This window comes from Anabrus simplex, chromosome 4 (genome assembly GCF_040414725.1).
Source record: "Anabrus simplex isolate iqAnaSimp1 chromosome 4, ASM4041472v1, whole genome shotgun sequence".
In the NCBI taxonomy this organism is placed as follows: domain Eukaryota; kingdom Metazoa; phylum Arthropoda; class Insecta; order Orthoptera; family Tettigoniidae; genus Anabrus; species Anabrus simplex.
This window is the reverse complement of record NC_090268.1, coordinates 237,118,337-237,231,770: the sequence shown is the minus strand read 5'-3', so window position 1 is coordinate 237,231,770 and position 113,434 is coordinate 237,118,337. Positions and strand designations below refer to the sequence as shown.

The following is a 113,434-nucleotide window of genomic DNA, read 5'->3' as shown; positions in this document are numbered from 1 at the left end:
CAAAATGAGAGACTCCTTTTACACAGGCTTACTACCTACGGCAAACCAAGAAAGATAAGAACAAACATAAATGGTAGCTGCCATCTGCCTAAATAGGGATAAATTGCACATCGGGTACGGCACACGTGATGCTAAGCAGCCACGAGAGTCTGACATAAGACATCGCATAAAATGCGGTATCTGAAGAATATGAAAACAAGACAAGCAGGTTATGAGGCGTGGCTCAAATGGCTTCATAGAGTATTAAGATTAGCATGGAGTGTTAGTTAGCCACCTTCTGATTGGGAAAAAGCAGTAATTGCACCTATCTGTAAGCAATGGAACAGTAACGATTGCAACAAATTACTATCGAAGTATCTCACTGATCGGAATACTAGGCAAGGTATTCACTGGCATTTTGGAAGGGAGTGTGCGATCAGTGGTTGAGAGGAAGTTGAATGAAAACCAGCGTGATTTCAGACCACAGAGGGGCTGTCAGGATCAAATTTTCATTATGCACCAGGTAGCCTAATTGAAAAATGCTACGAGAGGAATAAAGAGTCATGTTTCGTAGATCTAGAGAAGGCATGTGACAGAGTACTGAAGGAAAATGTATTCGCCATACTGGGGGGCTATGGGATTTAAAATAGATTATTAAAATAAATTAAAATCACTTACGTTGACAATTGGGCGGCAGTGAGAATAGATGGTAGAATGAGTTCTTGGTTCAAGGCACTTACAGGTGTTAGACAAGGGTGTAATCCATCACCTTTGTTTTTCATAGTTTACATGGATCATATTAAGTGGCAGGGATGGACTTGGTCTTATTGGCGGATTGTGCAAAAAGCATGCAGTCTAATATCTTGGAACTTAAAAATAGGTGCAATGAATATGGTATGAAAATTAGGCTTTCCAGGACTAAATTGTTGTCAGCAGGTAAGATATCCAAGAGAAGTGAATGCCAGATTGGGGATACAAAGCTGGAGCAGGTAGATTATTTAGGATATATGTTCTCCCTGAATGGTAGTATGTTGAAATGGCGTATGGCTTTTAGTGCTGGGATGTGTTCGAGGGCTTTGGCTCTCCAGGTGCAGGTCTTTTGATTTGACTCCGTAGGCGACCTGCGCTTCATTATGAGGATGAAATGATGATGAAGACGACACATACACCCAGCCTCCTTGCCAGCGGAATTAACCAATGATGGTTAAAATTTCCGAGGCTGCCGGGAATCGAACCCGGGACGCCTGTGACCAAAGGCCAGCACGCTAACCATTTAGCCATGGAGCTGGACGGTAATATATTGAGTGAGAATGAATCAAGGGACAGTAAAGCTAATGCAATGAGCTCGCAGTTGCGATCAACAGTATTCGGTAAGAAGGAAGTCAGCTCCCGGACGAAACTGTCTTTACATCGGTTTGTTGCTGGATGGAATCAATGTAACATATTCATAAGTTAGAAGTAACAAACATGAAAGTAGCGGGAATGATTGCTGGCACAAACGTGTGAGAACAGTGACAGGAGGGTACTCGGAATGAGGAGATTAAGGATATGTTAGGACTGAACTCGATGGATGAAGCTGTATGCATAAACCGGCTTCGGTACTGGGGTCATTTGAGGCGAATGGAGGAGGACAGGTTACCTGGGAGAATAATGGTCTCTGTTATGGATTTTTTTTTTTTGCTAGTTGCTTTACGTCGCACAGACACAGATAGGTCTTATGGCGACGATGGGACAGGGAAGATCTAGGAGTGGGAAGGAAGCGGCCGTGGCCTTACTTAAGGTACAGCCCCAGCATTTGCCTGGTGTGAAAATGGGAAACCACACCAGGCAAATGCTGGGGCTGTACCTTAAGTTATGGATGTTAAGAGGAGTAGACGGAGACCGTGGCGACGATGTTTAGACTCGGTTTCCAACGACTGAGAGATGCGATCTAGAGAAAAAAACGATGCTACAGAACTGATTACAAATAGAGGATTGTGGCGGCGGTTAGTAAATTCCACTAGGTTAGTAAATGCAGACTGAATGCTGAACGGCATAACGGTCTATAATGAAGATGTATGGAAAGAGATCCAATTCTTAAAAAAAAAAAAAATTATTAAATGGATCCACGTATTCAATACTTGTCGTGCTAATTATATTAACAGTTGATTTAAAATACTAGGACATGTTTCGGCCTTCAATTTTGGTCACCTTCAACTATAATCAAAACTGATATAAACACTTCAAAAATGTGAAACGTTATTTACAAAGATACACTATGCCACGAACCTGCTACGCAGGCGTAGCAGGGGGAGAGGTGATACTCCCACGTGGCGCGTCCCAGGTGGCGGATAGGGGGGTCCTCACCGGCTTGCCGGCGGACTTGAGGGAAATAAAATACCTCTCGCGGACCAAACACGCTACCCCCTGCGGGTGGGGGACGCACATGTAGAATACACCCGCGGTATCCCCTGCCTGTCGTAAGAGGCGACAAAAAGGGGCGACCTTGGCTCGGACATGGATTGTGGTTTGGTATAATGTGTTGGACCTCCTGTGGATGGGAGAGGTTGAATACATCCATAGGTAATCCCTGCCTGTCGTAGAAGGCGACTTAAAGGGTTATGTGGCCGTGGTCCCCTCTTTATTTTTTATTATTTTTCTGAGGGTCAGATGTAGACCACTCAAAATTTTGATGTGCGTGCTGCTCGGCGATGGAGCTCCTATGTGTGCGACTACGCTCAAAAGCCCGTGCCAGCAACCACCCAGGACGCGGCGGGTGGGAGTGTCATGTACCCGGGCAGTGGTATCCGCCTGACAACGCAGGTCCCCGCACAGCCGAATGCCAGAAGGACATATTATTATTAATTATTTTTATTTATTTTTTCTATATTTAGTGCTCTGTATACGCTATGGGGTACATGCTATTGCGGGTGACTGGAGGAAGGGAGTCCTAGTGCTCATTGCCTCAGTCATCCCGTATTAGGCATCGTTCAACATCGGACCCCGGGCAATACCTGCTATGACCAGGTGGGTATTGCCTTGGCTGCTTGGTTCGGCTACAGAGACTCCTGATCGGAGTGGGTGGCATTCGGGGAGGATACTTTCGGGATGGCGTCGAAACAACTTCCGCCAGCAACCTCGGGTAGTTCGCTACCCAAGTCTTTAACTTTGGATTCTCTAAGGGGGGCAACCCCTTGGGAACAGGCGCAGCGATTGAATTTGGGATCCAGCTTCCCTAGGTTCCTGGTTGCTACCAGAACCGATGGGCAGGACTTCAAGCTGGTTAAATCCATTCTATTCAGTAGATACATCGAAGGTGTATATGGCGAACTTGCGGACCTGAAGAAAATGCGCAATGGTGGTTTGCTACTGAAGACGAGCACTGCGCTCCAGGCCGATCAATTGCTTAAGTGTGACCATTTTGGCGACATCCCCGTCAAAGTGGAAGAGCACAAAACATTGAATCTGGTTCGTGGAGTTATTTTCCACCGTGATCTCGTCCTGAACACTGACGATGAATTGATGGAAGACATGAAGCACCGTGGCGTGACCCACGTCCGGCGTATCACACGCAAAGTCAACGGTGAAGACGTTGCCACGGGTGCGTTCATAGTCTCCTTCAAATTGTCAGTGTTGCCCGAGAAAGTCAAGGTAACAACCTATCGTTGCGATGTGAGGCCGTACATCCCGCCTCCTATGCGATGCTATCAATGCCAGAGATTCGGACACATGGTATCTCGTTGTTCGAATCCGTCAGTGTGTGGTACATGTGGGAAAGTAGCTCACGGCGCGGAGGAGTGTACACCTCCGTTCAAGTGCACTAACTGCTCTGGTCTTCATTCTCCTCGGGATCGGAATTGTCCGACCTATCTGAGCGAGAAGAAGATCCAGGAGATCAAGACCCTGGATGGTCTTTCCTACCAGGAAGCGCGCCGTAAGTTTAATTCTCTGAATGCACCGGCCAAGACACTTGACTTCAGCTTGATAGCACAGTCCCTGCCAGGTTCCTCATTTTCAACTGGAACACCTGCCCAGAAGATCGCTGCGCCCAAGCCAAAGAGAACCAGCTCGAAGGTGGGTCCGTCCCGGCCTTCGACCACCAACATACCTGTGCCGGCTAGGAAACCTACGCCGGCACAACAGGGGAAGAAGACAACGTCTCCTTCCCTCACGCGGTCGGCGACAGCCGAGCCCAAGCCGGCGGAGGCGGCATCGTCGACCAGGGCTGGGAAACCACCTCCCAGCCCGTCTCAACAAGAATCGACTGTGGGGAAGAAGAGCGACCTTAGCAGGCGTTCTTCCACTTCTCCTACGAATGGGGCTTCACGCCCTCCACCCGGAGGGCCTGATTCCACGCCAGCGGGTCTTCCTCCTAGAAGACCTGCGCGCTCCACTCGTAAGAGGAAACCCCACCCCAAAACAACGTCGAAGAAATTGAAGGCATGCTTCACCTCGTCTAGTGACGGGGAGATGCACGTGGAGCATGAATCTCCATCCTCGGATGGGGAGGTGAGTGTAGGTTAGGTTAGGTGGCATTACGCTGCTCCTAACCTAAACCACAATAGTCCACACTTACATTATGGCACTGTTACAATGGAATTGTAACGGTTATGATAGGCATCTTGCCGAGTTGCGCCAGCTCATTAGCGAGTATTCGGCGAGTATAGTCTGTATCCAGGAAACAAATTTCCGACCTGGTCATCATACGGTACTGAGAAATTTTCGACTATACTCGACAGAACGACATTATGCTCACCGGGCTTCCGGTGGCGTTGGCATTTTTGTCCGTTCTGATACCTACAGCGAGGAGGTCCCACTACGAACCCCGCTGGAGGCAGTAGCTGTTCGCGTACCGCTGCCTGTCATAACTACAGTGTGTAATGTTTATTTTCCACCAGGTGAGGCTCTTAACATCAATGATGTCACTGATCTTCTAGATCAGCTTCCACCTCCCTTCCTCTTGTTGGGCGATTTCAACGCCCATCACCCCATCTGGGGCTCTGAGTCACCTTGCCCCCGGGGAAGAGAGCTGGAAACATTAGTAACAGAGCTGGATTTATGTATTTTGAACACAGGGGAACCAACACACTTCAGTATACGTTACGGCACTTATTCTCGCATAGACGTAAGTCTGTGCAGCCGAACGTTGGTTCCGCTGTTTCGGTGGAACACACATGACGATCTTTGTGACAGTGACCATTTTCCCATAATTCTTACTTTGCTGAACCACAAATCCGTCGAGGCTCCCCCTCGATGGATTTTTAAACATGCTGATTGGCCAAAGTACACATCACTAGCTGTCTTTAACGACAAAATCAGGCGGACCGTAGGCGAGGAAATAACTTACATCACCCAGGTTATTCTTGCTGCTGCTGAGGAGTCCATTCCGTTCTACTCGGGGACTCCTCGCCGAAAGCTCGTTCCTTGGTGGAACGAAGACATCGCAGCAGCTATCAAAGAACGCCGTCGCGCTCACAAACATTACCGTAGACAGCCCACTGCGGAAAACTTGGTAACATTTAAGAAACTCCGCGCTAAGGCGCGAGTTCTTATTCGCCAAAGTAAGAAGGCTTCATGGGAGAGATATGTGTCGTCTATGACGTCACATACTCAATCATCTCAGGTGTGGACTAAGCTTCGACGTATTTCGGGTATCCAAGGATCATCTTCTGTACCGGGAATTTCCATTGCAGGCAATATCGTCACTGAACCCCTCCTGATTGCTGACCACCTCGCTAGTCATTTCGCGGATGTATCTGGCTCCGGGAATTACCATCCTGATTTCCTCGCTCTGAAGCGGGAGGCGGAACGTTCTCACCTTAGTTTTGCCTCTCAAGCTTCAGAGGACTACAACGTGCCCTTTACGGAGTGGGAACTCCGCAGCGCCCTAGCGCTTTGCAAGGACACGTCTCCTGGACCGGACAACATCCATAACCAGATGTTGAAACACCTTAGTGATGATAATCTACTCTATCTCCTTCGTGTGTTCAACCGAATCTGGATGGAGGGTGATTTTCCGTCTCAGTGGCGAGAGGGCATAGTTATTCCTGTCCTCAAGCCTGACAAAGATCCTAAGTATGCAGGAAGTTACCGACCGATTTGCCTTACAAACTGCCTGTGTAAGCTGTTTGAGAGGATGGTTAATCGCCGGCTTGTGTGGTGTCTGGAGAAACAAGGACTCTTGTCCGAGTACCAATGTGGATTTCGAGCCGCTCGATCCACCACTGACCACTTGGTACGGCTGGAAAGATCTATCCAGGATGCGTTTCTCCGCAAACAGCACTTGGTGGCTGTTTTCTTTGACTTAGAGAAGGCTTATGACACCACATGGCGATATGGTATCCTTTCAGCCCTGCATCAATGGAGATTCCGAGGTAATTTGCCGGCGTTTATTGCGAATTTCTTGTCCCTCCGTCTATTCCGTGTCCGAGTAGGGAGGACATATTCGCAATACCACGTACAAGAAAATGGCGTCCCACAGGGATCGGTCCTTAGTGTCACTCTGTTCGCAATTGCCATCAACGGTATTGTTGCTGCTGCTGGTCCAGCAGTTATACCGTCGCTATATGTGGACGATTTTGCTCTGCACTATAGCTCGCGTAATATGGCAGTCGCAGAGCGACAATTACAACACGCTATTAGGAGGGTGGAGCAGTGGACCTTAGAACATGGCTTTCGGTTTTCTGCCGCAAAGACCTCCGTTGTCCACTTTTGTCGTCAACGTACTCTTCACCCCCATCCTGAGCTTTATTTAGACAACGTCGTTCTTCCAGTTGTTGACACTTACCGATTTCTTGGGCTCCTTTTTGACAGTAAATTATCGTGGGAGCCACACGTGCGGCAGTTAAAAGTGCGATGCACTAGGAAGCTTAATATCCTTAAGTTTCTTAGCAGCACTTCTTGGGGGGCTGACCGCACGGTGCTCCTGCGATTCTATCGGGCACACATTTTATCCCGGTTAGACTACGGCAGTGCAGCATATGGCTCCGCAAGACCAAGCGTTCTTGCGAAGCTGAACAGTATCCACCACAGCGGGGTTAGGTTGGCGACGGGAGCTTTTCGTACAAGCCCCATCGCTAGCCTGCTCGCTGAGTCTGGTATGCCGCCTTTACACCTGAGGCGCCAGCAACTTCTACTTACATATGCTGCAAATTTGCGACAGATGCCACTTCATCCAAGCTATCCTTGCGTGTTCAACAATGGCAACCGTTTGCTGTACGCTGCTCGTCCTCGAGCGACGCGGCCGGTTGGGATACGCTTGGATAGCATTTCCGAATTGTTTGACGTACCTTCGGTTCCTTGCCTTGTCAGACAACCAAGTGGGGTACCTCCGTGGGTCGTACGACGACCTGAAGTAATCCTGGATCTGCACACTGGCCCAAAGGAAAACACGGACCCTTCGATTTATCGGAGGCTCTTCCTGTCCGTTGTTGGCCGCTATCCAGGTTCAGTCGTCGTCTACACGGATGGTTCAAGGACAGATACGAAGGTGGGCTGTGCGTTCGTTGTTAACAATGATAGGTTCCTTTTTGCTCTTCCGGCAACCTGTAGTGTGTACACAGCAGAGCTCTATGCTATCTATGAAGCTCTGCGGTACGCACTATACAATGAGCGCCGACACTTTCTTCTGTGTACCGACTCCTTGAGTTCGCTCCAGTCTATAGATACCTCATCATCATCAAGATACACTATGCAAACATATTATATGAACATTCTTCAGCATTGTACTTACATGTACAGACATCGTCAGCGATGGTAGACGATGTGAGCAAGGCTAGAATTCTGCTTGTCCTTCCGTATGCGTGGATTAGACGGGTGAACCGGTGTATTATTGGGGCTTCAAGCTCAGTGATGGAGAGGTCATTTAGAGGTTTAGGTTTTGGAGATTAGTTTATCATTAAAGGCACGACACCTGTGGTAGGTATTGTTTTAAATAATGCAAAATAAAATACAAATCTATATCCTTTATTCTTTTTTGTAGATTAAGGTAACTTAAGTAGTGCGCAAGTTATTTGAGAAGTAAAACTATTCGGAACATCGACTGCTCAAACGAAAATAAATTAACTTCATAAAATACCTACAATAAATATACATGTACAATTTACCTAAGACCTATTAAAACTAAAATATTATCAAGCAGATAAATGTTAATTTGAAATATTCCTCTTAATGTATGATTTCCAAATTTCGTATTTTTATAATAAACAGTATTGTTTAAACTTCATAAAGGAAATAACAGTATACGGTTATTGATACGAAATACATGACAATTTTTTTTTACAGATATAAACAATATTTTCGAAATTAGAAAATCCCAATTATTGAATCATGTTGTTGACCGTAGGAAAAGGCTTTTCCTCAGTTCCACGAACAAAAGTGGAGTCTTATTCAGGGGAATCTTTTCTATTCCCTTATTTGCCTTCTGTTCATCTCTAGACGGTCTCCATTTTGCGTGGTACTGTGTGTGTGATTTGTTCTGGAGACATATGTGCCTGCCACATACCAGCATTTCGACCCCTGTTGCTTTGTGAAAGCATTCGATCCACAATAATCACGGATTCCACGAACTTACTGCGCTGGCGTAGCAGGGAGAGAGGTAATACTCCCACGTGGCGCATCCCAGGTGGCGGATAGGGGTTCCTAACCGGTTAGCCGGCGGACTTGAGCGAAATAAAATAGGTCTCACGGACCAAACACACAACACCTTGTAGGTGGGGGACGCAGACGGTGAATACACCCACGGTATCCGCAGCCTGTAGTAAGAGGCGACTAAAAGGGGCGACTGAGGGATGATTGAATTAGAACCACGAGACTACTTGTAATTAGACCTAGTACCATCACGCGAGGAACACCATGGGTCGCCTTTACTTGCGAGTAATACCACTATGTTGGGTACACAATAGGTTTGTGATTAATAGCAACAGAGGATGAACCAGTATAGATTTTACAGCACCCGTGATTAGTACCACTATATGCAGAACACCACAGGGTTACGTGGCCTGTGATTATTACGAGTGTGAGAAACACCAAGGGTCTGGACGTTGCCCGTGATTAGTACCATTATATGAGCGACACCGTGGGCTTGCGTTGCCTGTGATTAGTACACACAATGTGTGGAACACCACGGAATAGTACGAGTCCCTGCGATTAGTACACCTATGTGAGGAACACCATGGGTTTGTGGTGTCTGTGAAAGGCGCCGTAATGTGAGAAACACCATAGGTCTGCGTTACCTGCGCGTACTCGTATTACATTACCTGCGAGTAGTACCACATTGTGTGGAACACCATAAGTCTACGTTACTCATGATTAGTAGCGCTACATGAGAAATACCACGGTTCTACTTTACTAGCGATAAGTATCATTATAAGGGGCCTTTGGCCTGGATTTTGGACCCCTTTAGACAACAAGCATCACCAACTCAGGATTGTGCTTTGGAAGCAGCCGCTTGGTCAGTATATACTATTGTTTTAAGGTAGTTTCTGGGAAGGTGGGGCATTGCGGGTCGAATGCACTGAATGTTTTAAGTTCATAATCACAGCTCATTGTCTATTTTTTTAAATTCTAGTCAGTGGATTAATTTTGGAATTATTTTCAACTTTCAATATTGCGAGTTGGATCCGCTGATTATTTGAAATTCATATTCATCCATTCTTCTTATTCACGTTTTGAATTCTGGTCAGTGAATGAGTTTTTTAAATTTTAAATTGTCATTGCATTTCGTCGCATTTTGTACCATTAGGAACCGATGACCTAGATGTTAGGCCGCTTTAAACAACAAGCATCATCATTATCATCAGTTACGGAATAACTTGTCCACCACTAAGCGAGGAAGAGAGGGCACTGTTCCTTTCAATACCGCCCCAGCAGCAAGCAGGTGCTTGCTTACATCGACCTACCATTACTAGTGGTTGGACAACCATCCTCTATTAACATTAATCAGGAGGAAAATGGAACACACCGGGTGAGTTGGCCATGCGGCTAGGGGCGTACAGCTGTGAGCTTGCATAGGAGAGATATTGGGTTCGAAACCCACTGTCGGCAGCCCTGAAGATGGTTTTCCGTGGTTTCCCATTTTCATACCAGGAAAATGCTGGGGCTGTTCCTTAATTAAGGCCACGATCGCTTCCTTTCCATTCGTAACTCTTTCCTATACCATCGCCACGTAAGACCTATCTGTGTCGGTGCGACGTTAAGCAAATTGTACAAAAATAAATAAAAAAGGAACAGGTCCGATGGTTCGAAGAATGTTAGTATCGACAAAAGAAGGGAAGGGCATGAAAATGCTCCCTAGTCCTCGAAAACCTAGTACCGTAGAAGTCAGAAAAGAACATGACTTGGCCAAGGCAGGTGAGATAGGAAAGTTTAAAGTCATAACCCTGACACAAGTAGCCGGGATTAATGCTAGACTTAACTAGGGAAACCATGGTCGCCAACCGAGCTCGCAAATTCAGAGCCCCTGGTACGCCCCCCGCCCTCTTCTAGTCAAACTTTAGCATAGGTTGGGGGATACCGTGGATGTATTCTACCGCCTCCACCCAAAGGGGATTGCAGAGAGAGATATATTTTACAGGGTGGGCCAGAAGTCACGATCGGAAATTATTTTAAGTTACTTAACATAGAGTTTCGCGGTTACACGGATCTGGAAAAGTGCTCTAGGTTGAGAATGATGTTCAGCCCTGTCGGTAGTACATCTGTCTTCTGGTAGAGGTCACTCAAATTAAAACAGTGCAGGCGATAATTGCTATGCGTCACTCCATGGCAACATGGCATGTGATCGTGTTCTGTTTTGCCTGTGCTTCTGGTGACTGCTACCAAGGTGATACTGTTGTAAATATTTGTGTTATAATGGCGGATACGAGCAGAATCACAATTGAAGAACGTCTTCTTCATAGCGTATGGATGCAGACATATGATGGAATTAAAGAGATTTTTTAATATCTCTTCAATAAAGAAGTCCCAACGGAGCTAATCTTCGGAAAATGGATAGAAAGACCTTTGCAACTGGGTCTGTGTTCGATGCTCCACGCGATGCAAGAGCCAAGAAATATGACAATGATAATGAAGTCACTGAACGCTTAAATGCATTATTGCTTCGTTAGCAGTAAAATCGATAAGGAAGCGGTCGGCGAAGATGGACATTCCCAGAATTTCCATGCATCGTTGGATGAAGAATGAAGGTTACCGTTCATTTTGTGACTTCCCCTTTCGGAGAACAATCATTGAACGAGAAATGCAACCATGCAAGCTAAGGGCGCCAATCTTTAAGTTGATGACTTAAAGATAAAAATTTATAATCAAGCTTGGACGGACTCTTATCACAGGGGTGGGGTGATAGTGCACTAATCATTAAGCCGGAGAATTAGAAATCAAAAGGCTAATTAAGGCAGATTGATTAAAGTGAACTAGAAAAATACTATTTATTATATTGAATATAAATGACGCCGGTTTAACGAGAACTGAATTTAAAATAGGAAATGAATTTAACAAAAAGTTGAATGACTCTACTTCGCGAAAACTTGCAATATTTTTAACTCGCTTGCTCACCATGTAGTCTTGTTCTGCTGGTCCTTGGAAAGCTTCCATCCTTGTAGCTGGAACATCACCGGTCGTCTTTGAGATCTCTTCATCTGCAGCTAAGTACCATTCCTGCCTTGCTAAGTGCACCGACCACTAACTGGAAGATGGCTTCGACACTAACACTCCCTATTATGCTCTATCCCATATATTGGAGATGAGCCCTAAGTCATAGTTAGAAAAACCTCCTTGGGTTATGTGGAGAGGATACACAATTAATAATCCTTCCAACTTTACTGAAAATGTGCCCTGAAGTTTCATTTCTATCTAGTTTAATACTACCTATTGTCTTAGACTGGTACAAACCGGTCTAGTAGCCGAGCTGTACGTACTTCCTGATGAGAGTGGCTATACACCCCTCATTCAGAAATTCCTAAGTACCACGTCGTGGTAATGAAGTAATTAATGTAGAAGTGATAAACTATCACACTAGTCCACTATGGTACAACAACCATAAGACAAGTTCACAGACCTACAGTGATATACAAGATCGAAGAATCAAGAATCCAGAAGAAGAATAATAATAATGAATGCAGAATCAAGAAGAATCAAGAAGAATGAAGCCAAGAGCTCCAACACGCCCTTTTATAACCTTCTCTGGCTCTAATTACAGGTCGCTACACGTGGTCCAATCAGTTGACACGTCTCTCCCCACTCCAGATATTAGAGTTGATGGGTCTTAACCATGATATCAACTGTTCTTCTATTAGCCCTTTCACTCAGTATCCATGGCAACATGACGCTCCTTTGAAAATATAGGCGGTGATCAGTTTGAATTATTCTGGTCGAAATACGGTAGCTGTCGTTATAACGCTTGAACACGTGCTCGCTTTTCCCAGAATTTGATGTCTAAATTTGTCCTTCCTTCTTCCTCGGTGATGTGGCAAGATAGAGGAAATCTACTGCAAGTTAAATTTAAACGAATGTCGCAAGAATCTAAGTGAATATTAGGATATTCAGCCCTCGTTTACAAGTCGTAGTTACAAAGTAATGAAATGATAGTGAGCAAATGATCAACCATGAATTATAATACAATTACATACCAAGATAAATATCATGACGTTAAATTCCTGAATTAATTACATATAATAAAATTAACATAATTACACTGTGACGTCTGGAACGTTACATACGCCCCCATGAGTTCTTAACAAATATCACATGAGTTGACAACTCACACTCTTACTCCCACATTGACTTGAAATACCTCTATTACCTGCCCATTACGAGCGACATTATTTTCATACAATTAATTATATCTCACTGTTTCCATATCTCTCTTAGACTGCTTACCATTGCGAATGTCTGTTATTTCAGTTCATCTTGAGGTTTAGATACTAAATTATGCCCTACATGAGCAACTTTCCATTTTTTTAAAAACAAGATTATCTTTGAGAATATAACATAATATATATACAATTCAGATTACAAACTCTCCCGAGTGTCTATTAGTCCTTTTACTCTCCATCTTTCCGACATTCTTTGCTAGGTAGCAGTAACACGTTCTCTTCCAATCTTTTACATTAAAACCATGGAAAACAAATGATACAATCAATTTACACCTTAATCACTCTCTCGAATGTTTCAACCTTATCTTGAAGCAGGATGCAATACACTTCACACGAATACACACGCGATTTAAGCTCACGGTAAAATTATTGCAAGTTAGAAATGCACATACGGGAAAATTAATTATTTGCCATCGTCAGCTTTAATTAGCCTTCGGTAACATCTCAGAAAACAGATAAGATATAACATTTCATGGCCTCACATACAGAAAACAGATGATCTATTGGCATGAACGAGCGTAAATCTACCGCTAGTTACAAACACCTCCCTTGTTTACAAACAAAACTAGGAAATACCACCACAATTGAGAGGTAAACTCATTCCGCTCGTAGTCTGACATAACAGGTAGCAACTTCCCCGAGTTACTGACCTATATCTCACAATCCGGTTTAGCCACCTCACACGACAGGTATCTCCGTAAACTACTAATGTTATATGAACCATTCATTACGCTCTCGCATTCAATACACAGACGTATTGATCCATTACACTTAGGTACGACAATTAAGGGATTAATGTATTGACTGTTTGATAATTCAATCACATCGTCTGCTAACATAGCTTGAATTTGATCCTCTACGGCTATGGCATATTTGTGTGGTATCGGATACCGCGGTCCGCTGAATGGACTCTTATCCAGCACAGAAAAAGAATGCTCGTACAGGTGGGTAACACCAGGTTTCTCAGAGAAAATCTCCATGTGTTCACACAACACTTTAAATAACTTGTCCCTCCGGACCCCACTTAACTGATTTCTACCTACGGCCTCTTTCAAGCCACACATTTTATCCTCATTAATCCACAACTGGCACAACTTCAGGCCCTCACTAGCCTCTTCATTAACTTTAGAAACCTCTCTCATTCTCCACACTGTACTAACTTCCGTTTTCCTTTGAATTTCCTCCTCAAACTTGACCTTGATATCCTCATTATTCCACCTCAAATTTAGCACTGCATCATAGTAATTTAACTGAGCCAATTTTAACGTTAACCAGTCAGATCCCAAGATAAGATCAAATATCAAATGCGGAATTACCAAACATATCTGAACGCTAATAAAATTATTAATACAGATCGGAACAGCTACTTGTTTACAAATTTGCTTAGACCTCTGTCCAACAGCCGTAATGATGAAAGTAGACTTAACAGGCATTTCCTCCAACTGAATACCCTGTTTCACTAATGACTCATACCACTGAGAACTAATACATGATATATGGCTACCAGAATCAATCAAAACTTTAACCCACGCCCCCCAAACTTTCAATTTAACAACGGGATTGACTACTTTATTACTTGAATCTCCATTATTCTGCTCGGGTTCATACAACAAATCGTCTCTAACATCTAGGTCATATGGTAACACTTTCATGACAAGACACTTCGCTACCTTCGTACTAGGCTGGAATTCTGACCTAAGATTACAGCCTCTAGTTAGTTTAAAGGTTCCCTTTGTGTATTGACGTTGGACTCATTAGTACATTGCTCTGGCCCCCGTTGGGAATTTCCTGTCCTATATTCAGGTGCTCCGCTCCTACTGTTATGCTGAGGTCTGAACTGATTGCGAGCTTCGTGATTCTGTGTTCTTCCGTTATGTCTCATTCCGTTGTGATGACTAAAGCTCTGTATATTCTCCGTTCTACTCCTAAGGTTACCTAAAGCATCAAAACTGCCTAGTAGGTTCTCCATCTCCTGAATAGTACCAACTCTTTGCATGCAGGCCGCTTCTCTCACCCTGTCCGGAAAATGTCTCAAAAGTAGTCTTACTACATCAGACCCCTCGGTTATACCATCTAAGTTCTGACAAATCATGACATGGGCCAGGAAGTACTCGGTCATAGTGACTCCCTCATGCTGTTTGTACCTCCCTACCACCCTTTCTCTCTCCCGAGCTTGTATCGCTTCATTCCAGAATTTCTCTCTAAACTTATTTCTGAATTCTTTCAGGTTCGTCATCGTTTGCCTATATACCATGAACCAAGACCGAGTTTCTCCTACAAAAGCATGGTCAATATTTTCCATAACGTCTTCCCAGTCCATAGACCCTTCCTCTAGACACTTTTCAAACCGTTTTTCTATCATCTTAAGGAAATCTAGCGGGTTCGTTTGTTTCCCATTAAATTTAGGTAGTTCAATTTCCCTAATGTAGCTATTTCCTAGACATTGCTTTCCCGTGAAAACCTGTTTATCCTTTGCCACCTGTTTTAACTGATTTTCTGCTTTCTCCATCCGGCATTCTACATCTTTGTCTCTCCTATCAATTTCGCTCTCCAAATTAACCTGCTTCTCTTTCAGTGTCCTAATTTCAATCTTATTCTCTTCAGCTATCGCAAACCTTTCTTCACTTGCCCGGGTCTCATCTTCTATTCTAAGCTTTACTGTGTCAATCTCTTGCTGGACGTGGTCTTTGAATACCCGTATTTCTCCTTTTTGAGTCTCAACTCTCTTATCAATACTAGTAACCTGCCTCATTACTTCCTCCCTAGTAGAGTTGTTTTCCTTCCTCATTAATTCCAGGAATTTACTTCTCTGCTCCGCAAACTTTTCTTCTACCTCTTTCCCTTGCCGTTCACATTCACTTTTCCGGTCCTCTAATCGCTTATTAAAATGTTCATTTTTTACCACCAGATCGCGTAACTGCCTACTGTGTTCGTCCATTCTCCGATTCGCTTCCTCCTTATTTTCTCTCATCTCCCTGCTTAATTCAGCTTTAGTTTGCTCTAACTGTTCTTTAAGTTCATATTTAATATTCTCAATTTTAGTGTTAGTTTGTTCTAATTCACTTTTAAGCTCAGATTTAGTTTGTTCCAATTCATTTTTTATTTCAGATTTACTCCCCTCTATCTTACTCAACATTAACTGCATCATTCCCATTAACTGATCATTATTATTACTTTCATTGTTAGTGTTTACTTCCGCTTCGCCCCCCATCCTACTATCATCTGACTCCATACTGACTTCTTTCTGCTTGCCTTCACTCTCCATACTACTTACACTTCTATCTTCAATTTCCTCTACTAGACTACACAACTCTTCCTCTGAACTCAATACGTTATTGCCTTTTATCGCCCGTCCACTGCGCAACATCCTCTCCTCTTTCGTCTGATCAGCCATGACCCTCCCCACAATCAAACACTCCTAATGCAACGTGGATATCCAAATTTTGCCCATAATACGAATTCTGATATCGTTACTGTCATTAACTGCTCCGTACTTAATGATTTTCTCGCCCCACGTTGGGCGCCATTTATGTGACTTCCCCTTTCGAAGAACAATCATTGAACGAGAAATGCAACCATGCAAGCTAAGGGCGCCAATCTTTAAGTTGATGACTTAAAGATAAAAATTTATAATCAAGCTTGGACGGACTCTTATCACAGGGGTGGGGTGATAGTGCACTAATCATTAAGCCGGAGAATTAGAAATCAAAAGGCTAATTAAGGCAGATTGATTAAAGTGAACTAGAAAAATACTATTTATTATATTGAATATAAATGACGACGGTTTAACGAGAACTGAATTTAAAATAGGAAATGAATTTAACAAAAAGTTGAATGACTCTACTTCGCGAAAACTTGCAATATTTTTAACTCGCTTGCTCACCATGTAGTCTTGTTCTGCTGGTCCTTGGAAAGCTTCCATCCTTGTAGCTGGAACATCACCGGTCGTCTTTGAGATCTCTTCATCTGCAGCTAAGTACCATTCCTGCCTTGCTAAGTGCACCGACCACTAACTGGAAGATGGCTTCGACACTAACACTCCCTATTATGCTCTATCCCATATATTGGAGATGAGCCCTAAGTCATAGTTAGAAAAACCTCCTTGGGTTATGTGGAGAGGATACACAATTAATAATCCTTCCAACTTTACTGAAAATGTGCCCTGAAGTTTCATTTCTATCTAGTTTAATACTACCTATTGTCTTAGACTGGTACAAACCGGTCTAGTGGCCGAGCTGTACGTACTTCCTGATGAGAGTGGCTATACACCCCTCATTCAGAAATTCCTAAGTACCACGTCGTGGTAATGAAGTAATTAATGTAGAAGTGATAAACTATCACACTAGTCCACTATGGTACAACAACCATAAGACAAGTTCACAGACCTACAGTGATATACAAGATCGAAGAATCAAGAATCCAGAAGAAGAATAATAATAATGAATGCAGAATCAAGAAGAATCAAGAAGAATGAAGCCAAGAGCTCCAACACGCCCTTTTATAACCTTCTCTGGCTCTAATTACAGGTCGCTACACGTGGTCCAATCAGTTGACACGTCTCTCCCCACTCCAGATATTAGAGTTGATGGGTCTTAACCATGATATCAACTGTTCTTCTATTAGCCCTTTCACTCAGTATCCATGGCAACATGACGCTCCTTTGAAAATATAGGCGGTGATCAGTTTGAATTATTCTGGTCGAAATACGGTAGCTGTCGTTATAACGCTTGAACACGTGCTCGCTTTTCCCAGAATTTGATGTCTAAATTTGTCCTTCCTTCTTCCTCGGTGATGTGGCAAGATAGAGGAAATCTACTGCAAGTTAAATTTAAACGAATGTCGCAAGAATCTAAGTGAATATTAGGATATTCAGCCCTCGTTTACAAGTCGTAGTTACAAAGTAATGAAATGATAGTGAGCAAATGATCAACCATGAATTATAATACAATTACATACCAAGATAAATATCATGACGTTAAATTCCTGAATTAATTACATATAATAAAATTAACATAATTACACTGTGACGTCTGGAATGTTACAATTTCAACCCAGCAGCACCAATGAATTAAGTGATCACGATATGAAAACGCGAAAAGTTACTTGCAGCTTTTCCAACATGGCTCGCCGTAAAGTTATGGTGGCAGATGAACGTGCTGTGTACCTTAGCTCCCGGTCTCGAAATGTTTATATCTGGGCGAAAGACAACTCTTATTATTATGAAGAAATTAAGCAACACCCTCCTCATGTTATGCTATGGGCCGGTGTTACAGCGACCTTATCATCTGGCCGTATTTCTTCGATGGGTCTATGACAGGGGAATCATACTACCAGATGTTATCTCACTGCCTGTTACCTGAACTCCACAAAGTTGGCCTGCTGAAGGACGTAGTGATGCAACAGGATGGTGCCCATGGACACTACTGGACTCCTCTTCGAGACTAGTTCAACAACCAGTTTTCGTTATGGGTTGGACGTGGAGGGCCTCTTATATGGCCGCCCAGAACCCTTTTTAAAGGAAAAGATTTCCGTAACTCGTATGACTTCCATTGACGAGCTGAAAGAAGAGATTACTCGTATCTTGAAAATGATCACTCCCGAAATGCTGCGCCGGTTAAGCAGATGCACATGGCAGCGAATCCAACTCTGCGCCGATAATGACGGTCAGTATTCCGAGAGAGTTTCAAATATGTAAAAACATTCATTTCTGTCTTATTCCATTCTTGCATGTAATTGTTTGCCTTTCATGTTGCTACTTGTTACAATGCAATAACATTAAACATTTCCGATCGTGATTTCTGGGCCACGCTGTACACCAGATTAATTACGTTTTCATTTCACCTTCTTTCTAAAACAAACAGTGATGGTGATGGAAGTGTATTTTTTTCTGTTTTACGTCCCACGGACACAGAGAGGTTTTACGGCGACGATGGGCTAGGGTTAGGAAAGAAGCGAATATGGTCTTAATGAAGGTAGTATCCTGAGGACATGGTTGATGGCTGCGATGTTTGCTAGTGATGGAAGCCCTGCGCCACCTTGGTGCATTGGAAGATACACAACCTGGTGTGAAAATAAGAATTTACGGAAGACCATCTACCAGGACTGCCGACCGTACGGTTCAATCCACCATCTTCCGAATGCAAGCTAAAAAAAAGCATCGTGCCGCAAACCGCGAAGCCAACTCGCTCGGTTGATTATTGTTTAAGAAGAACTGTAAGGGGAAACAGTCGGTTCATGAATATAAGATCAGGAGGAAATCTCAGTTCTAGGCAAAATGGACAAGGATGAAATATGGCACAATCACAAGCAGATGATTACATGAGTATGTACAGGAAACAGAAGAGGCTGTAGACGCTGATGAGATGGTAGATTGCAGAAAACTAGAAATGCTGCATGGGATATGCACAAGTTTACATAGATATGTTACCTATTACTATTGTTACATTCCGTAGACGTTTAATTTATTGTCCCACGAACCTGCTGCGCAGGCGCAGCAGGGGGAGAGGTGATACTCCCACGTGGCGCGTCCCAGGTGGCGGAAAGGGGGGTTCTTCGGCTTGCCGGCGGACTTGAGGGAAATAAAATACCTCTCGCGGACCAAACACACACCCCCTGTGGGTGAGGGAGGCAGACGAATAATACACCCACGGTATCCCCTGCCTGTCGTGAGAGCCGACTAAAAGGGGCGACCAAGGGTTGATTGTATTAGAACCATGAAACTACTTGTGATTAGTACCACCACGCGGAGAACACCAAGGGTTGCTTTTACTTGTGCGTAGTACCACTACATTGGGTACGAAATTGGTTTGTGATTAGTAGCACACAGGAGCACCGTGCGGTCGGTTTTTGCAGTACCTGTGATTAGTACCACCATATGAGCAGGACCTTGGGATGATAGCTACCATGGTTCTGCCTTGCCTATGATTAGTACCCACTCTATGAGGAACACCACGGGATAGGGAGAGGTCCCTGTGGTTAGTACTCTTATGTGATGAACACCATAGGTTTGCGTTGCCTGTAAATGGCGCCGCAAAGTGAGAAAAACATAGGTCTGTATTCTATGTCGGATTTCATAAGCTCTGAGTAGTACAATAAATGTGTGGAATACCGCAAGTCTCTGCTACTTTTGATTAGTACTGCAACAGAACAAATACCATGGTTCTACTTTGCTAGCGATCAGTACCGTCATGAGGGGCCGATAACTTCGATTTAGGACGCCCTGTTGACTGCACGCATAATCGGTTGTGTTATGCTATAGCAGTAGTCCCTTGGTCAGTAATACTATTTTGTCACGTCAGTTTATGTGAATGTGAGACGTTGCGGGTCGCATCCACTGATTGTTTTAAATGCATGTCCATCCATCCATTCATTCTTCGTTCTCACGCTTTTGAATTCTGGTCAGTGGAGAATTTTAGACTTTTAATATGTCATTCCATTTCGTCTCATTTCGTACCATTAGGGGCCGATGACCTAGATGTTAGGCCCCTTTAAACAACAATCATCAATCATCAATCATCAGAGGCGACTAAAAGGGGCGACCAAGGAATGATTGTATTAGAACCATGAAACTACTTTTGATTAATACCATCACGCGCGGAACACCATCGGTCACTTTTACTTGCGAGTAGTACCACTCTGTTAGGTACTCTATAGTTTTGTGATTCGTAGCACTTGAGTGGGGTTCAGCGTGGGTTTCCAGTGCCCGTGAGTCGTGCCCATGTGTGCAACACCGCAGGTCTGGGCGTTGCCTGTGAGTTGTACCCGTGTGAGCGACACCACGCGTCTGGGCGTAGCCTGTGAGTTGTACCACTAAATGAGCGACACCGTGGGTCTGCGTTGCCAGTGATTAGTACCCACTCTGTAGGAACACCACGGGAATGCCGGCGCCCGTGCTTAGTACACCTAGGTGAGGAACCTCATCGGTTTGCGTTGGCTATGAGGGGCGCCATTGTGTGAGAAACACGATAGGTCTGCGTTATCTTTACGACGTACAATACTTGTGAGTAGTACCTTAATGTTTGGAACACCGTGAGTTTACGCTACCTTTGATTAGTACCGCAGCTTGAGAAATATCATGGTTCTCCTTTACTACCGATAAGTGCCATTAGCATCATTGTGCTTTATAAGGGGTCCCTTGGTCACTATACTATTATTTACAATTCTTTTTGAGTCTGATCCACTGTTTTTTTTTGTTTTTGTTGTGTTCATGTCCATCCATTCATTCTTCATGACATTTTTTTTTTGTTTAATTTTGGTCAGTGGATGCTTTTCATTTTTTGTTGTTATCTCATTTCGTACCATTAGGGGCCGATGACCTCGATGTTAGGCCCCTCTAAACAACAAGCATCATCATCATCATCATCAATTTATTGTCTGTGTTACAGTAAGTTGTACGTCCTTGATACTGACATTCTTCTCCTCTAGTAAACTAGATGTCTGATTGTTCCTTGAAGGTCACGACCGCACGTTGCAATGGAACCAACATGTGTAATGATGAGTAGTTGAAGACATCTTGAAGGCGAACAAGTGTTTTCTCCAGGGGAGTAGCCAGGGGAGGGGGTGGGGTTACTACGGTTAGTCCCCACCCGTGGAAATTTTACAAAAAGAAAATACGCAGAAACTGGCAATAAATAATAAACTAAATAAACATTCAGGGTCGTATGTGTTCTACGATCATTTTGTACTACACCGCCCCCACATCCTACCCCCCTCCTCGGCCTATCCTAGCTACGCTACTGGTTTTCTCCTTCCATTGCAGCTCTTTATTTCCTCATAGAAACTCTTCCCGAGGAGGTCACAACTACTGTTGGTCGACCTGCACTTCTTCTCCACCTTCTCCTTTTATGCCGGAACATGTTGGTTGTGGTGATGATGAGTGATTTAAGAGGAATAACAACTGGGAAACCATCCTCTCTTAAGTCTAAGTCCGATACTTCGGAGAATGAAGTTATCGGCATAAGAAAACGAAGAACCAAGGAAGGTATGAAAATGAAAGGCTCCTTAAGCCTCACAAACCTAATATAGTCGGGATCAGAAAAGAATTAGAGCTGACCAATCGTGTACAATCATGGTCGGACAGGAAATATCAAGATGAGGATCCTAGCACAAGTAAGTGAAGCAATGTCAGACTCGGCTTGTAGACCCTTGGCTGCCAAGTTGGGATCTCCTGGGACTTACCCCGTTTAGTCCACGAACCTACTACGCTAGCGTAGCAGGGCGAGAGGTGATACTCCTACGTGGCGCATCCCAGGTGGCGGATAGGCGGGTCCTAAACGGCTTGCTGGCGGACTTGAGCGAAATAAAATACCTCTCGCGGACCAAACACACAATCCCCTGTGGGTGGGGGACGCAGGCGAAGAATACACCCACGGTATTACCTGCCTGTCGTAAGAGGTGACTAAAAGGGGCCCTAGGGGCTCTCAACTTGGGAGCATGGGTTGGCGACCACGGGGCCCTTAGCTGAGTCCTGGCATTGGTTCCACTTACTTGTGCCAGGCTCCTCACTTTTATCTCTTCTGTCCGAACTCCCTTGGCCAACTCTTGTTCTTTCCCGACCCGACGGTATTAGAACATTCGAGGCCTAGAGAGTTTCATTTTCACGACCTTTGTGGCCCATGTCTTTCTTTGTCTAGTACTTCATTTTTCGAAGTGACGGATCCCTTCCTTTTCTACATTTTTCTCTCTCTACCCCTGTGGGTGGGGGGGGGCGCAGACGAAGAATATACCCATGGTATCTCCTGCCTGTCGTAAGAGGCGACTAAAAGGCGCGACCAAGGGATGATTGAATTAGAACCGTGAAACTACTTATGATTAGTACCATAACGCCGGGAAAGCCATGGGTTGCCTTTACTTGCGAGTAGTATCGCTATGTTAGGTGTTTGTGATTAGTAGCAGCAGAGAATGGGTCGCTGTAGGTTTCCAGTACTCGTGATTAGTACCACTAAATGCGGAATATCACGGGCTTACGTTGTCTGTGATTTATACCATTAAGTGAGAAACACCACGGGATAGTACGAGTCCCCGTCATTAGTACACCTGTGTAAGGTGCACCATGGGTTTGCGTTGCCTACGAGTGGTGCCATTATGTGAGAAACACGATAGGTCTGCGTTACCTGTACGAAGTCCAATACTTGTGAGTAGTACCATAAAGTTTGGAACACCGTGTGTTTACTCTATCTTTAATTCCACGAACTTGCTACGCAGGCGTAGCAGGGGGAGAGGTGATCCCTACTCCCACGTGGCGCGTCCCAGGTGGCGGATAGGAGGGTCCTAACCGGCTTGCCGGCGGACTTGAGGGAAATAAAATACCTCTCGCGGACCAAACACACACCTCCTGTGGGTGGGGGAGGCAGACGAATGATACACCTACGGTATCCCCTGCCTGTCGTGAGAGTCGACTAAAAGGGGCGACCAAGGGCTGTTTGTATTAGAACTATGAAACTACTTTTGATTATTACCATCACGCGCGGAACATCATGGGTCGCCTTTACTTGCGGGTATTACCATTCTGTTAGGTACTGAATAGTTTTGTGATTCGTAGCACTCAAGCGGTATTCAGTGTGGATTTCCAGTACCCGTGAGTCGTACCCATGTGAGCAACACCACGGGTCTGGGCGTTGCCTGTGAGTTGTACCACTGTATGAGCGACACCGTGGGTCTGCGTTGCCAGTGATTAGTACCCACTATGTGAGGAACACCACGGGAATGCCGGCGCCCGTGATTAGTACACCTCCACGAACCTGCTACGCAGGCGTAGCAGGGGGAGAGGTGATACTCCCACGTGGCGCGTCCCAGGTGGCGGATAGGGGGGTCCTAACCGGCTTGCCGGCGGACTTGAGGGAAATAAAATACCTCTCGCGGACCAAACACACACCCCCTGTGGGTGGGGGAGGCAGACGAATAATACACCCACGGTATCCCCTGCCTGTCGTGAGAGCCGACTAAAAGGGGCGACCAAGGGATGGTTGTATTCGAACCATGCAACTACATGTGATTAGTACCACCACGCGGAGAACACCAAGGGTCGCTTTTACTTGTGCGTAGTACCACTATATTAGGTACGAAATAGGTTTGTGATTAGTAGCACACAGGAGCACCGCGCGGTCGGCTTTTGCAGTACCTGTGATTAGTACCACCATATGAGCGGGACCATGGGATGATAGCTACCATGGACCTGCCTTACCTGTGATTAGTACCCACTATATGAGGAACACCACGGGATAGGGAGAGGTCCCTGTGGTTAGTACTCTTATGTGATGAACATCATAGGTTTGCGTTGCCTGTGTATGGCGCCGCAGAGTGAGAAACACATAGGTCTGTATTAATGTCGAATTTCATAAGCTTTGAGTAGTACAATAATGTGTGGAATACCGCAAGTCTCTGCTACCATTGATTAGTACCGCAACAGGACAGATACCATGGTTCTACATTACTAGCGATAAATACCATTCTGAGAGGCCTTTGACTTGCATTTTGGACCCATTTAGACACCAAGCATCCTCGATTTGCCTTGGAAGTGGTCCCTTGGTCAGTAATACTATCAACTATGATAGTTTTTTGAGTCGGATCCGCTGATTGTTTTAAATTCATGTTCATTCATTCATTCATTCATTCATTCGTTCATTCATTCCTCATGGCATTTTTTATTTTGGTCAGTGGATAATTTTGAACTTTTACTTTGTCGTTTCATTTCGTACCATTAGGGGCCGATGACCTCGATGTTAGGCCCCTTTAAACAACAAGCATCATCATCATGATTAGTACACCTAGGTGAGGAACCTCATCGGTTTGCGTTGGCTATGAGTGGCGCCATTGTGTGAGAAACACCATAGGTCTGCGTTACCTTTACGACGTACAATACTTGTGAGTAGTACCTTAATGTTTGGAACACCGTGAGTTTACGCTACCTTTGATTAGTACCGCAGCTTGAGAAATATTATGGTTCTCCTTTACTACCGATAACTGCCATTATGCGGGATCGTTGACATAGATATTGACCCATTCAGACAAGCATCATCGATTCAGGATTGGGCTTTGGAAGTAGTCCCTTGGTCAGTAACATTTTTTTTTTCTGGGAATGTTAGGCATTACGCGTCTTATCCACTGCTTGTTTTAAATTCATATTCGTCAATTCATTCCTCATCATCACGTTTTGAATTCGGGTCAGTGGATGAATTTTGTACTTTTAAATTGTAATCCCATTTCGTCTCATTTCGTACCATAGGGGCCGATGACGTAGATGTTAGGTCCCTCTAAACAACAAGCATCATCATCATCATCATCATCATCATCATCATCATCATCATCATCATCATACCTTTAATTAGTACCGCAACTTGAGAAATACCATGATTCTACTTTACTAGCGATAAGTGCCATTTTGAGGGACCGTTGACCTGGATATTGAACCTCTTTAGATAACAAGCATCATCGATTCAGGATTGTGCTTTAGAAGCAGTCCCTTTGGTCAGTCATATAGTTTCTGGGAAGGTGAGGCATTGCGAGTCGGATCCACTGATTGTTTTAAATTCATATTCATCCACTCATTCTTCATCATCACGTTTTGAATTCTGGTCAGTGGATGAATTTTTTTACTTTTAATTTGCCATTTTATTTCCTCTCAGTTTGTACCATTAGGGACCGATAACCTAGATGTTATGCCCCTTAAAGCAACAAGCATAATCATCGTCTTGATCATCATCACCCCGTTTAGTCACCTGATACGACAGACGGTGCCTTGAATGTACTTTAGTGGTAACCCCCGAGGCACTCACCCAAAACCTCTGTATGTATGTGATAATAATAATAATAATAATAATAATAATAATAATAATAATAGTAGTATGTGGGCTCCGAAGAGGTATGGTGCAGGTCTTTGAGTTGACGCCGTATAGGCGAACTGCGCGTCAATGAGGATGGTGCCCTGCCTACGATGAATTCTAGTAATGTAGACGATACACACACCCTGCTCCCGAGCAGACGGAATTAACCGACGCGGCCGGGAATCGAACCCCCAATGGAGGTGAGCTCTATGTATCATTTCAACCACATACCAACTCTTCTGCCATTCCTAAATTTCTGGCAGTAGCGGGAATCGATCCCGGGCTTCCGAGGATGGCAGGTAATATCATTAACCGTTACGCTACGAAGGGGAACTTTGATTGCTAAAAGGCTCAGATAATAGAGCGTCGGCTACCAGAATGTTCCACACCGACTCAATCGGTGCTTTTTTAAAAAAATGGTCAGATGCTATAGCTTCGTGTCGAAGATTTCCTCGGTGCATTTTGAAACACTTGTGGGCATCTCCGTAAATCGTAAATATAGAGGGACGTAAAACCAATAACAATGTATAACGGTTTAGCCCTGGGAAATTAATTTTTGACATAAAGGTCAAAGGCAGGCATTTCCCACAAGTGGAGGCACATGCTTCCCCTAGTGCACCGTCACTGCACTGTCCTACATAAGAGGCTTGCAGTGGTGTCTCAACGTCTTGGAAAGGTGAAACAATCAAAGAATATTCAAGATAAACTTAAATATTATAATTAAGCGGTCCGCCTATTCAATACAATATATAATTTATTAATATCTAGGACATGTTTCGTCCCCTAAGGGACATCATCAGCTAATAATAAATTAATATTAATACATCAGAAATAAATATTAAAATTGGAAAGACATTAAAATGTTTGACAATTTAAAATAAGATCTTCAAATTTTGTTAAAATTACAATTACAATTTTACAATTTTAAAAAAATTTGAAGATCTTATTTTAAATTGTCAAAAATTATGTCTTTCCAATTTTAATATTTATTTATGATATATTAATATTAATTTATTATTAGCTGATGATGTCCCTTAGGGGACGAAACATGTCCTAGATATTAATAAATTATACACTGACTGACAGAGCAAATGCAACACCAAGAAGGAGTGGTTCGAAATGGATGAAAGTTGGGGAAAAAACAGAGACGGCACGGACGAATAATTGATGTTTATTTCAAACCGATATGCAGGTTACACAATGCGCACGGCATCGACTCAGTAGGATGTAGGACCACCGCGAGCGGCGATGCACGCAGAAACACGTCGAGGTACAGAGTCAATAAGAGTGCGGATGGTGTCCTGAGGGATGGTTCTCCATTCTCTGTCAACCATTTGCCACAGTTGGTCGTCCGTACGAGGCTGGGGCAGAGTTTGCAAACGGCGTCCAATGAGATCCCACACGTGTTCGATTGGTGAGAGATCCGGAGAGTACGCTGACCACGGAAGCATCTGTACACCTCGTAGAGCCTGTTGGGAGATGCGAGCAGTGTGTGGGCGGGCATTATCCTGCTGAAACAGAGCATTGGGCATCCCCTAAAGGTACGGGAGTGCCACCGGCCGCAGCACATGCTGCACGTAGCGGTGGGCATTTAACGTGCCTTGAATACGCACTAGAGGTGACGTGGAATCATACGCAATAGCGCCCCAAACCATGATGCCGCGTTGTCTAGCGGTAGGGCGCTCCACAGTTACTGCCGGATTTGACCTTTCTCCACGCCGACGCCACACTCGTCTGCGGTGACTTCACTGCCAGAACAGAAGCGTGACTCATAGGAGAACACGACGTTCCGCCATTCCCTCATCCAAGTCGCTCTAGCCCGGCACCATGCCAGGCGTGCACGTCTATGCTGTGGAGTCAATGGTAGTCTTCTGAGCGGACGCCGGGAGTGCAGGCCTCCTTCAACCAATCGACGGGAAATTGTTCTGGTTGATATTGGAACAGCCAGGGTGTCTTGCACATGCTGAAGAATGGCGGTTGACGTGGCGTGCGGGGCTGCCACCGCTTGGCGGCGGATGCGCCGATCCTCGCGTGCTGACGTCACTCGGGCTGCGCCTGGACGCCTCGCACGTGCCACATGTCCCTGCGCCAACCATCTTCGCCACAGGCGCTGCACCGTGGACACATCCCTATTGGGTATCGGCTGCGATTTGACGAAGCGACCAACCTGCCCTTCTCAGCCCGATCACCATACCCCTCGTAAAGTCGTCTGTCTGCTGGAAATGCCTCCGTTGACGGCGGCCTGGCATTCTTAGCTATACACGTGTCCTGTGGCACACGACAACACGTTCTACAATGACTGTCGGCTGAGAAATCACGGTACGAAGTAGGCCATTCGCCAACGCCGTGTCCCATTTATCGTTCGCTACGTGCGCAGCACAGCGGCGCATTTCACATCATGAGCATACCTCAGTGACGTCAGTCTACCCTGCAATTGGCATAAAGTTCTGACCACTCCTTCTTGGTGTTGCATTTGCTCTGTCAGTCAGTGTATATTGTATTGAATAGGCGGACCGCTTAATTATAATATTTATCTTGAATATTCTTTGATTGATTATAGTCAATACGGGATTAGTATTACTTGAAATGAAGCTGTTAAAGCTTATCACTTGTAAGGTGAAACAATCCAAATAATGAGTCCACTGCTACACTGGGGCGAAACACTGGCATTTTCACGATCGAAAAAGGCCTAAAGAGGTTAAATGTTTGCAACATTTTTTAAAGTGCCGTTTGGGCCTGCTATGGACCACGTGGTTTTTATCTGTAGCAGTTTTCTTCTTTGACCAGTACTCCTTCATTCTCGCACTGTAAATCTCTTTTCGCTCCTGAGTCCGCTTCACATCTCCTCCCGGACGTACTATTTTTTTCTTTTAGCGACTGGAGGGAGTTTGATGTTCCCTTCAACGTTCTGTACCTATTCCTGTCACAGATTTCATTGGGAGCAATGTCCAATTCTTGAAGGTCTTTTCTGACAAGTCTTGCCCACTTGGCATTATTTGCTTTCCCCTAGGGATGACGTGGAAGATTTTGGAGGTGAGCCTCTGATTGTCCATTCTCATGACATGACCATAGAAGTTCAATCTCCTCTTCCTGGTAGATGTTGTAATGCTCTCCAATCGTTGGTATAGTTCATTGTTGTGCCTGATTCTGTACTTGCCTTCTACTTTAGTAGGGCCCGTGATTTTTCACAGGATCTTCCTTTCCTTCAGCTCCAGTTTTCTAAGTTGCCCTTTTCTTACCATGTTTAGGCATTCTGAGGCGTATAGTAGGTACTGTCGGTCTCACTACAGTAGTGTAATGCCTGATTTTGAGGTTAAGGCAGAGGGATTTGGATTTGTACATACTCTTACATAGGTGGTAGGCGCTTTCCAACTTGATGCATCTGCTGTTCATGGCCTGATCTTCATTCATGTTTGGGGTTATCCATTCTCCCAGGTATTTGAAGGAGTTAGTCCTTTGTACTTCTTTGTCCCTCAGTAGGATTTATTTGGTGCATCTGCGATGTTGGTGATAAACTCTGTTTTGTTGATGGCGATCTTCAACCCTACTTTAGCTGCTATGTGGTCGAGAGAGGATTATTATTATTATTATTATTATTATTATTATTATTATTATTATTATTATTATTATTATTATTATTTAGCATATGGCCTTTAATCAGGGAGTGCCGCGGAGATGTTCGGTTCGCCTTTTGCAGGTTTTTCTATTTTGACACCCACAAGCAAGCTGCGTGTCTGAGTGTCAAATAATGATGATGAGGTAGGGAGAGGGTGAATCCCGGGGTCGACAGATAGCCTCCTACTGTTGAACAATACGAAGCTTAACGTATCCATCCGATGGACGAATACTTTTCTTTTTGCCAGTGGTTTAACGTCGCACTAACACACTGAAGGTTTTTCGGCGACGACGTGAGGAAGAGCTAGGATTGGGAAGGAAGCGGCCGTGACTTTAATTAAGATGCAGATCCAGCATTAGTCTGGAGTGAATATGGGAAACCATGGAAAACCATCCTCAGGGCTGCCGATAGTGGAATTCGAACCCACCATCTCCCGAATGAAACGTGACAGCTACGCGACCATAGCAGCACGATCAATTCGCTCAATGACGGACAAATTACCACCCACAACATCCTCTGCCCTCACTGCAGGCTTTTGGCTCTGTATACCGCCACTTCGCCTACCTTGCCGGCCAACTTTCTCAAAGTGAATAATTTTTCCTCCAACGGGACTCGAACCTACTAGTCACGGTGTCAGACCATATAGATTGACGCATAGGTGATCATGGCAATCAGGCGGGCTGTCATTCTTCTCCTTCTTCTTTTATTATCACTGTGAGCCCGGCGATGCAAAGCCAAGTGAGTTTTCCATTTTCTGTTACACCCCTCTCTCTTAAGCTGAGGGTTCGAAACTTCTTCTTTCAGCTGTTAGAAGTGCCACGAGGACCTGGCAATCGGAGGGAGCAAACCAGTAGCTGACCCTAGGAACTTTAGTCTCGCCTGTTGTTACAGGTGCCTGCGTGCATTCTAGTCTATAGCTGCGGATATCCCGCACAGTGTTGATCTGCTCAAGCATTCAGGCTACGTACTATTAGCGCCGGCATATGGTTAAACCCGGCACGGACTCCGAATACTAGAATTAAATTCGTGATCTTAAGAAAAACCCATGTTTATGTTAGCTCACAGTTTATATGTTTATTTCCTCACAGTGATGTGTTCTGCATTTCGAGATGTGTTACGCCTCTAACGTTGGCTCATTATGTAAATGCATGTTACATCACTCGTTCACCTTGATTCTCTTCACCTTCACCATCAGGTCAAGTTCGCCTTTTCTTAGTCTTAACAGGAGGATCAGTGTTGCTTCCAAGCATAACATGTATCTCGCAAAGCATTTCAGACGGTCGGTCTGCAACCTACTAGAACGTTGCAGCCCAGTCAAATTGAGGTGAAAAGTATGTTCAGCGTCGCGGTTTCCTCAGCCATATCCCGTGCTTCCACTACGTTTCATAAGCGAACTCTATTCTTCTTCGTCATCCACTTCTTCTTCCGCTCACCCCACGCTCTGATGAATAGTCCTTTAAGAGGAATACAACTCGGTAACCATCTGGTCTTACACTAAGTAAACTCGTGTCTTCGCCCCGAGGTCGTTGCAGGTTTTTCCAGGAACAATCCCAATGGAGGTGTGCCGCGTGAACCATTTTATCCATATACCAGCCCTCCTGCCATATTTAAATATCTAGCGGTACCGCGAATCGAACCCGGGCCTCCGAGGATGGCAGGAGGAAGAGGAAAGAGGTCCGACACTTTGACAAATGATGGTATCGGAAAGGTCATTCCACTGAAGCTCAACTTGTAGGATTCCAGCAAGATATAGCAGATATCCTGGATTCAGGAGGTCAAATGGACTGTATCGCGATTGACCTACCTAAGGCATTTGATAGGGTAGATCATGGAAGACTACTGGCCAAAATAAATGCAATTGGACTAGACAAAAGAGTGACTGAATGGCTGGCTGTATTCCTAGAAAATAGAAATCAGAGAATTACAGTAGGTGAATCTATATATATATTTTTGCCGACACAGATAGGTTTTACGGTGACGATGGGACAGGAAAGGGCTAGTACTGGGAATGAAGCGGCCGTGGCATTAATTAAGGTACAGCCCCAGCATTTGCCTGGCATGAAAATGGGAAACCACGGAAAACCATCTTCAGGGCTGCCGACAGTGGGATTCGAACCCATTATCTCCCGGATGCAAGCTCATAGCCGCGCGCCTCTAACCACACGGTCAACTCGCCCGGTGATGTCATTCTGTACAGAGTAATAAATAAGTTACAAGATTGTGAGCAACTGTGGAATGATCTCCATAATGTTGTGAGATGGACAGTAAGCAACGGTATGATGATAAACGGGATAGGGCGAGTTGGCCGTGCGGTTAGGGTCGCGCAGCTGTGAGCTTGCATCCGGAAGATAGTGGGTTCGAATCCCACTGTCGGCAGCCCTGAAGATGGTTTTCCATGGTTTCCTATTTTCACACCAGCCAAATGCTGGGGCTGTACCTTAATTAAGGCCACGGCCGCTTCCTTCCCACTCCTAGCCCTTCCCTATCCCATCGTCGTCATAAGACCTATCTGTGTCGGTGCGACGTAAAGCAACTAGCAAAAAAGGAAAAAAAAGAAAAATGATAAACGAGGTTAAAAGTCAGGTTGTAAGTTTCACAAATAGGAAAAGTCCTCTCAGTTTTAATTACTGCGTTGATGGGGTGAAAGTTTCTTTTGGGGATCATTGCAAGTACCTTGGTGTTAATATAAGGAAAGATCTTCATTGGGGTAATCACATAAATATGATTGTAAATAAACGGTACAGATCTCTGCACATGGCTATGAGGGTATTTAGGAGTTGCAGTAAGGATGTAAAGGGGAGGGCACATAAGTCTCTGATATAGACCCCAACTAGAGTATGGTTCCAGTGTATGAGACCCTCACCACGATTACTTGATTCATGAAGGGGAGAAAATCCAAAGAAAAGCAGCTCGATTTATTCTGGATATTTCCGACAAAAGAGTAGCGTTACAAAAATGTTGCGAAGTTTGGGTTGGGAAGACCTGGGTGAAAGGAGACGAGCTGCTCGACTAAGTGATTTGTTCCGAGCTGTCAGTGGAGAGATGGCGTGGAATGACATCAGTAGAAGAATAAGTTTGAGTGGTGTCTTTAAAAGTAGGAAAGATCACAACATGAAGATAAAGCTGGAATTCAAATGGACAAATTGTGGCAAATATTATTTTTTAGGAAGGGGAGTTATGGATTGGAACAACTGACCAAGGGAGATGTTCAATAATTTTCCAATATCTTTGCAATCATTTAAGATAAGGCTAGGAAAACAACGGACAGGGATTGATTGATTGATTGATTGATTGATTGATTGATTGATTGATTGATTGATTGATTGATTGATTGATTGGGAAAACTAAAGGGAAGGGCCACAAAGGGTGCGAAAATGAGGGAGTCCCTGGGTCTCGCAAACCTTTTATCATCTGGGTCGCGTGAGAATTAGTGTTGAGGAAGGGAGGGTGGATGGGAAAGATGAAATTGGGAGCATAAGAGAAGTAAGTGTAAACAATGCCAGACTCAGCTAGACTCCGTGGACACCAACCCTTCTGTGTTGAACACGTGGACTTTGCCCTGTTCTCCGTGAGAATGCACTTCCTGAGTTACCTAACCTGCACTGCACTGAGCTACTTGGCTGCGCGTTCCGGCCGCTTGGCTATTAACTTGCATTCGGAAGATGGGTTCTAAACCCACCTTTGGCAGCCCTGAATATGGTTTTCCGTATTTTTCCATTTTCACATCAGGCAAATGCTGAGGTTGCACTTTAATTAAGGCCATAGTCGCTTCCACTGTACTCCTATTCTTCCTTCTTTGATCCTTCCTTATCTCCTTCTCTTTCCCTTTTCCTACACTTTCTTGAGGTCGTACATGGGACCTTGGCCAAAGTTTTACGTGTGAATGTCCTTCCTGGCTCCGACTTCCTCAAGATATACATGAACGATACTCACGAGATTGATGTATACTCAAACAATCATTAAAATACTTGAACCTCTAAACTCCAGTTCGGGCCGATGACCTTAGATGTTAGGCCCCTTTAACAACACGTATCATCATCATCATCATCATCATCATCATCATCATCATCATCATCAAACTTCAGTTAATAGGCAGGCACACTGGTCATTTCTTGTCCCACGAACCTGCTACGCAGGCGTAGCAGGGGGAGAGGTGATACTCCCACGTGGCGCGTCCCAGGTGGCGGATAGGGGGGTCCTAACCGGCTTGCCGGCGGACTTGACGGAAATAAAATACCTCTCGCGGACCAAACACACTACCCCCTGCGGGTGGGGGACGCACATGTAGAATACACCCGCGGTATCCCCTGCCTGTCGTAAGAGGCGACTAAAAGGGGCGACCAAGGGCTGACTTAATTAGAACCATGAAACTAATTTTGAATCGTACCATCACGCGGGGAACACCATAGGTTGCCTGTACTTGCGAGTAGTGCCACTAAATTCGGTACGAAATAGGTTTGTGATTAGTAGCAGTAAAAGCCTGGCCTGGTGGATTCCAGTACCCGTGCGTCGTACCCATTTGTGCAACACCGCGGGTCTGGGCGTAGCCTGTGAGTTGTACCACTATATGAGCAGCACCGTGGGTCTGCGTTGCCTGTGATTAGTACCCACTATGTGAGGAACACCACGGGAATACCGGCGCCCGTGTTTAGTACACCTAGGTGGGGAACCTTCTCGGTTTGCGTTGACTCTGAGTTGGGCCATTGTGTGAGACACACCATAGGTCTGCGTTACTTGTACGTATTGCAATACTTGTGAGTAGTACCATCTTTTGTGGAACACCGTGAGTCTTCGCTACTTCTGATTAATACCCCAACATGACACCTACCATGGTTCTATTTTACTCGCGACATGTACCATTCTGTGGGGCCTTAGACGTGGATTTTGCACCCCCTTTAGACACCAAGCATCATTGTGCTTTCTAAGTGGTTCCTTGGTCGGCAATAATGTTATTTTCGATCTGTATTGAGTCCGATCCACTGGTTTTTGTTTGTTTGTTTTGTGTTTTGTTGAGTTCCTGTCCATCCATTTATTCTTCATGCCATATTTAATTTTTATTTTGGTCAGTGGATGCCTTTGCAATTTTTGTTCTTTCATTTCGTACCATTAGGGGCCGATGACCTTTGATATTAGGCCCCTTAAAACAACAAGCATCATCATCATCATCATCATCATCATCATCATCATTTCTTGTCCTAAGAAAAAAACCGCAAGGGCCAGGGCCAACCAAGCGATCGCTGTTCAACCGGCAGGCTTTCAGATTACGAGGTGTCGTGTGGTCAGCACGACGAATCCTCTCGGCCGTTATTCTTGGACTTCTAGACCGGGGCCTCCATCTCACCGTCAGATAGCTGCTCAATTGTAATCAAGTACCCTGAGTGGACCTCCAACCAGATTCAGGTAAAATTCCCTGACCTGGCCGGGAATCAAACACGAGGCTTCCGGGTAAGAGGCAAGCACGCTACCCCTACACCACGGGTCCGGCTCATTTCTTGTTCTAGGTGGAATAAATTTGCAGGTTTCTTCAATCTACCTCACGCCGCAACGACACAGAAAGTTAGTATGGCAACAATAGCACAGGGAAGGGCTAGGAGTGGAAAGAAATTGGTGGTACTGGTGATGCAGCGACCGTGGCCGTAATTACGCCACACCCCAGCCTTTTCCCGGTAAATGTGTAGTAAGCACCTCCGGAAATGTTGTGATCAACAGAGAGACAAATGTACCATATGTCCTTCCCTTTTGACGTTCATAACCTTTATCATCAGTACCCATATGGAAGGAAAGTTGCGGAAAATAGTAATGCGTTCAATATTAATATCTCGAAACCTATATTAGCCAGACAGATGTATGGAGTACTATTAGATACACGAAAGAATTATGCAGTTTTCGCTGTAGATTGACGGGGTGTTCCATCATACAAGCCTTTAATCTTTGATTCCCTCAGGGGGGCAACCTCTAAGGAAAAAGCGAAGGGTTAATAATGGGATCCAGCTTCGCTAGGTTTCTGGTTGCTACCAGAACCGATGTCCCCCTGTGGGTAGGGGCGGTAATATAACACCCACGGTATCCCCTGCCTGTCGTAAGAGGCGACTAAACGGGGTCCCAGGGGCTCTGCACTTTGTAGCATGGGTTGGCGACCACGGGGCCGTTAGCTGAGTCCTGGCATTGCTTCCACTTACTTTTGCCAGGCTCCTCACTTTCATCTATCCCATACGACCTCCCTTGGTCAACTCTTGTTCTTTCCGACCTCGACGCTATTAGGTTTGCGAGGGCTAGGGAGTCTTTCATTTTCACGCCCTTCGTGGCCCTTGTCTTTCTTTGGCCGACACCTTCATTTTTCGAAGTGTCGGCGGGATACACACGATAATCTCTGTGACAGTGCTGTTGGGCGAAGTTCACATCACAAGCTGTCTTTAACAACGCAAATAGCCGAAGCGTAGACGACGATATATCTGATATAAGTTATATCACACAAGTGATTCTTGCTGCTGATGAGGAGTCCATTTCGCCCTTTTCTTGGGCTCCTCGACTAAAACTCGTAATTGCAGCAGCTATAAAAGAAAGACGTCACGCTCATAAACGTTTTCCTAGGCAGTCTACTGTGGCCGACTTTGTAACATTTAAAAAACTTCGCGTTAAGGAGCGAGTTGTTATTCGACAGAGAAAAAAGCTTCACGGGAAAAATATGTGTCCTCCGTGACGTTATACACACTGTCATCTTCTGTGTGGACTAAACTTCGCCGCATTTCGGACTTACAAGGACCATCCTCAGTACCGGGAATTAGCATTTTAGGTAGGATCATCACTGATTACTCATCTTGTAGCATATCATTTCGTGGATGTGTCTGGTTCTAGGTGTTAGCAACCTGATTTTCTTGCTCAGAAGTGTGAGACAGAACGCTATCACCTATGTTTTGCTACTCACTTTTCAAGGGTACGTCTCCCGGACCAGATAATATCTACAACCAGATGCTGAAACACCTCAGCGATGATAGCCTATTATAGAAATGATATGGGCTTTTGGGAAAATAAGGTGAAATTCTTTACGTTTCGTAGAGAACTGTGCTCGGCGTCATCAGAAGAAAATCTCGACTGCTCTCGAGAAAGGCTTCTAAAACAATAAGCTTTGAATTTAGACGTTACCCAATCCGATCTCACTGATGTCCATAAGCCAGATACTATTTATGTTTCCGTTTCACGGCCATTACTAACCAGATTTTACCCTCATTGGTGGTTCTCTAATGTGGCGCATTCTTCAATTTTAGCTAGCGGAAAATTTTTGTGTGGTTGGATGAACATTGGTCCTTCCAGTCGAAACACGTTTTGTCAATTATTTTCGAATTTCAAACCTCCATGTCTGTGTTCGCTTCAGAAACTATAGATCGAAGTGTTTCAAAACGGGTTGAAAGCATAATTATGGGGTTTTTGTTCTTAGGACCGATTTTGAGCCCACCTGTTCCGCCTAGTCGGGTATGTTTGGGAATAAAAAATTTGCTTCGGGATCTTGGTGGTTTCTGATTCTCTCATACTTAGATTTATGTTTCTAGATTGCATGGAAGGGCCTCATTTTTCTTGGATATTTACACGTTTTTTTCATACAACAGTTCAACTTCAGTTTCCTCGAAAATTTCATTTTACAATTTCTCGAAGTTCGATTTTAAAAATTAATTTATACTTTTAGGAAACTTCTAAGCCACGTAAACTGTATTACATCACTTTTAAATCAGAAAAAAGAAAAAGAAATGTCCCACAGAGTGAAAAATTGCTTACGCTTGCAAAATTATGCTTTTCTGCTTCTGAGCTCCCGTCGGGGAGTTTAGAAGATTTTCGAGATTTGTTACAGATCTTGCGGCTAACAAGAACACTCGTACCAAGTTTTAAGTTTCTTGCGTCTATTTTCACTTTGTACCGTTGTCTTCCTATTATTAGTTTAAATTTGTAGGTAGACTGTATCCTACAGTACGTGTACCACAATGCGCATTCAACCTTGTACAGTGTAAGCAATATGTCTTTATCATTCACTTCCCACATTCTTCACTGCAATGTTGTGGACTTATTGTATATTTATTATGCTTGTCACGTGGTTTTGCGCATGGAGAATAGGCGTACCACTAATTACAGTAAATAAAGACAATGCTGGTGTTGAATGCATTATCCGATTTCATCATCCGTAAGGCAATCACGATGAAGATCATTTGAATGTAAATATACTTCTTTTTCGTGGAAAAACCGCTGGCATGTATTACGTGACAGAACAGAATCACTCCAGATACAAGATATATAAAGGAGCAGCTTCTTCCTGGCGGCATAATCAGATAGAAGACTGGAGCCAGGAAAATCATGGGACGATATCTGGTGAGTAGAGCATGAATATTACCGTAATGGTTGCAAGGCAACACTGACTTTGGAAGTCAAAAAGGCGCAAATGGACAGTTACGCTTCGTTGTCTTGGCCTGAGCGTAAGAATGAGTTTCGCTGAGCCTCGTGAGGACAACAGAGGAGCTGTTGATATGACCATGACAGTCAGCAAGTACGCAGAGTGGTTTAGCACCGCGCTTACTCAGATAGGTTTCAGGCGATGACGTTTCAGGAAAGGGTCAGGATTGGTAAGGAAGAGACCAAAAAGACCAAACCCCATGTACTACAGCACTTGAAGGGCCTTGGTCTACCAGGCGACCGCTGCTCAGCCCGAAGGCCTGGAGATTACGAGGTGGCGTGTGGTCAGCACGACGAATCCTCGCGGCCGTTATTCTTGGCTTTCTAGATTGGGGCCACTATCTCACCGTCAGATAGCACTTCAATTCTAATCACGTAGACTGGGGACCTCGAACCAGCCCTCAGGTCCAGGTAAAAATCCTTGACCTGGCCGGGAATCGAACCCGGGGCCTTCGGGTAAGAGGTAGGCATGCTACCCCTACACCACAAGGGGTAAGTAAGAGACAATAGCATTAATTAAGATTCAGCCAACCACCTTCAGGACTACTGATTCTTGTATTCGAATTCACCAACTCCCGAATGTAATCTTATAGCTGCGCTGCTCGTACAACGCAACCAGCTCGCTCGATGTGGCGGAGGAAGTCGTAAAGTTGACTACGTAACACACCAGTGCTTTCAGGTCATCTGACTGGAGGTCAGCTTGGCAGGCGGAAGGCCGTAATGAGCTGTATGTGTAATTTGTTTAGTTTAGATCATCCTTAACGGGAAAATCAATGCTACTTTCATAGAGGTCATGCAGGTTCTTGGAAGAGTTGAAGGTAAAGATTCCCACTTTTCGTAATATCTGCATTATTATTGTACCGGGAGGTACACCTCTACGCCGCACATTTAAAACTCGCGCCTTAAAGAACTCTTCTACAGGAGAAACACTGAACTTGAAACTGGACCTATTTAAACCTATTCTCAGAAGATGTCACTACCGTAATTTTGTTATTGTGAAATTTCCAGTACTGTGTGAATTTCAACTTGTTTTATTTTCCGTTCCTCAAGAAGTTTGGACATTCTCTCATAGATGTCACTGCTAGAATACTATGATCATGCACCCTGGTGCGAAGTGAAAGAACTTTTTTGAAGAAGTTTTGTATTCATAAGGTTTTTTTTACTAATTGATGTTCATTTATTTTTGGGTTGGCAATAGTTTTCTTTTCTTTTCGCCAGATTTGAATCCAGCCAATCCCTAATTTTTGTAATTAATTTCCAACCAATCCTAGATTTCTTCTTCGACTTTGAGTGTAAATTTTGAATCGCCCTATAAAATTGAGAAGGTGTGGCTTGATTATTCATGAAAGGTCTCGAACTTTCCCCGAGGGTTTATAAACTGCGGATGTTCACGTCTCTTGGCCATTAGATCAACATCTAAGTGTGTGTGTGTGTCAAGCAGGAGGCGGGAGGCGCCTCTTTTCATCAGGCAGCAGTTCTCCGACAAGGTATGGTCACTTAACACCTTCACTTTTGCTAGCTCCGCAGTTTAACCTGGGGGAAAGGTTCGAAAATTTAACTTTGTAACCAACTTCCTTAAAATGTAATTCTCCGTTCGGCTCATGTAAAATTTCATAAATCTTTAACTGTAATCTGGGTTAGAGAGTGATATACTCTCTCGAGTTCCCCTTCATCTTGGTTTGAGGTACCGCATTTGTTTCTGCAATGTATTGAAGTTATCTCCATGCGCGCTACCTCAGTAGTTTGGGATTAGCCCCTGTTTTGTTGGCCAAGTGCCCTATAGGTTTTAAAATGTTTTTGTTTTTGGTGGGGGGGAGCTCAATCTTTGACTCCATTCCAGTTGTACTCGGGCCGTTTCTTGAACCTGTTCTTTTTCACTAAGGCCCCGTAGGTTGGGTACTAGATACCTCTGTGTAATTAGCTGGCTATTTGTAAAAGTGCCTTGTAAGGCCAGTGACTATTAGATTTTCATATTGTGTTGCCTGGAATAGGCTTGAAAACTGAGAGCGCGTGCGCTCTTTTTCAAGTGTGTAAAATTGCCTCTCGGAGGCCTGATATTGCAATTTTGGGGAGCAAGTGCTCCAGGTATTAGGGGATTTCTGCCCTTTGTGTAAAATTGCAATCTTTTATAAAGTTGAGCTGAGAGCTCAGGTAATATAAAGCGAGGGGCTGGGAGCCCTGGTTACTAATCATTCACTAAAGTTTGGGTTTTCTTGCTTGGTCTAAATCTTGTCATGGTACCTGATATATAATTGTTATCTCACTAAGTGAAAAGTTATTACAATTTTGTTGTTGATTGTTGAAACTCAAAAAATAAAACCTTTGTTAAAGTTTTAAATTAACTTTGTTTTAGTAGTTAGACCCATTCACCCCAGCACCTTCTTTCAACTCTGCTGATCCACGGATATCCCCGTAACAATTATTATTATTATTACGAGGCTACCCGTGCAGCAGAAAGAGGTTAAAAAAGGTGCTGGGGTGAATGGGTCTAGCTAAAATGTCAAGAGTAGATTTAAAACTTTAACAAAGGTTATATTTCTTTTAGAACTTCAACCTTAACAATTTTTTCATGACAATTTTACAGGTACAAGTAGTAATCATAAAACAAGTCTAGGAAGGACAAGATTAGTGGTTTTAACAGATCGTGGGCTTCAAGCCCTCGCTTTACTTTTCCTGAGCTCCTAGCTCAAATTTACAAAAGAGCACAATTTATACCACGGCAGAAATCCCCTAATTCAAAGAGCACTTGCTCCCAAAATTACAACAACTAGCCTTCAAGAGGCATTCAGTAATCTTACTGTGAAAAAGAGCTAACAGGCTCTCAGTTTTCCAAGCCTACTCAAGGCAAAATCAACTTACAATTCCTGGCCTCTCAAGGCACAACTTACAATTGGAAAATGATTATACAGGGGTATTTGATACCCAACCTACTGGGCCTTCATGTAAAAAGAATAACGGTTAAATAAAGGGACCGAACACAAAATGAATGGAGGCGTATGCTTGCGCTCCTAGATATGATCTCTTAAAACCTAAAGGGCACTAGGCCGATGAAACAGGGGCTATTCCCAAACTACTGAGATGACTCGTATAAGGATAAATTAATGCCTTACGGAAATGCCTTACAAAACGTAGTCACCTCAAAGCAAGATGAAGGGGAGCTCGAGAGTTTACATCACTCTCCATCCCCGATTTACAGTCGAAGATTTTATGAAGCTTTTTACATTATCCGGCAGAAGTTACATTTTACAAAAGAAGGTTACATAGTTAACGATTCGGAACCTTCCCTCGGGTTAAACTGCGGAGCTAGCAAGAAAGAAGGATGTTATGTGGCCATTACCTGGTAGATGTACAGCTGCCTGATGAAAGAGGCCGCCCGCCTCCTGCATTGACACACACACTTAGTAAGATGACGATCAATTGGCCAAGAAACGAGAAAATCCGCAGTTTATAAACCCTCGGGGAAAGTTCGAGATCGTTCAAGATTAAACAAGCCACACCCATCACGTTTATTGGTCAATCTAAAAGTTACACTCAAAATCGAAGAAGAAGAAGAAGAAGAAGATTGGTAGGAAATTAATGACAGAAATTAGGGATTGGCTAGATTCAAAACTGGCGGAAATAAAAGTAAATATTGCCAACCCAAAAATAAATGAACAAAATCAGTAAAAGAAAATTATGAATAAAAAAAATTCTTTGAATTATAAGTTCTTATACCTCGCACCAGGGTGCATGATCATAGTTTCTTGTAGCGACATCTGAGGAAGAATGTCCAAACTTCTTGATGGATAGCAAACAAAACCAGTAGAAATACAGTCAGTTCACGAAACTTCACAATAACAAAATTAAATCATATTTTAGTGGTGACATCTTCTGAGTAAATTTCTAAGTTGGTGTAGTTTCAGTTTCACTATTTCACCAATATAGGAGTTCATTTAGGCGCTAGATTTAAATGCGCGGCGTTGGGCCACGAACCTACTACGCTGGCGTAGCAGGGGGAGAGGTGATACTCCCACGTGACGCGTCCCAGGTGGCGGATAGGGGGGTCCTAACCGGCTTGCCGGCGGACTTGAGGGAAATAAAATACCTCTCGCGGACCAAACACACTAACCCCTGCGGGTGGGGGATGCACATGTAGAATAGTAGAATACACCCGCGGTATCCCCTGCCTGTCCTGAGAGGCGACAAAAAGGGGCGACCAAGGGATGATTGAATTAGAACCATGAAACTACTTTTGATTCGTACCATCACGCGGGGAACACCATCCGTTGCCTGTACATGCGAGTAGTACCACTATATTCGGTACGAAATAGGTTTGTGATTAGTAGCAGTATAGAACCTGGCGTGGGGGTTTTCCAGTACCCGTGCGTCGTACCCATGTGAGCAACACCGCGGATCTGGGCGTTGCCTGTGAGTTGTACCACTATATGAGCGACACCGTGGGTCTGCGTTGCCTGTGATTAGTACCCAATATGTGAGGAACACCACGGGGCCGGTGGGACCGGCACCCGTGACCAGTCCACCTAGGTGAGGAAACTCATCGGTTTGCGTTGGCTATGAGTGGCGCCATTGTGTGAGAAACACCATAGGTATGCGTTACCTGTACGAAGTACAATACTTGTGAGTAGTACCATCTTGTGTGGAACACCGTGAGTCTTCGCTACTTTTGATTAGTACCCCAACATGACAAATACCATGGTTCTACTTTACTCGCGAAATGTACCATTCTGTGGGGCCTTAGTCGTGGATTTTGCACCCCTGTAGACATCAAGCATCATTGTGCTTTGTGAGTGATCCCTTGGTCAGTAATACTATTATTTACGGTCTTTTTTGAGTTTGATCCACTGTTTTTGTTTGTCTGTTTGTTTGTTGTTTGTTTCTTGTAGGGATCATGTCCATCCATTCAATCGTCATGACATTTTTTTTATTTTGGTCAGTGGATTAATTTGAACCTTTTGTTATTTCATTTCTTACCACTAGGGGCCGATGATCTCGATGTTAAGCCCCTTTAAACAACAAGCATCATCATCATCATCATCATCATCATCAACCTTAGCGCTTTGCAAGGACACGTCCCCTGGACCGGACAACATCCATAACCAGATGTTGCAACACCTTAGTGATGATAGTCTAATATATCTCCTTCGTGTGTTTAAACGAATCTGGATAGAGGGTGATTTTCCGTCTCAGTGGCGAGAGGGCATAGTCGTTCCTGTCCTCAAGCCTGACAAAGATCCTAAGTATGCAGGAAGTTACAGACCTATTAAACTGCCTGTGTAAGTTATTTGAGAGGATGGTAAATCACCGACTCGTGTGGTGTCTGGAGACACAAGGACTCTTGTCCGAGTACCAATGTGGTTTTCGAACCGCTCGACCCACCACTGACCACTTGGTACGCCTGGAGAGCTCTATCCAGGATGCGTTACTCCGCAAACAGCACTTGGTAGTTGTTTTCTTTGACCTAGAGAAGGCTTACGACACCACATGGCGATATGGTATCCTTTCAGTCCTGCATCAATAGAGATTCCGAGGTAACTTGCCAGTATTTATTGCGAATTTTTTGTCCCTCCGTCTATTCCGTGTCCGAGTAGGGAGGACATATTCGCAATACCACGTTCAAGAAAATGGAGTCCCACAGGGATCGGTCCTTAGTGTCACTCTGTTCGCGACTGCCATAAACTGCATTGTCGCTGCTGCTGGTCCAGCAGTAATACCGTCCCTATATGTGGACGATTTTGCTCTGCACTATAGCTCGTGCACTATGGCAGTCGCAGAGCGACAGTTACAGCAAGCTATTCGGAGGGTGGAGCAGTGGACCTCAGAACATGGCTTTCGGCTTTATGCCGCAAAGACCTCTGTTGTCCACTTTTGTCGTCAACGTACTCTTCACCCCCACCCTGAGCTTTATTTTGGAAATGTCGTTCTTCCCGTGGTTGACACTTACCGATTTCTTGGGCTCCTTTTCGATAGCAAATTATCGTGGGAGCCACAGGTGCGGCAGTTAAAAATGCAATGCACTAAGAGGCTGAATATCATGAAGTTTCTTAGCAGCACTTCTTGGGGGGCTGATCGCGCGGTGCTCCTACGATTCTATAGGGCACATATTTTATCTCGTCTAGACTACGGCAGTGCAGCATATGGCTCAGCAAGACTAAGCATTCTTGCGAAGCTTAACAGCATCCATCACGGCGGGGTTAGGTTGGCGACGGGATCTTTTCGTACAAGCCCCATTGCCAGCCTACTCGCTGAGTCGGGTGTGCCACCTTTACACCTGAGGCGCCAGCAACTTCTTCTTACCTATGCTGCTAATTTGCGACAGATGCCACTTCATCCAAGCTATCCTTGCGTCTTGAACAATGGCAACCGTTTGCTTTTCGCTGCTTGTCCTCGAGCGACGCGGCCGGTTGGGATACGCTTGGATAGCAGTTACGAATTGTTTGACGTACCTTGGGTACCTCCGTGGGTAGTACGGCGACCTGAAATAGATGGAGGAACAGAGTTTTCTCCGGGTACTCCGGTTTTTCCTGTCATCATTCGTTCCAGAAACGCTCTCCAATATAATTTCTTTTCATCTGTCAGTCAGAGGAGTGCGATAGGCTTTGGCAGCCGGCATAATTCCTATCCTCGCCGCTTGATGGGAGCTTCATTCATTCCATTCCTGACCCGGTCGAATGACTGGAAACAGGCTGTCGATTTTTACATTGAGCATTCAGTACTGAACCACAGTAAAGTGATGTGAATAGCTGCAGTGCCCTTAGAATTGTTTCTTACACATTACGCATGTGTACTGCCTGAAGCATGGTACGTCAGGTAGTATAAGCAGAGGAGTATTAATTTTTTTCTGGTGGCTTTACGTCGCATCGACACAGATAGTTTTTATGGCGACGATGGGATAGGAAAGGCCTAGGAGTTGGAAGGAAGCGGACGTGGCCTTAATTAAGGCACAGCCCCAGAACCACGGAAAACCATCTTCAGGGCTGCTGACCGTTTGATTCGAACCCACTATCTCCCCGATGCAAGCTCACAGCCGCGCGCCTCTAACCGCATGGCCAACTCACCCGGCGAGGAGTATTAAACAAAGCTACGCCTACCTCATAAACGTTGTATTTTACTTCAAGCTCCTCCCTCGAACAAACCATTCGCTAAATTACTTGCTAAATTTAAAAAAAGACCAAGTGCGGACATTCATCTCTGCCTCCCGTAAGGTTATTTGTAGTTATCTCCCAAACATTCTGTATATTGTTCTAGTCTGGAACACACCCGTTCACGCAAATAAAGTTGATGTCGCCCTCAATAGCTCATAAATACAATGAAATTTTAAGCAGACTTTTGATGAAAGGCATGTCATATTTGTGGCAGAAATTTTCTTCGGTAGACTACGAAGTTTGAAATAAATAAAAAGTTTCATGTCAGAAGTAAATATGGCAAGAGGAAGAACCTATAGGCATGGACTTGCAGAATCCTCAACCGGCTGCAAACAGCACTTGCACAAGTGAAGACTAACCTGGCTAGATAGTGCGGTATTTTTTTTTTTTTTTTTTTTTTTTTGCTATGGGCTTTACGTCGCACCGACACAGATAGGTCTTATGGCGACGATACATAGTGTTATAAGGGCAAAGATGAGATAGCTTGAGACTGGGTCTTTAAAGAAATTATGTTCGGATAAGAAAAATTAAAATAAAGTGTAGATATTAATCAAATCAGGTATTGTTCTCACATTTAAAAAAATAACAACTCTGATAGCAGAAGCACTTCATGTATATTTACTGACAGGCAAAATATCTCCTCCACGAACCTGCTACGCAGGCGTAGCAGGGGGAGAGGTGATACTCCCACGTGGCGCGTCCCAGGCGGCGGATAGGGGGGTCGTAACCGGCTTGCCGGCGGACTTGAGGGAAATAAAATACCTCTCGCGGACCAAACACACACACCCCCTGTGGGTGGGGGACGCAGACGAATAATACACCCACGGTATCCCCTCCCTGTCGTTAGAGGCGACTAAAAGGGGCGACCAAGGGATGATTGGATTAGTACCATGAAACTGCTTGTGATTAGTACCACCACGCGGGGAACACCTTGGGTCGTTATTACTTGCGCGTAGTACCACTATGTTAGGTACCAAATAGGTTTGTGATTAGTAGCAATCAGGAGCACCATGCGGTCAGGCTTTTACGGTACCTGTGATTAGTAGCACTATATGAGCGACACCAGAGTTCTGGCTTGCCTATGATTAGTACCCACTATATAAGGAACACCACGGGATAGTACGAGTCCCTGTGGTTAGTACACTTATGTGATAAAAACCATAGGTTTGCGTTGGCTGTAAATGGCGCCGCTATGTGTGAAACACCATAGGTCTGTATTACATGTGTGAATTTCATTACCTGTGAGTAGTACCATAATGTGTGGAATATCGCGAGTCTACGATACTGTTGATTAGTACCGCACCATGTCAAATATCATGGTTCTACTTTCCAAGTGATAGGTACCATTATGAGAGTGCGATGACCTATATTTTGGACCCCTTTAGCTTGCAAGCATCATCGATTTAATACTGAGCTATAGAAGCAGTCCCTTGGTCAGTATTACTATTGTTTTCCGTCAGTTTTGTGAGACTGAGGCATTGCGGGTCGGCTCCACTGATTGTTTTAACTTAATATCCATCCGTTCATTTTTCGTCCTCACGTTTTGAATTCTGGTCAGTGGAGGATTTTTATTTTGTCATTGCATTTCATCTCATTTCGTACCATCAGGGGCCGATGGCCTCGATGTTAGGCCCCTTAAAACAACAAGCATCATCATCAAAATATCCCCTCGCGAATTTAAATGTAGCTAGCATCATACCTCATAAAAATAATTGCTGTTCGACGGCCTTAAAACAACCTAAAAACATTATTAGCAATGTTAGCAATTTTTTTTAAATCACAAAGGTTTTTTTTCATTTTCCGTCAGCTTTGCTGGAAACTGTACATTTTCAGTTTTCTTAAGTTGGCAGCTCTACAAAAGAAGCTACGAAGGTATGGAAAACTTCCCTTGAGATATCTCGGAGAGATGTAGTGGTATGTTGTCGTCTTCGGATCGGGCATTCTATAGCAAAGCACTCCTACTTACTGAAGGGGAAGACCTCTGGTGTGTACTTGCGGTGGTCATCTTTCGTAGAATAGGCCTACAACCTCACGGAGTGCGTGGACCTGGCCGACCTATGTCGTAGTCTAAAACTTCCAAGTACCATCTTTATTCTACGAAATGACGAGTAGTGAGTATACATTGCCATCCGTTTTATGAGGGATAGTGACCTGTTTTATCATGTTTAAAAGTGAACCAAAACCAAACCCCACGGCACTTAACGCCCTTGAAAGGGCTTTGACCTGCCCAGCGACCACTGCTCAGCCCGAAGACCTGCAGATTACGAGGGGCCGTTTGGTCAGCACGACGCATCCTCTCGGCCGTTATTCTGGGCTTTCGAGACCGGGGTCGTCATCTCACCATCAGATAGCTCCTCAATTCTAATCACGTAGGCTGAGTGGACCTCGAACCAGCCCTCAGGTCGAGAGAAAAATCCCTGACCTGGCCGGGAATCGAACTCGGGGCCTCCGGGCGAGAGGCAGGCGCGCTACCCCTACACCACGGGGCCGGCTGTTTAAAAGTGAAGTTTCTAATTATTTTTGAATTTATTGTTAACTACGTTTCTATTCTCTTGACTATGTTTTTATCTTTGTGTATTTTTAAAATTACTTTTAGCTTTTAATTTGAATGAAATATACTATTTTATTTGTAAGTCAGTGCCTTATTCAACTTTTTATATTTTCCTCTATTTTTAATAATTTTATCGCAATATAAGGCATTGCGAATTAGATGCACTTATTATTTTAAATTCGTAATAATTTCCCTCACCATTATCATTTTTAAATTCTAGTCAGTAGATAAATGCTAAATAATAATAATAATAATAATAATAATAATAATAATAATAATAATAATAATAATAATAATGTTATTTGCTTTACGTCCCACTAACTACTTTTATGGTCTTCGGAGACGCCGAGGTGCCGGAATTAAGTCCCGCAGGAGTTCTTTCACGTGCCAGTAAATCTGCCGACACCAGACTGACGTATTTGAGCACCCCCGAATACCACTGGACTGAGTTAGGATGGAACCTGCCAAGTTGGGGTCGAAAGGCCAGCGCTTCAACCGTCTGAGCCACTCAGCTCGGCGATAAATGCCAAATTTTAATTTATTATTCAATTTGGTTTCTTCTCGTACCATCAGGGCCGATGGCGTAGATGTTAGGCCCCTTTAAACAACAATCATCATCATCATCATCATTATCATAATCAACACTATCCTCCAACACAGTAACACAACGCAGATTCACCCACCCTCATCAGAGGGTCTGGCTTAAAAGAGCATACACAGGCTGGTAATAACCACACGAAATTACTATTATTATTATTATTATTATTATTATTATTATTATTATTATTATTATTATTATTATTATTATTATTATTATTATTATCGTTTTATTGTTGTTGTTGTTGTTGTTGTTGTTAAATTTCCATTTACTGTAGATACTTCTCTGGGTGTTAGAACAGATGATATTTTCCTTTTGAAATAATTTGATGCACTTTTTGAGCGTAATATCATCGTGTCGAAGACAGTTGTTAATAACAGGCTGCGTACCTGATCTTGTTATCTTTTGGTATGTTTGTTATATTTGATTATGAAGGTTTACATTAGTTAGTCTGTTGAGAGTACAAGTGAAATGTGCTCAGTATAGGTGTGTCTTGTGCTTCGTGAATAAATAAATAAATAAATAAATAAATAAATAAATAAATAAATAAATAAATAAATAAATAAATATGGCTAGCACTGAACTACAAGCTTGATAAATTAGAAATATTAGAAAGAAGAATTATAAGGAAAATATTAGGTCCTCTAAGAATTGCAAAGTTTTGGGAATTAAGAAGTAACAATGAAATTTACCAGAACGTAGAAATCATATCAGAAACAATAAGAAAAAGGAGATTGCTATTTCTTGGACACATTTACAGAATGGATGACAATAGACTAAACAAATCTTCAAGTACCTTTGGGAAAAGAAATCAACGACCACCTGGATTCAAGAAGTCAAGAAAGACCTGGAAAGGAACAACATACGAGAAGAAGAATTATTGGAAAGAAAGATTTTTAGGAAGAAAATCTTACAAATGGAAGGATTCCAAGGGAGGAAGGAAAAGAAAACAGGCACAAAGTGGTTTGAAGACAGGAAAAAGAAACACAGTGAACAATGAAAGAATACTGGAAGAAAAGGAAAGAACTAATGAGGAACAACTGAAATTGTAACGTGGTCCTTAGAAGGCCGGAACGCAAGAGAGGAAGAAATAAATCAAACAATACGCCTCAGTTTGGCACGGGAACAATTTTGAATGTTTGGTGATTGGCCTTATAAAGTTTCCTTGATTAATTAGTTGTTTTCCCTTCTGATGTACGTACGTAGCGAGGTTTTTATAGGTCCTTACGTTCACCTGCCTGTTTACACGCTTCTTTCTTCTCAAGAGACATTTAAGAGGCTTTAGCCCGAAGGCTGGTTGGATCGCAAGCACAATAAGCCTTTGCATCACCAATGAAGTAGTAATATCAGAAACCTTGATCATTGGAGTCAGATCACGAACTAAACATTTAAAAAAACATGAAGGGAAAATCTTTGGCCCAGTATGCATAGAAAGAGTGTGGATGAAGAGGAGGTCTCCTGAATTACACTGACTGGCAGAGCAAATGCAACACCAAGAAGGAGTGGTTCGAAAGGGATGAAAGTTGGGGAAAAAACAGAGACGGCACGGACGAATAATTGATGTTTATTTCAAACCGATATGCAGGTTACACAATGCGCACGGCATCGACTCAGTAGGATGTAGGACCACCACGAGCGGCGATGCACGCAGAAACACGTCGAGGTACAGAGTCAATAAGAGTGCGGATGGTGTCCTGAGGGATGGTTCTCCATTCTCTGTCAACCATTTGCCACAGTTGGTCGTCCGTACGAGGCTGGGGCAGAGTTTGCAAACGGCGTCCAATAAGATCCCACACGTGTTCGATTGGTGAGAGATCCGGAGAGTACGCTGGCCACGGAAGCATCTGTACACCTCGTAGAACCTGTTGGGAGATGCGAGCAGTGTGTGGGCGGGCATTATCCTGCTGAAACAGAGCATTGGGCAGCCCCTGAAGGTACGGGAGTGCCACCGGCCGCAGCACATGCTGCACGTAGCGGTGGGCATTTAACGTGCCTTGAATACGCACTAGAGGTGACGTGGAATCATACGCAATAGCGCCCCACACCATGATGCCGCGTTGTCTAGCGGTAGGGCGCTCCACAGTTACTGCCGGATTTGACCTTTCTCCACGCCGACGCCACACTCGTCTGCGGTGACTATCACTGACAGAACAGAAGCGTGACTCATCGGAGAACACGACGTTCCGCCATTCCCTCATCCAAGTCGCTCTAGCCCGGCACCATGCCAGGCGTGCAGGTCTATGCTGTGGAGTCAATGGTAGTCTTCTGAGCGGACGCCGGGAGTGCAGGCCTCCTTCAACCAATCGACGGGAAATTGTTCTGGTCGATATTGGAACAGCCAGGGTGTCTTGCACATGCTGAAGAATGGCGGTTGACGTGGCGTGCGGGGCTGCCATCGCTTGGCGGCGGATGGGCCGATCCTCGCGTGCTGACGTCACTCGGGCTGCGCCTGGACCCCTCGCACGTGCCACATGTCCCTGCGCCAACCATCTTCGCCACAGGCGCTGCACCGTGGACACATCCCTATGGGTATCGGCTGCGCTTTGACGAAGCGACCAACCTGCCCTTCCACGAACCTGCTACGCAGGCGTAGCAGGGGGAGAGGTGATACTCCCACGTGGCGCGTCCCAGGTGGCGGATAGGGGGGTCCTAACCGGCTTGCCGGCGGACTTGAGGGAAATAAAATACCTCTCGCGGACCAAACACACACCCCCTGTGGGTGGGGGAGGCAGACGAATAATACACCCACGGTATCCCCTGCCTGTCGTGAGAGCCGACTAAAAGGGGCGACCAAGGGATGGTTGTATTCGAACCATGCAACTACATGTGATTAGTACCACCACGCGGAGAACACCAAGGGTCGCTTTTACTTGTGCGTAGTACCACTATATTAGGTACGAAATAGGTTTGTGATTAGTAGCACACAGGAGCACCGCGCGGTCGGCTTTTGCAGTACCTGTGATTAGTACCACCATATGAGCGGGACCATGGGATGATAGCTACCATGGACCTGCCTTACCTGTGATTAGTACCCACTATACGAGGAACACCACGGGATAGGGAGAGGTCCCTGTGGTTAGTACTCTTATGTGATGAATATCATAGGTTTGCGTTGCCTGTGAATGGCGCCGCAGAGTGAGAAAAACATAGGTCTGTATTAATGTCGAATTTCATAAGCTTTGAGTAGTACAATAATGTGTGGAATACCGCAAGTCTCTGCTACCATTGATTAGTACCGCAACAGGACAGATACCATGGTTCTACATTACTAGCGATAAGTACCATTCTGAGGGGCCTTTGACTTGTATTTTGGACCCATTTAGACACCAAGCATCCTCGATTTGCCTTGGAAGTGGTCCCTTGGTCAGTACTACTATTAAATATGATAGTTTTTTGAGTCGGGTCCACTGATTGTTTTAAATTCATGTTCATTCATTCATTCATTCATTCATTCATTCATTCATTCATTCATTCATTCTTCATGGCATTTTTTATTTTGGTCAGTGGATAATTTTGAACTTTTACTTTGTCGTTTCATTTCGTACCATTAGGGGCCGATGACCTCGATGTTAGGCCCCTTTAAACAACAAGCATCATCATCAGCATCAACCTGCCCTTCTGAGCCCGATCACCATACCCCTCGTAAAGTCGTCTGTCTGCTGGAAATGCCTCCGTTGACGGCGGCCTGGCATTCTTAGCTATACACGTGTCCTGTGGCACACGACAACACGTTCTACAATGACTGTCGGCTGAGAAATCACGGTACGAAGTGGGCCATTCGCCAACGCCGTGTCCCATTTATCGTTCGCTACGTGCGCAGCACAGCGGCGCATTTCACATCATGAGCATACCTCAGTGACGTCAGTCTACCCTGCAATTGGCATAAAGTTCTGACCACTCCTTCTTGGTGTAGCATTTGCTCTGTCAGTCAGTGTATATCAGCATTCTGAGAAAATATGAGACATTAGAAGAAAAAGGTGATTGAAATTTCATGACTACATACAAAGAAAAGATAATGACTTACTAAAAATATATTTAATTATGCCTACTCACTAAAAGTCAATGATTGGATAATCGAAATTGAAAAAGACCTTCAAGAAATCAGCATAACAGGTGAAATTACATTGGAAAGACTTAGGTTTGGAACGTTGAGATAAATTAAAAGCAGAATTTCGAAACAAAGACATACTTGGGACGATATGAAAAACGGTTCACATGCGGGATTGTCATTTTGTTGTACCTAGCAACATTAACATAATCTACTGACCACAGAGTGAACTAATTTCTACAGCTTGCTTTGAAACTCTCACGTAGGGAAGGCGATACTTCGTGTTTTACACTTCGACGATGTCACGGTTCTCCATTCTTCTCACTGAGGCGAACAGTTCCTTTTGTAGGCCACGACCACGCCCCTTTTACCTTCTCCGCACCTCAAATCACCGCAACACATCTCCTGACCCCAGAGGGTGGTGATTATTGTTTTAAGAGGAGGTACAACAAGGTAACCATCCTCTAATAACACCAATCACCGGGCGAGTTAGCCGTGCGGTTAGGGGCGCGCAGCTGTGAGCTCGCATCTGGGAGATAGTGGGTTCGAATCCCACTGTCGGCAGCCCTAAAGATGGTTTTCCGTCGTTTCCCATTTTCACACCAGGCAAGTGCTGGGGCTGTACCTTAATTAAGGCCACGGCCACTTCCTTCCCACCATTCCTAGGCCTTTCCTGTCCCATCGTCACCATATGACCTATCTGTGTCGGTGGGACGTTAAGCAAAAAAAAAAAAGAAACCACCAATCAGAGGAAAAACATGTAAGAGGTCCAACACTTCGAAATATGAAAGTATCGGCAAAATGAAAGGAAGGACAACGAAGGGCGTGAGTATAAAGACCTCCCTAGGCCTTGCAAACCTAATACCGTCAGAGTCGAAAAAGAAGAAGAGTTGACCAAAGGAGGTCTGATACGATGGATTAAAGTAAGGAGCCTGGCACAAGTAAGTGAAATTAGGGCCTAATGCCATGATCACGTAGGTGAACCGTGATCGCCAACCCACGCTTCCATCTTGAGAACCCTGGCCTCCCTTTTAGTCGCCTTTTACAACCATCAGGGGACACCGTCGATGTTACTCTACCGCCCCACCCACACGAAGAAAATATAAAGGATAGGGCTTATAAGTCTCTGGTAAGACCCCAATCAGAGTATGGCTCCAGTGTATGGGACTCTCACCAGGGTTACTTGATTCGAGAACTGAAAAAAGATCCAAAAGAGACTTCGAGGAAAAAATAATTTGTACTATTTTATGATGCAAATATAGATATAATTGATATTATTTTCATGTTTGCATTGTTGTACACCTTCCACTGAGGTTCGATTCCTGGTCGATCCTGGAAGGATATCCAACCTTAATCCCCCGGCCAAAACGAAAACGAGCTTGGATGTCTCCAGCTACCCCAGAAGTAAGTGGGATAAGCTGACGAAATTTTAGCCCGTATCAGGAAACAGGACTAAGGGCTAAGAGCTAGACATACCTTGCAGGTACGGTCGATATCGTTGGACTCAGCGAGGAACTCACCTACACATCGCTGTCGGGTAAAGATTGTCCATGTATTGAATCTTAGCTACTACTGGGGAAATTAACTGATTTGTAGAGATCAAGTGATCTATCTCCCAAGTGACCTCATTCTCTTCACCGAACGCGGAACTTTTCTGAGGATGGGAATTATGAACGGATAGTCTCGAATTTGGAAGAAGGCTGTTGTGGTTTTCAATTAGGTTCTATTCCGCTATTTGTATAAGGTTTAAGTGGAAAATCCCTGGAAAACTCTCACTACGACGCTGACGGAGGATTATAAACTCACTAAATTGCTCTCAGAGACTGAGGGCATCTCGTTACAACACTCACACCAGATTTTTAAGCTCTGGAAAGTTGTAATTCGAATGAAAAGTCTCTCTTTGACCACAAATGCTAATTATTAATTCGATTAGTACCACTATTTTTTAATCAGAAAGAGGGTTCTTAAACGTGCCAGTAATTCTATTGACACGGATTTTCAGATCGAACCCATTAACTGCAAAGTTTTTTTTACAAGTTTTCGGGGTTTCTTGAAGCGTCTAGTGAAAATCCACAGCCTGTTTCCAGTCATTCGACCGGGTCAAGGGTGGAATAAATGAAGCTCCCATCAAGCGGCGGGGATAGGAATTATGCCGGCTGCCAAAGCCTATTGCACTCCTCTGACTGACAGATGAAATGAAATTATATTGGAGAGTGTTTCTGGAATGAATGATGACAGGAAAAACCGGAGTACCCGATGAAAAATCTGTTCCGTTTCCGCTTTGTCCAACGCAATTCTCACATGGAGTGACCGGAATTTGAACCACGGAACCCAGCGGTGAGAGGCCGGGGCACTGCTGCCTGAGCCACGGAGGCTCTTGAAGCGTCTAGTTTGTTTGTCCAGCCCTTGTCCCGTTTCCCTACGGGGTCGGGTATGAGGTGAGATGAATTTGTCGTGGCGGTTTTTTATGACCGGATGCCCTTCCTGACGTCAACCTCATCAGAGGAGTTAATGAGAGATGAAATGAATGACGTGATATATGATAGTAGGGAGAGGGTGAAACCCGGTGCCGGCACATAGCCTACTCCTGTCGAATAGCACCAAGGGGTCTTGAAGCGTCTAGTAATTGGGGAAAATAATATCAAGTACACGTTTTGAATAACTATCACCTATCATGAGTCCCAGGTGGGATTCAATCCTAACGCACTCCCCACAGTAACAGAAACTCTGTTATAAAAGAAATGTGCTATACTGTAGATAGAATCTATAGACCATTAAAATAATATCCTGGAACTATAGACTGTCGTTACAATAATGACTTTGCAGCTTCTTTTTTTTTAAGATGGAAGCGAGAAAACCATGAAAACTTGTGTTCTGCCTACAATATACACAACTGATATGTTTTGAATAATAAAACGATCATTGCATGTAAACGATTCAACAAGTTCTGGGTAATAATACGTGAAAATAAGTAACAGGGATCGCCATTCTAAGCATTGCTTCGACGTTAGTATAGCAAGAAAATCACCAAATAGTCATCATGGCAGTTTATGGGTTAAGCAATCTTAAATGCCAACTTATCGTGCTGGGATTCCATTGCCTAACCGTAAATAATAATAATAATAATAATAATAATAATAATAATAATAATAATAATAATAATAATAATATGAAAAGAATGAAATTCTTCGGTCATCTCACTAGATTACCAGAAAATCGATTGACTTTAAGGATAATCGATTATGGGGTAACGAAAACTCTGGCTTAACCAACTTCGAAAGGACATCAGAAAACGCAAACGTAAGTTCAACAGACAATCCAGAAAGAGACATCTATAGACCAAAGTAAGCAATTGGGAAGCTATACCAGAACAACCACAACAAAACCAGTACAGACTCACGTGGTCGGAAGAACGTAAACAAGCCTTCTCGGAAAGAACGAAATCCTAGTGGAACAACGAGAAGAACACACTGAAGAGCTGATTGAGTTATTTGCTTTACGTCTTCCAATATTGGGAGAATTCGCTAATACTACTACTACTACTGCTACTACTACTACCGGTAATAATAATAATAATAATAATAATAATGTGAACGTATTGTGTTTATGCAAATAACGAAATCAAATACATCAATACAGGTCATCAGGGACCATGTAAGCCTAGATGGTAAAGGCTTTCACCATCCGCAATCCCGGCACTAGTGGGATAAAATAGTTAGCTCTATGTCCTGGTTGTCTTTGCCTCCAGGAATTAACTTTCACCATTCGAGTAGCTCACTCGTCTTCTGTGCTTAAGATGATGGAATCCAAGCCCGGTTTAGTCTATCAACATTTATAACGGCTTAAATGTCACTTGATTTACTGACAAGTTCAATAAGAAGTTCAATTACCGGATCAAATTCAGGCATGTATTTACAGGTTCTTCTGCTGATGATCGTCGGCCTCCTCAGCGTGGCGCTAGCTGCAGGGCTAGCTGCTCCTGGAGGTGGTGGTGGCGGTGGAGGAGGTGGCGGTGGAGGAGGAGGTGGTGGTTCAGCTGGAGGAGCTTGTGAAAATGGTGTTCCTGGAAGGTCTGGAGACGCTGGGTTACCTGGGGCACCCGGTGCCGACGGTGTGGGAGGAGGTGGCGGCGGTGGTGGTGGCGGTGGCGGTGGCGGTGGTGGTGGAGGACCCGGACAGCCATGCCCATAAAGAAGTCAATTATTGGCTATTACATAGTTTAAAGAAACTGTTTGTACAACATTGTAACACAAGTTCCAAAATAAAATTTTACTTGCAACCAATCACCTTCCTTTTCTATGTTGATCGATTAAGCAATGGGATTCGTGTATACTTCTTAATACAGAAATTGACAGATTCTTGTACGGAAGAATTAGGATAAGATTTCATATACCTTGACACGTGCTTGTTAATGGACGACTTGCATGGTGTCTGGATGAAAGAAGGCTGTTGTCTGAGTACCAGTGAAGTTTCATCTTCCCTACCCATCACTTATCACCTGGTACGTTTGAAGAATGCTTTTCTCTGCAAACAGCACTACCTGACTATTTTCTTCAATATGGAAGTCGTAAATGGCACCACATAGCGTTATATATATTCTTTATAAACTGTTATGCCTTTCAGCGTTCAGTCTGCAAGCCTGTGTGTATTTACTACACCCTGTCGATTTGTTATTAGCTCTGTGGCCTCGTTTAGTTCTATACTTCTTATCTTTAAATCATAAGAAACTAAGTCTAACTATTGTCATCTTGGTCTCCCTCTATTGCTCTTACACTCCATGACCGAGTCAATTGTTCCCCTATGTAACCTATCCTCCTCCATTCACCTCAAATGCCCCCACGGCTGAAGCCCGTCTATGCGTTTATTAGTACCGCTTCATCTAGTTCATTCTTAACTTAGCCTTTATCACCTCATTCCGAGTACCCTCCTGCCATTGTTTTCACCTGTTTGTACCCCCTGCGGGTGGGGGACGCACATGTAGAATACACCCGCGGTATCCCCTGCCTGTCGTAAGAGGCGACTAAAAGGGGCGACCAAGGGCTGACTGAATTAGAACCATGAAACTACTTTTGATTAGTACCATCACGCGTGGAACACCATCGGTCGCTTTTACTTGCGAGTAGTACCACTCTGTTAGGTACTCCATATTTTTGTGATTCGTAGCACTCGAGGGGGGTTCAGTGTGGGTTTCCAGTACCCGTGAGTCGTGCCCGTGTGTGCAGCACCACAGGTCTGGGCGTTGCCTGTGAGTTGTACCCGTGTGGGCGGCGCCACGCGTCTGGGCGTAGCCTGTGAGTTGTACCGCTATACGAGCGACACCGTAGGTCTGCGTTGCCGGTGATTAGTACCCACTATGTGAGGAACACCACGGGAATACCGGCGCCCGTGATTAGTACACCTAGGTGAGGAACCTCATCGGTTTGCGTTGGCTGCGAGTGGCGCCGTTTTGTGAGAAACGCCATAGGTCTGCGTTACCTTTACGATGTACAATACTTGTGAGTAGTACCATACTGTTTGGATCACCGTGAGTTTACGCTACCTTTGATTAGTACCGCAGCTTGAGAAATACCATGGTTCTTATTTACTCGCGACATATACCATTCTGAGGGGCCTTAGACATGGATTTTGCACCCTCTTTAGACACCAAGCATCACTGTGCTTTATAAGTGGTTCCTTGGTCGTTACTAATATTATTTTCGATCTGTATTGCGTCCGATCCACTGGTTTTTGTTTGTTTGTTTGTTTGTTTTGTGTTTTGTTGAGTTCCTGTCCATCCATTCATTTTTCATGCCATATTTTATTTTTATTTTGGTCAGTGGATGCCTTTGCAATTTTTGTTCTTTCATTTCGTACCATTAGGGGCCGATGACCTTTGATGTTAGGCCCCTTAAAACAACAAGCATCATCATCATCATCATCATCACCTGTTTGTACTTTCATGTCTGTTACTGCAAACTTACTGTAATACAATAAAATAAATGAGTAAGTAGTCACTGGGCTAGCTCGCAAAATAGCCCTCATTGCAGTACAATTTCAACTCGAACCGAATGCACTCAAGACAAAACACAATTCAGAATGAATTACACTTTAAGTACACAACCAACTAAGATAATCTAATTTACCTTGCAGTGCCCCGGCCAGACAGATAGCTCAATACAACGTGGAAAACCCAGGACACTCCAGAGAGCGGATTAAATCTAATGCCGAAACACGAAAGAATGTCAACGAGATACTGCACTAATCTACTTGGATTAAACCAACTTTACTAAATAACAATTCTGTTTTATTTTCTTAGAACACACACGTATATAAATTATATATATTAAATCAAGGGTATGACATGGAAACAAAATACTCAATGCACACTGGGCTGAAAACGAGAATAATCGACGTGGAATTACACACTGATCGGTATTGCATATAACCTCAAATCATATCAAGTTAACATTATGATCATAATTTTAACCAGCATAACGATACGCACATTTCGAAGGAAAGGAAACGAGAGATAAATGTGTGTGGGACAAACCTAAGTGAAACAACAAATGGAACTTGAGTTTACAAGGTCGTGATTTCAATGAGCATAACAGTGCTTTAAGAAATTAAAATCCATTAACTTTAAAATAATAACCTAAAGTAGGTTGGGTAATCAAGCATAAGTAGTTACAGGTAAATCCAATTCGCAATCGTAGTGTTTCATAATGGGCAATAAATATGAGAAATGAAATTCCCTCAAACAGGAAATTGCGCTATGAATTTAAAGAAATAATGTGCAATTATTAAAATCAGCAGCAAAGGGTTAAATAAGGAAATAAAATATAATCAAAATATGAACATAGAGACGTAAATATTTTAAATATACATAGTAATTACTAGAGACGAGAATTATAGGCACTAAAAACAGTTAAAATAGGCAGGCATATAGGCTCTTAAATTAGCCAAAATAGGCATGTAAATAGGCACTAACGTGTAAAATAGGCAACAAAATAGGCGTGAAAAAATACTTATAATAACACACTCAATTACTATAAGAGGAATTTACATGTTTTCCAGTAACAACCTTATTCTCCTGTCGGGTAGACTGTTTTGTACTGAGAGAAAGATCTCTCAACATCACAGGAAGTGATTGGACAAAACTTCAATGAAGCCACGTCATCTGGTTTTAGTTCATCTGCTTCATCTACCTCACCTCGTAGCACCCTGACTACTTTAACCGTCGCTTTCCATCATGGATTCTTCTGCAGGACTCTTATGGAACTTTTTGCTGACAGCGGCTACCTTCTCAGAGGTTCGGTCAAAGCTTCTCCTGCCTTCTTCCACTACCCTAATGACACCACCAGGGGAAAGCCACTCTTCTCCAACTCTGCGATTCCTCCCGGCAGCTTGTTGAAATTTGAAGATGCTCCAGTTTATGCAGGGGGATATTATCTCCCACCATTACAGTGCACAGTTCTATAGAAAATTGTTGTTGCCGGGCTGAGGGGCTCAGACGGTTGGGGCGCTGGCCTTCTGACCCCAAGTTGGCAGGTTCGATCCTGGCTCAGTCCGGTGGTATTTGAAGGTGTTCAAATACGTCAGTCTCGTGTCGGTAGATGTACTGGCACGTAAAAGAACTCCTGCGGGACTAAATTCCGGCACCTCGGCGTCTCCAAAAACCGTAAAAGTAGTTAGCGGGACGTAAAGCAAATAACATTATTAAAAATGTTGTTGGTTGCTGTTTACAGTGGGCAGGTACAAAAGCTGCGATGACATAGCTCTCTGTACTCGTGTCAAATGCATCTCAGTATTTCTGTGTTGATCTATATGGTATCTTTTCACATTTGAACTGAAAAATAATAAAATTGACTTAAATTAAAATGTTCCTATATTTTAAATTTCTACAGGTGGGCTAATTGGCAATAATGCTTACTAATATCATGCATTTGTTTCATAAAAAGAAAGAAAAAGACTGTTAGAGGTGATGTTCCTAGAAGTACAAAACTTTAAAGTAGAAACAAGAGAATTCGTAATTCACATGGAAATATGTCCTCAAAAATGTTCAGTTATAATCTGGCAGTCTCCTGTCGAGTTCATCGGGTGAAAAAATAGTAAAACTGACGTGAAACGATACCTGAGTAGCGTAGAGGAGAGATCCTTCCTATATGCTTGCCAGGGATTCACCAAGCTGTCCCTAGCAGTCCCTAGCAGAAGGATTAAAACGGAAGCACTATCAATCTCAGATTTGTGAACATTTTATATGTTGCTATTCGTCGGCTTTGGTCAGCCAGGTCAGCTGTCATGCAGACTATTTTCTGTTGCCTGCAATAGATCCTGCATCATGTGTGCCCACAAGGCTGCCACCCTCGTTGAAAATTAGAAAACCGCGTGATTAGAAACTGTCGTGGCATGCGCCCATAACCTTACTTTTTGTCACAATTTAGCAAGACTCTAGATGGGATGCTAGAGCTTACGCACCCCCCCCCCAGCACAACGGTTACTAACCGGACCTCACCAATCCAGACCAACGGTCTTTTCACTGGCCTTATCTTGTAAAGATAGATAGAATTTCACATTTCGTAATATTATAATAAACAATATTGTTTAAACTTCATAAAAGAAATAACAGTATACTGTTATTGATACGAAATACATGATGTTACGGAGTTATCCGTGGTAGGCGGAGGTGAAAGAAAGTGCGGGCTGGAATAAGTCTCAACTACAAAATTAAAGTTAATTTAAAACTTTAACAAAGGTTATATTTTCTTTCCAAAATCAACCAATAACGGAGTATAACAGGTACCAAGTAGCAGATCAATAAATTAGGAAATTGCAATTTACAGTTCGTTACAAGATTTGGGCTTCGAGCCCCACAATCACAATTCTTGAGCTATTAGGCCAACTTTACCAAGGTACAAAATTGAACAAAGGGGCAGAAAACCCCATCATGCCAAGGAGCACTTGCTCCAAATTACAATGTTAAGCCTCCTAGAGGCACACAGAAAACGAATTTAGGAAAGAGCAGACCCGCTCTCAAAGTTCAAGCCTATCAAAGGCCACAACGAATTTCACTTATATTTGCCCTCAAGGCACACAAGGAAACAGAGGTATTTAATACCCAACCTACAGGGCCTTCGCAATGAAAATAAAACATCAGGATAAGTTACTGGCCCAAAGTACAGAGAGGACACTTTTTTTTAAACCTAAGTGGCTCTAGGCCGATGCACAGGGGCTAATCCCAAGCTAGGGAGGTGACCCGTATGAGAAAAATTTAATACATTAAAGAAGAGAAGAACGGTTATGAAAACGTAGTCACCTCCATTTCAAAATGAAAGGGAGCTCGAGAGGGTAAAGCACTCTCTACCCCCGACTTAAAGTTCAAGAAAACAGAAGTTTAGCAAGAAAAATGGTTTACATGTTTAGTTGTTTACATATTAAAGGTTTAGAACCCTCCCCGAGAGTACACTGCTGAGCTAGCAAGAAATAAAGATGTTAAAAGGCCATTACCTTGTAGAAGAGCTGCTGCTTGAAGAAAGAGGCACTTCCCGCCCCCTGCTAGATATCCACACACAGAGTGAGATGTTATACGAGTGGCACAGAGACAAGAAAATCAGCAGTTTTTATACCCTCGTGGAAAATTCGAGACCTTTCAGGAATGAGTAGACACACCCCCTCAATTTTATTGGGTCGCTAAAAGTTATACATCAACATCGAAGAAGAAAGACACTATTGGTCAGAAATTAATTAAAGAAATTCGGGATTGGCTGAGTTCAAAACTCGCGGACAGAAAGATTAATATTGCCAACCCCAAAACTAAAAGAACAAAATTTAGTAAAGACAAAACTTAAGAATCCAAAATGTCTTCAGGAGAGTTCATTCCATTGCGCCAGAGTGTATTACCATAGTTATTTTTGGTAGAGACATCTGTTAGAGAATGTTCACACTTCTTGAACAATGAAAAACAAAAGCAAATCAAAAACACTCAGTGAACTCTTCCGATAACTAGTAGAGTTAGTTCAGTGGTTAAAGTTCCGGGTTTCTCCAGTAGAGAAGTTTCAATTGACGGAAGATTTGAACTTGCGTCGCGTAGAGGTGTACCGCCCGGTACACTAATGATCATATTTAACACAGTCCTACTGCTTACACTATTAAATATCATCAATTCGTAATAGAAAATGCAATACTATCTCTCTTCACAAAACTGGACATACTAAACTCCTTCGTACTTACTAAAACATCCCCTCAACTTTGTATATTGCCTTTCTCCAATTCCTGTCCAACACATTACAATCGACTTGCGCCATACCTTGGTACAAACAAAATGGTGACAGGAAGCCCACATTAATAACCTTCATTTTGTACTTGATAACTTCATCGTTTCGAAAGAGATTCTTCAGTTCTTAAAGAGTAGTACCATGATTAGTCAGTTGAAATTTAATATTTCTGTATATTTAGTCACGAAATTATTAATCTGTATAGAAGTGTGTGCCCGTATATTTCGCCTTGCAGCCAAAACTACCCCCCGCAGACCACTGGTGTTTGTGTGTGGTAGTAGCCTGAAGTCTCCCATCGTGCACTATAGTGGTAGCGTGTCGGTAGCTATGGTGGTGTGGTAGATATGGGGGTTGAAAATGGTCGACTATATGTATAAATATGTGTGTTTGTTCGTATATTTCACCATGCAGGCACAGTTACCCATCACAGACCACTGGTGTTTGCGTGCTGTAGTAGCCTCGAGTCTCCCGTCGTGCACTATGGTAGTTGCCTGTCGGTAGCTGTGGTGGTGTGGGAGATGTGGGGGGTTGAACGTGGCCGACTACATATAAAAATAGACGTGTGCCACGATTACCCACCCCAGACCACTGGTATGTGTGTGTGGTAGTAGCTTCTTGTCTCCCATCGTGCATTGAAGTGGTTCTGTGTAGGTAGCTGTGATGGTGTGGAAGATGTGGGCGTTGAGATTGGCCGACTATATGCATAATATTATGTTATTTTGTGTAGTAGTACATTAAAAATGATAAATTTCAAAGGGGTCCTCCCCATACTAGCCTGTGAAGTGTAGAGCGCATTTTGCACGCCACCATTGTATGCCGCTCTGCTTATCCTAAGCTCTGCGGGATTACCCCTTGGGACAGTGACCGGCAGTGCCGGAATTGGATGGTAGCCTTTGAAGGCGGGGGGGGGGGGGTGAAATGTGTGTGGAATTGTCAGTCGAGATTATTTCTGAGTCATTAATCAGGTAGCCGCGTCGAAGGACTGTGAGGAAGTGTCAATATTTTTGGCAGTGTGTGGACGTGTCAGCGTGGGCAACTGTCCGGACACCCTCGAGTTCTCGAGTTGGCAAGGCCTGCATTAAACCGCATACAGTATCTGTTCTACGCTTCTTCTTTTTTAGACGCTAACTCACTTAGAGACATCATATGAACGAGCGCTGGAATATTACCGGAGCACCTTTCAAGCAAGAAGTCGAAAGCCAATTCAACTTCATCTTCATTGAATTTGTGTGTTGTGGAAACCTCATCTGAAGAGAATCATTGATTGTATTTACAAGTAGCCCAGTATGTACTTGCTACTGGTACTGCATTTCGACTCTCAATTTCTTCAGCAAATGTAGCAGCTATGTCATGTTTATATTCCCCAAACAAGCAAAGAAATCAGTTCTTTACTGGTCGGTGTCCGTTGTTAAACAATGAAGTTGTTCGAGGACGCATCGATGGATGATCAAATATCCACAACGAACCAATAGTGTGATTGTCTGTAACGACAGAAACAGGAATACTTATTTGGAAAATACTGTACTCTGATCATTTCTTTTTTTCTTTTAATTTGTTTTGCCCCGCACCGACACAGATATGTCTAATGGCTACGATGACATAGGAAAGGGCTAGGAGTAGAATGAAGCATCCGTGGCCCTGATTTATGTACAGCCCCTAATTTTGCCTGGTATGAAAATAGAAAACCACAGAAAACCATCTTCAGGTCTGCCGACAGTGGGGTTCGAAATCTCCCGGATGCAAGCTCACAGCTGCGCGCTCCTAACCGCACGGCCAACTCGCCCGGTCTGTGGCCAAAGGCCAGCACGCTAACCATTTAGCCATGGAGCCGGACACCCACGTCTTGAACAATAAACAAAGTTATATTATTTGAGTCTGCAGAAGATCTGTGGAATCTGCTGAGTGGTATGGACAGGCTTGGGGAAAGAATACAAGATGAAAATAAGTCCAAAACGAAAGTATTGGAGTGCAGTCTAAGTCGGGTGGAAGTCTTAGAAGTAGTGGAATTTTGTTACTTGGATAGTATAATTAACGATGACAGAAGTAAGGAGGACATAAAACGCAGACTAGTGCAAGCAAGGAAAAGCTTTCTTCTTCATCATCATTTTCCAGTGCCAGTTTCACGGGTGTGGTGTACAAGCGCTCGACTCTTCTTCCTCTCAAAGTATATGTTTGACCATGTTCTCCTTGGAGATGGTATGAGGCATATGAGGATACTCTCTGAAGGTGTTAGTTACCATCGTCACGATACTGAGAATCTAGAAAACAGGTTACCGTGTGACCTGTTCGATGAGATGGGCGGAGGTGTTTCCTTGAAAATAGGAGGAAAAAAAGAAATTAGAAGGTCTGCTGCATATTTGCATCTGGTGAAGGCTAATTGAACACTAAATTTCTCGGAATTTCTCCTCGAGATTAGCTCGTTATCTGAAGGTATTCTACTTCCTTGCAATGCAACTTGCACTTTCTATAAATAGTGGACGCAAACTAATTTTGCGCCGTAGAAGACTCTGCATCTCAACAATGGCAAGAACCTTGGTATGTACGCTGCTGGTATATGAAGTAATCATCACTGCCGTATTTAGGGCTAGATCATCAATTTCACAGGAAGCGTCAATAATGTATTTTATCTATTTATTTACTTACTTATTTGTTTATTTGTTTGTTTGTTTCATGAGGGGTAGGTCAATTCAAGGGCGTAATAGCCGAGTGACACTGCCGTTTGTTTCTCATTGAGACGGTCGTGGTTCGAAGTTTGGAAAATGCATGTGCGTTTAAAAAATGAAAATTCATATCCCTGTTGTTCAGATTTTACGTAAAACTGTATGTCTCGGTACTATAAATATGACAACAACACCCACGTTAAACTATAGGCTTGCTTTATTCGATGTTATATATTCTTAGTTCACCTCTGTGGTGTAGTGATTAGTGTGATTAGCTGCCAACCCCGGAGGTCCGGGTTCGATTTCCGGCTCTGCCACGAAATTTGAAAAGTGGTACGAGGGCTGGAACGGGGTCCAGTCAGCCTCGGGAGGTCAACTGAGTAGAGGTGGATTCGATTTCCACCTGAGCCATCCTGGAAGTGGTTTTCCGTGGTTTCCCACTTCTCCTCCTGGCAAATGTCGGGATGGTACCTAACTTAAGGCCACGGCCGCTTCCTTCCCTCTTCCTTGTCTATCCCTTCCAACCTTCCCATCCCCCCACAAGGCCCCTGTTCAGCATAGCAGGTGAGGCAGCCTGGACGAGGTATTGGTCATCCTCCCCAGTTGTATCCCCCGATCCAATGTCTCACGCTCCAGGACACTGCCGTTAGGCGGTAGAGGTGGGATCCCTCTCTAAGTCCGAGGGTAAAACCCAACCCTGCAGGGTAAGCAGATTAAGAAAGAAAGAATATATCCTTAGCTTGACTGCTTCAAACATCAGAACATATAATGTCTTGGCCGGTAAAATATTGTTTCCTCGGGCCAGTAAGATGCACGAATCCGGCTGTGACTTTCACAACTTTCACAACTATATATATGAAGGTACTCAAGTGCTCATACACAATAGGATATGGCGCATTCTGACAAAAGCAAAATGAAACGGTTATTACGTTGAGTACTCACCCGAAGGTTTATTGGATCATCAATAGTGTCATCACGATGCGTCAGTGAAGGAACGTTATATAGGCATGAAGGGTGTGGTAGTATTCCTGTTGCTTTCCTCGCTGTACCAGATGGTCCTGTTACATGTCAGTCTGTCATATTCACCGAAGTCCGTCTCCGCAGCGTAACGGTTAGTTTTATTAGCTGCCGTCGTCGGGGCTCCGGGTTCAATTCCGGGTACTGCCTGAAGTTTACGAATGGCACGAGTGCTGGTATGTGGTTGAAATTGCACAAGCAGCTCACCTCCATTTGGGGGCGGGGAGGGGGGCGGGAAAGAGCTGCGCAAAGTCGGGATGAAGATACGGAGTTACTTATAATCACCGAAATTTATGTCCGACTCGTTGGCTGAACGGTCAGCGTACTGGCCTTCGGTTCAGAGGGTCCCGGGTTCGATTCCCGGTCGGGTCGGGATTTTAACCTTAATTGGTTAATTCCAATGGCACGGGAGCTGGGTGTATGTGTTGTCTTCATCATCATTTCATCCTCATCACGACGCGCAGGTCACCTACGGGTGTCAAATAGAAGGACCTGCACCTGGCGAGCCGAACCCGTCCTGGGATATCCCGGCACTAAAAGCCATACGACATTTCATTTCATACGGAAATTTATGTACTAACGCTAAAAGGACTGCCTAACCTGTTTGCCTGAAAGGAATCACGGTTCATTTTGACGCATATAAATGTTTATAATGTAGAAAAGATATTAAAAGGTGCGCTTTCCAATAATAAGAACTTATATCCTATTTTAAAGACTCCTTTAAAAAGTAGATTAAAAAATATGAACTTAGCACATAGTTCAGATATTAAGAAAAAAATTAACTCGTCTATTTCTTCCTCTGTAGGTGTGTCTCTTTTGTCGTTTTCAATATTAGGTTTCACCTTAGGCAGGTCTCCATCCTCACAGACGGGCAGTTCGCCCATCGGCGTCAACTCGCAGGACTTGCACCTGGTCTCTCCGGATGCCACCCATTATTCCCATTATTATTATTATTATGGGTGTAATTTCTAGGTAAAATAATTAACACTGAAAACGTCTATAACTTCCGTGAATAAAAATTGTTATACGAGGATCGAGTCGTAAGTCATGGAACGTTTTTTCTCGCGTACAGAAGACAACACGGAAAATCTAAGATATGGAATTGGAAATATAGGGCATGTACTTATGCATAGTGCCTGAAGACAAACTCTGACTTCAGGAGATACTCGTAGGAAAGTGACAGAACACAGGCCATTGGTAAAAATTGTTTTATTATGGTATAGACAGCAAATACCGCTGGTTTTGCTGTATGTTTTTGCAATTCCGCTAGAGTCCAGCTCCTGTCCTCATGTAAACACTGATCGACCACCATTATCCGTATCTTTGTCCATGGACACTGGATGGCCTGGGTGAGGCAAATCGGCTGTTGATACTCTACCCCGTTTGAACATATCCACCCACCTCGCCACTGTTCTATAGGGCATGGCATGCACAACTAATGCTTCCCGCAGCTCTGCATGGCATTGGCGTGCATTTCTGCCGCGGAGAACTGCTATTTTAATATACGATCGTTGCTCCTGCTTGTTGACTTCCATTTTGTAACGCTCTCACTCACACACTGAACTTGGGGACATACTTAGACCCACACAGTTGTTTACATTCACCATCTAGTGGCATCATACGCAAGTACATATCGTACGTTTCCAAATGCATATCTTAGATTTTCCGTGTTGTCTCCTGTTCGCGAGAAAATAAATAGTTGCCATGACTTATGACTCGACCTAAGTATTAAATATAAAGTAAAGAACAACGAATCGATAGTATCGTACCATCTAAACAAAATCCCAAAACAGAGAATTGTTCGACCTACAGTACGTATATAATCCTACTGCCTAAAGAGTTAAAATTCACAACATTTTACCAAAATTTATCGGTAAAAGACAAGTGTAAAACAGATTAAATGAAAAACTGAACACCATGAAATATAATTTCCAGTTACTAATACAGTAGTACAGCAGCCTACTTCGAATGCACTCACAAACACTCTACGTATTTGTAGAAATATCAAATTTTTAAATGATACGACTCAAGATAGTAGCAAAATAGTGCTTCATTTGCTGATAAGTTGCAATATTTTGCATTATCCTGTCTTAATCTTGCTTTACACCACTTTTGAAATCACTGCTGTTAACTTTACACCTCACGGACACTCATAACGTTTCTCAGTTAACAGAATTCTCACTGGCATCTGTCCTTCTCTTTAATTCTATGGGCAGAAAAAATCTGATCCACAAGTGAAAGGCTCAGTGGAAAAAAGAGATATGTCACAAAACCATTAGTTTATAGGGAAGAGGAATTTATGCAAGTCTCTATTACGTACAAAATGAGACATGGGATTGAAATTAAGGCAACTTGCCCTTAAAAGGGACAACGTTAAACACAATCTATTAAATATTGTCTAAAGATAATGATGATAATTGTCCGCCTCCGTGGTTTTAGTGTGATTAGCTGCCACCCCGGAGACCCGAGTTCGATTCCAGTCTCTGCCACGAAATTTGAAAAGTGGTACGTGGACTACTCAGTTTCGTGAGGTCGGCTAAGTAGAGGTGTTTCGATTCCCACCTCAGCCACCCTCGAAGTGGTTTTCCACGATTTTCTACTTCTTCTCCAGGCAAATGCGGGGATGGTACCTAACTTAAGGCCACGACCGTTTCCTTCACTCCTCCTTGCCTATCCCTTCCAATCCTCCCATCCTCCACAAGGCCCCTGTTCAGCATAGTAGGTAAGGCCGTCTGTGCAAGGTACTGGTCCTCCTTTCCAGTTGTATTCCCGACCGAATGCCTCACGCTCCAGGATAGAGATGATAGAGGTGGAAGTCTTCGTTGAACCAACTCAGGAGGGTAAACGAATGAAATAAATTTGTAAAAGGATCAAAGATAATCACATAATAAGCATTAATTATTCATTTTAGTGACAAGAAGGGTGTCTATTAGGTACACTTGTCGACACAGGAAGTGAGCGCGTTGAAAAATGCTAAATCGAACTCTTCACCATTGTCGCATGCAGTCATGATGTTGCGGTTCCTAGTTCGATGCTTAACGGGCAGCGGCTATAAAACATTACTCACGAAGAAGTTGCCTTCATAACTGGAGTATCTAAAAATAAAGTAAACTCGTGTCCCGAGGTGATGCAGTTCTTATCGGGCACACTCCCAATGGAATAAAGCTGCATGTACCATTTTAACCACATACCAGCCCTTCTGCCATTCTTAAGTTTCTGATAGTACCGGAAATCGAACCCGGACCCAAGAGGACGACAGCTAATAGTGCTAACTGTTAGGTTACAGAGGTGGACTATCTCCAAGTGTGGGAAAGAGATAGCACCGTTTCCTGCAAATGCGAGTGAGATGGAAGGCAGTAGGCAGTTAAATAGGTGTGGTACGTGTGCTTGTTCGTAAAGCGCCGTAACCGCGTAGGAACGGACTCAGGTGCACAGTGACAAGGTGGCTGGTTCAAATCCGCTTGCGATGTTCTTCTTTTCCACTCCGCAGGCAGCAACAGCGAGCAAGCCAATCAGATTGCAGGGTGCCCCACCACGCTTATTAAACACAGTAGGGAATTATGGCACACCTCGAACATGGAACAGGAGCGCTGAGGCCCATTCTACCCCGTTTTCCGGCAGTTCTAGGACAGCCTTGAGATGCTTGAATTAGGTAGAGTTACGATCTCGGCGAGCAATTAATAAAGAAAAGGTCACTGATGAGCAGAGGGTTTACCGCCTTACGTTTGTCGAGGACAACGTGCTGTATAATTGGTCAAATATCATTTTCTTCGACGAGAGAACGATGGGCCGGTAAGCGTGTTTCGGTATCCGGTACAATCCAGCATACGTGGTAGATATATCTGTTGCGTGTTGTGGCTGGATGAGCTCTCGTTGGATAGGAATGCTGCATGGAATGGAGCAACGTCTCACCGCCGGGCAACATGTGGGCATTCTGTCTGTCTGTTTCTTGCTAGGGGCTTTACGTCGCACCGACACAGATAGGTCTTATGGCGATGATGGGATAGGAAAGGCCTAGGAGTTGGAAGGAAGCGGCCGTGGCCTTAATTAAGGTACAGCCCCAGCATTTGCCTGGCATGAAAATGGGAAACAACGGAAAACCATCTTCAGGGCTGCCGATAGTGGGATTCGAACCTACTATCTCCCGGATGCAAGCTCACAGCCGCGCGCCTCTACACGCACGGCCAACTCGCCCGGTGTCTGTTTCTTAGGTCATCAGCCCGAAGGTTGGTTGGTTCCTCAAATGGTGCCATCAAAGGTTATGGAGTCATAGCGAAACCACAAAGCAGCGCCACAATGAGATATACTAGACTGGGCGAGGAGCGAGGTTGTTTGCCATTTTCTTCCCTCCCTGGCCCACGGAAAATAGTAACATGCTGTAATTTTGTCCGAACCCTTCAATACCATTTTAGGATAAAGAGAATGCTGATGACCCTAGAATATGTGGAGATGTTTGAAGTGAGTTATTAATTAATTAATTCATTAATATTATTCGGTTTCGGTTGTAACATGTTCATATTAAAACCCCTAATATTTATGAAATTAGCCGCTGTCATTAACGAACCTGCTACGAAGGCGTAGCAGGGGGAGAGGTGATACTCCCACGTGGCGCGTCCCAGGTGGCGGATAGGGGGGTCCTAACCGGCTTGCCGGCGGACTTGAGGGAAATAAAATACCTCTCGCGGACCAAACACACTACCCCCTGCGGGTGGGGGACGCACATGTAGAATACACCAGCGGTACCCCCTGCCTGTCGTATAAGTCGACTAAAAGGGGCGACCTAGGCGCGGACATGGATTGCGGTTTGGTATAATGTGTTGGACCTCCTGTGGATGGGAGGGGTCGAGTACATTCACAGGTAATCCCTGCCTGTCGTAGAAGGCGACTTAAAGGGTCATGTGGCCATGGTCCCCTCTTTATTTTTTTTTTATTTTTCCGAGGGTCAGATGTAGACCATTCCAAATTTTGATGTGCGTGCTGCCCGGAGATGGGCCTCTTACGTGTGCGATTACGCCCAAAAGCCCGCAACTGTCCACCCAGGACCATTGCGTGGTGGGAGCGCCATGTACCTTGGCAGTGGTATCCGCCTGACAACACAGGTCCCCGCACAGCCGAATGCCAGAAGGACATATTATTATTAATTATTTTTAATTTTTTCTCTATATTTAGTGCTCTGTACACGCTATGGGGTACATGCTATTGCGGGTGACTGGAGGAAGGGAGCCCTAGTGCTCATTGCCTCAGTCATCCCGTATTAGGCATCGTTCAACATCGGACCCCGGGCAGTACCTGCTACGACCAGGTGGGTATTGCCTTGGCTGCTTGGTTCGGCTACAGAGACCCCTGATCGGAGTGGGTGGCATTCGGGGAGGATGCTATCGGGAATGGCTTCCAAACGAAGTCTGCTCTCTCAAGGTGGTCCTCCACCTAAGTCTTTAACCTTTGCTTCCCTGAGAGTTTCAACTCCCTGGGAACATGCGCAGCGTGAAGGAATGGGATCCAGCTTCCCTAGGTTTCTGGTCGCTACCAGAACCGATGGGCAGGATTTTAAGCTGGTGAAGTCGATCCTTTTTAGTCGGCACATCGAAGGCGTTTACGGCGAACTTGAGGACCTAAAGAAAATGCGCAACGGTAGTTTGCTTATGAAGACTCGCACAGCACTGCAAGCTGATCAGCTGCTTAAGTGCGACCGCTTTGGCGAAATCCCCGTCAAAGTGGAGGAGCATAAGTCCTTGAACCTGGTTCTCGGAGTCATCTTTCACCGCGACCTTATTTTGAGCACTGACGACGAGTTGATGGAAGACATGAAGAACCGTGGCGTGACACACGTCCGGCGCATTACGCGCAAGGTCAACGGTGAAGACGTTGCCACTGGTGCCTTCATTGTCTCTTTCAAGTGGTCAGTGTTACCAGAGAAAGTCAAGGTAACAACTTATCGTTGCGATGTGAGGCCGTACATCCCGCCTCCTATGCGATGCTATCAATGCCAGCGATTCGGACATATAGTATCTCGCTGTTCGAATCAGGCTGTATGTGGTACATGTGGACGAGTAGCTCACGGCGCGGAGGAGTGCACAACTCCGTACAAGTGCACTAACTGCTCCGGTTTTCATTCTCCTCGGGATCGGAACTGTCCGATATACCTGAGTGAGAAGAAGATCTAGGAGATCAAGACCCTGGATGGTCTTTCCTACCAGGAAGCGCGCCGTAAGTTTAATTCCACGAATACACCTGCCCGTACACTCGACTACAGCATGATAGCTCAGAGTCTTCCAGGTTCATCATTTTCAACATCGTCACCTGTGCTGATCGCTGCGCCCAAGGCGACTGTTGCTGCTCCCAGCGAAGTCGCAAAGAGTAAAAGCTCGAAGGGGGGGACCACCCCACCTTCGACCAACCAGAAGTCTGTGCAGGCTGGCAGTCGCCAGCCGGCACAGCAGGGGGGGAAGACTAAGTCTCCCCCCCCTAGGAGGTCGACGAAAGTCGTGCCCCAGCCGGCGGAGGCGGCATTGTCGACCAGGGCTGGGAAACCATCTCCCAGCCCGTCTGAACTAGAAAAGAAAAAGGGGAAGAAGAGCGCCCGTCCTGAGCGCTCTCGGACTTCCCCTGCGAAGGAGAAGTCATGCCCCCCGTCTGGGGGGTATGAGTCTGCGCCGGGCGGTACTCCTGCTCCGAAACCTGCGCGCTCTCCTCGTAGGGGACCCCTTCGCCCCCGAAAAACGTCGAAGTTCTGGGCGGCAGCCCCGCCGTCTGTTGACGACGAGATGGATGTCGCGCTGTCCACTACATCTACGGATGTAGATGTTGATAGTCTTTAGGTTTGTGAGCATTTTATTGCTCATAACCTAACACTACTTATATCGTCCACACTATGGCACTGTTACAGTGGAATTGTAACGGTTATGACAGGCATCTTGCTGAGTTACGTCAGCTTATTAGTGAGTACGCAGCGAGTATAGTCTGTATTCAGGAGACCAATTTCAGACCTGGTCATCATACGGTCTTGAGGCATTTCAAACTACACTCGACAGAACGATACTATGCTCACCGGGCTTCCGGAGGCGTTGGCATTTTTGTACGTTCTGATAGCTACAGCGAAGAAGTTCCATTAAGAACCCCTCTTGAGGCTGTAGCTGTTCGCGTCTCGCTGCCTGTCATAGCAACAGTGTGTAATGTTTATCTTCCACCAGGCCAGCATCTGAACGTCAATGATGTCGCTGATCTTATAGATCAGCTTCCACCACCCTTCCTCTTATTGGGCGATTTTAACGCCCATCACCCCATATGGGGCTCTGAGACACGTTGTCCCCGAGGAAGAGAGCTGGAAACACTTCTAACAGATCTGGATTTATGTATTTTGAACACAGGGGAACCAACTCACTTTAGTGTACGTTACGGCACATACTCTCGCATAGACGTAAGTCTATGCAGCCGGACGTTGGTTCCACTGTTTCGGTGGAATGCACACGATGATCTCTGTGACAGTGACCATTTTCCCATCGTTCTTAGTTTGTTGAAACATAAACCCGTCGAGGCTCCCCCTCGATGGATTCTTAAACATGCTGATTGGCCAAAGTACACATCACTAGCTGTCTTTCACGATGATGTCGGGCGGACCGTCGGCGAGGAAATAACTTACGTCACCCAAGTTATTCTTGCTGCTGCTGAGGAGTCCATTCCGTTTTTCTCGGGGGCTCCTCGCCGAAAACTCGTTCCTTGGTGGAACGATGAAATAGCAGCAGCCATCAAAGAACGCCGTCGCGCTCATAAACGTTACCGTCGACAGCCTACTGTGGCCAACTTGGTAACATTTAAGAAACTCCGCGCTAAGGCGCGAGTTCTTATTCGACAAAGTAAGAAGGCTTCATGGGAGAGATATGTCTCGTCCATGACGTCACATACTCCATCATCTCAAGTGTGGACGAAACTTCGACGAATTTCGGGTATTCAAGGATCATCTGCTGTACCGGGAATTTCCATTGCAGGCAGTATCGCCACTGATCCCCTCGCGATTGCTAATCATCTCGCTTGTCATTTCCCGGATGTCTCTGGCTCCGGGAATTACAATCCTGATTTCCTCCCTCTGAAGCGGGAGGCAGAACGTCATCACCTTAGTTTTGCCACCCAAGCTTCAGAGGACTACAACGTGCCCTTTACGGAGTGGGAACTCCGCAGCGCCTTAGCGCTTTGCAAGGACACGTCTCCTGGACCGGACAACATCCATAACCAGATGTTGAAACACCTTAGTGATGATAGTTTACTATATCTCCTTCGTGTGTTCAACCGAATCTGGACAGAGGGTGATTTTCCGTCTCAGTGGCGAGAGGGCATAGTCATCCCTGTCCCCAAGCCTGACAAAGACCCTAAGTATGCAGGAAGTTACAGACCGATTTGTCTTACAAATTGCCTGTGTAAGCTATTTGAGAGGTTGGTAAATCGCAGACTCGTGTGGTGTCTGGAGAAACAAGGACTCTTGTCCGAGTACCAATGTGGATTTCGAGCCGCTCGATCCACCACAGACCACTTGGTACGCCTGGAGAGCTCTATCCAGGATGCGTTTCTCCGCAAACAGCACTTGGTAGCTGTCTTCTTCGACTTGGAGAAGGCCTACGACACCACCTGGCGATATGACATCCTTTCAGTCCTGCATCAATGGAGATTCCGAGGTAACTTGCCGGTATTTATTGCGAATTTTTTGTCCCTCCGTCTATTCCGTGTCCGAGTAGGGAGGACATATTCGCAATACCACGTTCAAGAAAATGGAGTCCCACAGGGATCGGTTCTTAGTGTCACTCTGTTCGCGATTGCCATAAACGGTATTGTCGCTGCTGCTGGTCCAGCCGTAATACCCTCCCTATATATGGATGATTTTGCTCTGCACTATAGCTGGTGCAGTATGGCAGTCGCAGAGCGACAGTTACAGCAAGCTATTAGGAGGGTGGAGAAGTGGACCTTAGAACATGGCTTTCGGTTTTCTGCCGCAAAGACCTCTGTTGTCCACTTTTGTCGTCAACGTACTCTTCACCCTCATCCTGAGCTTTATCTAGGAAATGTCGTTCTTCCAGTTGTTGGCACCTACCGATTTCTTGGGCTCCTTTTTGACAGTAAATTATCGTGGGAGCCACACGTGCGGGAGCTAAATGTGCAATGCACCAAGAGGCTTAACCTCTTGAAGTTTCTTAGCAGCACTAATTGGAGAGCTGACCGCGTGGTGCTCCTGCGATTCTATCGGGCACACATTTTATCCCGGTTAGACTACGGCAGTGCAGCATATGGCTCCGCAAGACCAAGCGTTCTTGCGAAGCTGAACAGTATCCACCACAGCGGGGTTAGGTTGGCTTTTCGTACTAGCCACATCGCTAGCCTGCTTGAGTCTGGTGTGCCGCCTTTACACCTGAGGCGCCAGAAAATGCTTCTTTTGTATGCTGCAAATTTGCGACAGATGCCACTTCATCCGAGCTATCCCTGCGTGTTCAACAATGGCAACCGTTTGTTGTACGTTGCTCATCCTCGTGCGACGCGGCCGGTTGGGATACGCTTGGATAGCAGTTATGAATTGTTTGACGTACCTTCGATTCCTTGCCTTGTCAGACAACCAAGTGGGGTACCTCCGTGGGTTGTACGACGACCTGAAATCATCCTGGATTTGCACACTGGCCCGAAAGGAGACACAGACCCTTCGATTTATCGGAGGATCTACCTGTCCGTTGTTGGCCGCTATCCAGGTTCAGTCGTCGTTTACACGGATGGTTCAAGGACAGATACGAAGGTGGACTGTGCGTTCGTTGTCGACAATGATCGGTTTCTTTTTGCTCTCCCGGACACCTGTAGTGTGTACACGGCAGAGCTCTATGCCCTCTGTGAGGCTCTGCGGTACGCACTAGACAATGAGCGCCGACACATTCTTGTGTGTACTGACTCCTTGAGTTCGCTTCAGTCTATTGATACCTGTTTCCCTCGGCACCCTCTGGTGCAGCGGATCCAGGACCTGCTGGCCGGGTGTTCGGATGCCGGCACCAGAATTACGTTTGTGTGGCTCCCCAGCCACATGGGCATAGAGGGAAACGAGTTAGCAGATGAGGCTGCCAAGGAGGCAGTTACACTGCCCCCGTTGCCTTTCAAGGTTCCAGCAAGTGATATTCGCTCTCAGCTGAGACATCTGGTTATGTCTCATTGGGAGATGGAGTGGCAGGCCATCCCACTTCCCAATAAGCTGAGAGCGATAAAAGGAACAACGAAGGTATGGAGGACTTCCCTTCGGGCTTCGCGGAGGGAAGCAGTGGTATTATGTCGCCTTCGGATCGGCCACGGTATCTTGACGCACTCCCATCTACTGAAAGGAGAACCCCCTCCGGTGTGTACCTGCGGCGACCATCTTACCGTGGTACACATCCTTACGGAGTGCGTGGACCTGGTCGATCTGCGCCGTAGTCTTAACCTTCCGAGTACTATCTCCCTTATCTTGCGCGATTGCGAGCAGTCAGCAGACCTCGTCATCCGCTTTATGAGGGATAGCGGTCTGTTTTATCGTGTGTGATGATGTCCTTTGTCCTCGTGTTGTTTATGTCAGTTGCGGTTTTATCTCATTGACTTCATTTTAGTTTGTGTTGCGCATTTGAATGTGTTATTTGAATGTCTAACGTAAATTATGTGTTAATATCTGTATTACTGGGCAATGCCTTATTCCGTCGATTTCCTGTACTTTCTCTTATTTTAATAGAACATAAGGCATTGCGTATTAGATCCACCGACTGTTTTAATCTCACCCTCATTGTTCTTCATCACCATTCTTTTTTAACTCTAGTCAGTGGATACTTTTTAAAATTTTAACTTCATATCTCATGTCATTCATTTCGTTCCATTAGGGGCCGATGACCTTCGATGTTAGGCCCCTTAAAACAACAAGCATCATCATCATCATCAGCTGTCATTAACGATTTACGTATATATATATATATATATATATTACGAAGTTGCTATTGTTATTTTATTAAAATATTGTAAGAGAATAAATCTAAATATTGTAGTAAGGGGAGCGTGACTGAGCCTAGAGGTATAAAATGACGCGGATGTAGTCAGTATGTATATCGCAGCCATGAACGAGTGAAGTTGTGACGTTGCTGGTGAAGTACACATTTCTTTGTGAAACGGCAAGAAAACATGACCTTTTTTAAAGCTTCTTTACTTATAATCTAATTAAATAATGTGGAGGTTAAGTTTACTGCTAACAGTTCTCTTCTTGTGAAATGTATAGTGAAACAGCATTCAGTATATGGCTTCAATCCTCAAGACTTGTTGCTCGTTATGGGACAACAATTTGTATGTTGTTGAGTCAGCTCAATTTGAGATTATCAACAATTTAATCGGAAGGAGAAGTCAGCTCTCGTAAGCGTTCTAGCGTACAGAGAAGAATAAGGAAGGTGTTCGAGTCACGGAGGTGAAACGAGATGTCGTATCCACGTGATACAAAACTACTAGAAGATTCAAATCCCATTAACTAATGAGAAATTTGTGAAAACAAATATGAGCCTGTTAAAATTGTTGAATTAAATGGCATCAAAGTATTTACGACGGATGTATCAGGGAGAAATGTATTGTATTATTGTTAGGAATGCTGTTCTGATCGCATTATGCTGATTATTCTGTGTATGTTGTTTTGGAATGTTTATTCGAATATATTTATTTTGACAAATTTGTGTGTTTCTAGATTCTTCGTGAAGAAATCCTTGCAGCATGTTATTCCTAAATTCAATAATTTTCAGGGGTGTATGAATTAAGGCCCAACAGGGTACCAGATTTTCAGTTCACGAACATGACTTGGGATGATATCATTTCTTCTTCCACTCTTATTATTTAAATTTGAGGGATCATCTGGTGAGCTCTGATATTCATTTACGCGGAGTCTCGGGCATTTATTATTATCATTATTATTATTATTATTATTATTATTATTATTATTATTATTATTATTATTATTATTATTATTATTATTATTATTATTGTGCCGTATGTTTTGGCAATTCCCCCGCCCCCTTTGGACTTTGTTGGCTGCTTGGCTGCGCCCTTAAGACTGGCGTTTGTTTTTTTCATTATTATTAGCCATGTTCGGCATTTTACGCGTTATTATTTATAGATGTGTCTCTAACTAGCACCTTCTTTCTACGTATTTCTAAAGATTGATTTTCTCCCTTCGTCCTTCCGTCGCGCTACTGTATCAACGTGCCTTCCCCGCTTTTCCAGCCGATTGGGCAGGCCTTCCTCCCCTCCCTCCCGTCTGCCGCTCGCTCGCCTGTCGAGCTACGGACAGAGGACTTGACTTGCCTGATAGTCAGCGGCTGGAGATATTCTCAGTGCCTTGAGTGACAGCGGCTGGTCCGCTTGGGTTTCGAACCCTGCCTTGTCCACGGTGTGGAGGTAAGCCCTACTAACGAGATAAAATTGAAGTATTAGCGCGGGGTAGGTCGAAGGAAGGATCTCACTGTTGGGTGTGTAAAACTTTCAGGCATATGATGCGATTGTAATCCAGTGCCTTTTTAATGTAATTGTATACGTGCAGGCACCTTGGAAATTAGCTGCCACCTCCATCGTCATTGGTTAAAGATAATGAATTGAAGTTAGTTTTTTTCTCTGCTATTGTATGCACTGGGTGCTTTTAAACGGAGGGCAGTTTTGAAAGGTTGAATTTGTTTTTAATGTTCTGGCTGAAGTGTTATATTAAAACCTTGGGGTTCAATGCCCAGCATTAATGTACTTCTTTCACAGCCTGAGTCTGACTTGAGATTTATACTATATTGTACGTGTTAACACGCTAAAGGAAAACCCACTAAGGGGACTTGTATTCATAATAAATGTGGTTAATTTTGAAAGCAATGTTATCTTGAAACAGGCCCGGGGCCGTACGCTTTTCCTTCTTTCCTTCTTCTGTGGGAATGTTTGTAAACCTACGCAGGGTACAGAGTGAGGAGCGCAAATCTTCGATCCTATGTAAATAGTGGTTCAGACGACCTTGAACCCTCTTTAACTGATGAACCGAAGCAATATCAGTTTCCAAAAAATCAATGACTGAGATGATCTCTGTAAAGTTTGCCCGGATCAAGGACGTCGCCCCACCGACCTCGCTATCATTATAAACAGGCACAGTAATAGGTTTATCAAGGTTCGACCTTAATAAATTCTCATCGCTTTTCACAGTTCCTTTTGACTCCAAATTCCTAATGAGCAGTTCATACGATAACTCTTCCTTTCGCAAGGACCCCGGATAAGGGACATCTCGAGCTGCCACAATGTTCTAACACTGTTAGGCCCACAGGCCGAAAGAATTCCAAGAGTACACTCAAAGATAAACGGAATAATACTCGAATTGAAACCAGGCCCATTCAACCACGCTCTGCTACCACTCTGTACCCTGCGTAGGTTTACAAACATTCCCACAGAAGAGGGAAAGAAGGAAAAGCGTACGGCTCCGGGCCTGTTTCAAGATAACATTGCTTTCAAAATTAACCACATTTATTATGAATACAAGTCCCCTCGCTGGGTTTTCCTTTAGCGTGTTAACACGTACAATATAGTTTAAATATCAAGTCAGCCTCAGGCTGTGAAAGAAGTACATTAATGCTGGGCATTGAACCCCAAGGTTTTAATATAACACTTCAGCCAGAACATTAAAAACAATTTCAACCTTTCAAAACTGCCCTCCGTTTAAAAGCACCCAGTGCATACAATAGCAGAGAAAAAACTAACTTCAATTCATTATCTTTAACCAATGACGATGGAGGTGGCAGCTAATTTCCAAGGTGCCTGCACGTATACAATTACATTAAAAAGGCACTGGATTACAATCGCATCATATGCCTGAACGTTTTACACACCCAACAGTGAGATCCTTCCTTCGACCTACCCCGCGTTAATACTTCAATTTTATCTCGTTAGTAGGGCTTACCTCCACACCGTGGACAAGGCAGGGTTCGAAACCCAAGCGGACCAGCCGCTGTCACTCAAGGCACCGAGAATATCTCCAGCCGCTATCAGGCAAGTCAAGTCCTCTGTCCGTAGCTCGACAGGCGAGCAAGCGGCAGACGGGAGGGAGGGGAGGAAGGCCTGCCCAATCGGCTGGAAAAGCGGAGAAGGCACGTTGCCATAATAGCACGGCGGAAGGACGAAGGGAGAAAATCAACCTTTAGAAATACGTAGAAAGAAGGTGCTAGTTAGAGACGCATCTATAAATAATAACACGTAAAAGGCTGAACATGGCTAATAATAACGTAAAAACAAACGCCAGTCTTAAGGGCGCAACCAAGCAGCCAACAAAGTCAAAAGGGGGCGGGGGAATTGCCAAAACCTACGGCACAATTATTATTATTATTATTATTATTATTATTATTATTATTATTATTATTATTATTATTATTATTGTATGTGAAAGTTTTTGTTCCGTTCAGCTTACAAGTTCCCACGCTTCACCAATGCCTGTGGTTACTATTACATAAAGAGCTAGTTACTAAGTACACTGCTGAGCAAAACTTAAGGACGAAAGTAACTTTCGCATGTTGTATCACTGCCAAGTAATATAGCTCGAAGAAACTTGAACCACACATAGGAAGAACTGCTACAGTATGGTACGGGTAGACTGAAAAGAATATGCAATGAGACGAACAGAAACTGTACTTTTATACAGAGACAATAAGTTACACGTAAGTCACTGCGGCCATGATGGTCCCCTGGACATCACAAAAGAAGGGTCATGGTTCTTAAAAGGGTGTGTGATCACCACGGACAGCGATGCATGCTCTGCAACGTGTTCCCCTGCCGGCCGCAAGATTGTTAAGGAGTTCTTTTGGTAGGGCGTTCCATTACTCCACCAGTGCGGTTGACAACTGCTGGATGGTCGTTGGTGCATGTGGACGTTCTTCAGTACGTCTGCCCAACATGTCCCACACGTGCTTGATGGGATTTAAGTCGGGGGAACCGGTAAACCAGTACATTCGCCGAATATCCTCTCGTTCCAAGAGCCCCTCGACCTGCGCTGTTCGATGCGGTCGTGCATTGTTATCCAGAAAGATGAAGTCAGGGCCGAATGCACCCCTGAAAAGACGCACATGAGGAAGGAGTACACTGTCACAATAACGTTGATCAGTGAGTGACGAGTGTACCCCGTTCAAGGATTTGGAGGTCGGTACGCCCATGCAACATTATGCCTCCCCACAAGATAATACTTAGACCAGGAAAATGATAATGTTCTACAATGTTCCTGGGTGCATTATGTGTCCCCATCTCTCAGTAGATGAGCGTACGTCTAGAATCACTACTCAGACTGAATGAAGAGCACGCGACCCGACTCCTTGTCGGTCCAGACCTGATGCTCTTGACACCATGGCAAGCGATGCCGCCGGGAGATTGGGTGTCTTGCAGTCCTGTTAAATGTGGTTGCAATTGCACCCGCTGTTTGAAGTGAGGCTCTTCTTGCCTGTTGCACAATGTAGCGATCATCCGCTGCTGTAGTTGACCGTCATCGACCCCCTCGTCTCCTTCGGGCAGCAGTGCCTGTGGTTCGGAATTTTCTCCACGCACATGAAACATTGCTGTGAGCATTACCAAACCCCTGGGCTACACTCGTCACACTTGGTCCTTCTTCCAGTTCCCTGATGAATTGAAAAATGAAAACCTACAACCTGTTTTCCAGTCAGTGAGCGGGTCAGGGATGTAATGAATGAATCATATATAGGCTGTTATTACGATGGGGTCGCCACTCCCAAAGTGATATATTAATGAATGATAGATGCTACGAAATGAGAATGGAGAGTGTTGCTGGAATGAAAGATGACAGGGAAAACCGGAGTACCCGGAGAAAAACCTGTCCCGCCTCCGCTTTGTCCAGCACAAATCTCACATGGAATGACCGGGATTTGAACCACGGTATCCAGCGGTGAGAGGCCGACGCGCTGCCGTCTGAGCCACCCCGATGAATTCTCCGTGTGAATTCATCCAAATGTTGTCTCCGGGCCATGTTGTAATGAATAACACCACCACAGTGCACCGTAACAGTTCGCTGATTGACTCCCACTGTCTTGTCCCGTTCTTTCAACTGCCTTGTTTTGTGGGGCCAGGCCCATTTGGCGCTATAGTGGCGCTGACCTCATGCCAGGTTTTTATGCACGCGTGGGAGATCTCTGACAACATGTTACCGCACTTTCCTCATTTCAACAGAGTAGTTGATGTGTTATGTTGCTTTATCTATCTCGTCTTTAAGTTTTGCACAGCAGTGCAGTTCTCTCTCGTAATCATATATTCGTGTTTGTTTCAGATGCTCGCTTTGCTGATCCTAGCAATACTGTGCACTGCTATGGCTCATGCCCACCATGAACCGGGCCACACTGGTTCTGGAGATGGCAAGACACCACAACCTGGCCATAGCGAACATTCACATTAATCGATGGCATGATAGATGAGTTGTATACCTTTCATTTCAAAATAAAGGCAAGTTATTTTAGGTGAACTGTTCTAGTACATCCTTTTAGTCGTGTGCAATGAACAATTTCCTTACCTCAACAATGAGAAATATAAAAAAGAATCCTAATTCCTCTTTAAATTACCTAACCGCCCCCATAATACTCTATTTACAACTAGCTCTGTGGCTTCTTTCAGTTCAACACCTCTTATAATTAAATCATTACAAGCTGAGCCTAACCATCGTCTCCTTGGTGTCACTCAACTTCTCTACCCTCTATTCGCATCGTATGACCAGTCCACAAAAGGCAGTTTATAGGTACGGCTTAATCCATCGAGTCTATTCCTAACCTAGCCTCTATGTCCTTTCAAGCACCTCCCTGCCAGTAATCTCACCTGTTTATATCAGCAATCATTCTCGCTACGTTCATATCTATCACTTACAACTTACGAGTAAGATAACCTGAATCCATCTGGCTTTCACTCCCGTACAGTAAAACCGGTTGGAAAACAGACAAATGTAAAGACAGTTTTGGCTGAAAGCTGATTTCTCTTACAGAATGTCGCTGAAGGCAACCGCACTTTCTTTGTTGCACCTTGATTAAATTTCGCTTACTATACTGCTAACCTGGCTGAATATATATTCAAAGTAATTGAAATGATGCACCGGTTCCTTTTTTAATTTATTTCCTAACTGACACTCAACCGTCTTACGTTTCTCTTCTAACATGACGTTGACCTTACAATTAGAAACGCTATCATACTCGCTACACAGCTTTCCAAGCTCCAACATGTTAAATTGCCGGCTTTCAGCACAGCCTGCCATTAACACAAAGTCATCAGTATAGACCAGACTGCTTACTACATTTCCACCGTACTTTACTGTCTAACGTCTGTATCTAGTTTGATCGAAGAACTCATTCTACCATGAAATCTAACTGTGGTTCGTTGTCAAAATAAATGCATTTTAATGCCTCTGAAAACCCACCCCTAAACCTGTAATCGCTCAGGATGACCAACATATTTTCCATTGGTATTCTATTAGAATCCTTCTCTAGGTCTAATATAAAATCAGTTCACATAATTCAAATAATCAGTAACTTAAGGGGACACTGTAACTTAAAAGTATCAGTTAATACACAAAATCTAATAACAAGAATACATAAAAGAGCGCAAGATGCATTTTTATACTGAGGATAAATAAAGATATAAAACTAAACATCTAGGAGATTATGACAATACGTTTATCATTTCAGAAACATAGACTATACTAACTGGGGAAGATTACCTCCTTACCTAATATTTAATTAATTTGGTGAAAATTCACTTACATGGGCTAATGAATGGAAAGGTAGCGGTATTTAAGACATTTTTTTCTGAGTTTCGATGCTGAAAAACATGAAAATCCACAGCCTGTTTCCAGTCATTCGACCGGGTCAGGAATGGAATGAATGAAGCCCTCATCTAGCGGTGAGTATAGGAATTGTGCCGGCTGCCGAAGCCTGTCGCACTCCTCTGGAGCAATGATTTATGACTGACAGATGAAATGAAATTATATTGGAGAGTATCACTGGAATGAAAGATAACAGGGAAAACCGAAGTCCCCGGAGAAAAACCTGTCCCGTCTCCGCTTTGTCCAGCACAAATCTTACATGGAGTGACCGAGATTTGAACCACGGAATCCAACGGTGACAGGCCAGCGCGTGCCGTCTGAGCCACGGAGGTTCCTGATTTTTTATTCATTTTCTTGTATTTTACGTAGTTTACGATCATTTTATAACTGAGAGGCAGTGACAATAAACGACTTACTGGAATTTACCGTACGATGCTGTGGAACCTGAAGGATGCAAATCTATTGTCTCAATCATGCACTTGACTCATATGAACAATGGAATGAGGAGGATTATATTTTACGATTATCAGCAGTAAGCAAGCAGCTGTATATGATTCTATCCCTCATTTTCTAACACTCTGCGGCCTTATAGTAAGATGTTACATGACAATCTTTACGAATATTTAAGACGAAACGTACAAGCATTCTGAACTCGCTATAGTTTGGTATTATATTTCTCTGAGATATCGCTGAAAATTATAGCGCCGTAATCTATTGTACAATAAGAAATACCATAGTCTGGATCAACATATTTTCACCGAAATAGGAAGACAGAGTAAGTTTTGACGAAACTAATGCGATATACCAGACACTTTCTTGACCAAATGTTTGGCTTGGAAGGACCTGGAGAGAGTATTATCCATAAGGTTACCTAAATTCTTAACACACTCCTGATACTTGACTACAGAGACGTTTACAATTACAGGAGGAATGTATCTTCTTCTTCTTCTTCTTCGCGAATGGGTCGCTTAGGACCGCGTGAAATCAACACTTTCTAACCTTCCTCTTGGTCCAGTATTCCTTCATGCGCAACGATTGGATCTGTTTCCGTCGCTCTGACCATATATGTTGTGTAGTCTTCTCTTCCTCCTCGAAGCCCCATGTGCGAGTGATTTTCCTGATTTCATTCCGGTCAAGTAAGTATGGTGATATTTAATTCCTTCAGGTGTTTTTCTGTCAGCTTGTACCATTTCGGTCTAGTAGCTTTGCTCTTTATGAGTGTATGTATTTTGTGCGTTAGTCTGTTCGGGTCTATTCTTTCTAAGTGCCCCATGAATTGGTTTCTTTGCATTCGCATTGTGTCTGTGATTTCGGGTTTTTAAAATATATTTTTGTGTTAGGCTTTGGATAATGTACGCCGTCTTTGGTTATAGGCCCAAGGATTTTTCTCATTATTTTACGTTCTTTCACTTCTATTTAGTGTTTTAGCGTTTTGTGATGGAGACTGAGTATCTCTGAAGCATAGAGTGCTTCAGTTTTGATTGCAGTTGTATAACGTCGGATATTTTTTGTTAACTGAAAAGCAATCTCCACTTTCTGGAATCTCGATTCAATAGCTGTCTTTCCGTTACAGTTTGCTGTAATTCATTCACCTAAATACTTAAATTCATTTACACTAAAGATATTGTTATTGTCAGTTACAAGTTCATTTGATTCGATTTTGATGTCGGTCATAAATTTTGTTTCCTTTCAAACGATATTTGTAATCCAATTTTTACTGCTTATTCTTGTAGTAGTTCAAGTTGTTTTTGTGCGTCAGAGATATCTTGGGCAATTAATGCTATGTCATCAGCAAATTCTAAGCACTCCAATTTTATGCCTTGCAGTTTTGGGTCCAGACGGTGGGTTGGTGCACCAGCTTTTCTCCATTCCCGTACAACTTTCTCAAGCGCACAATTGAATAGTAACAGGGATAGCCCATCGCCCTTAGCTGAGTCCTGACATTGCTTCCACTTAGTTGTGCTAGGCTCCTCACTTTCATCTATCCTGTCCAACCTCCCTTTGTCAACTCTTGTTCTTTTCCGACGGTATTAGAGCATTCGAGGCCTAGGGAGTCTTTCATTTACACGCCCTTCGTGGCCCTTGCCTTACTTCATCCGTTACTTCATTTTTCGAGGTGACGGATCCATTCTTTTTCTTCTTTTTATTCTCTCTACCTCTCTGTGGGTGGGGGACGCTGACGAAGAATTGTCGTAAGAGGTGACTAAAAGGGGCGAAGAAGGGATGGTTGAATTAGAACCATGCCACTATTTGTGATTAGTACCATCACGCGAGGAAAGCCATGGGTCGCCTTTACTTACGAGTAGTACCACTACATTAGGTACACAATAGGTTTGTGATTAGTAGCAGCAGAGTGTGGTTCACTGTGGGTTTCCAGTACCCGTGATTTGTATCACTGTGAGAAACACCACGGGTTTGGGCGTTGCCTGTAATTAGTACCACTATATCAGCGACACCGTGGGTCTTCGTTGCCTGTGATTAGTACCCATTATATGAGGGACACCACGGGAATACTGGCGCCGTGATTTGTACACCTAGGTGAGGAACACTATGTGTTTGCCTTGCCTATGAGTGGCGCCATTGTGTGAGAAACACCATAGGTCTGCGTTACCTGTGCGACGTACAATACTTGTGAGTAGTACCATAATGTGTGGAACACCGTGAGTGTACGCTACTTTTAATTAGCACCGCAACATGACAAATAGCCTACCATGGTTCTACTTTACTATCGATAAGTACCATTATGAGAGGCCGTTGACCTGGATTTTGGACCCCTTTAGACAAAAAGCATCCTCAATTGAGGATTGTGATTTAGAAGCAGTCCCTTGGTCAGTAATACTAGTTTATGCTAGTTTCTGGGTCGGATCCACTGATTGTTCTAAATTCATATCCCTCCATTCATTCATCACATTTTGTTCCACGAACCTGCTACGCTGGCGTAGCAGGGGGAGAGGTGATACTCCCACGTGGCGCGTCCCAGGTGGCGGATAGGGGGTTCCTAACCGGCTTGCCGGCGGACTTGAGGGAAATAAAATACCTCTCGCGGACCAAACACACAACCCCCTGTTGGTGGGGGACGCCGACGAAGAATACACCCACGGTATCCCCTGCCTGTCGTACGAGGCGACTAAAAGGGGTGACCTAGGGATGATTGTCTTGGAACCATGAAACTACTTGTGATCAGTACCACCACGCGGAGAGTATCACGGGTCGCTTTTACTTGCGCGTAGTGCCACTATATTAGTTACTAAATAGGTTTGTGATTAGTAGCACACAGGAGCACCTTGCGGTCGGCTTTTGCAGTACCCGTGATTAGTACCACTATTTGAGCAGGACCATGGGATGATAGCTACCATGGTTCTGCCTTGCATGTGATTAGTACCCGAGGAACACCACTGGATAGGAGAAGGTCCCTGTGGTTAGTATTCTTATGTGAAGAACACCATACGTTTGCGTTGCCTGTAAATGGCGCCGCAAAGTGAGAAAAACATAGATCTGTATTATGTGTCGAATTTCATAACCTCTGAGTAGTACAATAATGTGTGGAATACCGCAAGTTACTGCTATTGAATAGTACCGCAACAGGACAAATACCATGGTTCTACTTTCCTAGCGATCAGTACCGTTATGAGGGGCCGATAACTTGGATTTTGGACCCCCTTTAGACTGCAAGCATCATCGCTTCAGTGTTATGCTATAGCAGCAGTCCCTTGGTCAGTAATCCTATTCTTTTACCTCAGTTTGTGTGAATGTAAAGCATTGCGGGTCGCATCCATTGATTGTTTTAAATTCATGTCCATCCATTCATTCTTCGTTCTCACGCTTTGAATTCTGGTCAGTGGAGAATTTTAGACTTTTAATTTGTCATTCCATTTCGTCTCATTTCGTACCCTTAGGGGCTGATGACCTCGATGTTAGGCCCCTTTAAACAACAATCATTCCACGAACCTGCTACGCAGGCGTAGCAGGGGGAGAGGTGATACTCCCACGTGGCGCGTCCCAGGTGGCGGATAGGGGGGTCCTAACCGGCTTGCCGGCGGACTTGAGGGAAATAAAATACCTCTCGCGGACCAAGCACACACCCCCTGTGGGTGGGGGAGGCTGACGAATAATACACCCACGGTATCCCCTGCCTGTCGTAAGAGGCGACTAAAAGGGGCGACCAAGGGATGAATGAATTAGAACCATGAAACTACTCTTGATTCGTACCATCATGCGGGGAACACCATGGGTTGCATGTACTTGCGAGTAGTATCACTAACATGGTACGAAATATGTTTGTGATTCGTTGCAGTAAAAAGCCTGGCCTGGTGGATTCCAGTACCCGTGCGTTGTACCCATGTGGGCAACACCGCGGGTCTGGGCGTAGCCTGTGAGTTGTACCACTATATGAGCGACACCGTGGGTCTGCGTTGCCTGTGATTAGTACTCACTATGTGCGGAACACCACGGGGCCCTTGGGACCGGCACCCGTGACTAGTACCCTAGGTGAGGAAACTCATCGGTTTGCGTTGGCTGTAAGTGGCGCCATTGTGTGCGAAACACCATAGGTCTGCGTTACTTGTACGTATTGCAATACTTGTGAGTAGTATCATCTTTTGTGGAACATCGTGAGTCTTCGCTACTTCTGATTACTACCCCAACATGACACATACCATGGTTCTATTTTACTCGCGACATGTACCATTCTGTGGGGCCTTAGACGTGGATTTTGCACCCCCTTTAGACGCCAAGCATCATTGTGCTGTGTAAGTGGTTCCTTGGTCGGAATTAATGTTATTTTCTATTTGCATTGAGTCCGCTCCACTGGTTTTTGTTTGTTTATTTTGTGTTTTGTTGGGTTCCTGTCCATCCATTCATTCATTCTTCATGACATTTTATTTTTATTTTTGGTCAGTGGATGCCTTTGAATTTTTTGTTCTTTCATTTCGTACCATTAGGGGCCGATGACCTTCGATGTTAGGCCCCTTAAAACAACAAGCATCATCATCATCATCAACAACAATCATTATCATCATCATCATCATCATCACATTTTGTTATTCTGGTCAGTGGATGATTTCGAACTTTTAAATTGTCATTACATTTCATGCCATTAGGGTCCCATGACCTAGATGTTAGGCCCCTTTAAACATTAAGCATGATCATCATCACCAACCATACTGCTGACTGAAGAAGAATACAAGCGATGAAGTGTGTGTGTGTGTCAAATGAAGTCAGTGTCAAACTATTTTTAAATAAATCAACAATTGACAATACATTGTGTATCACTAACGGAGACCTGTCTCTAGAAATGAAAACTGTGACCAGTAAACCACTTGTGATGAATTGAATTTGTGACCGATAAATCATCTACGGCAAATACACACTTGAAGCGAATATGATTCTCTTGAGAATTAAGTGTGACATGTTGTAACAATGATGAAAATATTGTGACGAATTTCCCTAAACCCATTTGTGCCCGTAGTTTATTTCTAGCATAAAGATAGACTCATTAATTATTACTTGTGTTTCAAATGTCCCGACTTCTAACTTGCTCAAAGTGAAAATCGCAGCCCATGCTAGCAGCTCATTACTTTTTTTTTTTTTTTTTTTGCTAGTTGCTTTACGTCGCACCGACACAGATAGGTCTTATGGCGACGATGGGACAGGGAAGTGGGAATGAAGCGGCCGTGGCCTTAATTAAGGTACAGCCCCAGCATTTGCCTGGTGTGAAAATGGGAATCCACGGAAAACCATTTTCAGGGCTACCGACAGTGGGGTTCGAACCCACTATCTCCCGAATACTGGATACTGGCCGCAATTAAGCGACTGCAGCTATCGAGCTCGGTGAGCTCATTACTAGAGTTAGACATTTCTGGTGCTAAAATTAAATAACTTGTTGCTTTAAAATGTTCAAATTGACTTATCCTACAAGGAAAACGTGAAAACCGTTTTCAACTGTGTTATTGGTTGTACAATTTTTTGCAACTTTTCATAATGCCAGGACCTTTTTGCGCCTTAGCATAATGACATCACCTTTCAGCACTCTCCTCAACCTCCTGTGTTTACTCCCATGCCGCGCTTTATTCCTGTTACTGTGCTTCACAGATAAGTGGGGAAAGAACTGCCATGGTCATAGGTCTGAACGAATAAGTGACCATATTAGCGAAAATGTACAATGTATTTTCTATGTTACTCTCTTTTTGTTTTTCGTCACCTTTTATTATTTTCGTTCAACAAGAAACAATTAGTTAACAATGGTGATCTATTAATCTAGGCTCATCTGTAACCAGCACGTTTAGTTAGCTTAATTTAATTAAACTGGTGATTAATTACAATGAATAACAAGAATAGAGGTTTTACAGGAGTGCGACAGGTCTTAAAGCTTCATCAACAAGGAGGGAGAATTGAGCTTCCAATTTCTAAGGCCTAGGAGCCCTCACATATCCTATTAACTTTACAGGACACTCGTTTGCCCTTTTATTTCTCATAAGGACGGGAAAGATTCTGCAGCTAATTAGGAGTTGAGCTCATACTACAAAATGCAGGTCAACAAGAAGTTAAATTCCAAAGGGTCAGAATAATTTGGGTAAAAGGCCTACACACAGAGAGCAAGGGGATGCTGAAAAGCACCAAGCGATCCACGGTATAGTATAAGAATAAAACCTAATGAGTAATGAAATACAAGACGCAGTGATACGGAGGATAACCCAATACTACCTTGTGACTCGCAGGAAGGAAAATTAACGGCCAAAAGTGAAAAGTGCAATTAAATTTAGAAAAACATAGTCACGAGTAACAAAACTGAAAAAAGGGAGACGAGAGTCCACTCTCGTGCTTCTCCTCCTATTAGGGTGTTTGACCTTCGCTGCTTGAAAGACATAAAGAAGCCAACATGATACAGAAATAAGTACTAAAATCACTACACTAAGACTGAAGTAGGACCGGTACGACCCTAAACTTTAATATTTAAGGGTGCCCTCTTGTCTTCCCTTAAGCCACTAATATCTTCTGAAGTCACATAGTTTAGGATGATGAGCTTACCTTATTTGTTGCCCCAGCACGCCAGTTGCCTCATGCGAGGTAAGAACCTCGTCCGTCGATCACATAGTCAAGATAGTGATCAGCAGGCAGCTGGCCCTCCCTCATGCAGGGGCAGGCTGGATTATGATTAGCTGAATAAAGTTCAGTAGGAGTAACTTTAAGAAGTGACCAAAGAGAAAGGGTTGACAACCCCTAAATTTTACATTTCCTACGCAATGAACCTAAATTAAACTTCCAACATAGGTTCGTATGTGGCAATCTTCAACTGGAAGGTGCTGTCTAGGCTTCAGAACTTCATATTAACATAGAGTTCAGCGTACCTCCACAAAACGCCACAATATGCTGATGTTAAACGTACTGCCTAAATTTATGTAGAGGCCATCTTCATGTTACAGTTCCCATAAAAATCCAACATAGGAAACCGAACGTGTACGGCTTCATCTGCTTTTCTCCATTGTCATTTTTATAAATGGACAAATCTTCTACTTTCTGTATGTGTTTATTAGCATTTACCAGAGTGTTACCACATTACTCTTGCTTCAGCGTAGTCATGTTAGGCCACGCTTTCAGATTAGTTTGCACCTCAACAAACTCCCATTAGGCAAAATTTCACAAATTAGTTTGCGCTTCATCGCACTACATTTAGGTGAAAGGCTTTGAACAGAAAGAAAAGGAGTAAGGTGAAGTCAGATTGACCAATTAAAAATCTCGGCAATCAGTATCCCTAACTACTGGAATGGGGAACTAATATAATCCGTTATAATTTTTCAGTCCAGAGTACATTTTTGCTAGTTCCTAGTGTCTTTGACATTGTCCTTTGTTGACAATATTCAGCATATCGAAACAGAAAATGAACGCTGGGAAAATGCATGATGTTTTTCAACATTTTAATGCAGACAGCCGACTAGATCAACTACTCTGCTCCTTACACCGGCCTTGACAATCGCTTGTGAAGCTCAGCATAAAGCTGTAATTGGAACGATTCTCCATAATGCCGCTGGGACGCTAGCCAACTATGACACTGACAGGAAGCTAGTGCCGTGATTATCGTATTTCCAGTTTCATATGTATTGTTCTGTTGTCGCAAGTTTTGCTAATTATTTCATAATAACATGTTTGTTTGTTTGTTATTGAGAGTTGATTGTTATACGCTAATTCGTCTGTGCCTTATTGTGTAGTGATTTGCCTTTCAAAATAGTGTTTACAAATCGTTGAATACAAGACATGGTTTTGCGCCTTTTTGTTCTTCTAGCGGTTCATTTCGCAGATGTGTCTAGTTCTGAGAATTACCATCTTGATATTCTTTCTTTGAAGCGGGAGACAGAACGTCTTCATCTATGCATATCCACTCATGCTTCAGAGAGGATTATAACGTGCCCTTTACGAAGTGGGAATTCCGCTGCACCTTGGCGCTTTGCAAGGATACGTCTCCCGGACCAGATAATATCCATAACCAGATGTTGAGCTACCTCAGCGAGGATAGTCTGTTATATCTTCTTCGGGTGTTCAACTGAATCTGAAAATATGGTGAGTTTCTGTCATAGTGGCGAGAGTGAATAGTAAATTCCTCTCCTCAAGTAAGACAAAGATCCTAAATGTGCAATTACCGGTATCCAGCTATTTGTCTTACTAACTGTCTGTGTAAATTATTTGAGAGGATGTAAATCACCAGCTTGCCTGGTGTTTGGAGGAAAGAGGATTATCGTCCGAGTACCAGTGTGGTTTTCGAGCTGCTTGCTCCACCACTGACCAATTGGTACGCTTAGAAAATTCTATCCAAGACGTTTTTCTCCGAAAACACGATTTTGGTGACTGTTTTCGTCGATTCAGGGAAGACCTATGACACCAATATGGCGATATGGCAACCTTTCAGTCCTGCATCACTGGAAATTCTGAGGTAACTTGTCGGTTCTTTTTTTGCAAATTTTCTGTCTCTTCGTATGCTACGTGTCCCAGTAGGGAGGGCATATTCGCAATATCACGCTCAGAAAAACGGAGTCCCGTAGGGAACGATTCTGAGTCACTTTGTTCGCGATTACCATAAACGGTGTTGCCGATCTGCTGATTTAGCAGTAATACAGTCGCTATGTGTGGACGATTTTGCTTTGCATTATAGCTCACATAATATGGCAGCTGCAGAGCGACAAATAAAGCAAGCTATTATGAGAGTGGAACGGTGGACCTTAGAACATGGGTTTCGGTTATCAACTGCTAAAACCTCTGTTGTTCGCTTCCGTCGGAAGTGCACTGTTCATTCCAATTCTGAGCTTTATTTAGGGGGTGGGGGTAGTTCTTCCTGTAGTTGATACTTACCGATTCCTTGGGCTCCTTTTCGATAGTAAATTTTCGTTTGAGCCGGACGTGCGTCAGATAGAAGTCAAATGCGGCAAGGAACTGAATAAATTGAAGTTTCATAGCGATACTACGCGGGGGGCTGACCGCACGTTGCTCCTACGCTTTTATATGGCACATATTTTACCCTGGTTAGACTACCGACAGTCCAGCATATGGGTCAGCAAAGCAAAGCATTCATGTAAAACTGAATAGCATCCAGTCAAGTGGAGTTAAGTTTGCAACGCTAGCATTCCGTACAAGCCCCATTGCTAGCCTGCTCGCTGCATCTAGTGTGCCGCCTTTACACTTGAGGCACCAGCAAACGCTGTTGTCCAATACTACGAATATGCAACAGATGGTATTACACCCAAGCTATTCCTGCGTATTCCACAATGGAAAGCGTCGGCTGTGTGTCAAGGAGCCGACCACATTGCCCCTGTTGACTTACAAGGTTCAGACAGTGGTATTCGTTCTCAGCTGAGACATTTGGTAATGTCCCATTGGGAGATGGAGTGGCATGCCACCCCTCTTTCATACAAGCTGAGAACGGATAAAGGAACTAGGAAGGTTTGGAAGACTTTCCTTTGGGTTTCTCGGAGAGAAGCAGTGGTAGTACATCGTCTTCGGATTGGCCACAGTATGGCAATGCACTCCTACTTATTGAAGGGAGAAGAAACCTCCGGTGTGTACTTGCGGCGGCCATCTTACCGTGGTACACATCCTTACGGAATGTGTGGACCTGGCAGATATACGCCGTGCTCTAAAACTTCCGAATAGCATCTCCTTCATTCAACGAGATGACGAGCAGGCAGTAGACCTTGTCATCTTTTTTATGAGGGATAGTGGTCTGTTCCAGATGAGAGTACCTTACGAAAATCATATATTCAGTCTCTGTACTAAGACAAGGTGAAAACAGATCAGGCAAATAGTAGCTTCTTCATGCATGAAACCACGGATAGGTAGAACAGATATGTTTTGAACGATGTAATAACACCGCAAGTGAAACAACCCACGCTTTTGACTTACTTTCTGAGCAAAGCAGACAATGCCAGAAGATGCAAAATTTCAACAGTGCATGCGTTCTATTGTGGTCTGAAGGAATTGAAAACGATCGAGTGTGGCTTGTGCTTTCGAACCAAGCGTCTTACATGTTAGTGGCTGTAGCCAACCCGAAACATACTCTAATCCAAAACATATGACCTGTATTGCAGATAAATTGCATGGAGTTTGTGAGGCATTAATAAATAAATGAATAACAGACTTAATAATAATGTTATTTGTTTTATGTCCCATTAACTACATGTTAATTGTTTTTAGAGACCCCAAGGTGCCATAAGTTTGTCCCGGAGTTCTTTTACGTGCCAGTAAATCTACCGAAACAAAGCTGAAATATTTGAGACTTTCAATTACGTCGAGTATTTTGCAACAAACTAGGATATACATTATCGACTACAAACAAACTGTGCAATATTTACGTCTGCTGTCGAGCCAGGATCGAACCCAAGTTGTGCTCAAAAGGCCAGCGCTCTACCGCCTGAGCTACTCAGCCCGACATAATGTTGATATGCAAATGAATTTGTGTCTTCCATTAAGAAAATGCTGATAAAGGCTCCTACCAGAATGCAATATTATGTTGTAATCACGGGACTTCCTCTTCTAACTTCCTCAATTCTCACCAGATGGGGTACTGGGTTTAAGGCTTCAGTATTTATCTTTAATCATATTAAAATAGCATTCCATTTCTTAGATGCTTTAAGGAATAATTCCTCAACTTTGACACAGGACGAAGAACTAGCACCTAAACAGGAAGTGAACGATGAACTCTTACTGTGCTCTTTCCTGGCAACTGCCGATACAAAATTGTAGTTGCAGTGTCCACAGTATGATGCTCAGTGAGCTGTTCTGATGGACGAAAAGGAAGCACTGGAGGATGATGGAAAGTGGAAGCTGGTGCAGAGGTTAACCATGAACCCTGACGTTGACGATTTTGCAACAAGCAAAATAATCGACTACAAACAAAATAAGCATTTACTAACGTCATTCCAGAGCACAATCAACAAATACAACATAGAACACAACCAACATTATCCCGGTTAGACTACGGCAGTGCATCATATGCCTCAGCAAGACCAAGTGTCCTTTCAAAGCTGAACAGCATCACCACAGCGGGGTTCGGTTGGCGACTGGAGCCTTTCGTACAAGCCCCATAGCTAGCCTGCTCGCTGAGTCTGGTGTGCCGCCTTTACACCTGAGGCTCCAGCAAATACTTCTTTCCTATGCTGCTAATATGCGACAGATGCCACTTCATCCAAGCTATCCTTGCGTCTTCAACAATGACAATCGTTTCTGTACGCTGCTTGTCATCGAGCAACGCAGCATTCATCCTTCTTTTAAGCTGTCGTTTACATAATTTAAGTCGCACGTTCATTTCAAGGTGACAACACACAGATCATAACATCACTTATCTCTTTTATTGTTATTGTTGTTTGAGTCATCAGTCCATGGCCCTGAATACCTCGACTCACCACATGTCTTTCATGCCCTCCACGCGAAGTCCTGGCTTCATTACTATCCACCATCATGGACTTACTCATTTCTCTTCTGACTACATGGTCCCTTCTCTTCAGCTCTCACATAACAAGGCAACTGAGTAACCCAAAAAGAACAACATATGCGATAGCAAAAACACCAGCTTAGTAGCTGTTATTTATAAATGGGCCTAACATTTAGATCTTCGGCCTAAATGATGCTACTCCTATACAGTAATCTATTTTTCTTTTCAATTTATACATGACAAAGGTTTTCATCCAACTTCCTCTCAACGACTGATCGCACCCTCCCTTCCAAGATGCCAGTGAATACTTTGCCTGGTATACTAATAAGTGAGATACCTCGATGATTGTTGCAATCATTCCTGTTCCCTTGCTTATAGATAGGTGCAATTATTGCTTTGTCCAATCTGAAGGTACCTTACTAACACTCCATGCTAATCTTACTGCTCTATGAAGCCATTTCATCCCTTTCTTCTCACTATACTTCACCATTTCAGATCTAATTTCATCTATTCCTGCTGCTTTATGATAATGGAGTTTATTTACCATCCTTTCCTCAAGCATAATTTCACCAACATAATTTTCCTCCTTCCCATATGCTTGGTTGTTCGCAACACCACCAGGAAGATTTCCTTTTGCGTTGAACGGAAGTTCAAAATATTCCCTCCAACTCTCCAGTGATTCCCTGGGATCTATTATGAGTTCACCTGGATGACTCAAAACACTGTTCATTTCCTTTTTCTCTCCCTTCCTAAGATTATGTATTACTGTCCAGAAAGGTTTCCTTGCTGCTTGACCTAGCCTTTCCAGGTTATTACCAAAATCTTCCTACGACTTCTTTTTGGATTCAACAACTATTTGTTTCGCTCTGTTTCTATCTTCTACGTACAAATCTGTGTCTGCCTCGGCTCTTGTTTGCAGCTATTTCTGATAAGCCTTCTTTTTACGTTTACAAGCTGCTCTCACTTCTTCATTCCACCAAGATGTTCGCCTTTTCCCATTTTTACACACAGTTGTTCCTAGGCATTCCCTTGCTGTTTCTACTACAGCATCCCTGTATGCCACCCATTCACTTTCTCTATCCTGAACCTGCTTACTGTCTACTGTTCGAAACTTCTCACTAATCACATCCAAGTACTTCTGTCTAATTTCCTCGTCCGGGGTATTTTCTACACTTATTCGTTTGCAGACAGATTTCACTTTCTCTACCCTAGGCCTAGAAATGATTAGTTCACTACAGATCAGATAGTGATCTGTATCATCGAAAAATCCCCGGAAAACTCGTACATTCCTAACAGATTTCCTGAATTCGAAGTCGGTTAAGATATAGTCTATTATGGATCTGATATCCCTAGCCTCCCATGTGTAGCGGTGAATAGCCTTATGCTCGAAGAATGTATTCGTAACTGCTAAACCCATACTAGCACAGAATTCCAGCAAACGCTTCCCATTCCCATTAGCTTTCATATCTTCCCGATATTTACCAACCACCCTTTCATGCCCTTCAGTCCTATTATCAATTCTCGCATTGAAATCGCCCATTAGCACTATTCTATCCTTGGTGTTAACCCTGACCACGATGTCACTCAATGCTTCATAAAACTTGTCAAATTCATCCTCATATGCACCCTCACATGGTGAATACAATGGGACAATTCTCGTCCTAATTCCTCCAATTGACAAATCTACCCACATCATTCGCTCATTTACGTGCCTAACAGAAACTATGTTACGTGCAATGGTATTCGTGATGAACAGCCCTACCTCGTACTCTGCCCTTCCCTTTCTAACACCTGTCAAGTACACCTTATAATCTCCTATCTCTTCCTCGTTATCTCCCCTTACCCGAATATCACTTACTCCTAGCACATCCAGATGCATCCTCTTAGCTGACTCAGCCAGTTCATTTTTTCTTCCATAAGCCCCATTTATATTTATAACTCCCCATCGAATTCCATTTCGTTTGCCAAGTTGTTTCCATGGGCTTCCTCGCCTGCCAAATGGTAGTGGGACTCCGTTTACTCCCATAAGTCCGAAGCTTGCTTAAAATGTTCTGAGCTCGGTAAATTCATGAAGGAGGATGGTACCCTACTTACACATAGTCCAAGTGAGGATCTCTCCTCTGATGGATTATGGGCCAACGGTGGATTGTATTGTCCTAGCCGTCTGAGCACAAGGAAGGCCATGACTCAGAATATGTCCGAGATGCCCACTCCCATTCCATAGCAACTGGTATCCCGACTCTCAGGACCACTTACTAGACCACTCAGCCGTTGCCCATGGTTCACGAAGGACGTGACTACAGTAACCCACACCATGAACCATGCAGGTTTTCACACCATGCAAATGCTGAGGCTGTACCTTAATAACATTCAGACCATGGCCGCGACCTTCCAAATCTTAGCCCTTTCCAGTCCTTCCTTCTTACCGCGGTACACATCCTTACGGAGTGCGTGGACCTGGTCGATCTGCGCCGTAGTCTACAACTCTCGCGTACCATCTCCCTCATCCTGCGAGATGGCTAGCAGTCAGCAGACCTCGTCATCCGCTTTATGAGGGATAGTGGTCTGTTTTATCGTATGTAATGATGTCCTTTGTACTAGTGTATTTATGTCAATTGCGTTTTTATCCTATTGACTTCATTTTAGTTTGTGTTGCGTATTTTAATGTGTTCTTTTAACGTCTAACGTAAATTATGTATATGTATCTGCACTAGCAGGCAATGCCTTAATCCTATGTCTCCTGTATTTTCTCTTATTTTATTAGAAGATAAGGCATTGCGCATTAGATCCACTGATTGTTTTAATCTCATACTCATTTTTCATCACCATTTTTTTAACTCTAGTCAGTGGATATGTTTTAAAATTTTTACTGTCATATATCATGTCGCCCATCTCGTTCCATTAGGGGCCAATGACCTTCGATGTTAGGCCCCTTAAAACAACAAGCATCATCATCATCATCATGCAAACCTTCCGTCACCGAAAACTTTCGATGTGTTGGTGCGACGTTAAACCACTACCAAAAGAAAAAAGTTATTCTCGAAACCATAACAATGATTTCTTCCTAGTGTTATTTTTATAATATTAAACCAATACTTACGGTCATTACAAACGTGCACAAATTCTTATCCACAAGAAAGGCACAAGCATATTATGTCCCCGATATCAATCTTCAGGGATTTCCCTTTAATGTCCGTAATATATCAGTGTCACACATTTTCCTGATACGTGTAAATCACTGGATAACGTAATACTTATTATATGAAATTCAAATACGTCTGAGTTTCGTAATATTCTCTGATCATGAAATGCTAATTTCGCTACTATAAAAGGAATGATCCAGATCATTACTGCCACAGTCTTCCGATAGATTGGTGAAGAGCAACCAAGATGAGATTTCTGGTGAGTGATAGCTTCTTACCTCCATTATTTGAGCATACAGTTCTTCGCGAACATACTTGGAGAAAGCTTCATTTAGGCTCTGCAGAACATTCTAAGTTCATGTAACGAACAAATGTATGTTTGTATGTACGTATGAAGGGCAGACAGAGGTCAGAGTAGATTAGCCGGGATGATTGGCTAAGACGGTGGAAGCGCTGGCCTTCTGACTCTAACTTGTTGGCAGGTTCGATCCTGGCTCAGTCCGGCGGTATTTGAAGGTGCTCATATACGTCAGCCTCGTGTCGGTAGATTTACTGGCACGCAAATGATCTCCTGCGTGATTACATTCCGGCACATCGGCATTACCGAAAACCGTAAAAATAGTTATTGGGACGTAAAGCTAATAACATTATTTATTCAAAGTAAATGTAAAGATAATAATAATAATAATAATAATAATAATAATAATTGTTACGGAGATATCCGTGGTAGTTAGAGGTGAAAGAAGGTGCGGGCTGGAATAGGTCTCAACTACAAAATTAAAGTTAATTTAAAACTTTAATAAAGGTTATATTTTCAAAACTTAACAAATAACAGAGTATTAACAGGTACCAAGAAGCAGATCAACAAATCAAGCAATTACAAATTACAGTTCGTTATAAGATTTGGGCTTCGAGCCCCGTTTTACATTCCTCGAGCTGCCAGCTCAACTTTGCCAGGTTGGAGATCAGATCCCAGGGGCAGAAAACCCCTTCATACAAGGAGCACTTGCTCCCAACTATTAACCTCAAGCCTCTCTAAGGCACCTTTACCACAACACCATAAAGAGCTGACCCGCTCTCGATCTTTCAAGCCTATAAAGGCAATAACAGACTCTTATCCAAACTGCCATCAAGGCATACAAAGAAACAGGGGTATTTAATACCCAACCTACAGGGCCTTCGCATGAAGAAAACAAAACATCAGGTTAAGTTAATGGCCCAAAGTACAGAAAGGACTGGAGGAGTGAACTTGCACTCCTAAATATACAATATTAAAACCTAAGTGGCTCTAGGCCGATATACAGGGGCTAATCCCAAGCTGGGGAGGTGACTCGTATGAAAAAACTTTAATACATTAAGGAAGAGACAGAACGGTTATGAAAACATAGTCACCTCGATTTCAAAATGAAAGGGAGCTCGAGAGGGTGAAGCACTCTCTATCCCTGCTTTATGGAAAAGGGATTTTAAGTTTTTACATATACTGAAAAGTAATTTACATTTTAAATGAATTGGTTACATATTAAAGGTTTCGAACCCTCCCCGAGAGTTAAACTGCTGAGCTAGCAAGAAATACAGATGTTAAAAGGCCATTACCTTGTTGGAGATCTGTTGCCCGAAGAAAGAGGCGCTTCCCGCCCCCTGCTACATATCCACACACTAAGAAAGATGTTACTGAAGTGGCCAGGAGACAAGAAAATCAGCAGTTTTTATACCCACGTGGAAAGTTCGAAACCTTTCATGAATGATAACAACCCGCCCACAAACTTTTATTGGATAACAGCAAAAACTAATACACAAGACAAGGAAGAAACACCTTATTGGTGGAAAATTAATTACAGAAATTCCTGATTGGCTACATTCAAAACAGGCGGAAAGAAAGGATTTATATTGCCAACCCACAAATGACAGAACAAAATTTAGTAAAGACAAAACTTATGAATACAAAATTTCTTCAAGAAAGTTCATTCCATTGCACCAGAATGTATTACCATAGTTTTTGTAGAGACATCTGGTAGAGAACGTCCACACTTCTTGATCAATGACAAGCAAAAACACATCAAAATTTACACAGACCCATCTTCGGAGAAACAGTGAGTTGATACAGTTTTTTAAAGTTCAGACTTTTTCCTGTAGAGGAGTTTCAATTGGCGCAATATTTGAACTAGTGGCGTAGAGGTGTACCGCCCGGTACAATAATAATGCTTTGTGTTTAACTTTTCTTCAGCTGCTGACGGCCTTTAGATGGTCCAGAATGTTATATTGCAAAGGAGTTCATGAACGGGATAGAAAATCATCGGAACAAAATTCCTTGTATTTGTGGTATCGCAACGACCGTGTCCAATTCGATCACGCAAAGCCCTACGCTTTCTGGTCTGTGAGGCTGATAATTGCCAATGTAGATGATTCTGTTACCAGGAAAGGGGTAGATCCTACGTGAGGTCGGTGGCATATGAGGCTGCTGAAATGCGATAACGCAGTGTCGTTGATTTCTAACACGTTAAGAAATTTCCATGGGATATAATTACATCATATAAGGCCAAACGAGGAGGATAGGCTACCTATTACTTCTTCGTAGAATAAGAAGCGCTTTCATTTCGGGCCGAAGAAACAATTCTCGTATTCCACTTTATTTATTTATTTATTTATTTATTTTTTTTTTTTTTTTGCTAGTTGCTTTACGTCGCACCGACACAGATAGGTCTTATGGCGACGGTGGGACAGGGAAGGGCTAGGAGTGGGAAGGAAGAGGCCGTGGCCTTAATTAAGGTACAGCCCCAGCATTTGCCTGGTGTGAAAATGGGAAACCACGGAAAACCATCTTCAGGGCTGCCGACAGTGGGGTTCGAACTATTCCACATTTATGATGATTTTGCAGTCCAGATTTCAGTCTTATGGAAGACTTTGTCTGGAGAAAATAGTATAAATAAATTTCCCTATCCGAGATGGCGAATACCTTGAGGCTGGAATCTGTTTTCCGAGACACTGAAAGATTTTTGTAACACATGTAGAAACGTCGAAGATGGTTTTCATGTTGAGCTACACACGTGAACTTTTGTTGTTAATTAATTTTTATACAAATTTCCCATTGTTTCTTTTTTTTGCTAGTTTCTTTACGTCGCGCCGACACAGATAGGTCTTATGGCGACGATGGGATAGGAAACGGCTAGGAGTGGGAAGAAAGCAACCGTGACGTTAATTAAGGTACAGCCCCAGGATTTGCCTGGTGTGAAAATAGGAAACCACGGGAAAATCTTCTTCAGGACTGCCGTCTGGGAATTATTTTATATGGCATGACTCAGGTTAGTAAGCTGCTGATATCCCAAACCATATTACACATAGCTGCATTGTACAACAGTGCGTTATTATTCCTAATTCTATGTCTTAAGTATTTCAGTTAAATCAAACAGTAGATGAAAACAAATTCTAAACGAATGATTCCATTATAACAAATGAGATTCGTAAGTTCCCACATCATTTATAACATATTTTAAAAGCACGAGTATTTAAGATCTGCTCTCGGATAACTTCTACCGAGCCAGATAGCTGCAGTCGCTTAAGCTCGGCCAGTATCCAGTATTCGGGAGATAGTGGGTTCGAACCCTACTGTCGGCAGGCCTGAAGATGGTTTTCTGTGGTTTCCCATTTTCAAACCAGGCAAATGCTGGGGCTGTACCTTAAGTAAGGCAACGGCCGCTTCCTTCCCACTTCTGGCCCTTTCCTGTCCCATCGTCGCCATAAGACCTATCTGTGTCAGTGCGATATAAAGCAACTTGTAAATAAAAAAAGAAACATAACTTCTAGTACCTGAATGGAAAATGTAGTGGATAGGAGAGATTCAGTGGGGGATTCTCCTCTCTGCTAACCTCGACAGCTGCTGAAGGCAGGGTGACATATGGCAATACCTAGTCATATTTAGGATAAAACGGATGCGGGCGTTAAAAATTCGCCAAAGTTTAACGCCAAGTGTGCTATTCAAATTCTTACGTCACGTAGTAGAAGATGGGCACTATTCATTTTTTTTAAAACAATGTCCTAATATTTAATGGAAAAAAGCCTTTTGAGGAAATTCAGGGTAAAGAAATGTTCGTGATGTGATCTGTCAAACCAGGTTAAATCCTTATAAAAGGACGATACCTAGGTTTTTCGTCAGTTTATTGCTATTGATGTTGTATTTAAGAGGATCGGAGGAATTTTAATACTTTTCAGTTTTATATTACTTTTGGATCCTTTTATGACTGCTTGTAATGTGAACGGATTGACTTCGAGAGAATTATTTTTGGTCCAGTCTTTCATGCTTTCGTGGAGAAAACAGTATAGCCTAATCTACCAACGTATATTTATATGCCCTTCGGATTTATAAAATTCTATTTATGTCTTTTTAGAAAAAATGGTATTTTGCAAGTTTGTAAGTCATTTGAATTTAAATGTATTTACCAACCATCTCATACATCTTCAAATAAAGAAACAGCGAGAATGATGGTCTAAAAGTGTTATTAAATGGTTCATAATTTGTTTATTTTGCAAGTTTGTAAGTCATTTGAATTTAAATGTTTTTACCAACCATCTCATACGTCTTCAAATAAAGAAACAGCGAGAATGATGGTCTAAAAGTGTTATTAAATGGTTGAAAACTTAGCCTATTCAACGGTAAAGTGTCGGATTAATTTTATATTATTTATATGTACAGGCCATACTTCCTACTGAGGATTTTCTTTGGCATAATTTTGGTATTAGGAGAAACGTAACGTTGACTAAAATATTTCGCTAATTTCTATTTTTTTGTGTGTTTCTTTGTAATACATTAATGTGATCCAAAACTAGAGGAGAACAACAATATTTTCGGCTGTGTATGTTCTGTCGTTCTCTATTCCAGATGTTCGTTCTTCTGATCACCGCCCTGGTGTGCTTCGCGCTTGGGACTTGAAGGGAGCGCTGGGGGAGGACAGTCTGATTCTCAGGGATCGTCTGGTGGGCGGGGAGGATCTGGAGTAAGGGGTGCCCGATGTGGAGTGCCTTCTTCTGAAGGAAGTGGATCATCTGATTCATCTGGCGGCTCCGGAGGATCAAGTGGATCACACTATAAACATTAAACAATTGTAAGAAAACGAAACAGTCAGGCCTGACTTATGTAACCATCTACTGAGAAATAAAGGATAGTTCAGCATGTAATTCCTTAGTTGTTACTACCCAACTAAATATTGGCTACGTCACAGTGTTTGAATTCTGTTGTTGAGAAACATGGTAACCGAGAAGATAATGACACAAATTAATTGCTATTTTCCCTTTCATTTCTAATGAAGCGATGATGACGGATTAGGAAGCATGAAGTCAAGTAAGTAAGACATAACATTTTTAGCGTTAAACTATAGAAGTATTGTAAAGGAGGGAATAGAATTAAGAAATTTGATAGGCATATATTTACGAGATATTGTAATAGAAATTGAATTATAGTGGAGAAGTGATATTATGGATGCCGAAATTTTCTCACGGAACTGGAGTGTTTATCGTAGAGACAGGTTAGGGACGATAGGAGGGGGAGTATTCATACTGATGAAAAAAGAATTTGTAAGCCACGAAAGCGTTAAGGATGACGAACATAAAATTGTAGGTGTCAGACATATCTGTAAAGATAATAAGCAACTTCATGTTTTTCGGGTGTACAAACCCGGCAAGGCTGGCACTGACACTGATGCAGAATTATTTGATGAGATAATCAGCTATGTGGAGAACGACACATAAAGGAACATTATTGTAGCAGGAACATTATTGTAGCAGGTGTTAACTGGGAAGGGAATGTGATCGACAGAAAACATGAATAAGTTATTGTTGGAAGGGAAGCTGAATCAGAAAGTGATAGAAGCAACTCGAGGGAAAAATATTCTAGATGTGGTGCTGATAAACCAGATGAGCTCTATAGAGAAACCGAAGTGCTAGATGGTATAAGTGATCATGAAGTTGCTTTTGTCCTTGTTAAAAATAAATGTTATAGAAAGCAATGTCATAAATGTAGGACTATTAAGCGATAACATATGGTCGACAAGACAGGCATGGGGAAAATCATCAATGGAAATGATAAATGGGAATTGGTAATCACAAATATAATCAGCCTATGGGATGGGTTTTAAGCAATTGTTGAGGAATGTGAAAACAGATGTGTACCATTAAAAGTGGTAAGGAATGGAAATAACCCATTACATTGTAACAGGGAAATACATAGTGTAAGGAATAGTTACGGGATAAAGGAGAGATTGAAATTGAATTTAACGAAAAAAATCACCTAACAATTAAGGATAATATGATGGCAAACATAATTGGCGGCCATATGAATTTCAGGGAGCAATGGAAGGATATGTAGAGATACTTTAAGGCAAAAACAGGTACCAGGAATGACATTCCAAGGATCATCAAGGAACAAGGGCAGTTGTTGTGGTTTGGTTTTGAATGCCGCGCGCCGCGCGTAGCTCTTCAACAACATCCCAGCCACCTCCTGCGGGTGGGGGACGCTTATGCAGAATACACCCGCGGTATCCCCTGCCTGTCGTAAGAGGCGACTAACAGGGGCCCAAGGGGCTCTCAACTTGGGAGTGTGGATTGGCGACCACGGGGCCCTTAGCTGAATCTTGGCATTGCTTCCACTTACTTGTGCCAGGCTCCTCACTTTCGTCCATCCTGTCCGACCTCCCTTGGTCAACTCTTGTTCTTTTCCGACCCAGACAGTATTAGAGCATTCGAGGCGTAGGGAGTCTTTCATTTCACGCCCTTCGTGGCCCTTGCCTTTCTTCGTCCGTTACTTCGTCTTTCGAAGTGACGGATCCCTTCTTTCTTCTTCTTTTCTCTCTCTTTACCCCCTTTGGGGGGACGCAGACGAATAATACACCCACGGTATCCCCTGCCTGTCGTGAGAGGAGACTAAAGGGGGCGACCAAGGGATGATTGAATTAGAACCATGAAACTTCTTTTCATTCGTACCATCACGCGGGGAACACCATGGGTTGCCTGTACTTGCGAGTTGTACCACTGTATTCGGTACGAAATGGGTTTGTGATTAATAGCAGTCATGAGCTTGGCCTGTGGGTTTCCAGTACCCGCGCGTCGTACCCATGTGAGCAACACCGCGGGTTTGGGTGTTGCCTGTGAGTTGTACCACTATATGAGCGACACCGTGGGTCTGCGTTGCCTGTGATTAGTACCCACTATGTGAGGAACACCACGGGATAGTGTGGTTAGTACACCTAGGTGAGGAACTTCATCGGTTTGCGTTGGCTATGAGTGGCGCCATTGTGTGAGAAACACCATACATACTGTTTGTAAACCCTCAGGGAAGGTTCGAGATCATTCAAGAATAAACCAGCCACACCCTCTCAATTTAATTGGTCCGATTCAAAGTTACACTTCAGGATCGAACAAGAAGCCAGTGATTGGTAGAACATTGATTACAGGAATTAGGGATTGGCTAGATTCAAAACTGGCGGAAGGGAAAAGAAAATATTGCCAACCCAAAAATAAATGAACATCAATCAATAAAAAAACTTATGAATACCAAACTTCTTCAAATCCTAAGTTCTTTCACTTCGCACCAGGGTGCATGACCATAGTTTTTGTAGTGTCGTCTGTGGAAAAATTTCCAAACGTCTTGATGAATGGCAAACAAAACAAGGAGAAATTCACTCAGGTTAGGCAACTACATAAAAACAAAATTACATAATATTTTAGTGGTGACATCTTCTGATTAAATATCTAAGTTGGTGTAGTCTCAGTTTCACTGTTTTACCAATAGAGGAGTTCTTTAGGCGCTAAATTTGAATGCGCGGCGTTGGGGTGTACTCCCGGTACAACCGGTATGCAAAGTCGGAGAATAAGAAACTACAGTCTGCGCTATAAATACTTTTATATGACGCCCTAATATCACCGAGTCGAAAGAAAACTAAATGTGAAGGCCTACAATATAGAAAGTTCATAAAATAAATCAATAATAACAATCAACAATAATTGTTTGTTGTGATGTGCTTTGTTCGTTCTGTTGCCACTCATCTTCGATAGATAGGATTACTACTGTATACCGAGTATTTTTTAAATTTACTTTACGTCGCACCGACACAGATAGGTAATATGGCGACGATGGGATAGGAAAGGACTAGGAGTGTGAAGGAAGCGGCCTTGGCCTTAATTTAGGTACAGCCCCAGCATTTTCCTGGTGTGAAAATGGGAAACCTACTCTGAGGCACTGATTGGAATGAGCAGTGTGCATATTTAACGGAATAATGACAGAGAAGTGTCCACGAGTGTCTGCGCTCTGGTCACTCCTGCTCTGGAACTTTGGACTTTTAGATCGGCACCATAGTACTGTTCGTTAAAAGTGAGAAGTATCCGGTTTTTCATTTGATCCAGTATTTTATATGATAAGATTGCTTTTAATCGCTACATTCCTGCTGAAGTTTTTGTAATGACCTACGTTGACTTCAGTTCGGAAAACCACAAAGACAGTCTTTCTGAGAATCGCGTAGTGAAGCACGGGTACATCAGCTAGTAGATAATAAAATCTCTTCCGCTTGAACAAATGCAATATTAACCAGTCATAACGTAAACAAACCCGATTACCTCGTGGCCATTTCATCAGACCAGTGTTAGCTTTGTATCCGTACTACACTGAAAATAATAATAATGTTATTTGCATTATGCCGTCCTCAGTGCTAGTTCTTGACAGACGCCGGAGTGTCGAAATTTTGTCCCGCAAGAGTTCTTTAACGTGCTGGAAGCCAACTGCTCGGAGTTGTTACCTTTACTGTACAGTTCACTGACAGAACATATTGAACACACTGTGATACATGTATACGTGTTTCGTCTGTGTTTCGTGTTGTACGTTCTGGCTATTACAGTTTTTGCGTTGTACGTTTTGGTTATTGAATATTTCCGGCTTTTCTACTTTTGTTAGGTATTTTCACAGAAATGTTGATTGGAGTTACAAACCGAAAAAATCACAATTTAATTGTTGAAATGAAATGGAATGAAATGAAATGGCTAATGGCTTTTAGTGCCGGAAGTGTCCGCAGACATGTTCGGCTCGCCAGGTGCAGGTCTTTTGATTCGACTCCCTTAGGTGACCTGCGCGTCATGATGAGGATGAAATGATGATGACGACAACACATAAACCCAGCTTCCGTGCCAGCGAAATTAACCAATTTTGGTTAAGATTCCCGACCATACCGGGAATCGAACCCGGGGCCCCTGTGACCAAAGGCCAGCACGCTAACCATTTAGCCAAGGAGCCGGACATTTAATTGTTATTAGCCTGGAACGAGCCATAGGAGACCACGGGTCCCCTTTACCAATATACACTGAAGGTATTCCTGAACAACCTCCGAAAAGTTTGTCGGTGGTGTTGGGCTTCACCATGTATAAATGCCTTTAGATCTGAGAACTTTGTCGTTGGTTTTTTGAATTATCCTTTTCATGGAAACGACCAATTTGTTACCATGCTTGTATAAACGTATCGATAATCCAGAAGAGGAGTTAACCCGAGAACGAGTCCCTTTTCAGATACATCAGTATCTGTATGCCATTATCGCATTTTCCATTCTGTTCAAATTATTACACTATTCTAAGAGTCGTAAAATAAATTATTTAAATTAAATCTTAAAAATACATCACACTCTTCATTACTATTTCACACCCCAGTCCCCGAACCATAGGAACTAACCAATGAAGGTTAAATGCACGACCCAGCCAGGAATCGAGCCCGTAGGCCCCTTGAATCAAAGGCCAGCACGCTAACCATTTAGTCATGGAGGCGCACACAGCCCAAGTAAAATGCAGGAAGTACGTAAGTTGACTGCGAGTAGATTATTATAAAGAAGTGGGCGTAACGTCGTTAGTACAGTAGATCAGCAGTCAAAGTATAGTGCGGGAATAACGCGCCGCATGCGCATGATGTCCCGATACAACTTCGCGATAGGTTTACGAGGCACGTACTGCATCTGTTGCTCATACTTTCGGTATTGTGAATAGTTACGGTTCAGACAAGCTTATAATTTATCGCTGCAATATTCCAGTTTTCATATTGTACTTGTCCAAATGTATTTCCGTTCAGTTTGAATATCGGGCATTCTCTGAAAGTAATCAGCATAACTTTTGTAACGCAAGTTTGGATAGACTTGTGTTATGTAATAAAGTTATATGTGGTGTATAGTTCTGAAAATCAGGGTACAACAGAGGTGTATATGTGAGGACTTACAGAAGGCAGACGTATTCGTTCAGCTGTATGTAAACGTAGCTGGATATAAAGATAATGTCCAGATAGAGGAGGCGACTAATACTGGAGAATGACTGAAACTTACCCATGATAATAAAGACGTTTTAAAAAAGATTCAAAATTTGAAAGCTAGAAAAGCAGCTGGTATTGATAAGATGTCTGGGGGATATAGTGCAATATCTGAAAGACTATTTGATTACTGTTTGCTTGAAGGAGCGTTACCAAGTGAATGGAGATTTGCAATAGTAGCCCAGTGTACAAGGCAACGAGTGACGAACATAAAAGCGGACATTTGTTGTTTGTAAGTTCTGGGAAAGCGTTCTTTCTGATCATATTAGACATGTTTGCGAAATTACTAACTGGTTTGGTGGAAGGCAGTTCGGGTTTAGGAAAGGTAATTCCTGTTAAGTTCAGCTTTTAAGATTCCATTAAAATGTAGCAAATATTTTAGATCAGAAGGGCAAATGTACTGTATCGCTATTGACCTACGTAAGGCCCCTGATAGTGTAGAACATAGGAGATTACAGACGAAAATGAGGGTTATTGGACTAGACAAAAGAGTGGTTGAAAGGGTGGCAAATTTTCTAAAAACCGGGCGTTTTGGCAATGCGGTTTGGATCGCGCAGCTGTGAGCTTACATCCGGGAGATAGTGGGTTCGAACCCCACTGTCGGCAGCCCTGAAGATTGTTTTGCGTGGTTTCTTATTTTCGCACCAGGTAAATGCTGGGGCGGTACCTTAATTAAGGCCATGGCCACTACCTTCCCACCCCTTGGCCTTTCCTATCCCATCGTCGCCATAAGATCTATCTGTGTCAGAGGGTCCTGGGTTCGATGATAATGTATTCCAATCCCTTACTCCTCGTCCTATAAATGAATATTTGTCCCAATTGGTCCTCTTGAATTCCAACTTTATCTTCATATTATGCCTTTTCCTACTTTTAAAAGCTCCCCTCAAGCTTATTCGTCTACAAATATCATTCCACGCCATCTCTCCACTGACAGCTCGAAACATACCACATAGTCGAGCATCTCGTCTCGTTACTTCCAAGTCTTCCCAGCCCAAAGTTTGCTATATTTTCGTCACATTACTCTTTTGTCGGAAATTACCTAGAACAAATCGTGCTGCTTTTATTTCGGATCTTTTCCAGCTCTCGAATAATGTAATCCTGATGAGCGTTCAACAGTCCTCAACGCCCACGAACCTGCTACGCAGGCGTAGCAGGGGGAGAGGTGATACTCCCACGTGGCGCGTCCCAGGTGGCGGATAGGGGGGTCCTAACCGGCTTGCCGGCGGACTTGAGGGAAATAAAATACCTCTCGCGGACCAAACACACACCCCCTGTGGGTGGGGGAGGCTGACGAATAATACACCCACGGTATCCCCTGCCTGTCGTGAGAGGCGACTAAAAGGGGCGACCAAGGGATGAATGAATTAGAACCATGCACCTACTTTTGATTCGTACCATCATGCGGGGAACACCATGGGTTGCATGTACTTGCGAGTAGTATCACTAATATGGTACTACATATGTTTGTGATTCGTTGCAGTAAAAAGCCTGGCCTGGTGGATTCCAGTACCCGTGCGTTGTACCCATGTGGGCAACACCGCGGGTCTGGGCGTAGCCTGTGAGTTGTACCACTATATGAGCGACACCGTGGGTCTGCGTTGCCTGTGATTAGTACTCACTATGTGCGGAACACCCCGGGGCCCTTGGGACCGGCACCCGTGACTAGTACCCTAGGTGAGGAAACTCATCGGTTTGCGTTGGCTGTAAGTGGCGCCATTGTGTGCGAAACACCATAGGTCTGCGTTACCTGTACGAAGTACAATACTTGTGAGTAGTACCATCTTTTGTGGAACACCGTGAGTCTTCGCTACTTCTGATTAATACCCCAACATGACACATACCATGGTTCTATTTTACTCGCGACATGTACCATTCTGTGGGGCCTTAGACGTGGATTTTGCACCCCCTTTAGACACCAAGCATCATTGTGCTTTGTAAGTGGTTCCTTGGTCGCTAACAATGTTATTTTCGTTCTCTATTGAATCCGATCCACTGGTTTTTGTTTTTGTTTGTTTGTTTTGTGTTTTGTTGGGTTCCTGTCCATCCATTCATTCTTCATGACATTTTTTTATTTTTATTTTGGTCAGTGGATGCCTTTGTAATTTTTGTTCTTTCATTTCGTACCATTAGGGGCCGATGACCTTCGCTGTTAGGCCCCTTAAAACAACAAGCATCATCATCATCATCAGTCCTCAACGCTGACCATTCAGCCAATGAGTAGGACACTTACATCATTTGTATATATATATATATACACGTATAAGAAAACACAAAGGTCCAATAATAATGCCCTGTGGGAACGCCCCCCCCCCCACCACCACCACCCTCTTCATCATTACAGGATCAGATAATACTCTAATTCTCTGAGTTCTATTTTTTAGAATTTTTTTCTATTTGCTTTACATCGCACCGGGTGACTGGAGATATTGAATTATCGGCCTATGGGACGTACGCGAAATACGACTGAATACATTTATGTTATAAAACTGCCATATATTAATTATTATTCACTGAATTCGTTATCAGTGTCGGTCGTCCTATAATTATTTGATTCACATATTCATTATTTGCATGTTAATTAAATTATCTGATATGTCCCTTGGTTTCGGGGTTTCGATTCTTTTTATTTTTATTGTTAGAATTGGCTTTACTTCGCATCGACACAGATAGATCTCATGGCGACGATGGGATAGGAAAGGCCTGGGAGTGGGAAGGAAGTGGCCTTGGCCTTAATAAATTAAAGTACATCCCCAGAATTTTGTGTAAAAATGGGAAACCACGGAAAACCATCTTCAGAGATGCCGTCAGTGGGGCTTGAACCCCCTATAGCTCCGAAGCAAGCTCACAGTTGTGCGCCCCTAACCGCACGGCCAACTCGCCCGGTGGTTTCGATTCCTGTACGGTTACAGTAACTTAGATATGAGTATGTATGTATTCATCAAAAATGTATTTGTATAGATGAAGAATTGCGAGGAGTGTATGAGTTAAACCTGCGTATGTGTCATTAGTGAGTCATCAGTTAGCGACAGGTGCCAGATATCAACTTCTCAATGTTTGCAGTCCAAAGCTTGGTATCACTGGGTATGTAACCTAGGTTTGCATCCTCATTTAAGGTATGATCCCTTCATAAACAGCCGAACATTCACGATAGTCCACAATTCAGAAATTAATTTTCCGAATTGGATAGTACCCTCAGAAATAACTGAATCTCTCTCTAATGCCACAATAGATATTTTTAAAATAAATAAAAAATAACTTACTCATAACTTCAACAACGTTCCGCATCTCAATAGCTGTGTGATACAATGCTTTCCTCGTCAAATTTTGAACCAGCGTTAATGACGTTCTCCTTTCGGAATGGAATGAAACCCCTGTGGTTGGGGGACGCAGACGAAGACTACAGTCACGGTATCCCCTGTCCGTCGTATAGGATAGGGCGTGCTGAATATATCCACAGGTAATCCCTGCCTGTCGTAGAAGGCGACTGAATGTGTTTCGTGGCCATGGGACCACTCTTTGTTGTTGTTGTTATTATTATTATTATTATTATTATTATTATTATTATTATTATTATTATTATTATCTTATTTTAGGGTTAGCTGTTGTAACGGTTCAAATCCCGTTACAAGATGATATCTGTATTATTATTATTAATATTATTATTATTATTATTATTATTATTATTATTATTGTTACCGTGTTTTTGTGGTAGTTATGCGTGAAAGAAGGTGCGGGGTGGTGAACGGGTCTCAAGCTACTAAAGTAAAATTAATTAAAATTTAACCAGGTTATATTTTCTTTTCAAAAACAAAGAAATAACAAGCATGGCAGGTACAAAGTAGCAAGTCAAAGGGTAGTTACAATATTTACAGGATTTGGGCTTCGAGCCCTGAAAACACAATGCCTGGGCAATCAGCTCAGTTTTACCTCCAAACACAAGTTTCAACAGAGGGGCAGAAAACCCCATTCATGCCTAGGAGCCCTAGCTCCAAATTACACTGAAAAGCCTCCACGAGGCATACAACACTCAATTTTCAAAAGAGCCACTCGCTCTCAAATTTAAGCCCCTCCCAGGCCACACCAAACTCCACCTTCAAGTTGTCCTCAACGGACATAAACACAGGGGTAAAATACCCAATCTACTGAGGTCTATAAAATGAAAAGAAGGTTAATTAAATGACCTCTAAGGGAACAATTTGAGAGGAGGCGAACTTGCACTCCTAATACACTTTGATTAAGACCTACTTGGCACTAGGCCGA

The 113,434-nt window shown here is 43.6% G+C and overlaps 1 protein-coding gene across 5 annotated transcripts; it reads left to right on the top strand.

Moving 5' to 3' along the window:
• Nucleotides 1-37,439: 37,439 nt before the first annotated feature.
• LOC136871831 (alanine and glycine-rich protein-like) lies at nt 37,440-103,783 on the top strand. 5 transcript variants are annotated; one of them, XR_010859829.2, is made up of 4 exons: nt 64,691-64,821; nt 82,264-82,436; nt 82,605-82,725; nt 103,730-103,744. XR_010859829.2 is itself a non-coding variant. In XM_068227222.1 (2 exons), the coding sequence occupies exons 1-2, from the start codon at nt 37,602-37,604 to the stop codon at nt 56,225-56,227; spliced, it is 288 nt and encodes a 95-aa protein (XP_068083323.1). In that variant the 5' UTR covers nt 37,467-37,601; the 3' UTR covers nt 56,228-56,319. The 5 variants fall into 5 exon arrangements, 1 of the variants encoding a protein (XP_068083323.1); XR_010859828.2 differs by lacking the exon at nt 82,605-82,725 and having other exon boundaries at nt 103,730-103,783; XR_011018041.1 differs by lacking the exons at nt 64,691-64,821; nt 82,605-82,725; nt 103,730-103,744 and adding an exon at nt 37,440-37,616 and having other exon boundaries at nt 82,264-82,455.
• The last annotated feature ends 9,651 nt before the right edge of the window (nt 103,784-113,434 follow it).